The sequence below is a fragment of the Periplaneta americana genome, chromosome 4, assembly GCF_040183065.1.
Source record: "Periplaneta americana isolate PAMFEO1 chromosome 4, P.americana_PAMFEO1_priV1, whole genome shotgun sequence".
Classification (NCBI taxonomy): domain Eukaryota; kingdom Metazoa; phylum Arthropoda; class Insecta; order Blattodea; family Blattidae; genus Periplaneta; species Periplaneta americana.
Window position 1 is genome coordinate 157,327,411 of NC_091120.1, and position 144,179 is coordinate 157,471,589.

Here is a 144,179-nt window from a genome sequence, read left to right on the forward strand (position 1 = left end):
ACTACTAGCCGTACCCGTGCGCTCCGCTGCACCCGTTAGAAATAAATATAAAGTAATTACATACTGTAATTAAAATAGAACGTTTGATCCAGGGAACATTAGTGTTTGATAGAAGGATAAATCGTTTAATATGTTACTTAATTTAAATTGCATCCAAATAATTAAAATGCGATCATTTTGGTCCAGAGACACTCATTTGGTGCAATGACAATTCCTTTAACCTGTTTCTTAATTTTTATTACATGCAACCATAGTTTAATGAAGATTGACATCATTTAGATTTAATGTGTATATTTTATTTTACTTGTTATAGGTTTCCATTGAATTATGGTAATAACTTAATTTTAACCCTTGTTTTCTACGTATTCAGTAAATGGCGCTTGGCCCACTATGGTTGTGAACCCTTCAAATAACTTAAATTATATTATATAATATTACATATTATATTATATCAGAAGTTACTGTAATAAGATTATAGCATTATGTCCATCTAGAGAAACTACACTTTCCAATGGTGAAATAATAATTAATTATACAAATCGGTTAATTTAGCTTCCGATATTACTTCATACAAACACAGAAACATTCTCTGTAGGCTATCTTTCATAGCTTTCGATTGTTTTTTAATTCATTACACGGCCTTAGATGGCAGTTATTTTAATTTTAAAACTAATTTATCTCATTAAATATCAGTCCTATCAAAATTTTTCAAGGGATAAAACTTATCTGAAATTATTTTTAAAGAAACTTTTGTTATGTAACATTTTTCACACACAAAAAAAAAGCAATAATAAGCGAGATATTTTGATTTATTTAATTCAGGCCCCCTTATAATCCCCCTTTTAAATAATATATTTTGAACGCCATATAGCCTAAAATCTAAGTTACAACGAACTGAATTTATATTCAAATTTTCATCGAAATCCGTTCAGCCATTATCGCGTGAAAAGGTAACAAACATACAGACAGACAGACAGGCAGACATACAAACAAAAATTTCAAAAAAGCGATTTTCGGTTTCAGGGTGGTTAATTATAATATATGTTAGGACCAATTATTTTTGGAAAATCGGAAATTACCAGAAAAAATTCGGCTACAAATTTATTATTAGTATAGATACGGCGTACAAAGATAAAGTATTGTGATTCTGAAAAAAGATATCGATTATAGGATTTTCGTAGGATTACACATTTTCAGGATCATTGACATCGAAAACAAGGTTTTAGACACGCAACATTCTATACAGACCGTTTTATGCTAAATTATTTTACAAATTATTATGATATACTGAAGTACATAATATATTTCCGTGCAGGAATTCTGCGTTACCATCTGATGAAGGATGGATAGAACAGAAAAATTTTCTCTCCGGCACCGGGAGTAGAACCCGGATTTTCAGCTCTACTGGCTGACGCTTTATCCACTAAGCCACAACGGATTCCAGTTCCGATGCCGGATCGAATCCCCTCAGTTTAAGTTCTACCTCTCAGTTTCCCTTTGGTGGCCTACCCTCATGTACTGTGTCACAGAATATGTGACAGTGGCACAATGTCCAACGCACTACGTACAGAGGTGCACTCATTACGGGTGACTAAGTGGCCGGGATGTGACGGGATAAGCGCCGTCTTGAATCACGGTCTGGCTTAGTGAATAAAGCGTCAGCACGTAGAGCTGAAGATTTCACGGATACTGTGCCAATACCGAAGAAAAATTAAGCCAAGAAATTTAAGGAGTTCAGGCCTATCAGCCTAATATCGCACTCGACGACGATTCTTATGCGAATACTGAATCGACGTTTATATTCCAAGATGGGAGGGCAGTTGGAAAAAGAGCAGTATGACTTCAGGAAGGGTAAAGGTACGAGTGATGCATTTGGACTGCTACGAACAATCTGCATAAGAACTTACATTCTTAAGGTAACGCTTACGTTTTAATCGTGAATGAGGGATGATTTTTTAACTTTACGGCTACGTTTACATTCTTACGTTTCCATTGTGAATGAAACATGATTTTTTTAATTGTACCGTAACGTTTACATTCTTAAGTTAACGCTTACGTTTCCATTGTGAATGAAACATGATTTTTTTAATTGTACAATAACGTTTACATTCTTAAGGTAACGCTTCCGTTTCCATTGTGAATGAGACATGATTTTTTAATTGTATGGTAACGTTTACATTCTTAAGTTAACCTTAAGTTTCCATTGTGAATGAGACATGATTTTTTTAATTGTACGATAACATTTATATTCTTAAGTTAACGCTTAAGTTTCCATTGTGAATGAGGCATGATATTTTTAATTGTACGATAACGTTTACATTCTTAAGGTAACGCTTCCGTTTCCATTGTGAATGAGACATGATTTTTTAATTGTACGGTAACGTTTACATTCTTAAGTTAACGCTTAAGTTTCCATTGTGAATTAGACATGATTTTTTTAATTGTATGATAACGTTTACATTCTTAAGTTAACGCTTACGTTTCCATTGTGAATGAGACATGATTTTTTAATTGTACGATAACGTTTACATTCTTAAGTTAACGCTTAAGTTTCCATTGTGAATGAGACATGATTTTTTTAATTGTATGATAACGTTTACATTCTTAAGTTAACGCTTACGTTTCCATTGTGAATGAGACATGATTTTTTTTATTGTATGATAACATTTACATTCTTAAGTTAACGCTTAAGTTTCCATTGTGAATGAGACATGATTTTTTTAATTGTATGATAACGTTTACATTCTTAAGTTAACGCTTAAGTTTCTATTGTGAATGAGACATGATTTTTTTAATTGTATGATAACGTTTACATTCATAAGTTAACGCTTAAGTTTCCATTGTGAATGAGATATGATTTTTTTAATTGTATGATAACGTTTACATTCTTAAGTTAACGCTTAAGTTTCCATTGTGAATGAGACATGATTTTTTTAATTGTATGATAACGTTTACATTCTTAAGTTAACGCTTACGTTTCCATTGTGAATGAGACATGATTTTTGGGTCATTCCATATCAAATCAACGAGGCACTCAACCCGACCGACTCAGATTTCTTTCAAAATTTGAGGGTTTGTTTGACCTGCCGCGCTAACTAAAACTGCCGAATTTCATATGTCCTGTGCTTTTCGTTTTCTGTCAGTGGCGTTTCAAACATGAAGAAAAATCACATTTTTGTAAGCACGCCGCTTCAATTAAAATTATATATCTCAACAAAGTCTCCAGATAAATTTACAAAAATTGGGTGATACATTCTTAATATGTGATAGTTTTTATTACTTATATTGTTTTCTGCATGTATTCAATTATACTAAAAAAACATGGTGAAACAATTTTCATATATTCATATTTAAAAATGCGGGGGTTCTATTTTAATGAAAAAAATATATAGTACGCCTCAATTAGTGATATAATGAACTGATAAGTTTCAACTTGGAATCTTCATAGGTTATAAAGATAAAAATTATTATGTCACAGCAAGCGTAAGCTAACCGTATAAGTCGCGATAATTATGTCCCACACATTCGTTGTATTTAATTATATTTGATCATATTCTTGAAAATCGCTATGTAATTTAACATGTAGTACATAATTCGAATTTTTTAAATTATTACCTGAAATAAATTATTGTCACATGGATTTTGTTAAATCTGAAGTTCTGTAAGAAATGCTTACCTTTCATTGCTGAGATGAAATAGCCTGATCATCTTTCCAGACAGGATGCTGCGTTGTTTCAACTGCATTTTAAAACTGCTTAGCAAGTATAATACCCATCGTAAACAGCAGGACTTTATGAAACTTGTGTTCCAGGCACTGCAGTGGATTTTGCAAATCGAAGAGCAAGCATTTTTTCCTCTTCAGTATAGCCTTTTTTAGTCACATAAACGGTATTAATGTTTGGGAGATGATGCCTTGTCCAGTCGTACAATTCCCTTGGTGTAGTTATTTGTTTATCGGATGGTCTCTGCAAACTAGCACAAGCCGCAAACCTTTTAAGTGTCCCACCTACAACGTCGCATGCTCTTTTGCCATGCGATATGCAAAAATAATGCAATTCTGTTGGAAATCCAAAATCTTCTTCATGTAATGTGAGGTTCATAAAAATTTTTTCTATTTTTATACTGAGCAGAGAATCGGAGAAATACATAATTTTTGTGGTGAATTACAGATGTTTGTTTTAATGACTCCATTAGATATTTTTGAAACAGATGTACGGCTGTACTGTCATATTTCGGGCAGTGTGAAATTATTACCAGATTTTTAATGGAGACTGTATCGGATGACGATTCGTTATGATATATTACGAAAGTATGAATGGTTGTCTGCACATTAGTCCTGTGATATGACTGAATTTCATCTTGGATTACGAAATAATAGTTTTCAGCGAAGTCGCATAACACAACATGGCATGGCTGTAGAAATGATTTCATATCACGTAGAAACTTACTTTGTTCAGATGATATAAATGAGTGAGTCAGTAAATCACCAAGTTCCTCCAAGAGACAGTCGAAAAATTTGTCTGTGGGTTTCATTATAGTCTCAAGCGTTGATCGGTCAGTCGTCATCCACTGCTTGTAGGTCACTGATTCACTGAAGTTTTATACGAAATATTTCTCTAAACCCTCTCTTATTTTGAATGGTTCAGGACATTCTGTAAATTTCCTGAAGAAGCAATTTATATGAGGAGGATTGCACACCATAGTAGAAAGAAAATGTTAAGTTGGAAGGTATAAAGAAAAATTTTCTTGAAATCCACGTAGACCTGAAACTTTAATAAATTGCTTCCGGCATAAGTTTTACATTCTGATAGGACAGAAACACAGACAGTACAGTCCACTAACTCCAGCTAGAATACAATTTCTTGGTCAGGGTTAGAATTTTTAAACACTGCATATAATTAATTTCTGCTCATGTGATTTACTCCCTGATTCTTTAATCACAACAAATATTTCTTACAAGGCATCATTCTGCTTATCTCGTCAGAACAACAGAATTCTTTAACTTTACCGGCAACAGCCGCGAGCAAGGGTTTTCCAGGTTTCGGATTTGGTGAACACAAAATTCCCTTTCCCTTTTCCAGGACTTTGGCTTTCCGAATTATGTATTCGAAAGCTGAAAGAAACTCTTTTTTATATTATTTACGTTGCAGCTTTTAGGTAGTAGTGTTAAAATGGTGATTTTCTCACTTTTACCTGAATTTTGAAAATTTTCCTGCAACTGAGACAAAATTTCAGAATCAGAAAGGTCCTGGTTCCTCGGCATCTTTATATCGAAGACTTTGTCTTTTACAATATTTTCAAATTTCTGTCTCTTATATTTCTCTTGTTGTAGCCTTTCTTGTTTAATAAGGAACACACCTTGGTCAAAAAGACTTGTATTTAATGAACTTACATTTGCTGTAGAGTCGACATATTCTTCATTACTAGAGTCATTATGAGGATTCTGCGTAATAGCATCATATTATATTTTTATTTCTTTGCGACACATAGCGTACACCTTTGTTCCTGTTTTAAATCAGGAAATACATTAAGCATCCACGATATAACACTTCTTAAATTTTTCCTCTAATTACAGTGCCCTGATTTCTCGAAGGGATTGCAGCAAACATAGGCCTGTAACTTAAAACGCGACTCCATTACATCGCACAAAACTACCACATACTACGAAAACTAACGACACTGCACTTGAAACAGATTGCACGTTTTGCATAAATTGAAGACTGTATTGTATAAACTGCCACTCATGACGGCCTGACAGATCGATGACGCAGCTTATCAGACAAGTAGGAACTCGTGCGCATGCAGTGTTGGTGTAAGACGGGGTTAAGTGCTACAAACCAATACATTGATATATATTTTTTTACTGATATTCCTGAAACGTTTCCAAAATGAAACTTACACCAAGGGGAGAATACTCTTACCTCTATAACATACATTTTTCGCGAAATAATTTATGTCCTGCATTTATAGATATTCAATGTTAAAATGTGTTTCACGTGACTATTCAATAAAGAATTCATTACTTTGATGCAAACCTATTTTTATTGAAACGTATGATCCCTTAGCTTTAAAATAAGCCCAAGTTTAAGATTCTACCTCAATTAGAAGAGAAGTTATGAATTATTTTTGTTGACATAGTATGCAACATTTTTACATTTTTTCTCGTATTAACAGAATTGCTGTATGGATATCGTGCATTATTGAGGGCTAAAATTTTACATAATTACTTAACTTAAGGTTCTTTATCATCCTACCAAATTTAATGAAAATCTGAGGTGGTCGGGTTGAAAAGTCCACTTTTTTGTGTTGATTTGACATGGAATGCCCCTTTTTAATTGTACGATAACGTTTACATTCTTAAGTTAACGCTTACGTTTCCATTGTGAATGAGACATGATTTTTTAATTGTACGGTAACGTTTACATTCTTAAGTTAACGTTTACGTTTCCATTGTGAATGAGACATGATTTTTTAATTGTATGATAACGTTTACATTATTAAGTTAACGCTTACGTTTCCATTGTGAATGAGACATGATTTTTTAATTGTACGGTAACGTTTACATTCTTAAAAGTAACGCTTAAGTTTCCATTGTGAATGAGACATGATTTTTTAAATTGCACGATAACGTTTACATTCTGAAGTTAACGTTTACGTTTTCATTGTGAATGAAACATCATTTTTTAAATTGTACGGTAACATTTACATTCTTAACTTAACCCTTACGTTTCCATTGTGAATTAGACATGATTTTTTTAATTGTACGGTAACGTTCACATTCTTAAGTTAACACTTAAGTTTTCATTTTGAATGATACATGACTTTTTTAATTGTACGGTAACGTTTACATTCTTAAGTTAACGCTTACATTCCCATTGTGAATGAAACATCATTTTTTAAATTGTACGGTAACATTTACATTCTTAACTTAACCCTTACGTTTCCATTGTGAATTAGACATGATTTTTTTAATTGTACGGTAACGTTCACATTCTTAAGTTAACACTTAAGTTTTCATTGTGAATGATACATGACTTTTTTAATTGTACGGTAACGTTTACATTCTTAAGTTAACGCTTACATTCCCATTGTGAATGAGGCATGATTTTTTTAATTGTACGGTAACGTTTACATTCTTAAGTTAACGCTTACGTTTCCATTGTGAATGAGGCATGATTCTTTTAATTGTACGGTAACGTTTACATTCTTAAGTTAACGCTTACGTTTCCATTGTGAATGGGGCATGATTTTTTTATTGTACAGTAACGTTTACATTGTTAAGGTAACGCTTAAGTTTCCGTTGTGAATGAGGCATGATTTTTTTTAATTGTACGATAACGTTATGTTCTTAAGTTAACGCTTACGTTTCCATTGTGAATGAGACATGATTTTTTTAATTGTACGGTAACGTTTACATTCTTAAGTTACCGCTTACGTTTCCATTTTGAATGAGGCATGATTTTTTTAATTGTACGATAACGTTTACATTCTTAAGTTACCGCTTACGTTTTCATTTTGAATGAGGCAAGATTTTTTTAATTGTACGATAACGTTTACATTCTTAAGTTAACGCTTAAGTTTTCATTGTGAATGAGACATGATTTTTTTAAATGTACGATAACCTTTACATTCTTAAGTTAACACTTACGTTTCCATTTAGAATGAGGCATGATTTTTTGTAGTTGTACGGTAACATTTACATTCTTAAGTTAACGCTTACGTTTTCATTACGAATAAGGCGTTACGATTGTTTAATTTTATTGTGTAGTTTACATTCTTAAGTTAACGGTTATATTTTCATTGTGTATGAGGCATAATTGAAGCACTGAGATAAAAAACGGGACTAGTCATGGAGAAGTCATTAAAAAAACAGAAAAAAAAACTTCACAGACTGCATTGTACTTAATTTAACTCCTTGTTTTTTATATTATCACTTTGCACTTGGCCAGATTTACTTGTCCCACAAAGAGTTAATTTATTTTGGAAAACGTAACATATAGAAAATAGTTTTGAAAATTGTTGATATGTCCCCTTTTTGATCTAAAGGAACATAATTTCATTAAAAAATAGCAAATAATTTAAATACGGTAATCTTTTTTTGGTATTATATTACTATTGTTATATGAACTTAAAATCACAAAATTATATTTATAAACAAGTTGACATCTCAGTAAAACACTCTCCAATTGGGTTACCTTCACTGTCACAATTTACACCCAGAATCTTGGAATGCTGGGCCATTTTGTTTAACACTGTATCACAGTCTAGTATATACAGTCGCAAAGCTCAATACGTAGTAAATATGCAAACATTAGGTAGTTGCTCACCACTGGGATCGCTAATATCGCCTCATTACAGGCAATGCAAAATAGTACCGTCACAGTCTATTGTTTCTAGCACCCTCAAAACTCAAGCTTCGTGACTGTATATAGTAGACTGTAACTGTATCTCGAAGTGCATGAAACACTTTGTTAGAAGAAGGGGACAACTCACTTGACAAGTTCCGTTTTTCAACTTAACGCTAGAATTCTACATTGTTTCATGCAAGTGAAAACTCGCTCATATAGGCTAATATGGGAGCACTCTTAACTCTGATACCCCAAAATTGATGACAAGTCCCGTTTTTGATCTCAGCTCCTCAATTGTGTCTTTATTTATAATTAATTAGTGAATCACATAGAATTAACCGAACAGCGATTATGTTATGCCAGTTTTAGAATTAACAGTAGATATTTTATGTAGATTACAACTCGGATTGTCTTCGTCAGCATCACAGAAAGGACAGTGAACATAAACTGAAAGTGTTCTAACACAAACATGTATAGGGAACAAACCTGGAACATGTATAGGGAACGGGGAGTTTGGAGATAATGCCCTCGAATGCTCCATAGCTTACTTCTACTATTGTTCCTCTCATAGACACCCGTCAAATGTGCGGTGTGTTTGAATATATCGTTGGCTGTGGTGATTGGATTGTGCTGCTCTCTTTGCAAGGTTTCAGGTGCTAATCTCTGATATTTGTCGGCTAAATCACAATGACGAAGCCATCGTCGTGTCTGCACTCAGCCAGGTTATTTCGGAGAACGATCTATCAAAGCTGCGATAGCTACGCGTACTCTCTTGTGACTTGTCATAGCAATGCAATTAAAATTGAATATTTAAAATTTTTATTTTGACGTGATTACGTCTTTGTTCGAAATACGATTGATGAGAAAATGTCACGCTAGCAGTGTGGTAACGAAGAGGACGTTATAAATATTTCTATATAAGACGTTTGTTAAATTTATATACAGTATAGGCCTACATTTTAATATAATTAAACAAACCTGTATGTTATTGTGTAATAATTTGTCCCTCGTTCACATAGTTTGTGTAATTTTCTAGTGAACATTTTTAGGCAGGATCTGAGTCAAAAGCTGTGAAACAAAGTTCTGTGACGGACATTTTAGGAGGGTGTTGTCCATGGATGGGCAACTCGTGCTCACGAAGTGCTAAAAAACCTTGAAAGAAAGAAAGGCAGACGGAGCCAGCCGCAGCAGTTACAAGTTGTTTGTAGTTTCGCTACAGAAGGAGTTCACTGCCACGGTGCGCTCTGGTGGCTCATGCAGGTGGTCGTGATATCTACTCCATGATTTGAATTTCAGAATGACGCATGGTACAATAATTACAGTAATTTCAGACAGACTGTACCTAAACACAAATAACAAAATTATATTATTTCCTAGCTTTGTAAATTAGTTTAGTACTGGAAACACAAGCTGAATACAACCTTTTCAAGATACAACGAACATAGCTGCAACACTTCTGTATTTATTATTACACTATTTGTTAATATTTATTATTATATGTCTTATTTTAAACATAGAACGCGAGAATTTGCAAGTCTTTATAGGCCTACATTAAAGCTTATTCCTATGTTCTCAGAAAAATAATAGTTTGTATTCGCAAACAATCACAAATTCAAGGAAGTAATGTTTTATATGTCACGGCAAATAAAATAAACTTACTTCTGAGCTCTTTCTGTACATTGAGAGCTTTTACACTTCTTTCTTGTATTAAACTCTGCCTCAAGCACATATATGTGGAAACAAAGAGTATATTTGGAAATCCTGACTTAAGCAGCATTACGAACAGTTCGATTCCTGATTTCGCTGGAATCTGAGTGGCGTGCTGTTCTGTAGATTTATGAATTCAAGCTACATACTTTCAGGATCTTCTATCGGCTATAAGCCAAAAAGATTTCAGAAAAATGTCGATTCCTTGTCAGTTGTCACTGTTTCTCCAAACTTACCAGTGAATTCTGTTGTAGGTCTTAAAGTAGGTTCTTATATGTGATAAGCAGATTATCTTATCACTCTTCAAGATAGTTTATAGTCAAGAAAAGTGAAGTTGTCTATGTTCTACGTGATACTGCCACATTTGAAATTTATCGGTACATGCTCTTAGCTGGTCGATCATATCTCGTGTAATTCTGTAGCTCGCACGCACAACGTGCTAACGATATTTGATATGTCTCACATTGTTGATATCCTATTTTTACCTTTAGCTGTTCTAAAGCAGATCCAGACAGTATTTCTTTACTAAAACCTTCACTGCTGTAAATTGAATGGTAGTCTGTATAGCCTAGCTCAATTGATGAATTGTATATGCTGTAAATTGCATAGTAGTCTGTATAGCTTAACTGATGATTTGTTTATTATTATAAATTGAATTAATCTACTTGATATTAGTTGCAAAAATTTGTATAGCTTAATGAAAGTATGCTTGTAAATTGAATTAATCTGGTTACTTTGTATTGTATATGTTTGTATAGTGTTGGCCGATGAATTATATATGCTTTAAATTGAATAGTAATCTGTATAGCTCTATTGATAAATTGTTTGTGTTTGTAATTTGAAGTAGTTTGCATGATATGTATGATCAATTTCTATATATCACAACTGATTGAATTGTTATGCCTTAAATTTAATTAACTTACTTGTTTTGTATTATACATATAGGTCAACTGATGAATGATCGTGTCCACACCTGTGGAGTAACGGTTAGCGCGTCTAGCCGCGAAACCAGGTGGCCGGGTTCGATTCCCGGTCGGGACAAGTTACCTGGTTGAGGTTTTTTCCGGGGTTTTCCCTCAACCCAATATGAGCAAATACTGGGTAACTTTCGGTGTTGGACCCCGGATTCATTTCACTGGCATTATCACCTTCATCTCATTCAGACGCTAAATAACCTAATCTGTTGATAAAGCGTCGTAAAATAACCTACTAAAATAAAATAAAAATGAATGATCGTTTGCATTTGTAAATTTAATAATCTGATTGGATATGTATTGTATATTTTTAGTAGAGCCATCGATGTAGCTCAGTCGGCAGACTCGCTGGGCTGCTGATTCGGAGATGCGTTCGGGCTTGGGTTAGATCTCCCTTTGGTCTCTTTGAATGGTTTCTTCCGAGGTTTTCCCCAGCCGTGGGACTGAAGCCGGGTGGTCTATGGCGAGTCCTTGGCATCACTTCATTTCACCACTTTGATCTGATTACCTGGTTGGGTTTTGCGAGGTTTTCCCCAACCAAAAGGCAAATGTCGTGTAATCTTTTGGCGAATTCTCAGACCTCACCTCATCTCACTACATCTCGCCAAATTATTGTAAAAAAATTGCAGAAAATTGTAGAAAATAACTCAATTGCAAAACTGTAAAAATTGTAAAATATTGTAAAAATTTGTAAAAATTGTAATTGTAATATTGTAAAATTTTGACTTGTTCCATATCTTAAAGCTTCATTGCTCATGTAAGATCTATGGAAAATAATGAATGAATGAATGAATGAATGAATGAATGAATGTGTTTATTTGTAACATAACATGTCATGCGTAATAAAATGTAATAGAACATAATACAAAGCTTTACCTCCCTTCTTAATAAAAATTATCTTTCTCTTTCCACTCTTCACTGAAGGGAAATGATCTGATCGGATTATATTGTTTTTCACTTAAAACGAGTCGCCACTTCTGCAGACCCGAGTGAACTTGCGTGTTGTAAGAACCGCAATATCCACCTGACTGAGGAGAGCACGAGTTGCCCACCCTCGGTTTTGTCTGTTGTTTATGTGGTATTGTGTAAGCTGCTAAGATACGATGTAAATAAAATTGTTGTTGTTTGCGGTTCTTCGCGAATTAAAAAAGTTAATGCATATATTCATGAAAGTGGGGCTATTGCCCGCAGTGCGTCATCTGGGTAGTGTTGCGTCGTTACACAGTCGAAACCAATGAGTGAAATTATATTGTCGAGATGTTTTTTGCTGGAAAATATGTCGAAATCAGAAACTGACCAAACGAGAAAGTGTGACATGAAAGAATAGCTGAAAATTGAGCCTAAAAATAGCAGTAGATTGGAACGGGTGCAGGAATGCAGTCAATTAAAAGACATTTATAAGCTCTCTTTTGTTGCTGAGTTACAGATTGTCAAGAATTCATCATCGTCTATAATCAACGAACAATGGACGAGTGCAATGCCTAATCCAACCGATGTCAGTGAATTAGAATTAAATCCGAGTTCACCTATAGAGACTTCAAATCAAATCCAACTAAATTAATTTATTCTGAATTTAATGTATTTAATATTGAACAAATTTATAAGTATACGCTGTTAAAATTTTATCATAAAAATCGTAATAAGTTTGTATTACAGACACACAATTATGACACAAGACGAAATATTAATTCAACATTAGTAGAACCTAAATGTCTCACATCTGCTGGTCTAAAGCATAGCATAAATTTTGGCCCTCGTTTGTACAATGCTTTAACTAAATTACACCCAGAACTTCTAACATGTAACCCACTAACATATAACAAGAAAATTAGAAACGTGTTAATATCTTCAATTTGATTAAATAAATTTATAGCCTATGTGTATGAATTAATCAACCTATATTATATTTGTATTCTATAATTTTGAAATATATATTAGTCCTACTTTTCACGTGCGATATTATTCTTCTATACAGGGTGTTTCAAAAATACGGGGCATAATTTCAGGTATGTATTTCCCACATGTAGACAATCAAAATAGTTCATTACAACATGTGTCCGGAAATGCTTTATTTCCGAGTTATGGCCTTTACAACATTGAAATTCACCGGAACGTTTTTCTTTCCGCAGGTCGTTGCCGTCAAAGGAGACATTAAGAGGGTACTCTGACAGTTCATTCCGAAGCGAAGGTTACATTCAGTGTTGTGTAGGCGTTAGACTGTGCGACATGTATTCAAATCAAGAGCTGGCAGAGATACACTTCATGTACGGTAAGGCGGACGGCAATGCTGCGCTGGCTCGTCGTTTGTACCAGGAGAGGTACCCACAGCGACAATGTCCAGATCGGAAGACATTTGTACGTCTCCATTACCGTCTGTGCGAGTATGGAAAATTTAACTCTCCTGGTTTGGGAAGGGGACGACCAAGATCTACAACTCCAGATATATAGGAGGAGATTCTGGAGGCTGTGAACATGACTCCTTCTATCAGCACACGAAGGGTAGCGTTGCAAGTCAATGTTCCTCATACGACTGTCTGGAGACTGTTGAAAGAGTATAAATTGTATCCTTATCATATCTGAGGACATACGCAATACTCCTGGAGTTTGGGATCGTGTTCGCAGGTCAATGAGACATCGATGTGAGGTCTGTATTCAAGCAGGAGGTGGACATTTTGAACATCTTCTGTAATGACAACGACCTGCGGAAAGAAAAACTTTCCGGTGAATTTCAATGTTGTGAAGGCCATAACTCGGAAATAAAGCATTTCCGGACACATGTTGTAATGAACTATTTTGATTGTCTACATGTGGGAAATACATACCTGAAATTATGCCCCGTATTTTTTAAACACCCTGTAGTGTTAATATTATATTATATAATTCCATTGCCGCTGTAATTATATTTTAGTTCCTATTTTATTTTACTTATTTATTTATATTATTATTTTTTATTTTAATATTATATCTGAACTGCGACCGAGCACGAGCGCTGCTCATTCGGTCTCAAATTTTGTTAATACTACTGTATCTTCTTTTATATTGCTTGTATTATTTTATTTGTATTTCTCCTTGTTTGTTTTGTAATTATATTTCTTTATTCTGTAATTATATTTCTTTATTTATATTTCTAACAACAGCAGTAATTAAGTTAAATATATGCCCTATTATTTTATTAAAAAAAATGAAAGTGCTCATCATATTATATTTTAAAAGCGATTTATAAACAGTTAATTTGGTTTTGTGTCTTAATTTTTGGTATCTTATTGTTGGCTTCTTTAACGAAATGTTTCATTTTTAAATTCTGGATAGTACTGAGTAGGGGAAATCCGGGTAAAGCGGATAAGCTAAGAACAAACACTGACACAGGCTATATTTTTGTGCTCCCGAAATAAAATCTTCTTGACATTGGTTGTGACAGATGTTGTCTACATATATAAAAAACAGCAATTCGTTTCTCGTACCTACGGACAGTGATATGATTTCAGAAAGAAAATATAGTTAATTATTCGCTTTGCCCGGGTACACGGGCAAAGCGAATAATTAACCCGGGCAAACTGAATATCCCTATAACATTTTCACATTTCTATTTAATTTTTATTCACTGATAATAAAATTACTGAATATCCCTATAACATTTTCACATTTCTATTTAATTTTTATTCACTGATAATAAAATTAAGTCAACACATAAACACGATGTTAATGAGTTATATTAGACGATAGGATATGTTATTTACAGCCCATTACAGCACGTTACATTAGTACAAAATACAAATTTGAACAAGTCGACGTTTCACTATCACTGAAGACTTGGATTTCTTCTGCTTTCGCTCCTGCCCATAAGTTACTTCTCTTTCATCGTTTTTAATCAGTATAGATGTAAGAACTTCAGAACGCTGACATTTTCTTCGCTTACCTCGTATCTTTCGAGCATCTACTTCTGGCACTGGTCTAAATCAAAAGAGCTGACTTGGATTCTCTTGTTTACGATGTTGAGGGTTTTGGTGTAACCGGAACTGAAAATCTGAGTGTAATTGATGTATTGAATATTCCTTAAATCTCTGAAGATAACGACATCACAGAGGTGGTTGATTCTGAGTGAGAATTAACTGTTTCTTCAACCGCTGAAGAAGCTGGCACCGCAGAATTTGTTAAATCTGAGCCAAATGTCGTTTCGCTGATTTCAAGTGGGCAATCTGTAAGTTGATCTGGAGAAAAATCTTCATCAACAAACACGTTATGGTTGTATGTCAGATAGCAGAACGAATGATTGGAAGATTTTATTTCTTCAAGTGCTTTCTTCATGGCTTCTTCAGACCATTTGGCTTGTTCCGTCTTCCTCTTGAAAAATTAAACCATCTGAAAACACATTACGACCTTTTTAAGTAAAAATTAAGATCAGTGTTACTGATTTATAATTTAATTAGTGTGACTTAATGCCTCCACTATGTAAAGTGATCTAACACGCTTTATTACAGTAGACAAATACATACAACAATACTGCTAACAGTTATATAGTCAAATAAAGGTGGCAGGGCAAAGCGGATAAGTTATCCACTTTGCCCTATTCACTTTGCCCGCAGACGCCATTTCGCTTTTCATTTAAGGTTATACAAACATAAACGTCAATAATCTTCTTCGTAAGTACGGCACTTTAGAAGTAATCGTATCGCCTATAGGCCTATATTACTATCACATAACAAAAAGTTTCTGCAGTATTGTGTGTTGTACATTTGTTTCTCTTACCTTGAAATATTTTAAGAAAACAGTCAATTTTCTTCAAACACACGCTGACTTCTTCTCGCACTAGCTAGAATGACGACAAGTCAGTTCCGGCAGCAAAATCTGGTTGGGATTCTTCCCCAACATAGCAGAAAGCGCTACCTGTTGGCGTTTCTAAGAAATATGCATTATTCTCTTTGCCCGGGTTATTCGTTTTGCCGGGTCTCCCCTACGGTATTCATTCACTGATTCATAGTTTTCTGCCCAAGGTCTTCCACTGCAAACCCAGCATTCTCCAATCTTTTCTACTTTCTACCTTCCATTTAGTCTCCCCATATGATCCATATATCTTAATGTCGTCTATCATCTAATATCTTCTTCTAATAGTATTTCACTTCAGTTGCACGTGGCGACTACAAATTCATATTTTATTTACATTCTCTTTTTTCAGTCTAGCTTTTTCTATGTTTGCAATTTGATTCGGACTTCAACATTTCTTCTTCTTATGTTCTATTATTAGGGGGCGGATGTTGATGACCTAAAAATCTACTTAAAATGATCATTAAAATGCCCTTAAAATAATGAAAAAATGACGTGAAATTAAAAGAAAATGACATTTAAATATTATTTACTGTGCTCGCACCACAACGTCTTAAAAATTAGTCACCTTGTTTCAATGAGTGCACTACATATGTCGGAGAGTGGAGGCAACTTCCTGGAATTTGACTAAGATAAAGGAAAAGAGCATGCAACAAAATTAAAATTTTAAGGGAAAACTATATATTTTAAAGAGGGTTTACAATGTGTTTCAATCAGGGGTGGTCCATGTCAGTGTCTTCATTCTCCGTCTCCTCCGCCTTCCGTTCTTCACTTTTGTTACCAGATCTTCCAGATGAGGGAGTGTGAATGACAAAACAAATTGTGGGCGCAGCGTGCATTCTTGCAATATTTGTGTTTGTGTTTGTTCCAAACTATAAAACTCAAACTTCACTGTTATTCACTTATTCAGTAGGTAATTACTAGTGGGGCCTACTACTGATCTGTTTGCTTAGAAAAAGATTTAACAGACCTATATGTAAAGAAAGAAGTAAAATGCATTCAAAATGATCTAAAAGTTCTTCAAGATATTAAAAGTGACCAAAAAATGCCGATAAAATGTAAAATGACCTATTAGTTCAAAAACGTCAAAAATGCAATATAAGAAATTAATTTTTTACTTTGATGTCAACTTAAAAAAGGATTTCTGTATTAATAGGCATCGTCCTAATGTAAAAAATAAGATGACTTTTCATCAACATCCGCCCCTTAATTATTATTATTATTATTATTATTATTATTACTACTATTAGTCTATTATTATTATTATTATTATTATTATTATTATTATTATTATTATTATTAATCTCTTTTGTTTGAAACCTGTTTATATAATTTTTCATTTTAAATTTTATTGTGAGCTATTCTGTGTCGCAAGGCAAACCCAAAATATTGGGTCGGACTAACAAATTAAACAAATATTGTCACTATTATTATTATTATTATTATTATTATTATTATTATTATTATTACTTTAAGATATATGGATCTTGTGCGGAGACTACGAGGAAGGCGGAAAATATGGAAAATTGGAGAATGCTGGGTTTGCAGTAAAAAACGTGCCCTTAGCAGAAAACTATGAATGAATAACATGGGCACTGGACACCCCTGTTTTATTCCTTGGATATTGAAATGATAATGATCAATACCGAAATGTAGAGTGACGTTGGAATAATGAAGGAAAACAGCAGAACTCCGAAAAAAACCCTCATGAACGTTGGCTTTTTCCACTGCAAATACTACTCCATTGTCAAGATTTGAACTCGGGTCTGCTGTTATCGTAAGCCAGGCATGTCAATTGGTTCTCACAGGAGCAAGCGCGCGCTTTAGAGTCCAGGAGAGCCTGAGCGCTTTACAGCGGAAAGGAAAGAGACAGAAGAAAGAGGTGGTTTATGCCGCTTGGTCGAGCTATATTCAGGGATGGCCAGCATTGATTCAATAGATAAAGGGAAGCGAACTTATTAAAACTGTATCCATGTTAATTTTTAGATTTGTCTGGTCGAGCTATATACAAGGATGGCCAGCATTGATTCAATAGATAAAGGGAAGAGAACTTATTAAAACTGTATCCATGTTAATTTTTAGATTTGCCTGAGAAGTATAAGTGCATTATAAGGATGTAAGTTTTAATTTTAATGCTCATTTTTCACAAGTTTGATTTTTTTTATTCAAAAGAAATATTTTCTCAACTTTTCGTATAGAAAAGTGAAATTTTCAGATATAGGCCTATTTATTTAGTAGCCTTACAGAATGTTTTCGTAAATCTAATATACCGTATATACGTATTACTTAAGATAGTGTATTGAAAATCTTGAAAATATTCGCATGGAAATTGTTTGTAAGGAATGAATTAACAAAGCAACTACTGTTACATCATAAGCAAAAGATACGTGCCCATGTGTTGTAAAAATGTCAGCTCTATAGCTTCAGCAGATTTCGAGAAAATAATTTAATATTCTGATGATAGGAAGTTGCTCACAAATATCACCTTAAAAGCATAATGCGATAAGAGATTTGTTATGTAATATTAGTTACACAGTACCTAGGTAACTTTGCTTCGTACTATAATATTGTTTTGATTAGTTTATTGATTACTTTTATAAGGCTAAAGATACCATCAATATAAATTCCAACTTATCATGTCATACTCAGTCTCTTTCTTTGGAATATCACTTTCTTTATGAATGATGTGTTTCATCCACTTAATACAGCATAATATTATACTACTATGGAATTTAAGTGAATATTCCTTCTTAACTCTCTATTATGTTATTAAGATTTAAAACACAAGTGAAATATTAAGAAATCAGTTTTAGTACTTTTGTTTTGCAGACAATATAGATAATATTAAACAGAAAGAAGCCATATAAAAATAACGACATAAAATTTCACGTTCCGTTTGAAGTTTGTGCACCACTGTTTTCTTAATCCAACAGGTTGCTTCTTCATATACACAACCCTTCCTCTTTCCATACTTAGCGCTTGCTGCCCGCGCACGACATCAAGGTCAGAAAAATGCGCTTCCTTTGACATCACTGTATGTAAGCCAATGCTTTGCCAACTGAGATTCCAATATCACATAGGTTATAGTTTTTATGTATCCACATTCCTTCATGTACTTTTGCGCTCTTCCTGACTGGTATGCAGCGTTCGCAATTCAGTACATAATAGCTGCACACCGCTATCGTAGTATCCTAAATATTTCAACAAACTGTGGTTTGAATCTTTAATCTGATTCCGGAAACTGTTGAAATGGATTCATTTATGTTGAATTTCGTTAAGTGGGGTTGACAAATACCGATTGCATGCGCACATACACACACTCTCTGCAACAAAACTGACCTTCATTAAATCGTACAAAAGACTTAGTAATGGGTTATATGGAAAATCTATATAGGAAACTGCATCTCTGTTACTAATTTCAATAAGTAATGTAAATTAAATGAAAAAGCGATTTATCGTACTATATTGGAGCTATTTTAATTACAATAATTGAATAAAACTACAGGAAATACATTTCATTAAAAGGACATAATGAGAATATCATTAAAGTTAATTTGTAATTATACTTTAGCATGAATTCGGAAATTTGTAGTGTATCACTCACGTTATTCATAATATAGGTATATGAATGCTTTAATAAAAGAGTGGAAACAAAAACCATGTGAACAAATGCAAATTAGTAGAAACGCATATCGTTCTGCCATTCTTTTCGCTGATCATCTGGCGTTAATCTCATCAAAAGATGACTTACAGCGCTCAATTTATAATCAACACAACATTTTTTATGAATGTAACTGTTAATTTCGACGTATAAAAGATAATCAATACTTTTTTTTGCTAAATATCAGTCCAAAAATAAAAGCTTCTAGCATTAACAATTACAAATTCAATACAGAACTTATATGCAAATTAATTTTCCTAAGTTACAGTAGGATAGGAGAACTTCTATAAAAGACTTTAAAATAACGGAAGATATACATCAAGGTTGTTCTGTCTCGCATACATTATTTAAAATAGTTATAGAGAAAGCTATTTAAATAAGGTAGAAGAAATAATGTAAGTGTAGGATATAGGAACAGAAGAAAGTAATACAATTCTTTACAGTTTATTGAAGTTCAGTAGTTCTTATTATTGTAGCACAAGATTATGATGATATAGAGTGCATGACCAGGAAAACTTAAGGAAGTAGGTACAGCTTAACACCTTAAAAAATCATTTATTCAAAATATTAAAAAAAAAATGAACGAAATAAAGTTAATTTTGGTGCAAAGTTTATTTTAATATCTGCATTAGTTTTAAAGTTATGAATTTAAATGGAAGACTCTGCACTATTCTCGTGCATCTGTCAGTGGAGAATGGCACGCTCGTTTTCTGGAAACTGCGTTTTCCAAATCCATTTTCCTCTTTTAATCTGAAACTACTGAACAGAATTGTATTTTTTTGTGTGCATGTTAAAACATATATAATCTACAAAATTGACCATAATCATGCTCCTCAGTTGAATATTTTGCCTATAAAAATAATTTATAGGCTAAAATTCTTAAAAATCTGTTACATAATTTCAAATATAAATTAAAAATATAATCCATATAGTTAGAAATCTGATGGTTTTGTAGAGCTATCCTTAAACTTCAAAATGAAAAAAAAAAACAGAACATGAAAATGTTAACAATTGGATGATTTAAGAGGGAAACGCTCGAATCCGACATAACGAGTAGCTGACATTTTGAATAATTAGATAATTAATTTAATTGCATGCTAAAATTGAGAAAATAGTCTTAATGTAACTTATTAAAATGATAGATTTTTCATTGTCTTAATTTTCAGTTTTGTATAATCTATGTGGGCGTAGGAAAAATGTTGCATATAGTCAATTTTTGAGTGCATTAAGCTGTACCTACCCCCTTAACTTATATACGAATATGGTGAATATGATTGCTTGTAAATTTAAACAGAACACGTGCATGGCAAAAGGATATACATACGAATGTACATGTCAAGATTTGATTTTAGAAGAAGCAATGGGCTCAATTAAACTTAGTGAGGAATATAAATATTTAGGTGTTAAAATTACAAACTACGGTACCTATGTAAAACAGGAGAATGAAATTAGTAAAAAATAAAGTTGAGAAGATTAGCTATTACTCATTTAAATAATACTCTCTGGGATAAATGGATGGCTACAGAAAGTAAATTTATCATGTTTTGAACAATAGGCTAACGCACTTAAACTAAAGAGCGAATTTATTATGTCAATGTTACTACTACTATTACTAAAATTTCGCATGTTAGCAACCACTTAAATAAAGTTAATGGTTTGTTTATGTGACATAAGACTGATTGAGAAGCTCAATTTTGTAATTATTAATAAAACTGACACATTAAAATAACTTAACAGCGATTTTATTGTATCAATTTAGCATTACTACGATTTCGTATCTTAGCAATCACATATCGTTAACATAGATCGCGATAGTAAGAAGCTATGATTAGCTATGGTTTCAAATTCCGCTTAGGCTGGTTGCCTGTTGCTTTTTCTGAGGTTAAGTATATCGAACTGCAAGGCAAACGTCAGCTAATTATAAAACGAACCATCGGATTCATTATATAAAAATAATTTCTCTCTATCACCAATTTCATCGACGATAGATGACCGTTAAAGATCGATATAAACATGGTTTGTATAAAGTTGTTATAAGAAACTTAGTCCTATAGCCCAACCACTGACATTAAAACCTGCGCCACAAACCAGTGTTCGTTCGTGAGCAGGTTGTCATAGTGGGGGATCTGTTGTGTTGTAGATGAGCTCCCTGGTCGACGTCTCGCAGCGAGTACGTTCTACACTATTCGAAACAGCACTCGTGTCCGCGTCCAATCTTTCATTTTTCAATCAATTATTAATATTCCATTTCGACGTATTGTGTATAGTTAAAACAGATTGTAATTTATAATAATGGAAGGGAAACCAAATGTGCGCGGCAGGCTTTTGAAAAGTGACGCGCTTAAAATTATTTATAACGTTGCGAAGTATTTAAGGGGTTAGGTATAGTTTACAGCAGTAAAATTTTTGGAAATTTTCAACATTTTTTCCTCTGTTACTGTACCTTGCACAATAGTGAAAATTGGTATGTGTAAAACACTGTCCTTCTGCTATATTAAAAATATTTTTACGATTTAAAAAAAAAATATATATATGTATAATTTATATATATATATATATATATATATATATGTTTTACAAATTCAAAATGGTGTTAGTTCACTGTGCAATGATGAAACGCTTCCCTCATAATTCATACACTTGTTAACTTTTTCATGTTCTCTCTCTTTTATTTTATTACTGAAACTCATGTTTACAATATCATGCTCTTTCAACTACATTCCTTAATAAATAATATATTTTTATTTTGTTTTAGAAGAAAGTACTGATATTTGAAATTTTTTAAATGAATTTATTTCTTATCAGACAATCTATCAAAGGTAGAGAAGTGATCTTGCATCATAGTGTAGATATAACATACATAAATACACAAAAAATTTATTCACAGAATGTTGGATAGTTTTTGAGTTATGTGGGAAATGCTTCATCACTGCACAGTGAAATGAATTTTGAAAAAAAGTAAATAATTTTTTTTAAATCCTAAAAATATTTTTTTATATAGCAGAAGGACAGTGTTTTACACATACCAATTTTCATTATTGTACAAGATACAGTAATGGAGGAAAAAATGTTGAATATTTCCAAAATTTTACTGCTGTAAGATGTACCTAACCCCTTAAAAGAGAAAAAAAATGAATTTAAGTTAAAATATAATGTTATCACACCAACAAGGAAGCTAGAAACTACGGGAGTTTCGGCCAACTTGATAAAAAACGTTTTGAAGGAAGGGGCAGTGTCATTGTCTACCACAGTTGGAGTCCGACTAGTGTAACCCGGCCTAGCGAGCTGCTCGTCTTCCCCTCCATGGCCTCGTGAATATTGGAAAAGTCGAAGGTCTTTTTGTAGTTGGTCGAGCTATAAGATTCAGCTTTGTTGTGTTAACATACTTTTTCGACGCCATAGTGGGCATTCTGAGCAACTGTTGTAACTGTAAAAGTATAAGATGATTAGCGCTCATCATTTTTTGTTTGTGTGAATTCAGCTTTGTTATGTTAACATAGTTTTTTCTTTTCTTGAATTGTGTATACATTTTTTGGCACCCTCTGTAGTTATTAATCCATAAAATAAACAGCGATTTTCTTAAGTCAAATTCAATATGACTAAGATTCCATGTCATTAAATACCTATAAAAACTTATCAACAACTATTACCTTACCAAAACAGAAGAGTGTTCGATCCCAATTATATCTTGTGAGATTTTCTGTGGACAGTGTAATGTAGGGAAAATCTTTTGACCACGAGACTGTTTATAAGCTAATGTCGAACTCTTCTCAAACTGCTTACATGGTTAGTTCTCCCCAGCAGATATACAAATATAAATAAATTAGTTACCCATACTAGCCGTAACGTTGGGAAATTAAAGTTTAATAAAAGATTATTATACTTACATTTAATAAAATATTATATTTGTGGTGAAGCATTGGATTGTAAAAAAACTACATTTGGACAGCCTTTAAACGTTTTATTTGTAGATTTAGAAAAGGTAGCCTACATGACAACATACCTTAAAAATTATGAGAAGTGTTAGAAAATTATAACTTTAATAGGTCCACTGTTGTGGCTGAGGGGTTAGCGAGTCTAACTCCGAACCTAGCGGTTCCGGGTTCGATTCCCGGTCAGGACGAGTTACCTGGGTGAGGTTTTTTCGGGGTTTTTCCCTCATGGATGATAACTTTATCAGGCGATTGGAATCCCACTCGTCTTCGCCACTTCCTTTCCTCCCCCATCATCCTTTCCTCATCATCCCGTTTCTGGTTTTTCAGATCACTCTACAGGCGGCCTCCCGAAGCTACTGACTCTCTCGACCGGCCTCCGTTGGATGGTTTCTGCAACGAGCACCCGAGGCGGACCTACTCGGGGGAGGAGTTTCGCCATCGACCGATAGAGGGGCCTTGGGGAAAGTTGCCGAAGCAGGAATGGTATATGGATTTCTGTTGGCTTAGGGACCGGTCGTTAGAGAGTCATGTGGTTGGGTTGGTGCGCGTAGGGGATCTGTGGCACGCAACTCATTCCATATCGAGGGTTAGTGCAATAGATCTCAACAGGTCGCAGTGCTGGGGCGTCCGTGCCCCCTCACTTAAATTCCATTCCATTCCATAAGTTTAATAGAACAATAATGATAGATATAAAGGGATTATAATATAAACTTATGGAAGCAAATATAACACAAAAATTTATAGTCACAAAGAGTGACAGGGTTGCTACATGTTGTCTACATTATTTAAAATCTACTTGGGGCTGCAAAGTATCTTTGGAAGGTTAGAAGAAAAAAATCTTCAGGTATGAAAATACCGATAGGAGAGGAAACTCTACATTTTTTATATTTCCTGATGACCTACAGCTAATAACCCAGGATTATGATGACATGGAGTATTTGCCTAGGAAATTGATAGAGAAATATGATAGATGATGATTAGAAATACATTTAGGGAAAATCTTTTACTGTCAATTGTGGATCGAAACAAAAATTTAAAATTATAAGGAAATGTTATAAAAGGCTGATACTTACTTACTTACTTACAAATGGCTTTTAAGGAACCCGAAGGTTCATTGCCGCCCTCACATAAGCCCGCCAGCGGTCCCTATCCTGTGCAAGATTAATCCAGTCTCTATCATCATACCCCACCTCCCTCAAATCCATTTTAATATTATCCTCCCATCTACGTCTCGGCCTCCCTAAAGGTCTTTTTCCCTCCGGTCTCCCAACTAACACTCTATATGCATTTCTGGATTCGCCCATACGTGCTACATGCCCTGCCCATCTCAAACGTCTGGATTTAATGTTCCTAATTATGTCAGGTGAAGAATACAATGCGTGCAGTTCTGCGTTGTGTAACTTTCTCCATTCTCCTGTAACTTCATCCCGCTTAGCCCCAAATATTTTCCTTAGCACCTTATTCTCAAACACCCTGAACCTATGTTCCTCTCTCAGAGTGAGAGTCCAAGTTTCACAACCATACAGAAGAACCGGTAATATAACTGTTTTATAAATTCTAACTTTCAGATTTTTCGACAGCAGACTGGATGATAAGAGCTTCTCAACCGAATAATAACACGCATTTCCCATATTTATTCTGCGTTTAATTTCCTCCCGAGTGTCATTTATATTGTTACTGTTGCTCCAAGATATTTGAATTTTTCCACCTCTTCGAAGGATAAATCTCCAATTTTTATATTTCCATTTCGTACAATATTCTGGTCACTAGACATAATCATATACTTTGTCTTTTCGGGATTTACTTCCAAACCGATCGCTCTACTTGCTTCAAGTAAAATTTCCGTGTTTTCCCTAATCGTTTGTGTATTTTCTCCTAACATATTCACGTCATCTGCATAGACAAGAAGCTGATGTAACCCGTTCAATTCCAAACCCTGCCTGTTATCCTGAACTTTCCTAATGGCATATTCTAGCGCGAAGTTAAAAAGTAAAGGTGATAGTGCATCTCCCTGCTTTAGCCCGCAGTGAATTGGAAAAGCATCAGATAGAAACTGACCTATACGGACTCTGCTGTATGTTTCACTGAGACACATTTTAATTAATCGAACTAGTTTCTTGGGAATACCAAATTCAATAAGAATATCATATAATACTTCCCTCTTAACCGAGTCATAAGCCTTTTTGAAATCTATGAATAACTGATGTACTGTACCCTTATACTCCCATTTTTTCTCCGTTATCTGTCGAATACAAAAAATCTGATCAATAGTCGATCTATTACGCCGAAAACCGCATTGATGATCCTCAATAATTTCATCTACGTACGGAGTTAAACTTCTCAAAAGAATATTGGACAAAATTTTGTACGACGTCAACAAAAGTGATATTCCTCGAAAGTTACCACAGTTGGTTTTGTCCCCCTTTTTAAAAATAGGTACAATTATGGACTCCTTCCATTGTTCTGGTACAATTTCCTTTTCCCAAATAGCAAGTACAAGTTTATAAATTTCGCTATATAATGCACTCCCACCCTCTTGTATTAATTCTGCTGGAATTTGATCGATACCTGGAGACTTGTACTTTTTCAGATTTTCTATCGCAATTTCGACTTCTGAAAGCGTGGGTTCGGGTATAAATGGCTCAGCAGTTTGTATTTCAGTTTCGTCCCGATCATTTCTATTTGGCCTATGTACATTTAGTAGTTGCGCAAAATAGTTTTTCCATCTGTTTAGGATTGATGGAGAGTCTGCAAGCAAGTCACCATTCTCATCCATGATCACGTTTACCCTTGGCTGATATCCGTTCTTAAATTCCTTTATACCCTTATATAAATCTCGAATGTTTTTATTCTTACTATTTGTTTCTACCTCATCCAGTTTTTCCTTCAAGTAACCTCTCTTTTTATTCCTAAGTGTACGACTTGCTTCCCGTCTTTCATTGAAATAATTATCTCTCTTCTCCTCAACTGGATCCTGTAAGAATTTCAATTTTGCCTGTTTCCTTCTTTCTACTTCCATGCAACAATCTTCATCAAACCACGGTTTCTTTTTCTTAGTTTCATAATAACCTATGCTCTGCTCAGCTGCAATTTTGATACTATCTCTGATATTTTCCCACACGCTATTAACATCTAATTCTTTCTCAACTTCGTCGGAACTTTCTAAAGTGGCAAACCTATTCGAAATTTTGACCTGATAATTTTGCTTAGCTTCCTCGTCCTTTAATTTCAAAATATTGAATTTAGTAATATTAACTTGTTGCTCTACTCGCTTGGCTACTGATAATCTTTCTCTTAATTCTCCAATCGCCAAATAATGGTCAGAATTACAGTCTGCACCCCTGAAAGTTCGAATATCTACTATACTAGTATGTCTCCGTTTATCTATCAAGATGTGATCTATTTGGTTGTGTGTCAATCCATCTGGAGAAGTCCAAGTATATTTATGTATATCCTTATGGGGGAATGTTGTACTTTTGACAATTAAGTTTTTCGATGTGGCAAAGTTGACTAATCTAACTCCATTGTCACTACTAATTGCGTGTAGGCTCTCTTTTCCAATAGTTGGTCTAAAAATATCCTCCCGTCCTACTTTAGCATTGAAATCCCCCAATAAAATTTTCATGTGATATCTAGGGAACTGATCAAAAGTATGTTCCAATTCCTCATAGAAGCTATTCTTTATATGGTCGTCTTTCTCTTCTGTAGGGGCGTGAGCATTTATAACTATGATGTCGCACCATTTACCCTTAAGTACTAAATATGATAACCTGTCACTGATAAATTCGACCTTTTTTACTGCTGATTTTATTCTTTTATGAACAAAGAATCCTGTTCCTAATTGGTGATTATTGTTTCCTTCCCCATAATACAACAAGTAATCTCCTATTTGTGATATGCCATTCCCATCTAACCTAACCTCTTGTACTCCTACGAAGTCTATTCTATATCTAGCCAGTTCTTTTGCTACTAATGTTACCCCTCCTGTTCTATAAAGACTAGTTACGTTCCAAGTGCCAAATCTCAAATCCTTATTCCTTTGCTGTGGTCGTGCCAGAAAATCAGTCCTATTCCGAGGCTTATTATAGGGATACGTAACAAGCCGTTTTTTACGGTGATGGGTTGTTAGCCCTTCGCCCAACCCCCAAGCTGGAGGACCACCCCTTATTGGCTGTCCACGACTGTTTATTCAATATATTCGCAGCTACCCTCCATATCTGGAGGCCGTCTCCTCTATCCGCAACCTGAGGACGCGCCATGCCGTGGTGATAGGGACCCACAATACATGGTATAAAAGGCTGATACGAATAAATATTTGGGAGCTCCAATTAACAGTCAAGAACGATAAAAAATAACATTAAGGAAAGATTATAATAAAATTATGAAGACTATTACACTTTTACTACGTCACACTACTTTCGACCAATAAAACGGTACGAAAGGACGTCTTTCAACCAATCATGGCTGCTTATCGCACAATTTTATCACGTCCCTAGCATTTGTTTAATTTTATCGCGTTCCTAGCATTTGTTTATTTTTATCACTACCCTAGCATTTGTTTCTTTGTTTGCCAACATTTCAAACTGCACTGGTCTGGACGTCAAAAAACAGAAAATTATAAACCACTCCAGTCGATGCACAGCACTTTCAAATATGACTCGCATTGGCATTTAAGAACAAGAATTAATTAAGAGCACCATGTATATGAAGTCATATATGAAGAGCACCATTCGGAAGTCCTGAATAACTTGAGGGATACACCATGTACATCAACGAGTTCACTTCTTTTACGCACACGTCCAATATAACATCAACTGAACCACCAACCACTAAAACATTCAAATTTGAAAATTGTATTTTCGATAATTGTTTCTTTTTAAATAATTCATGTTTATTTTTTATTTCATCATCGTTAATTAAAACGTTTCTTGTTTATTTCATCATCCCTAATTAAAACTTTTCTAACACTTGTTTATATCATTTAGGTTATGTTTGTTATAGCTTCTGCTATATGATATTATGGATAGTCACGTATCAGAGATTGTTTAATACTAAGATTTATTGAAAATCATCTGTCAAGTGACGTTGATTACTGGGATCCGGATGATTGAAGTGGAATGCAAATGTTTTAATAAAAATGAAACTGAATCAACAAAGCCTTCTTGATTAATAACCGTCCACAGAGTTCAATGAAGATTCCATAGTTGGCACAACTGATAACAAGAAAACATAATAATAAAACACTACTGCCATCTAGCGTAATGTTGAGGTGGTACAATAATACATTTGAAGACAGTTATATTTTCGTAAGCCAATTAATATTTTATTGTATTGGAGTACTTTGTTACTTCTAATCTTGATATACTTTCTTCTAATCGTGTAATAGTCAATTAAATCCCACTCGAGTTTTGATTTTCTCTAGATAAATCAGTAAGATTACTGTTGATAAATAATCTATAGCTATGTTAAATGAGGTCCTTTGGGATAAACGAATAAACAAATACAAAAGAATAATATACAAACCAAGAGTACCACACATATCGGTGGCCATGAAGTGATACCCTATATCTACAAAAAAGTACATTTAGTTTAACAACATTATATTAGCCTACGTTGACAGGAGCTCATTAACAGTTGCTTTATGAGTAGGCTACATATGTTTTCCCTGTCACTCTCATTCCTTCGTTATGACCGTAAAAACATCTCATCATCTCTGAATTACCTCTTCGTTAAACGTTAAATAAACAATTAAATTGAAAACTACACGAAGATATCTACAGGATAGTGAAATTTATGATTAGGCAGTGCTGGCCTCGACAGAGTTGGCAAGATGACGAGAATGGGGTTTGATTTCAATATATCGGCTGTTCTGGGGCCGATGCAACTTCATTGCAGGGGTACAGCTTCAGCAAAAAATCACTGCATTTTAGTAGAACGTCAGTAAGAGAGGAAAACTGTTGTTTTACAAGTCTGGGAGGTAATTGTTTTACTGTACAATACTCCTGTTTAATTACGCAGACTATTACAATGATGGAATCAGGATACGACGATAATGGATCAATGGTAGAATGAATAAAGCAAACGGAATAGATGTCATCATCACCTTCGTTGTCTCAACAACTGCAACAAAGTTTTTAACCTCTCGACCTATTTCAGATTCAATGAAATCTGATTTTTACCATTTCTTTCTAGGTCTTGGTTTTGTTCTTCTTTATCTGGATTGTCATTTACGGTGTACCAGATTGTTCAATAGGCAAATAACCACAATTTATTCATTCATTTTTTCTCTTTATGGAACACACTAAGTGAAGGGCTCAGAGCCAAAGGCGACCAACCCACAATTTTTTATTGTTCATTATTAAGCCTTTTTTCAAAACAATACATTGTTGTTATAGATTCATGATATTTTTTGTGTTTATTCCATGTAGACCATTTAAAATAAATTGTAAAACCAATCATTTTTGTAAGGACCCTCTTAATATCAACTCTTATTTACTCATTTTGTAATTGGGGTTAGTCGCCTTGGCTCTGAGCCCTTCAATTGACGTCTATGTATTCTTGTCACAAAAATTAACTTTAAACATGGCAGTTTGTTTAGAAGTTGCAAGTTTGAAATGCGATCTGTTGTACGATTTTTGCAAGCAGAATATGACAGAGGGACAGACAGACAGACAGACAGACAGACAGACATACAGACAGACAGACAGACAGGCAGACAGACAGACAGACAGACAGACAGACAGAAATACATCATTCCCAGTGTTGCCACACTAGCAACATTAAAAGTTACCCACATACGAGGGAGAGTCAAAAAGTAACCTTAATAACTGTTTTATTAATTGAATATGTACAATAAAGATTACGAACACTTCATCACTTTTCAACATAGTCCCAATTACGTTCAATGCAAGAGTTCCTATTATACTATGTTAAAAGTGATGAAGTGTTTGTAGTCTTATTGTACATATTCAATTAATACAACAATTATTAAGGTTACTTTTTGACTCTCCTTCGTATGTATGTATGTATGTATGTATGTATGTATGTATGTATGTATGTATGTATGTATGTATGTATGTATGTATGTATGTATGTATGTATGTATGTATAATGTTTTAAATGTTATGTTTTATTTAACGACGCTCGCAACTGCAGAGGTTATATCAGCGTCGCCGGATGTGCCGGAACTTTGTCCCGCAGGAGTTCTTTTACATGCCAGTAAACCTACTGACATGAGCCTGTCGCACTTAAGCACACTTAAATGCAATCGACCTGGTCCGGGATCGAACCCGCAACCTAGGGAATAGAAGGCCAGCGCTATACCTACTCGCCAACCAGTTCGACTGTATGTATGTATGTATGTATGTATGTATGTATGTATGTTCAGTCAACAGTCCGAAAACAAGTTGGAATCTCATAATTGACATCAATAAGGTACCACAAGGGAGGTTAAAAACGACAAAATTCCCCTGCAGTAAACAGTAATCATCTTCCCGTCCCCTATGAAATATTCTACACAGAGTTCCACCACCTAACATCCAGTGGCGTACGCAGAATTTTTTCAGGGGAGGGGAAAGTTATTATTAAAATTGTTCACAATTTATATTATCGGTATGTTAAATTTTGTGTATTATTATTATTATTATTATTATTATTATTATTATTATTATTATTGTTATTAGCTGAGTTTTCACAGGGAGATGTGAAACTAATTCCGGAAAGAACGTTCGCGACAACATTGTCACGCTGCAGCTGCAAAGAAACATTTGCAAAATTTTCACTAACGTCGCGAGAATTATGCGACTTTTGCTAAAGAATTGTAAAATTGAGCTTTGCGGTCGCTTAGACATATCAAAGAACCCGGAACGATAACGTGAAGTTTATATCAAAAATATGAACTGTCAAATGCACAAAATGTTAAAAATGAACGTTTCACAATGAAGTCAGAACTCAAACTAACGAATGACTGAATACCGCTCTTAAAATGAGTTTAAAATCGACAATGCACAATATTTAACATCTGCACTGCAGAACTGTCAAAATAATCTTTTCAATATGTCTCACAAAAGTTAAATTTCGTATTGTGTCAGCTTCATTTTATTACAAGGTCGGTACTAGGTCTGTCTATAATAAATACTCGAACGGCCGCAACACCAAGCTCAGGGATGTATTGAAGGAGGGGTAGGAGGACTACGCCTTATGTCGATGTAGATTTTGTTACTCCGACAGTGAAAAAACAGAAAAAGGAAAACGATTATGGATAAAGAAGTACTTAATCTAAATATGTTTATTTTTTTAATTCAAGGAGGGGTTCAAACCCCATAACCTCCCCCTTGCATACGTCCCTGATAACATCTCTCTACTTTTACATCCTAACCTCTTGCCTCATTGATTTTTCCTACAGTAGATTCCTACAGTAGGCCTATACAGAGTGTTAAAAAAGTATCCAATATTTTAGGAGGTGCTAGTATGCATCAAAACAAGAAAATAATGGTCTAATAAACATGGGTCCTACAACACATACTTTCTGAGATCTGAACACTTGTTCATAGGAGGTGCTCAATGTGACGTCCATTTATGGCAATGCCCTTTGGCGTAAGGAATTACGCACTCTTCGAAATTTGTTGTTAATACATTAATAAGAAAGTCCTGATAACAAGCCCCAGTCAATCTCTGTGGTAGCACGTCTATCACCAAGAACGCCTGCCCATACATTGATTGAGAATCGGTGCTGATGCCTTGTTTCTTCAACTGCATGGGGATTTTCATCAGCTCACACATGCTGATTAGTTGATTACGAAAATTCACATCATCTCAGTTGAACCCCGCACATATCCGCAACCAAACTTTTGTTTTCAGTATCCCTTTCGACGTATCATTATTCCATGCTAGGGGTTTCAACTACGGTATGATTACACTGAACAACAAATTTTTACTTTTTGTCTTGCTCCGAAATAAAAATAGGTGAATATTACTAATATATGTGCCCTAAATCTGAATTTAAGATCCAAATTGCCCCATCACGTACCATTTTCGGGGGAAAATGAATTGAATTTTTTATGACAAAACTTATTTGTTTTTAATTTTTCGCTGCTACTGATAAACTTATTACACACTAGGGATTCAAAATTCCTCATAATACTGTACTTGAAAAATGTGTACTGGATACAAAAATGATGTAATATAATTTAAAACACAATAACAATAAAAATATTTCATGCATATAATGAGGAAAATCTCGGAATTTGAACTTACATTTAAAATAATTTTCTGGATGACTTCTGTTCATAACTAGACCCGGGACTGTGTTTTATAAGGAACCAACAATAGTCTGTAAGCATGCTAGATGATGATCTTCCTTTATATCGCCTTTCCATTTTAGATATTTCTTGATGAAATCTTTCCCCATGTTCGTCGCTTACCGCTCAACATTTAGGAGGAAAGAAATCCAAATGAGAATGTAAAAGTATATTTTGAGAGACATATTACACTCCATGATTTCCACAACAAATTTCCAAGGAAATTTGAGGAAAGTGCGTCATGCCATTCTTTCTGTAACGGAAGGTTTTTCCTCAAACAAAGGGTCAACCATAACTTTGTCAATTTGTGGACCGATGAAAATGCCCTCTTTTAATTTTCCTTCACTCAAACTGGTAAATTTTATCTTTAAATACTGAAAACCACACCCTTGTTTGTTAATTGCATAGACCTCACTTTGAACTGTTATGAAATTTACTTAATAGAAAGGACCAATATCTGTTTATTTATTAGAAATACAAAATAACATGCCAGCAACCATAGTAAACCATAAATAAGTCATAAACTCATAAAATACATTAGCTTTTGTTTTGATCGGCGCCAGATGTTTCATGGGGGAGCGCTTATCGAAAAGTGAAATCATATTATATCTTAAAAACCTTACGTGATACGAAAAAAAAAGATCCATTTTCGGATTCAGCACACATCAAACCATAAGAGACACAATGTTTTAAGCCGGAGAAAAATTCTTGTTGTTCAGTGTTATCTGGTAGTCTGCTGTATTGTAGGGCAGAGAAATGCATTGCCATAAATGGACGTCACATTGAGCAAATGTACAGTACAAATGTTCATATCTCAGAAAGTATGTGTCGTAGGACCCAAGTTTATATTAGACATTGTTTTCTTGTTTTGATGCATACTATCACCTCCTAAAATATTGGATACTTTTTTTAACACCCTGTATAATAAAATTAATGAGAGTCGTGTTTACATTATTAAATGCTTCAACATGTATTTTAGGTTTTTGTTTATCCTTTGTATAAGTAACAATAGCCATACATCATGTAATCTCTCGATTTCAGTTTTTGTCCCAACAGATTAACTGCACGGCATAATCACATTTGTAAGGTCACATATCCGTTGTTGACGATAGTGTTTAAATCAATACATTCTCACCGTAGTGTAAACACAATCTTCCTCCAGTTCTCGGAAACGACACAGACGAGCTATACTGGGATAAACAAGTAGAGACACACAAGACAGTTAACTACAATAAGCCAAACATTATCTTTTAGTGGATAAACTACGTAAGGAGACTTACACTATGGATGTTGCTGTTCCTGTTGTTGATAACTTACAAAAACAGATGGTATTACATTTATGAAAAATAAAAAAAATAGGAAATGAAATACTTTAAAGCAGAAAGAAGTTACAGTTGTTAGTTATTTTATTTGTTACAGAAGCAATAAGACAAATTTCTTCGTAATACAGACCGAGGATTTTTGCAGGATGATGGGAGATTAACGCTATAACCTTTACAGATAATCTAGTAGGAGTATGGATGTGAGACCTACGTGTTTGCCGCCTACGTGTCCCAAGCAAACATTCCTCCCTAGCACTTTTTCCTGTTTAAGCATGCGAACTTCAGAGCCATAGCGGAAAGTTTTAGATCAATGAAAAAATAATCTATCGGTCCATTAGGAATCGAACCCACGATCTTTCAATTTGTAGCGATATGTTTTAACTCAGACGTTACTTCGCGCCCTGAAGGATTATGCCAAAGCAATTAAAAAGAAATCGTCAAAATTACTCTTGAGAAATAATAATAATAATAATAATAATAATAATAATAATAATAATAATAATAATAATAATGATGATCATAATAGAGATAATAATAGTCTAATAATAATAAAAATAATAATAATACTGATAATAATAATATTAATAATAATAATAATAATAATCATGATTTATTTTATTCTATTTTATTTTACATGGCAGAGTTGACATCTTGAAGCCTTCTTCCATTCAACAAGATCTACAATTTAATAAAAATACACAAATTATAGTAATTACAGTAGTAGTAGTAGTAGTAGTAGTAGTAGTAGTAGTAGTAGTAGTAGTAGTGATGATAATAATAATAATAATCATTTATTTTATTTTATTTTAACTGACAGATTTGAGATCTTGAGGTCTTCTCTTCCATTCAACCAGATCTACAATTTAATACAAATAGGCCTATACAAGTTATAATAATTGTAGTACTAGTACTAGTAGTAGTAGTAGTAGTAGTAGTAGTAGTAGTAGTAGTAGTAGTAGTACTAGTAGTAGTAATAGTGATGATAATAATAATAATAAACATTTATTTTATTTTATTTTAACTGACAGATTTAAGATCTTGAGGTCTTCTCTTCCATTCAACTAGATCTACAATTTAATACAAATAGGCATACATAAGTTATAATAATTGTAGTAGTAGTAGTAGTAGTAGTAGTAGTAGTAGTAGTACTAGTAGTAGTAATAGTGATGATAATAATAATAATAAACATTTATTTTATTTTATTTTAACTGACAGATTTAAGATCTTGAGGTCTTCTCTTCCATTCAACTAGATCTACAATTTAATACAAATAGGCATACATAAGTTATAATAATTGTAGTAGTAGTAGTAGTAGTAGTAGTAGTAGTAGTAGTAGTAGTAGTAGTAGTAATCTCTCGAAAAAGCTGAAAGTTAGAATATTTATAAAACAGTTATATTGCCGGTTATTCTGGACTATCACTTTGAGAGAGGAACAGAGGCTAAGGGTGTCCGAGAATAAGGTGCTTAGGAAAATATTTGGGGCTTAGAGGGATGAAGTTACAGGAGAATGGAGAAAGGTACACAACGCAGAACTGCACGCATTGTATTCTTCACCTAACATAATTAGGAAAATTAAATCCAGACCTTTGAATTGGGCAGGGCATTTAGCACGTATGGATGAATCTAGAAATGCATATAGAGTGATAGTTGGGAGACCTGAGGTGAAAAGACCTTCGGGGAAGCTAAGGCGCAGATGGGAGGATAATATTAAAATAGTTTTGAGGGAGATGGGATATGATGATAGGAACTGGATTAATCTTTCTCAGGATTGGGACCAATGGCAGGCTTATGTGAGGGCGGCAATGAACCTCCGGATTCCTTAAAAGCCATTTGTAAGTAATAATAATAATAATAATAATAATAATAATAATAATAATAATAATAATAGGCCTAATAATAATGATAATACACAAAATTTAAAATAATGTAAATATTGTGAACAATTTTAATAATAACTTTCCCCTATATAGTCCACACCTGTGGAGTAACGGTTAGCGCGTCTGGCCGCGAAACCACGTGGCCCGGGTTCGATTCCTGGTCGGGGCAAGTTCCCTGGTTGAGTTTTTTTCCGGGGTTTTCCCTCAACCCAATATGAGCAAATACTGAGTAACTGCTGGACCCCGGACTCATTTCACCGGCATTATCACCTTCATTTCATTCAGACGCTAAATAACCTAAGATGTTGATACAGCATCGTATTATATCACGTCCGAAATCATCAAGTTTCTTGAATTTCGTAACTGTTTGTAATGCAGTCTGAGTTTTCTTTTTAGGAGTGTTGTACTCGGTTATATTGATAGAAGTAATTTTCTTCACTAATGATCTTGGAACATCAGTAGCGCGAATAGTTTTAGAAATTGCTGAATCATATTTGGCTTCTCCTTCACTGGAAAATAGGTATACATTTTTTATATTTGTAGCTTGTCTCTCTAATGAATGACTTCTTCCAAAAGGAGAAGTACGAACATTACAATTATTGTCATCACTATGTTGTTCATTCCCTTCAACAGACTCCATGACCGCCATATACTTCACTAATTTTAATGTACACTAAGAAAACTAAACAGATAATGCAAACTACGTGCACTCCAAGTCGTTACAGAACTGGCAACTATGTGGTGTTTACCTCTGCGCGGGACGAAGGAAACAGCAGTAACTTGTGTGGCCTTCTGCTTTCAGCCCCACCCCCTGGTATTTCTCCGAGCGAACGTACAATAGCATTGTGATTTGTAATAATAACCTAACTTTAAATAGTAGATTTAAAAACTAGTAAGATTTCTTTAGATGATGTGAAGGATGTGCTTCTTATTCAATTGGCAGAGTTCAGTTTGATATCTAACAGCGTGTTGGTAGAACAGTGTGTATATGGGCAGCAATTTAATGTAATAAATAACTCACAAAATTCTTCTGTTTGTCAACATACTGTATTTAATTTTGAACAATTATTACACTAAGTGTGTAAATGACACAGTAGAACAATCGAAAACAAGGCTTACATTAGGTTATTATTTCGTTAACTTTTTAATTATTTTTCAATCAATATTTCAATCATCCTGTTTAGAGCCTAAGCTTAAGGTGGTATACATTTCAAATTATTTCCTAATATCATTTCCTTTTAAAACCAATCATCATTATTATTACTATAGGAATGTAGTCCACCATAAGTCGATAGGCCTAATGGTTGATTTCAGGTACAGCTTACTGATTTTTAAAACGTCAATTTTTTAAAATAAATTAGTCCATATTTTAATGCAAAATAAAGAAAGGAAGATGAACCATAATTTTTGTTAAATTGTTTCATTTTATTATTGAAATATAAATATTAATAGATGATGTTCAGATGTTCAACGCCTAACAACTGCGGAAATGAGATTTCTAAGGAGGACTGCCGGCTACAGCTTGCTTGACCACAAAAGGAATGAACTAATTACAAAATAATTGAAAATTACACCTATTCATGAACATCTCAAACACTGTAGACAAAAATGGCTTAACCATGTCAATAGAATGGACCGTTCCAGACTCCCAAGACAAATTCTCCACTATATACCACATGGAAGACGATCTTTGGGACGCCCCCTGAAAAGATGGACGGAGACCGTAACAGGCCACTAGGCATAATACCTGCAAGGACGATGATGATGATGATGATGATGATGATGATGATGACATATTAATAGACCACTGAACTTTATGCACTAAAAAATCTGCAAATATGCAAGCAACTATGCCGTAAAAACTGTTGAAATATGCGCTAACAATTCAAATATATGCTGTAAAATACACTTGAGAGGTTTAATAATATGTCATAAATGAAAATAATTTAAAGTAATAATTGTTAAGAATCCATATTGCACAGAAGATGATTTCCTCCATCAGTAAAAAACACTGTCCTCAGAAACCAATTCCTTCAATAGGTCTAAGTCTTTTCTGCTACTTTTTTCTTTCGGATTGTCGGCGATTACACTGTTAAGCAAATCGATCATGTATTATCGCCGCGCTCTCATGGTTAACATGTCGGCATCACACAATAACGTGCGGTGTGCTTTTAAAACATAATTTTTCCAACCAATTGTTCCTCTGTAGGTTTCACTCTAAGCATCACGTTGTCACGTCTACTTCCTCGATAAGAATGAGCACTAGTTTGTTATATTGTTAAATGGCTATTATTATTATTATTATTATTATTATTATTATTAGTATTATTATTATTAATTATTATTTCATATACGAGTACGTTGACATTCTTAACTCTTAATAATAACTCTTTAATAATAATTTTTAATCACATACCTTAATGTTCATCCTCAACACAAGACATTGCAACCTCGGTTTTAGTCCACGTGGACTAGACAAGTAGGTGTCATTTAATAATGGAAGCAGCTTTTTGGTTGCAATATTGAAATTGAGGCGAGTGACTGGAGCGGCGACATAAGAAATTGAAAAAAATAATGCAATTAAATTTCAAAGACCTGCCGAATGTTATGCACGAGGCCGCTCAAAGACCTGCCGAATGTTAACTATGAGAGCGCGGCGATAATACTTCTTCTTCGATTGATCGTGCAGTATTAATAACACTTGTTGAAATGAAAATTTACACTCCACCAGTCTTCATTGTTGCAGGTGTTTACAAATAGTTTTGTTTCTATGAAATGAGACCGCACTAGCAGCATTGTCGTCGCAGCAATTTAATGACTTCAACAATACACAACTTTATTGTCGCAATGGTTAAATACATACGAAATGCAAGGAACGTTACTGCATTCATATATGCAACTAACTGTATTCTAGCTTCCCCACAGAATGGGAAGTCTGTGTGAATGTCTATGAAGACTTCAAGTCAGGAAAGTTACTGGATATATGTATCCAACTAAGTATCCGACGCTTCCCTCCGGGCCTGTGCAGTGTTGCCAACAGTTGTTCGTATAATCCCGCTAGATGGCTTTCGAAAACCCACGATTTTCTAACAAATATCTCTTAGATTTTAATGTATACTTATTATTCAATAATAATAATAATAATAATAATAATAATAATAATAATAATAATAATAATGATCAAGATAGAGCATCCACCCGCCAATGTAACGAATATTGCACACTATTATCATTGCCAATGTGGCGCTATAAAGCAATTTTGAACATTTTATCACAGACACAATATATTTAAATTCTTCGTGCACGATATATGTCACCGATAAAACCCAAAATTCGACAAAACCAGTTTCAACTAGTAAAAACTAGTTTTAAAATATAGCTAGATAGAAAGCGAATTTTCGTATGATCTAGAATGAATGACAGGTCAGGTTTGGTTTGTTTAGGTTTCTTTTAGGCTTTTACCAAACAAAAACCTAAACAAGCCAAACCTAACCTGACACTAATTCTAGACCATACGAAAACTCAGTCTTTCTATCTATCTTTATTTGCTTAAACTAGTTTTTACTAGTTGAAACTGGTTTTGACGGATTTCGGGTTTTAACGGTAACATATATAATAAGGATTATCACTACATTAACACATCCATTATTTCACAAAACACACACTGAACGAATTAAATGTAATTATGAAAGCCGCTTATAATGCTAATATGAATTTCATTTCAGAAACTTTAAAGATTAAAAACCGCTAGTATTCTCGCTAAGCGGGATAATATAATTTTACCCGCGAGACGGGAGACGGTTATCCAAAAAAGCTAGATTTAGCGGGAAAACCGCTGAATTGGCAACACTGGGCCTGTGTGAATGTCTATGAATACTTCATTTAAGGAGAGTTACTGCATTCATGTATCCAGCTAACTGTATCCACGCAATTGGACGTCTGTGTGAATGTCCATGAAGACTTCATTTAAGGAAAGTTACTGGGATCATGTATCCAAGTAACTGTATCCGACGCTTCTCCACACAATTGGGCATCTGTGTGAATGTCTGTGAACACTTCATTTAAAGAAAGTAACTGGATTCATGTATCCAACTGTCCGATGCTTGTCCACGCAATGGGACGCCTGCGTGAATGTTTATGAAGATTTCATTTAAGGAAAGTTGCTGCATTGATGTATCCAGCTGACTGTATCCCCACACATGGGACAACCTCTATGATTGACTGTGGAGACTTCTAACGAAGTATGGGGGCACTGCCCCCCAAACTTGTCTGAATTTTTTTCTATTAACGTTAGAAAAAAAATATATATATATTTATAATTTAGTAAACTTTATTGTACATAAATAAATACATTATAGTTGAGAATGACAAGAACAGAGAAAGGAAAAACAAAAATGAAATAAAATAAAATAACTTGACACTTGTTTATGTATATTGCCCACTGGCTATCCCAAAAGTACTCTATAGCCTCATATCACTATGACATTTTCTTTTTAGTCTTCTATGTGCTGGATCTTGCGGTGGATAATGACAATGACTTGAAGTAGCGGATTCATGTGGTCTAGAAAGGAATTATACAGTCTGATGTAGCTCTGTCTTAAGACTTCCATCACATCAGGAATACAGAGATCATCGTGCAGGTTCTTGTTGCTAATATACCAAGGTGCACCAGACATTAGCCTCAAATAGCGACTTTGCATGACCTGTATTCTTCTTATTGTGATGCAGAAGCAGATCCCCAAATTGAACATCCATATTGCCACACAGGGCGCACAATTGAAATATAGATAAGTCTCTTGTAGTGTAGAGGCAATGGAAACCTGTCTTAAATAATGTGTTTTAGCAGGTAGATTCTGTGTCTAATTCTTTTAACAATAGCCGATATGTGGTTATGCCAAGTAAGTTTGCTATCTAAGATTAATCCAAGATATCTGACAGGTTGAGCCATTGGTACTTCTGAACCACATAATGTTACTGGATAATTTACAGTGTTTCTCTTATAAGTAAATTTGACTAAATTTGATTTTTGAGTATTCATAATTACTCGCCATTGCTTACACAATGTGGAAACTTTTTCACAAAAAATGTTCAGTTGTTCTGCTGCTGATTCACAAGTACCTTTACTAAGGATGGCAACATCATCGACAAAATGGGCTATTGTTAAGTGATCTTGAGTTGTAAAATCCGATGTATATAGAATATAAAGCAGCGGTCCCAAAATACTACCCTGAGGTACTCCAGATTGAACAATATTTGATTTTGACTGAGCAGATTCGTATTTAACAGAGAATGTACGTTGTGAAAGGTATGACTTGATTATTAAATAATAAGTATCTGATACATGATTTTTAAGCTTTGAGAGCAAGCCTTCATGCCATACTTTATCAAATGCCTTTTCTGTGTCTAGAAACAGACCCAAGCACACCACCTTTAGAAAATATTGAATTCAAAAGATTTTTTTTTTTTTTTTGCTTTTGTTTATGATTAAGTTTCTGTACTTAAATTGATGAATTAATGTCTTCAGATTGTGTGTCTGGACTATAATATTTATTTTTAATTTCTGAATGTTTAAGAATTTTTATACCTCATTTGAGGAATGTTTCTTTTGTAACAGCCTGTACTCTTGTGTTAGAAGTCTGCAGGTGTTCAGGCCGCCACTTGGAGAAATATGAATAACATACTGTACAACCATGGAGAAAAAAGGAAAGTGATCCAGTATAATGTGTAAAATTAAAGACGAGATTAAATAAAATAATGAATTAGAGTTTACATTTCATATGGTATTTTCAGGAAGATAAACTTCATATAAAAAGTTTCTGTTAGCACTGTTACATAGTTTTATTGATATATATATATATATATATATATATATATATATATATATAGAGAGAGAGAGAGAGAGATAAAAAGAGGGAGATTGTTTTAAGTTATGCCCTACTATAATTTGTAGTAGACCTACAGTTCAAGCCCCATACAACTCGGTCCGAAACATCGCGGATATGGATGTAACACTGTAAGAAACATGCCCTGGAAAATACCTTTATTAAATGATCATATTCCGATATACTGTACCACGGTCAAGCTATAATGGGAGGAGGTAAATGATGTCCCCGATAACCCCATTATATGGGGATTCTATGGTTTTGCTTTGCCTCCCCCTCCCCTCCAAGGATACGGTTCTCTCTCCGCCTATGATTCTCACCTCTCCATACGAACAGTATACTCCCATCAAATCTTTCCGTTTAACTGGCCCACATTGTACTTTCTTTAAAAGGAGAGTTATAAGGACTCTTAAAGTAAAGAAATCGAAATGTCTAGCTTATTATTGATTTATAGGAGAATGTTACACATCAAAATTTCTTTAAAAATATTTGAGACAAGTTGTATTCCATGCGAAATTTTGATAGATGACTGATATTTAACGAGATCTTATGAGTTTTAAAATAGCAATGTGTTTTATATGAGTGCCGTACGAATGACTCTGCGTTTATTTAAGGTGGATTTGCAAGAAAAATGAGCGATATGTTTGTTAATGCAACAAGCAGCGGTGACCAAAGCGGGTGTCGTGATTACATCGTGTAATCACAGACATTCAAACGGGTACGAGGAGTTTCCTGTACATGCTGTGTATTTCATTCACATACTGAAGACAAGCAGTGGCAGTATCATGCCGCTCTACAAACTCTGTCTCTACAAGCAGTAAGAGATGGATTCGTGAAGAAAGAGAAGGAGAACTTTTTTGTTGTTCTGTCGGACAAAATGTAATATGTTTACTTTGCTCAGCGGTTCAATTAGGAGTATATAGAAACATTAATTACCACGCTCAATAATGTATTATTATTATTACTGACCACTAAGTATATGTTTCTATAATTCTTCTGTACGTGAATGAATATTGATATTTTTAGATCTTCTCCCTAGAAGGATAAATTTATTAGATTTTATCTCAATTTTAATCTTCTTCATCTTTAGATGAGGGTAATTAATTATTAGTTATTCATTTAATACTAATATTGTAGAAAAATTGATTCAATATTATGTGCCAACGAACTGTTAAACGCCAGGAATTGACATGTCTTAAATCATAGCCAGGAAGAGAAAGATAAGATAAATAAATGTAATGAGGTTTGAAATATCTCGTGCTCTAAAGCCTTTTAATGTAACAGAATTTCTCAAAGGAGTAATGATTAAAATAGCTTAAATAACTTGTCCATAAGAAGTTTTTAATTTTGAAAAGCTACGAATTTCTCGACCAAGTATCGAATCGACAAAAGAATTTAGAAAATTCCTGATTATATTCAAGAGGAAGGTTAAAAAATAGACGCAAGAAAAATCGTATATTATTCACTGGCTCTTGATGACAGCAGTGACATTACTGATACAGCAAAGCTTGAGATTTTTTAAATTTTTATTTTAGTAGGTTATTTTACGACGCTTTATCAACATCTTAGGTTATTTAGCGTCTGAATGGGATGAAGTAATAATGCCGGTGAAATGAGTCCGGGGTATAGCACCGAAAGTTACGAAGAATTTGCTCATATAGCGTTGAGGGAAAACCCCGGAAAAAACCTCAACCAAGTAACTTGTCGCGACCGGGAATCGAACCCGGACCACCTGGTTTCGCGGCCAGACGCGCTGACCGTTACTCCACAGGTGTGGACGCTTGAGATTTTTATCCGCGAGATTGTTAGTATAGGAACCACCACTGGTTGTAGTTTTCATGCCAAGTACCTTTCCTCCGTCTCCTTGCTTCATAGGCTTTCTGTCGTATGTAATCACTGCAGTTCGAGTTTTGGTCACCGCTGGCAATAAGACTAGAGTGTAGCATATTTCAAAGCAAGACCCTTGTCTCGCTGTTGCTCCCAGCGCTTGGTATCCAGGGCAGCGCCTCACCTGTTGTTTGGCGCTCAAGTTGTGACACTTGTATTCCGAGTCAATTATTGAAGCATGCAGCTCCGACTTCTTCTCAATCGCGCTTGCTGCTCTCTCCTGGAGAGACAGCTTAATTATGGAACATCTGAAAGCTAGATCGATCGATGATTTCTCTCATGTCATTGCTCAAATTCAGCATCGAAATAACTTTGCGTGAATTACGTATCCGTCCGCGGCATGTCGAGCACACAGATCCAATTAATTAGGGCGGAAAACAGGAGAATTAGGAATAACTATGCCAACTTATTTTTCACAGAGTTAGAAGGGGAACCACCATTTAGTTTAATTAATTTTGTAATTTCTTTTTAGTTAATTATGGATTTGTTTACTTACTTACTTACTGGCTTTTAAGGAACCCGGAGGTTCATTGCCGCACTCACATAAGCCCGCCATTGATCCCTATCCTGAGCAAGATTAATCCAGTCTCTACCATCATATCTCACCTCCCTCAAATCCATTTTAATATTATCTTCCCATCTACGTCTCGGCCTCCCCAAAAGTTTTTTTTCCCGCGGGCTTACCAACTAACACTCTATATGCATTTCTGGAATCGCCCCTAAGTGCCCATACGTGCTACATGCCCTGTCCATCTCAAACGTCTGGATTTAATGTTCCTAATTATGTCAGGTGAAGAATAAAATGCATGCAGTTATGCGTTGTATAATTTTCTCCATTCTCCTGTAATTTCATCCCTCTCAGCCCCAAATATTTTCCTAAGAACCTTATTCTCAAACACCCTTAATCTCTGTTCCTCTTTCAAAGTGAGAGTTCAAGTTTCACAACCATACAGAACAACCGTAATAGGCTATAACTGTTTTATAAATTCTAACTTTCAGATTTTTTGACAGCAGACTAGATGACAAAAGCTTCTCAACCGAATAATAACAGGCACTTCCCATATTTATTCTGCCTTTAATTTCCTCTCGAGTGTAATTTATATTTGTTACTGTTGCTCCAAGATATTTGAATTTTTCCACCTCTTCGAAGGATAAATCTTCAATTTTTATAGTTCCATTTCGTAGAATATTCCGGTCACGAGACATAATCATATACTTAGTCTTTTCGGGATTTACTTCCAAATCTATCGCTTTACTTGCTTCAAGTAGAATTTCCGTGTTTTCCCTAATCGTTTGTGGATTTTCTCCTAACATATTCACGTCATCTAATTATCACTAGTAAACTTATTTGTTCTTTCATTCATCAACTCATCTATTAACTCATTAACCAATTAATCACCCACTAATTCATAAATTCAATCCTTACTTAAGTTATGAATACATTAGTGAATTAATTGGATTTTTATTCACCAGAACTAAATATTATATTCTATTATTCTGCATTACCTCGTGTATTTATTGATTAATCAATTAATTCGTTATTAACCCTTTCTGACTTGAATTTATGGGTAAACAAGGTTGTAGAGACACCATGGAGAAACAAAGAAACACAGCAATCCTCTTCCTATTAACTGCTGGCCAAGGAACTGGCGGGTGCTGCACTCTATCGGTAAAAAACGAAACTACTTCAGACAAATCATATGAGTATGAGACTATAGAAATGTTAGTGATTCCAAATGGACTTATTCGAGTGGAAAGGGTTAATATCCTTATTTTCTTCTTTTAGCAACTTCTACATCTTCTCTGATTTCCTTTCAGCAGTAGCCCGCAGTTACCGTAACGTAGAACTTCCTGGAGTAGACTTGTTGCCTTAGCAACAGAGGAGAAATGTGGTTTTTGGCGTCGACTGTAGGGGGAATCCCTAGCTATCTTTTCTGCGCCCTCAAATTGAAGATTAGAGCACAGAGCGGGGCTGTGTTTGCTCAACTCGTGAGACACACGTCGCGGCGGATCACACAGTAGCAATCTGCTCCGATATACAGCAGAGCACCCGATTCAGGCGACTACTTCTTATGCGCAAACATCACTTTTATTACTAAGCTTTGTCGAGCACCACATATTGCAACAATGCAGGCACGTTCAATTTTATAGTGTTTTAACTTGAAGTCGTCGTATGAAGATTATACGGTACGTCGGTAGCGTAGTCGGTATAGCGCTGGCCTTTTGTGCTCGAGGTTGCGAGTTCGATCCTGGCCCAGGTCGATAGCATTTACTGTCCATTACTCAGGAGAAGACGAGCGGAAAGAATGTGACCTTCTTGACTATCGCTGTTTATTATTATAAATATCTCTCAGATAATAATAATAATAATAATAATAATAATAATAATAATAAGCATCCCAGTAGCCAGGTTATTATTCGTGCAGGAAACATGAGTAACAATGCGTATGGAAATTAAAGCTAAGTTGAACAGAAGGAGATCTAATGTTTCCGCTTACTGCAGTACAAATATTGGACGTGTTGTCTTACGTTATCTGTTCACATACCTTCCTCCTCAGTCCGCTCTCGTTTTCTCCTGAGTCACCGACAGTAAGTGTGCTTAAATGCGACAGGCTCATGTAAGTAGATTTACTGGCGTGTAAAAGAATTCCTGCGGGACAAAATTCCGGCACACCGGCGACGTTGATATAACCTCTGCAGTTATTAGCGTCGTTAAATAAACCATAATTAAAAAAATTATACGGTACGTATGTTGAAGACTAGGAAACACTGCACAAAGTATATGATTATGTCTCGTGACTAGAATATTGTACGAAATGGAAATATAAAAATTGGAGATTTATCCTTCGAAGAGGTGGAAAAATTCACAACTTGTCATTTGGACTTAGATCAGTTTGGAATTCACCTCTTCAATTACGAATCAATTGTGACAAGAGAAAAGTGGCAATATAAAATGGAGTACGTTACAGTGATAGATGGTTGTGATTGGTTGCAATTCAGCGGATTCTTGCAGTCCATTCATGAATTGGTGTATGAGCGAAATAATCTCTAAATGTCCCCTGATCTTTGAACATTATTTAACCTTCTATTAGGAACAATTTGATAAAAAAAAAAAATAAAAAACTACGAGTCATGGTTACACTTTCGAGACTTATTTTCTACTATTTTATCAGTTTTTGTTATTTTTGTCACAACTTGTCATTTGAACTTAGACCAGTTTGGAATCCACCTCGTTATTTACGAATCATCTGTGACAAGACAAAAGTGGCAATATAAAACGGAGTATATACGTTACAGTGATAGATGGTTGTGATTGGTTACAATACAGCGGATTCTTCCAGTCCATTCATGAAATGAAGGGTTCAGAGCCATAGCGGGCCAAGCGCCATTTATTAAAAAAGGAGAAAGCAAGGGTTGAAGTTAAGTGAATTCCATAATTTAATGAAGATTGACATATCATTTAGTTTTAATGTGCACACTTTATATTATTTGTTATATGTTTCATTGAATTATTGTAAGCACTTAATTTTAACCTTGTTTTCTCCTATTTTAATGTATGGCGCTTGGCCCACTATGGCTCTGACCCCTTCAATTGGTGCATGAAATAATCTCTAAATGTCCTCTGATCTTTGAACATTATTTAACCATTTATTAGGAACAATTTGACAGCTAAAATAATAAACTATGAGCCATGATTAGATTTTCGGGACTTATTTTCTGCTGTATGTTAAAAGAAATAGCTGACTCAGTGTAATAATGATAGAAAGTATGCTATATAGACTAATATTAATGAATCCATTTGTTGTGTATATCAAAATTGATTTTCTCGTAGAACACTAGTTAAATTAATTTTTCGCGTGTGTACCGGAACTGTTCCGAATCCATGCACTGCGCGCACACAAGTCAGAATTCTTGCTACAGCAGAGCTCTGTATGTATATTCCAGCGGTTTGCTTGTTTCTTGCACCTCATAATATATTCACAACTCCATCCAAAGTCTGGAGACAACAGGCGTCTCATTAACATTCTTACAGGTGTTAGCAACACGCTAGCAGGGCTGGCCAAACCGTTACTACGCAGTCATATTTCAATAACATGAAATTCTGCATGTAGAGAATCTGCCGTAGCTGTCAGCTCATGTTATTTTACTGAAGGGACCATGATTCGTATCAAGGGTTTTCTAGTAGTTGTAGTAGTAATAATGGTAGTGCAGTGGTGGTGGTGGTAGTGGTAGTAGTAGTAGTAGTAGTAATAGTAGTATTTTATTTGATGGCGCTATCAACTACAGAGTATATTCAGCTTCGAAATTCATCGTGGGCGAGAAATGGACGACAAATTTATCCTGAAGTCCTCTACCAGAGACAGAGATTTGGAAAGAGTACAAGTATTATGAAAAATACAGGATGATCCGTTTGGGTATGGATAAAATAAAAACACCGTAAAACACTTACTACTGAACTTTATTTGTTGAAACTTTGTACATACAACACTGAAAGATGGGAGATTCCTCAGAGCTCAACATGACCCCCCCCCCCATTGAGCACCCTGCACAACTCATAACGGTGATGCAATTCAGCCCATGTCCGTTGTAACATAAGAGGGGTGATTTGTTGAAAAGCTTGAGTAATTTTTACTCTCAGATCATCAATGTTCCTGGGTTTCTGTGAACAGACAATGTCTTTAACAAAACCCTACACGAAGAAGTCAGGAGGGGTTAGATCTGGGGAGTTTAGGAACCGGGCCAAGAGAAGCTGCTTTTCGTACTGGGTTTCGCCTGCAACCTCCTGCATGTTTTTTTTTTTTTTAAACACAGAACCTGTTTCTACAAATGTTCGATACTACAACATTATGGAATCGTATTTAGGTACATTACGCACACCATACTCTCGTCGAAATTCCCTTTGAACTCTTTTAACACTCTCAAATTTAGCATACTAAAGAACACATTGTGCCCGCTGTTGATTTGTAGTAGCCATTAATTAATCATCTACGATTTTAATTTGTCCTTTCAGATTATGCATTGTTGATTGTCATATATGGAAACTCCCATCTTTTAGTCATAATAAAACCAGTAAGAAATTTTTCTTCCTTTGAACTCTTTTAACACTCTCAAATTTAGCATAATAAAGAACACATTGTGCCCGCTGTTGATTTGTAGTAGCCGTTTAATCATCTGCGAGTTTAATTTGTCCTTTCAGATTATGCATTGTTGATTGTCATATATGGAAACTCCCATCTTTTAATCATAATATAACCAGTAAGAAATTTTTCCTACTTTCACAATAGCTTTATAATAATAAATTAATATTATCCATACCCAAATGGATCAATGGTTTTGATTGTTGGAAATTTTTTTCCGGGGGACGGAGCCCAAAGCCCTTTCTATTATCAGGATCGGAAATCCATATTTGAAATGAGGGGGAGGTGGAGAGTGTTGGAATGATAGAGAGAAATGGGAGTACCCCGAGAAAACTTCCCTGCAACCTCCGCGTTGTCCATCACAAATTCCATCACGACATGACAGAGAATCGAACCCGGGCTGCCTGCATAAAAGACCAGCTCGCTAACATCTGAAACATTTGTGCCACAGACATACGGCCTTATGTAGAGACGGGAAGAAAGATTGTTGAAGTATAACTTGTCCACTTTTACTGAAATAGGAGAAAATCAATTCCTGGCCGGTGTCCATTCTGTATATCCCTGGTGCAAAGAATTCTCTAGCAGAGATGTGAATCGGGTGTTTTTGCATGGGAAACACCTTGTTTGCTGCCACTGCTGTTCTACATTTAAAATTTCAAGGAACATAATTGCGTTACAGTCGTAGGCCGTAGCATTGGGACGTGTCGAGAATACATTCAGTTTTCAATCCGGGAGGCCTGCACAGAGCTGGTCTGCGCAGTGCACCTGTGTGAGTGCGTCCATGGAAATGCATATTAACACTGTTTAAACGGTCACGACGACCCTACGTTGTTGTGTGCGATTGAAAGAAGCAGTCCAAAGACGTGGAAGAGGCGATTTTGTTTCTTGTGTGACGCAAAGTTGGGGTATGAAAATAGCGAAATTGTTTTGTCTTGTATGACAGAGCCGAAAGAACCAATTAGATGCAAATTAGAAGTGAAAGGAATAATTATCGAAGAGGTATCAGAATTTAATTATTTGGAAGTTTATATAACAAATCAAAAATTGTAATTGATGATAAAATTTTAAAGCAGACATCACATTCTAATTACAGTGGAAGCTCTTTAAGTTCGACAGAAATAAAGTTCGACATCCTATAGTTCGACTGCTTACGTACTGTCATCCTCTGAGGAGTTTAGTGCTGAGAGGAATGCGGTTCCGACTAGTCTAGCGCGGTACTGGAGTGGGAGGGAACAGTGACAGCGGCAGTCTGGAAGGAAGTACAATCATACTGAAAACGTTAGCCCAATTTACGAGAGCAGTATGCCTATTAGTTTTCTAACATATTTTTGGCGAGATAGAGATACAAATATTGTAAAACATTTTATTATTTATTTATTTATTTATTTATTTATTTATTTATTTATTTATTTATTTATTTATTCTGGTGAAGTTAAGGCCATCACACCACCAGAAATACAAATACAATAAAATAAATAAAAAAATCATAATACAACTACAATAATATAAAAGAAAAGAAGAATCATCCTATAAAATTAGGTGATTAGTAGAATTGAATTAAATTTGTAAAGTAATCAATTTAAGTATACTGTACTGCTGAATTCACTTGAGAAGTAAAACTACTTGATTTGTATTTTAAGATATTACCAACAAATGATTTTCGCATGACATTATAGCAATCTGTTTTTCACGATACCAATCACACATATTCTAAAATTCCAATAGAATAAAATCAAAATCTTTTCCACAGCATGTTTCCTTAAAAATGACTTGTAACAGTGAAATATTTAATATGAGTCATTCATATAATATTAACATAGCCAACATCAGGGAGATGTTTGAGCAAAAATTGCAACAATATATTTAATATATTAATAATAGACCTAGGTAAACAATATGTATATGAAATATTCACACACTACTACAAACTGAAGACTGCATATTTTTGGACGATTAATACTTCCCACTCCGCTCGGCTCGGCTTGGCTGTAGCAACAAAAGAATCTACCTGCAACCCCCCCCGCACCAATGGCAAGAATACCTCAGGTTCCAGCGCTAAACTCTTCGGAGGAAGACAGTAGGAGAATTAGACACGTCCCTATACGGGCACTAGAAATGGGTTTGCCATTTTTGAATGGGAATTGGTTCTGTGTCTTGTAGTGATACTTTTGTTAAAGGAAAACAGAATATTTTATTGATTAGAACATCCATATTGATCACTGATTTTAAATTAATGAACACTTCTTTTTCTATTTGAGAATTGTGCCGTTTGTGAGACGGAACTGTTGAAACCCACTGTGGTACTAGAAGCACGTACACAAGTCTCGGGGCGGCCAGGAAATGCAAGTACAGTACTGTATTCTTTGATGGATAACCAATAAGAATTTGTATTCATTTCACCAGCCACACCCACTACCCTTATTGGACAGAGCTTTCAATTCTGTTCTGTCGAACTTAGGAGAGTCCGCTGTACAGCTGTAAAAAAAAAAGTGGCCGCACTCGTGAACAGCGAATATTTTCAAAGTCCACTTCGGGTCGCGGCGATGTTACACGATGCATGTGCTTGTATAAGCAGTTCCGGAACTATGAAAGTGTTCCATATCTGCGCCTCGTAGACCAGCGGTAGAGTGCTTGTTTAATGATTCAAAGGTCGTGGGTTCGGGCCTTCTTCAAGTTTTCATTTTATTTTTTAATCGTTCTTTAGCGATGTAAATGATATTCTAATTATCATTTATATCCAGTTATCGTTCTTTATGGATATCACGTTATTTATATTTTGTTATCGTTCTTTAGAGATATGAATAAAATTCAGGTCATCATTTGTATTCTGTTATCGTATTATAACGATATGAATAATACTTATTATTGTATCTCCAGTGGGGGTTAGCCCTATTTTACATATGTATGTTAGGGCTATAGTTTTATACACAAACAAGATAAGCATAAACAGAATTGGAAAAGAAAATTAAATTAGCTTACGCGATGTAAACAAAACATAAACAATCCGTAAATTAGGCATTGCGATTGCAAAACAAATATCAGGTATCAATTTGAAACATACAACAACATTAACAACACACATACGTAACACTTCTATAACACAAATATGCAGCTTTCCGTTCCATACATCATAAATTAATACACAATAGTCACACAAACACAATCAAACTATAATTACGACATTGCGACGACATCAAGCATCCCATAACTGACTCACATACATAACAAATCAAGCATCCGTTACAACACATACACTTCAACATAGTAACCACACTTTTAAAAGTTACAAATTTGGCTCCAAGAAGAATAAATAGGACACTGTTACTAATTACTATTCTTCTACAATTTCTTAAATACATCTGTAATAAATCTGTGAAATTCCGATATGAATAATATTCACGTTTTTTATATTGTTATCGTTCTTTAGCGATTTAAATAATATTCAAGTTATCATTTATATTCTGTTTTCCTTCATTAGCATTATAAAACAATATTCAAGTTATTTATATTGTTATTGTTCTTTCGCAATATATTAATTAAACAAACCGATATTTATCATTTATATTGTGTTATCGTTCTTTAGTGATACTGTATAAATAATATTCAAGTTATTTATATTGTAATCGTTCTTTAGCGATATAAATAACATAAATTTAATATTAGGTTTGGAGAAATCCAGTTGCATAATACTGCTATTAGTTTTTCTTTTTGTATTATTACATTATACTATCTTGAACCACAATAAAATGAAAAGGAGTAACGAGGAATTGAATCTGAGACGTTGACATCTAAATTCTGACGTTCGTCCGCTGAGCTACTAGAGCAAAAGTGTGGAAACATTTTCGGAAAAATTGGCCCAATCACACTCTAAGATTTTCTGATGATTCGTAGAAGCTAGTCGAGGATGCGGGGGACAAAGGCTAATTGAGATTTCCCGGTCTCTGACCGGGTCAAACATCCTGATAGAATTAATATTTAACCCTTGCCGTGACTTTCGGTGAAGTCCGGAGGGCCCAATTAGTCAAATCCACTCTCCTCATCTCCACGCTTGGGCCCCCTGGAATTTAATAAGATGCGAAAGAGATAGTGGTGTGCGGAAAGCAACGGGATGTTACCGCATTTAGGCCTATCCTTCCCAAGAAAACTGCAAACATGAACAAAGGAAGCTTTTAATAGAAGAAGAAGGATCTTCTGCGGACCTCTGGAAAAAGAACTAAGGAAGAGACTAGTGAAGTGCTTTGTGTGGAGTGTGGCATTGTATGGGGAAAGAACATGGACATTACGACGAAATGAAGAAAAACGAATTGAAGCATTTGAAATGTGGATGTGGAGAAGAACGGTGCGTGTGAAGTGGACAGACAGAATAAGAAATAAAATTGTGTTTGAAAAAGTGAGTGAAGAAAGAATGATGCTGAAACTAATTAGAAAGAGAAAAAGGAATTGGTTGGGTCTCTGGTTGAAAAGAATAATAGACGACATTAGGATATGTGGATCATATGCGGAGACTAAGAGGAAGGCAGAAAATAGGAAAGATTGGAGATTGCTGGGTTTGCAATGAAAGACCTGCCCATGGACAGAACATTTATGTGTGTATGTTCAGAATGCCTGGAATATCGCGTCTAAGAACAGTCGCTATTTGCAAAGACTAGTCAATTCCATGCCCACTCGACTGCAAGATGATCGAGATAAGAGGAAGATAGACTAAATATTGAATTGTGGCTTTTTGTTTTGTTTTTTGAACGCTTAATTGTTTGAATGTTTTAAGGCCGACGCCAGTAAATCTGTTATGTTTATGCCACGAAAGATATTTTATTGAGAATAAAATCTTTTTTCTTTCCATTTGCAGCCACAATATCATAATGATAATGATAAAGTCATGGCATAATATATTAATGAACCTGATGTTAATTACTAAAATAATCATAAAAGAGAAAGGAGCCATCATGTATAGTTTGTCTCTCTCAAAAACAGAACAAAAAAGGACATAAAAAGCACGAGGTTGTAGTCGAACGCAGGACCTCATGAATAAGAGACCTGAACGCTACCATTACGCTATCGAATAACACACAGTATACTTCAATTATAACTGTAGATATCAGGCAACGTGGTCCAACAACATGTAACATCGCCTGTCTCCGAATTGTAGCGAAGATACCCGAAGGGAACTTTGTTTCAGGAGAGCGGCCACTTTTTCTTTTGACAGCTGTACATCTGTTGCAAAGTGTCGTTTTTTTAAATTGGTTCTTTAACGACGTTGTATCAGCTACTAGGTTATTTAGCGTCGCTGGAATTGGTGATAGTGAGATGATATTTGGTGAGATGAGGCCGAGGATTCGCCATAGATTACCTGACATTTGCAGGACGGTTGGGAAAACCTCGGAAAAAATCCGAGCAGTTAATCAGCCCAAGCGGGAATCGAACGCACGCCCGAACGCTTGCAAGATGTTTTTTAAGTATGAAAATAATATGCAGATAGCAGTACACACTCTAAACTAGACATATAAAGAGTATAGCCTTCCATGCACGAGGTTGCGGGTTCGATCCAGAGCTAGGTCGATGGCACCCTAAGTATGCTTAAATGCGACAGGCTCATGTCAGTAGATTTACTGGCATGTAAAAGAACTCCTGCGGGACAAAATTCCGGCACACCGGCGACGCTGATATAACCTCGGCAGTTGCGAGCGTCGTTAAATAAAACATAATATTTTTTTCTAAAGAACATAGCTTAGAAATGAGGGGTTGTGGGCAAGAACATGGAAACCCACAATTTATTGGTTTTAAGAAAAATGAGGAAAAGTAACTGTGTTAAGTATTCCAAAGAATAGAAATGTGGGTTATCGAAACGAGTATAACAAGCCATCTCTTGGGGATAGACGCAAATTATTCGTTACTAGATAGAGCATGTCCCCTAACATATTATCGCCATGTTAGTTCAAAATTCGTCTTCATGTGGGTTACCATGTTCTTGCCCACAACCCATCAAATATCCACAACAAAGACCATAGTCGTTGCTTTCAGAGTAGTCTGCCAAATGAAAACACAAATTGTTATAGACAATAAATTTATTTTTTATATTTTTTAGTAGATTATTTTACGACACTTTATCAACATATTTGGTTATTTAGCGTGTGAATGAGGTAAAGGCGATAATGTCGGTGAAATAGTCCGTAGTCCAGCACCGAAAGTTACCCAGCATTTGCTCATATTGGGTTGAGGGAAAACCGCGAAAACAATCTGAACCAGGTAACTTGCCCCGACCAGGAACCGAACCGGGGTTACCTGGTTTCGCGGCCAGACGCGGTAACCGTTACTCCACATGTGTGGATTATAGACAATAAAATCATAAGTTATCTAGGTTAGGATTTCTATCTAGGTTAGGATTTCTTATTTTTTACGACGCTTTATCAACTGCTATCGTTATCTAGCGTCTGAGTGAGATGAAGGTGGTAATGCCAGCGAAATGAGTCTAGGGTCCAACGCCGAAAGTTACCCAGCATTTGTTCTCAATGAGTTGAGGAATAACCCTGGAAAAGCCTCAACTAGGAACTTATCCCAACCAGAATTTGAACTCAGGCCCGCCCGTTTTACGGTCAGACCGAGTTGAGAGTTTAAACAGCGAAACAGAGAAAATAGGAGATAAAATAAATAGGCCTACGATTAACTTTAAAATTTTCTTCAAAATATAAAACATAATATGCTTCTGAAGCAATATTTGTCTACAACTGAAGAATGTGATCCCAAAATTCGTTCAGTCCATTTGGCTATTTTTATGATTTGTACATAATTATGTATGATTTTGTAGACTTCTTTCATTATATTTAAGATCCTTTTCTTCCAAAACAATGCTAACCATTGTCTTAAAGTATGTGTTATCGTGCATGCGAGTTTTTAACTCGTTCAATCCACAGACCGGTGGATAAAAAAAACTAACCCAGTCCTTTTATAATTGTTTTTTTGGGATCACACTCTTTAATTATAATTTAATATAAAATTAATTACAAAAGCGATTGGAATAAATAAATGATAAAATAAAATAATATTAACTCTATATTCATGCTAGTACTGCCTTTTTTTTTAGCATGAAAGTCAAGTCTCTGCTGCCACATCTTTCCAAAGTTGACATGGAATTGAAGGGTTCAGAGCCATAGTGGGCCAAGCGCCATTTATTAAAAACGAAGAAAACAAGTGTTAAATTTAAGTGAATACCATAGCTTAATGAAGATTGATATATCTTTTAGTTTTAATGTGTATGCTTTATATTACTTGCTATATGTTTTAATTGAATTACGGTAATAATTTCATCATAACCCTTGTTTTCTACGGTTTTAATGAATGGCGCTTGGCCCACTATGGTTCTGAACCCTTCAATTATAGTGTTTTTTGCAACGTGAAATTAAGGTAGTACAAAGCTTTCATAATAAAAATTGCATTTATTATTTTGTTTTTTCATATTCGTCTTGAAGCGAGAATACTACGAGTTGTGCGGTACACTTGAATCACCAACGTAGTCTGTTCCCGTATTCTGTCCTCACGATCGTCAAGTCTTGTAAATTTCTTCTTCGGCCCAGTCCCACAAGAAAAAATCAGAAGGTGTAAGATCCAACTTCTGGTAGGCCACTGTTGGTCCACGACGAAATTTACTGTTACTGTTATTTTACTAACAAATGTTTAATATATTAAGTACATAATAATTTATTATGTACAGTACCATTATAGTATATTGCGATACAAGCGTGGTAAGTGCATTATAACAGAATCGAGAAAAGTTAGAGAAGACGAGACGAGATTCTGTTATGCACTTAACACATATAGTACATACTGTATTTTGGCCGATCTTAATAAAAATAAATTATTATTAATCATTTTTAATTTAAATAAACAGTTTGTTTTTGGACGCTGACATTTTCATGTGTGATCGTCCTTTGTTATTTGTTGATAGGTGCCATTCATTTGTCAAAGAAGTAAATAGGTGACACATTAATAATAATTATACATCAATATAAATAAATAGCATGTAGAAAATGTTTGTAGGACGCACATTAATTATACATCAGTGTAAATAAATTGCATACCGGTATAGGTCAATGCTTGTATACGTATTTTACTCCATGGATGTTTTCGCGTTCAGTCATGACCCCACGAGTGGCGTTCAGAGCAACAACTTGAAGTTGTCAGAAATGGTTTTCACGCTTACGTCTTATCTACATTAATTCCTGTTTTCTTACAAATATCCTTTCCAATAAATTAATTTAGAAAGAGTATAAGTATAATAAGACATTTAGGGCCATATTCATAGACATTTTTAGCGTGGGCTTCCGGTGGTTGATCAGCGAACTAGCTTTTTTCGTATTCATAAACCAGTGTTAGCGATATGATATGATGTGATATGATATGATATGATATGATATGGTATGGTATGATATGATATGATATATGATATGATAATGATATGATATGATATGATATATGATATGATATGATATCATATGAAATGATATGATATGATATGAATCCTGTACAAGTAATCAGTCGATAGCCGGGGCTAGTTTAGCACGCCTGTAGCGCGGGCTAGCGAAATGCCTATGCATAGCACCCTTAGTTATTTCCTCAAAGCACATAGTGTTGCGCGACATTGATAGTTCGTTACTTTTAAGTAAATAAATAAAAGTTGATTTGATTTATTTACCTACTACATGTGTGTTGTAAGTTTAACTTACAAAGCGTATCAACAACTTCGGTAAGGTTGTTAAAAAACACGATCGGCCAAAAATTATATAATATGGTCATGATTTCTGAAAACTCCATATGGTGGTCACAGTTCTCGGGAAAGATGTGCTGGACGTAATGTGACTTCCAGGGAAGAAAATCAAATCTTTTTTTTTTTCAAAACTATCTCATTGGTATAGCGTGTTGACCCGTTTTCTCTGGATGTCTGACGGATGGACTTCTTAAGACTTTTTTCAAACATACACCGGACAATAGTAACATTTTCTTCATATGAGGCGTGTAGTTGCAAAATCAGATACATCACTTTTTTTTTTTTTTTTTTTCGAAAATGAGTTAATGTTCTATTTCATACCTTCATATGATTCTACAGCTAGCACTGTTATGCTCCAAAGCCAGATACATCACATGGATTTGTATGACGAAAGAATAGTATTGGTTGCAAATCCTTGGTTCCTTGCAAACGTTTTTCTTTCATACTGAAAAAGTATGTTTTAGTGATGTATCTGATTTTGCAACTAAACACCTCAACTAAACGCCTTTTGAGGATCGAACACAGAACATCTTCGCATTAATTTGTTGTGATATATTGGGTTCGGAGTTTAGAAAATACATTATGTAATATAACTATATATTTTTTTTTACTAATGGGGGTACTTGACAGTTCGTCATTCATCCCAATGAAGCCAGTTGTGTCGACGTGTAGACCACTTTCCCGACAGAGTCGTTGCCCAGTGTGCTCCAAAGGAACCTGGTCTACGCTACTCCCGCTATGAGATGAGATGCCACAGGGGAACCGGAGCTCCCGGAGAAAACCCTTGTTATTTGATCCACGAGCTTGCCCAGCACAAGTTATAAATCGAGGGAATACCGGGGTTCGAACTCGGGTCCACAAGATTTTAAGTCCAGTGCTTTAGCCACTAGAACACCGTGGCGGCTAATATAATATAACTAAAGTAAGCTGTTTATATATTTCCTAACACATATAAAATAACAAAACTAAATCTAGTGTATTTATTCGATTACTGGAAATACACTAATATTTTAGTCTATATTTATAAGTATAGATCGGAATCTTAGCCACAACTTTTTGAAGTTAAGTGAATACGGAGTTTGTGCAATAAGCCAAATGACTTGACAAAAAAGTAGTAGCGCGTGGTGCTGTAAGATGAAAACAGACGATTCCCGCATGAAGGACAACAACACACATGTAAAAGAATAATTTAAAGAGTAAGGCTGTGTTGTGTATTATAAAGGAATGAACATAGACTTTGCTGTAAACTTTGAAATTAAAATGTTACTGTTTCACAGGCACTACTCTAACAACATTTTAAGCCTATATTACGAAAATCTTTGGTGTGAAATTTTAATTTAAAATGTTAATTGATTTTCGCCAACCCTTTTTCTTTTCTTTATTCTCACTTTTATTTATTTTTTTTTCTTTCTCGCTTGATTCTTTGTGATCTTTTTGATTCTCCTTTTACTTTCCAACAAAATTGTTTAAGTACTTGTCCTTAACTTTGTTGAAAGGAATGTTGACCTGCACCATCATTTCATACAGATCTCTACTAAATTCGTCCGCTAGTACTGAACTACTAGTTGAAGGTAGATTGTTTGATTCACTTCTTTCAATAAATTTCGAATGGTTTATATGTTTTTTTTTAAATTACAGTTCTACTGTAAATACCATCATTTTAGAACAGATTAGTGGAGTAACGGTCAGTGCGTCTGGCCGCGAAACCAGGTGGCCCGGGTTCGATTCCCGGTCGGGGCAAGTTGTCTGGTTGAGTGTTTTCCGGGGTTTTCCCTCAACCCAATATGAGCAAATGCTGAGTAACTTTGGATGCTGGACCCCGGACTCATTTCACCGGCATTATCACCTTCATCTCATTCAGACGCTAAATAACCTAAGCTGTTGATAAATCGTCGTAAAATAACGTACTAAAAAAAAGAACAGATTAAGTCAGCCTTACATAAATTATACACAATTATTTATTTATTTATTTATTTATTTATTTATTTATTTATTCTGGTGTAGTTAAGGCCATCAGGCCTTCTCTTCCACAACACCAGGAATACAAATACAATAACAGAAATAAAAAGGAAAAAAAAAACACTATAAACGAAGTAAAGTCACACAAAAATATACACAGGTTGCAGTCACACAAACTTTAAATGAGTGATTAAGTATAATTAATTGTATCCTAATTAACTAACATAAACAAGAAACTTGCGATTTTAATCTGGAGTAAAAAAAAAAACACAAATCGACACTTCTAGCAATATCTAAAAAGCATTAAACAAGACAAAATTTTCCAATTTAATTTTGAATTGTGATAAAGTCCGGCAGTCCCTGACATCATTAGGTAGCGAATTCCAGAGACGAGGTATTTCTACAGTGTACGAGGATGAGTATAGAGACGTTCTATGATGAGGGATAGAAAGAAGTGCTTGATGTCGGTTTCGAAGAGTTGTAAGAAATTGAAAGCGCGATAAGAGATAATTCGGAGTAGAAGTATGCATGATTCTAAATAGAAGAGACAGTGAATGTATTGTTCTTCGTTCCTTCAGACGCACCCATGAAAGTAACTGGAGGGAAGGTGTTATATGGTCAAATTTACGAGTATTGCAGATGAATCGTATGCACACATTATGAACACGTTGTAGTCTCTCAGCTAAGAGTGAACTTACATTAGTTAGTAAGGAATCGCAATAATCAAAATGGGGCATTACGAGCGTCTGAATAAGATTCTTTTTTAGACTAAGTGGTAGAAATTCTTTCATATGAAACAAAGAGTGAAGTTGCGAAAATATTTTTTTGCAAGTGTGTGTTACTTGGGTGTTCCAATTTAGATCGCTATCCATAAAAATGCCAAGATTTTTAACTGTTTCACTGTATTTAACAATAATCCCATTCAATGTTATATGTGGTATAGTACCACTATCAAGAGTACTTCGTAGACGATTATGTCCCATTACGATTGCTTGCGATTTCTCTGGATTTAACCTTAATCCAAATTTGTGTGACCACAGTGAAATCGAATTTAAGTCTTCGTTTATTTTATTTACTGCGTCACTAGTCTCATCAGGGTGGAAATGCAAATAAATTTGCAAGTCGTCAGCATACATATGGTATTTGCAGTGTTTTATCATTTTAGTCACGTCATTAATATAAATCATGAAGAGTAAAGGTCCGAGAACTGATCCTTGTTGAATTCCAGATTTCACGACACACCATCTTGAAGAATAATCGCATGCAATGACACATTGTTGACGTTCGCGAAGGTAGGATTCAAACCAAGTAACAGAACTTTCAGAAAGATGCAGAAGTCTTAATTTACATAATAGAAGGTCCGTGTCAACTGTATCAAATGCCTTACTGAAGTCAAGTAATGTCAGTAATGTTAATTTACGTTCATCTGTGGCTTCACGTATATCCTCATTCACTTTTAGTAGTGCTGTAGTCGTACTATGTCCATTTCTGAACCCGGATTGGTATTCGTCCAGTAAGGCATGTTCGGTTAGATAGTTCATTAGTTGTTTGTGAACAATACGTTCCAGAGCTTTTGATAGGGCAGGTAGGATACTAATTGGACGGAAATCATTTGCACATAATGGGGTTTTAATTTTAGGGATCGGACGGATAAAGGCTTTCTTCCAGAGGTTCGGGTAGGTAGAAGTTATGAGTGAGGCGTTGAATATATGTGTTAATGTCGGCAGTATTATGTCCAATATTTTCTTCAATAATATTATACTAATATTATCCACACCTTCAGCTTTAGAAGTAATACGTTTTATTGCCGCTCTCACTTCAGTTTCTGTGACATAAGTGAAGAAAAATATTTCTCTATCCGGAATTGGAGTCATTTGTAATTCGTTAACTGTCTGCTGTTTGTCGACCGTATCCAAGGTTATTGACTGTACCGTTGCAAAATGGTCATTTAGTTCGTCAAGAGAAACTGGCACACTGTCTACCTGAGTCCTGGGATTTCCTAAGCCAATTGTCCGTAAGTTTCTCCACAGTTTGGAAGGGTCAGCTCCCCCCTTCAAGATGTTATGAAAATGTCTCAGTTTTGCGTTTCTAATGGCTTGAGTAGTTCTGTTGCGTAAGAGTTTATAATAATTATAAGAGATTTCTGTCTTGTCATGTTTAAACGTTTTGTATGCAGTGTTTCTGTCCGTAATCGTACTACGTATGTCAGCAGTCATCCATGGTGCTGGTGTTCTTTTTACGCGTTTAGATTTGATAGGAGCATGCTTGTCATATAAATTTATAATATACTCATTTAGTTTAACAAGTTTCTCGTCAACAGTATGTAAGGTCCATATTGAGTCCCAGGGAATCTTTATTGCGTCTTCAAGTAGTTGGGTTTCATCAATACGTTTCAAGTCACGATACTTTATGAGTTTAGGTGTGGGCTTGGGACACTTCAAAGAATATACTAGATAAATAATATCGTGGTACGAAATTCCCGAAGCCGCACATTGTCCATGTTTTTGTACTTTGTCTGCATTCTTCGTAATAATTAAGTCTAATAGGGATTCGGAAGATTGGGTATGGTGGGTTGGTTCAAGGGGAAGGACTGCTAGATCAAGAGCCTGGAACATGGTCAATAGATGTCTAGTGTAGTTCGAATCAGAGGCTAACAAATTTGTGTTAAGATCACCCATTATTAAGACGTGTTCATAATCTGTGATGAATTCCAATAACGATCTCTCGATCTCTGCAATATCGTTAATCTTCGGGGGTTGGTAAATTACACAAATAAGGCATTTCTGAAAGCTTGTCAATACTTCTACAAATAGCATTTCAGGTTTTCCGGCATACTCGCCAGGAGATGTGTGTATTATTCTGGGATTGAGATCTGATCTGACATATGCAGCAACGCCGCCCCCTTGTTTATTTAAACGATCATTTCTTAATAGCGTATAACCATCTATGTGTAATGTCGCTGAGGATAATGTAGGTTTGAGCCAAGATTCAGAGATGAGAAGAGCATGCAAATTCTGATTCGAGAATATGGATTGAATTTCGTCAAAGTGTGCAACCAAACTCTGAGCGTTAATATGGGCTACGTGAAGGGAATTATTTCGCCACTTACACAGACATACTGTCTTCCGAATTCCTCTACCCACGTCTGTACTTTTGTATACTTGTTTTAGGCACTTTTATTTCAACTAGCAGTGCATAATATCAAAAACATTGCTAAACTGAAGTATACTGTACTTGTTTAGGAGTAAGGGACCTGTTGTAGACTGACCATGTATTTGTTGTGATTGTGAGCAGAGTCTCTCTGAAGAGCCGCTTGTATATATCCCGTGCGCACTTATAGTAATTCCAATGTTGTGGGACTAAGAAAACAGTCTTTATTTATAAGCAATACAAAACGTTTATATTTGAAGCTTTACATAGTTACAGTGTTTAGATTTACTTCTGTTTTTTATATACGTTAGAAAATGCGTAAATACCTTATTTTAGTTATATTACAAAAAGAGGGATGTTCACTAAGAACACGTCTATATACACAATGGTATTTTATATATTCCGAATGCTCTATAGTTTTTTATTGTTCTGCGGTTGAGAATCGCATTTTTTTTTCATTTTCAGCTCTCCACCAACATTGAACTTCATCTGATTTTCATAATTAGTACCTTGCAGACAAACATTTTCGCTCGATCTTCACGCTAAGCACTGAAGACATTTTCAGTTATATGTAACATAATGGTAAGGGGTAAGCTCTCATTCCCTGTTATATCTATCCTAGTAATATGCTTCTACATTTTATCAACTTCACAATGTATTATTGACTTATTAGACACCGTATAGTTGGTTACTATGTAGTATGGAAATAATGGAGGTATAATAAGTGAGTGTGTTGTAAGAAATATTAGTCAAAGAGAACCTACCCCTTGCAGAAGATTTTATCAACAGTAAACTCGAGTAAGATTTAATTGACTATTACACGATTAGAAGAAAGTACCCTATATAAAGATTAGAAGAAATAAAGTACTCTAATATAATACAATATTAATTGACATACTAAAATACTAAACTGTCTTGAAAATGTATTACTGTATCATCTCATCATTACAAATATTCCGCTAGATGGCAGTAGCGTGTTACGATTGACTGTTCTCTTGTTACCAATTATGCCAACTATACAATCTTCATTGTACTCTATGGACGATTGCTAATCAAGAAGGCTTTGTTGATTCAGTTTCATTTTTTATTAAGACAGTTGCATTCCACTTCAATTATAAATACTACTTCATTTCACAATCTCTGATACGTGAATATCCATAACTCCTTACAGCAGAAGCTGTACTTACTTACAAATGGCTTTTAAGAAACCCGCAGGTTCATTGCCGCCCTCACATAAGCACGCCATTGGCCCTATCCTGAGCAAGATTAATCCAGTCTCTATCATCATATCCCACCTCCCTCAAATCCATTTTAATATTATACTCCTATCTACGTCTCGGCCTCCCCAAAGGTCTTTTTCCCTCTGGCCTCCCAACTAACACTCTATATGCATTTCTGGATTTGCCCATACGTGCTAAATGCCCTGCCCATCTTAAACGTCTGGATTTAATGTTCCTAATATTATGTCAGGTGAAGAATACAATGCGTGCAGTTCTGCGTTGTGTAACTTTTTCCATTCTCCTGTAACTTCATCCTTTTTAGCTCCAAATATTTTCCTAAGAATCTTATTCTCAAACACACTTAATCTCTGTTTCTCTCTCAAAGTGAGAGTCCAAGTTTCACAACCATACAGAACAACTGGTAATATAACCGTTTTATAAATTCTAACTTTTAGAATTTTTGACAGCAGACTAGATAATAAAAGCTTCTCAACCGAATAATAACAGGCATTTCCCATATTTATTCTACGTTTAATTTCCTCCCGAGTATCATTTATATTTGTTACTCTTGTTCCAAGATATTTGAATTTTTCCACATCTTCGAAAGATAAATCTTCAATTTTCATATTTCCATTTCGTAGAATATTCTGGTTGCGAGACATAATCATATAACCTAAATAATATAAACAAGATAAATGATAGAAAATCTCTAATTAAGGATCATGAAATAAACATGAAATATTAAAAAAGGTACAATTATTGAAAGTACAATGTTGGCAAACAAAAAAAATGCTAGGGATGTGATAAAAACAAATGCTAGGGAAGTGACAAAAACAAATGCAAGGAGGTGATAAAAATTGTAAGATAAACAGTCATGATTGTTTGAAACACGTCGTTCCGTACAGTTTTATTGGTCAAAAATAGTATGACGCAGTAAAATTGTAATAGTCATTATAAATTTGAAGGACTCAAGTCAGTAGAATTCTTCAGCGAAAAGTTCTCAGTCAGTTTTTCAGACTGACTATATTCTTTTGTCATTCTGTATAATATATAAACTCGTTGCTACGATACTGAAAAGCAATGAATACGATGATGGAAAGTAAACTTATCAGAGACAGACTTTCAACTGTTTCGGAATCTCGCAGCCTGCTGTATGATTGATTAGACAGAAGACGGACGCGTCGAGTTGATACAAGCAGAAGTGAGGATTTGGCGCAACAGCGCTTTAAAATTTCATGTTGTTTAGAACTTGCTGAAGTCGCTGAGATGCCGTGAAAAGTTCAGTAGGATTAGGCGATGCGTGCGATACGGTGGAGAGAACGATAATCTTCGAAACATCTGAGCAACTTGATGCCCCGCATAACATACACAACACGAATATTTGAATTGGTTTCATAACGCAGTGACTAGTTGTTTATTTTAAAACATTTGTGAAGCATAGAGGCCATTTGTAATGAGTGAATGTGTGTACAAACTACAATTCTTAAGAGAACAATGAAACAGAAATGTCCTACATAGTCACAGGAAATGGAAGGGCAAACCATTATGATCATTTACATTCGAGGATACGTTTACTGGTCCAGTTTTCCATAGTTTCGTTAGAGCACAGAAAGTATACAGCGAATCAAACCTAAGTTACCGGCATTGTTACCGAACCGCTAAGTTTCCGTATGGTAGGCCACCCTAACCTATTGTCGTTCACGTTTCCTGCTCCACACAAGTTAAGTTTTACTTTAACCCCTGATCACATATACAGGGTGTGAGGGGTATAAGTGCCGTCCTTTTCACAGTCGTCGGGGACGGTCTACAGCAGTGATGTCAAAGCAAGCGCACTTGACCTTGACGTCGTGCGCGGACATCAAGCGCTAGGTATGGAATGAGGAAGGATTATGTATACGAATAAGGACCCTGTTGGATTTAAAAAACAGTGGTGCACAAACTTCAAACGGAACGTGAAATTTTATGTTGTTATTTTTATATGGCTTCTTTCTGTTTGATATTAGGTATATTGTCTGAAAAATATACTAACACCAATTTCTTAATATTGCAGTTGTGTTCTAAATGTTAGTAACATAAGAAAGAGTTAAGAAGGAATATTGACATAAATTTCATAGTACTACAACTATATTCAAATATCTTGGGGCAACAGTAACAAATATAAATGACACTCGGGAGGAAATTAAACGCAGAATAAATATGGGAAATGCGTGTTATTATTCGGTTGAGAAGCTTTTATCATCTAGTCTGCTGTCAAAAAATCTGAAAGTTAGAATTTATAAAACAGTTATATTACCGGTTGTTCTGTATGGTTGTTAAACTTGGACTCTCACTCTGAGAGAGGAACATAGGTTAAGGGTGTTTGAGAATAAGGTGCTTAGGAAAATATTTGGGGCTAAGAGGGATGAAGTTACAGGAGAATGGAGAAAGTTACACAACGCAGAACTGCACGCATTGTATTCTTCACCTGACATAATTAGGAACATTAAATCCAGACGTTTGAGATGGGCAGGGCATGTAGCACGTATGGGCGAATCCAGAAATGCATATAGAGTGTTAGTTGGGAGGCCGGAGGGAAAAAGACCTTTGGGGAGGCCGAGACGTAGATGAGAGGATAATATTAAAATGGATTTGAGGGAGGTGGGATATGATGATAGGGACTGGAGTAATCTTGCACAGGATAGGGACAGATGGCGGGCTTATGTGAGGGCGGCAATGAACTTTAGGGTTCCTTAAAAGCCATTTGTAAGTAAGTAAGAAAGTAAGTACAACTATAGTGTACTAAGTGAATGAAACACATCATTCTTAAAGAAAGAGCTTGACATGACAAGCTGGAATTTATATTGATATGTTTAACCTTATAAAAGTAATCAATAAATTAATCGAAATAAAATTATAGTGCAAAGCAAAGTTACCTAGGTATATGTTTTAACTGTAACTTATATTACATAACAAAACTCTTATCGCATTATGCTTTTAAGGTGATATTGGTGCGCAGCTTCGTATCATCAGAATATTAAATTATTTTCTCGAAATCTTCTGAAGCTATAGAGCTGACATTTTTACAACACGTGGGCACATATCTTTTGTTTATGATGTAACAGTAGTTGCTTTGTTTTATTCACTTCCTTGCAAACATTATCCATGCGAATATTTTCAAAATGTTCAATACACTATCTTCAGTAATACGTATTTAGGATATATTAGATTTACGAAAACAGCGTTTCAGTACCTGTAATGCTACTAAATAAACATATCTGAAAAATTCACTTTTCTATTTAAAAGGTTGAGAAAATATTCCTTTTGAATAAAAAACACACTTCTGAAAAATGATCATTAAAATTAAAACTTACATTCCTATAATGAACTTATACTTCTCAGACAAATTAAAAAATTAACATGGATACAGTTTTAATAAGTTCTCTTCCTGTTATCTATTGATTCAGTGCTGACCATCACTGTACATAGCTCGACCAAGCGGCATATACTATCTTTCTCGTCTTTCTCTTTCCTTTGCGCGAGCTTGCCCATATGGGCATTGGTTGACATGACTGGTCTACAGAATCAAAAAATGTCCATACAACATAGGGTTTAAACTTGATAGTTTTCCCAGAAAAAATATTTATTTTCTTATTTTATATGCGTTGTACTGCTTATATCGTTAGTAAAATTACGAAAACAATTACATCAGTAAGATATATCTAGCAAAGAGTTAATATTAGTTTAAATAAATATTATTTGTGTGATCTAATACGTTTTCGTGAAATTAAATAAATATGCATGCTTAAATTTGTTAATATTCTTGCGTGAGAGACGTGGCAACGTTAAGCAGGCAATACTCTGCACAGACGTAAGTACGAGTCAGCTGAGTTTTTCACTTGATGAGATGGTTCTACTCAGGATACGTAGCGAATCCTACTCGGGTTTATTGCGTTTTAATAATACAGAATGGAAGTGAAATATCAGATTTTCATGTATGTAACAAACAAGTTTAATACCATATTGGTCGAAAGTCCACGGAAGACTATTACTAGAGGGTAGAACCGGGATACTTTAGCAATCAATGTACGCAAGCATTGACTATAGCTTTTACACACTCGGTACTGGGCACACACTGCGGACATAAACAAAGGTAGTACAGTCTGGTCATGATTGAAAATAAAGTACATGAATATATACATAATACTTGCAAAATACATCCGAAGATTTGCGAACTGAAACGTCCTGCAGCGATCACTCAAACAATTTATATATTTTAAGAACGACCGTTCAACATCACAGGATGTCAATGGTGAATGCAAATAATACGACTGGTGTTTGGACATTGCACTTGTACACGTTGTCAAATACAGTAGAGCGTCTCGTTTAAGCACAGTGAAAACGTAAAGAAAGTGCAGGTAACGTGTGGGTGAGGACGAGCCGTACGATAAACACGAGGGATGCACAAGGTTTTAGTTACAACATTTATGGCGGAGCATTAATTGGAACACAAATTGCATCACTTTGACATACATTTTAACAAATAAGCAATTTTAATGTTGAAATAATTCAGTATAACAAATGAAATTTTGCTACTTATATGATGTTGCTTTCAAGCAGCATTTTTAACGATCATAAATTTCATTTTCTGTATGACTAACATAATATCACCGTCTTCTGTGGCCGAATTAACAAAACTACAGTATATTTGTTTGAAGTGACAACACTACTTCCTAAACATAATTATTATCCCTTCTCAAAGATCAGTTTATTCAGGTACAGTACAGAAGACGGTGATATTATGTTGGTTATATAGAGAATGAAATTCATGACCGTAATGCTGCTTGAAAACAAAGTAACAAAATTTGATTTGTTGTATAGAATTATTTCAACATTACAATTCCTTATTTGTTAAAATGTGTATATGATAATGTTATGCAAGTTGTGTTCTTTTATTTTGTGTGTTTTTGAAAAATATGTCAATTAATGTTAATTAGGCTAATATAATTAATTGTAACTAAAACCTTGTGCATCCCTCTTTTTTATCGTACGGCTCGACCTCCCCCACACGCTACCTACACTTTGTTTATGTTTTCACTGTGCCTAAACGAGACGCTCTACTGTACACGTGAACACTGTGACAAACAACCTCTACAGTCTACACTAACGTCAGACAACTGTTCACTATGACTGCGCACAGTACTCTGCTGGCTTAGGTTCGGTCCCTACAGCACGCAACGGGACGGCTGACAGGTCATTTTGCGTTGTTAAGAAAATGTACCTACGAGAGTAACGTTACGTGTCTAAGCCCCGTTGTGCATCAACCTATTGCCGCCGTAAAGGTATCCTAAGCCCGCCGTCTAGTTAATACGCTGTGGAACGGAGCGCGTTTGAAATGCAAGGCAGATGCTAATAAGCAGGCTTCGAGACTTTGGACCCGATACAATAAGTTTACTGTGCTTGTACTATAGGTTGCTGACTCGCTGCAGGTACTGAAAGGTAGAGATGTGTTGAGGTAACAACGTTGCTATTTGGAATAGAGTGCGGAAGTATGGGGAAACACACATATGGACATTCTGAAAGTAAATATACATTACACTATGACAATGTCAAAGTAATGTGAGAAGCATCTATTCTCCTGTCTTTTATAAGCATTTGTGTTTAATTATACACAGTGTTAATGGTGGAAATAAACATGTAGCAATTTTAATTTCTTCGTTTATCCTATTGGTCGTCTTTAGTAAGTGCAGTTACAGTACCGAATTGCAATGTACTACAAGATACAGTTTCAGTGTCTCAAACGTAAATATTTTTCGGTTATCTACCAAACACAGTTCGTACTGTGAAAACATGCGCTCTACGTCGCATGACTTTATAGGAGCAAAACGAAGAAACCTAACATCATTGCAATCTCTAAGAGACAGTCCTTTATTCTCGGGTGACTCTATGTCCACTAATTTGCTGTTTATATTACACAATGTTCCATATCCGTTATTTTTACATAAAATTGATTTCCACTTCTATTTTACACGGTCAGTAACCGGTGTACTTGGTGTCTCATTAATTCTCTGCGTCATTTCCTCAACTAATTTAAGGGCTTCCGGCATCTCTTGCTCTGACTTTTCTAACTGTGTAATAGTTTCAGACACAGTTTGAAAATAGGTTTGTATGAAAACCAAATTATTCATCAGAACCTTCAAATCCAGAGCGTTTTCCTTTGCATACTTGTTGACATTCATTCTACAGTACCCCCACCCACTGTACGCTTTACCACTATACTCAGTACGCCGTTATGCGGATTTCCCACTGAACTGCTCTATCGGGTCCGAAGTCTCGAAGCCTGATAATAAGCTACCGGCGAATGCCGCTCGAGCCGCGGAGTGGAGTCCTGCAGTACAATAATCTCCCTGTATATTACTTGCATAGTATGGTTGGAGCAGATGCCGATGCCATTTTGAACTGATTCTTAGATCGAAGAACAAGACCTTCCTCCTCCTTCTGAACTGCCTCGAGTCTGAACTGATTCAGTCCATCAACAAAGCTCTTTTTATGTTCTGTTACCTACTTTTCGGCTGTAACGTCATGCATCACCAACGCTACCGTCCAGATGAGATTGGCCTTAGGACCTTTTTGTTTACATAAAATCAGCGGTGGCGAAAATGTAATCGTGCGCCGAGCCACTGTCTAACCTGCAACGTGCATAGCACCTATGGAGGGAGGCGGACACCCGAAGGGGAAGTGAAGCAACTGTCTGACTTATTAACGGATTTTCATTTTCCTTACGTCAAGCACTTAAATATAATTTTATACAGTACAAGGCTACCAACTAATGTTTAGTACGTGTAACGAAGAAAGAAATGAACAATAAATTAACAATATCACAACCTAAAATTAACTGTCTTCAGAATGACTCTGCGACAAAGTTTCAAAATCAGGAATTATGTCACTTACTGCCAGTCGTGATCTAAATTTAGTTTTTACTGTTTGAATGGTTGAAAATAATTTTTCACAAACGTAATTTGTAGCGAACATGGCTTCAACAGAGCAAGCGAAAGAACGAAGCTTCGGATATTTATTTTTTGGGAAAGATTTGAAAGTTCAACATTTGTCAAGTCCTTACATCTAGCTTTCATTTGACGTCATAGTAAATCAGCGAGTTCAAATTGAAGATCTAACCGCATTATTCGTACATCTGATGAAAAAGGATCGACGTACAGAGATGATGATGATGATGATGATAACAACAACACTTAACCATTTAATGTTTCATCAGTAACATGTAGTATAATGCCGTTTTATGTTATACAACCGTTTTCTTCGTAACACTTGTGAACAAATCATACATTTAATATTCTCATCGTCATCATATTGACAGCAAAAAAATGCGTCCTCCCATCCTACTTGAAACTTTCGTACATGGTTTCGAGAGAGACATATGCCACTCGCAGGTCAGAGACAAATACAAATGGAACGGAGTTTGACTCCAGTGAGTGAGAGGGTGGGAGTTGGCGGAGGTTAGAAGCAAGCGAAATGCACCGCTATCACTGCGAGTCACAATGTCTCGCTAGTCATGTCCTCGCCACGACTGCATAAAATTTAGGACGTCATGTCAATCAATCAATCAATCAATCAATCAATCAATCAATCAATCAATCAATCAATCAATCAATCAATCAATCAATCAATCAATCAATCAATCAATCAATCAATCAATCAATCAATCAATCAATCAATCAATCAATCAATCAATCAATCATATCTCAAACTTGGTAATCTTTCCGTATTCATTCGCATCATATACCCATACCATATTAGTTGTTCTGTGAAAATATCCTCTACAATATCCTTAACTTGCATTTTCTCTCGGATTATATCGTTTCTAATTTTATCTCTTCTTGAAATGCCTGCTGATCGTCTCCAATAATCCATTTCTAAGGCCAAAAATTTATTTTTGAATGCGTTTTGCAATTGCCAAGTTTCAGCCCCATATAAAGTTGCACTTCTCACAATCAATTTATAAATTTTATGTTTAGTTTCAATTCTGACTTTATCATCCCATAATACTTGATTAAGAGTGGATATTGCATATTTTCCTTTCTTCAAACGTTCTTTCATTTCTACATGGTTCCTTCCATCATCTGTGATTGTAACACCTAAATATTTGTATTTATTACTGTATTTAATAACATCTTTATTTTCAAGTATCAGATTTTGTTTCTTTCCCCCAATAACCATATAATGAGATTTTTCAAAATTAAATTTTAATCCAGATTTTTCATATTCTTCAATGAATTTTCTGTTAATTTATTCAATATCATCATAATCTTCTGCTAGTATAATTTGATCATCAGCAAATTGTAGAGTATATATATTTTTGTCACCAACCAAAACACCCATATGCCTACATTTCTTCTTCCATCCTTTCAGAGCTTCTTCCAGGTAAATTTTAAACAGTGTTGGAGACAGACAGCATCCCTGGCGTAATCCTTTAGTAATACGAAATTCAGTTGATACCTTATTTTTTATTTTTATTCTTGCCAAAGAATGTCTCTATAAATTTTGAATTGCTTTAATTAACCTTTTTGAAATATCAACTCTTTCCAAATATTCCCAAAGTTTAATGTGTGGGACCATATCATATGCTTCTTCCAAATCCACAAATAATATATGTAATTCTTGATTGTAAATTGGTGTCTTTTCAATAATCTGATTTAGACAAAAAATATTATCAGTAGTAGATGGTCCAGGCCTAAACCCTTCTTGTTCTTCAGCGTTTTTATTTGTGTATTCTTGTTTGTAATCTTGTATATTTGTATTTGGCTTTTTAACAATTTGTTTTTTCCATAATGGATCTCGTTGCAGGAGAGTTGGCCCTACGAACAACCCCCAACCTGGAGGACCAGACATTTATTTTCAGGGTTACCTTCCCCTAGGTCAGTAGCTTTCTCTACAGCTGACGAGCTTGATCTGCCGGCCTGTTTGGTCCACGGGAGGCATTCCCCTAACTGCTATCTGGGGACGTGCTCTCTAGGGATATAGACTCCCCCGAGAAGAAGAAAAAGAGGAAGACCTATGACAACACGGAAAAAGGGCATTCTGGAAGCTATGGAAAGAAGACAATTAGGAGAAGACCTATGGAGAGATAGAGGGGAGTGGTATCTTGCAGTGCGATACATTTATCATTGACTGTAAATTAATACTGTTAAGCTCAACATATTAGAACAATATGAAATACACAGACACACGAAAACACACCCCAACGATATTCTCAACCCACAACTCAATTTCAAAACACATACACTCTTTGACTCTACACTACGAACGCACCCACAGAGGAAACAAGAGGCGCCAAGACCAACAACGACCAGTTCCGAAGATGACCGAAAATAGGTCGAAACATGTTAACAAGGTACATTAATAATATTTAACACAAGAAAGTTCTTATCATACATATTCCGATATATACTGGGTGTTCATTTCAAAGTGTGTCATGACGTCACTGTTGTTGGGTCACCGATTTGAAGCGAGTTTCAGTTTATATGTTAGAGAAGTTGCCTATTATTTAAGGCGTTCTTCAATCTGAACTTGAGAACGTGTACGGTATAACTTGAACGTCGTAGCAACAGATGGCGGTCTGTACGGTCTGTGTGCTACCATAACCTCTTTCGAACTGTGTTTTGCGCCGGCAAGTCGTACGCAGGGTATTTGTTATCATCGGTTGCGTACGGTAACATTCCACAACACAAATCAAATGCTCCGTGTCCATGTTGACCGTCGAAGTTAATGTCAACAAATACGTAAGTAATCGTCTTAACCCTCTCCCCATATCCCGACAGTACGTATTTCCAAACAGTTCACATTCCTGCCACTACCGGCGTTACCGTACGTATCGGCACGTACTCTTCAGAATGAACGCCGTACTTGCTAGCCAACTTCTCTGCCTCATAGGTTATACACCTCTACGGAAGTGTAGGAAGATTGAATTCTCTAGGCTCATCAGCTAGCCACATGACGGCATACAGCGAGCCAAGACACATTTTGAACTGAACACCCAGTATATATATATATATATATATATATATATATATATATACATACACACATATATATATATATATGCCATAGTGCCCTAATGATGATTATATCTAAATGTAGTCTGGGCAATACAAGAACAAGTAACTTTTTTGGAATTTCGCACAAAGAAAATAGTCTGAACAATACTTGTTTTAATTTAACAAATTAGAATGCATGAATCATTTCACTTGACCAATGTGATTAATCCAGTTGTGATTTATGACGCAAGGATACTCTTGTGGAGGTTGGTAATAAAAGTTCACGCGTGACAAGGCAACACGTTTCATCGTGTCCCTATTCCCCTCAGTGTTCGTACATATACAAAGGAGAATGTATACGCTACTGTATTACTATATGCTGATAATTATTGTATATTTAGTAATAGCCTGGATCTAAATATACCTGAAAACGAATCATCTCTGTATTAGTTAAAAACAAAAGCATAGTTTAATGAATATGTCTCGTTTTAAATGAAAGTAAAACTAATTCACAATTTTTTTCCATTCAATCTAACAATGGCATCAATTTTATTATTTTCGTATGTTGGGAAACATAGATGACATGAAACTTACTTGGAAACATCATATAGAACACCAGGGGCGTGGCGTCTACATTGCCGGTGTAGCCGCCGCCAACATACAACAAATGGAAATTAAATATATTCCTTATTATACAATTTCTTAATTTGTATTTTCTACCAACAATATAAATACACGTCCACACCTGTGAAGTAACGGTTAGCGCGTCTGGCCGCGAAACCGGGTGGCCCGGGTTCCAATCCCGGTCGGGGTAAGTTACCTGGTTGAGGTTTTTTCCGGGGTTTTTCCTCTACCCAATTTGAGTAAATGTTGGGTAACTTTCGGTGCTGAACCCCGGACTCATTTCACCGGCATTGTCACCTTCATCTCATTCAGAAGCTAAATAACCTAAGATGTTGATACAGCGTTGTAAAATAACCTACTTAAAAATATAAATCCACCAGGTTCCCATAATACATGTCAGAAGAGAGATGGTTGCCATCTAGGTCTGAAGAATTGAACTGATAGATACACACCACGTCAATGTTTCTGGTTTACGCCACATGTTGCCTTCAGCACTTCAACGGCAAAATCGCCAAGACAGGGCGTCCAGTGACCTTCAGTGCCATGGTGAGACTGTGACGCGTTTATTTGCCGGTTGAACAAAAAAGGCAAACGTGTGTTATTCTTCCTTCTTCTCCATTTTCCAAGTATGGTTTCTAAATTTACGGGTTAATTATTCTCTTATGATTGTGTCTGTGTTATAAAGAGACTTTTAAACCGTTCTTTGGGCTCACATACATTTAGTGAGAAAAGTACAGTAATATTATTTTGAATGCCAGACCAACTCCTAAATTGAACGATTTGAAGACTAAAAATCACATGGAGGTTTCGAAAGACATTTGAATGTATCATAGTAGTCTATAGGCCTACAGAATCACTATGCCTGTGTGATAGTGCAAAATTATTACGACTCTTTTGCTGGCCGTGTTAATTTTTTTCAAGTGAGGAGGAAAAATAACACACATGGACCGAGATGGTATCAAGAATATGGATAGTTTCCGTGTGCTACGCGAGCGTCATGAAAATTCTTTAAAGTCATTTTGCCTCCGTTGTTTCTCTAGCGCGTTTTGGCAAAACGAGAATAGACTTCTCATTAAACGAGGCATTTAAAAAATCAACAGAAAAATACAATGAAGTTGTGAAAAGAAACAGATATGCAAAGTCTCTTTTAATAAGTGCAGTGTTTTACTTGGCTCAGCAAGAACTTCCGTTTAGGGGTAGGGATGAGTCCGATAGCTCTGTCAACAGGGGCAATTACTGAATGTGGAGCTTTTGCACCTCCTTTCTCAAACTGATGACAAATTAGACCACCACCTTCAGACTGCTATTGTGTTTTCTGGGACATCAAATGGCAGTACTTTCAGGTAATTTTTTTCCACATTTATTATTACTATTATTATAATTATATTATTCTTTGTACCGGGACATCATTTTGTTTTTACTAACACTTACAATATTAACTTGGCTATACTTTTGGATTAACGGTTGAGAACCAGAAAGACTGTTTGTTACCCCCTTCCAAAAAAAGAATATCCTAAGCCCTACTCTAAGCCTGTGTTTTTGGATCATACAAATATTTATTTCAATACTCATAATGCAAGCCTACATAGTTTCTTTGCGGTCCTGAAAAATTTACTTCAATGGACTTCGAATTTTAGCCAATTCAGGTCTTCCATTAGAAATTATTTTTCTGGAGGCTACAACATTTCACCGGTCACAAGAAGGTTGGTATCGGAAAAAATAATAAAAATCACTTCTGGATTACGCGAGAAGTCAGGAATTTAAATTTGTTTCTAGAAGTGTGATGATGCTCATGTAAGTAGTACATGATTATGTAACAGTTAATACCAATATTATAGGCCTCATTATGTAAAACTAATTAAGTTAAAGAGAAGCTATGTTTATTATTTGTTATATCCTACTATATTATAATTCATTGCACTTATTAGAAAGGTAGATGCTGAAAAACATGCTTTTATTTCTTGTTTTCTTGTATGAGCGTAACACATTATCTATTGCTGAAGTGGAGTTGAATTCATCTTGCAGTGGTAGGCCAGTAGAGTTCATTTTGCTCACCCCTTCTTTTTCACCGTTACTGCCTGCAGAATAGATTCATTGGAGCGCGTGAGCGCTTTATATCACGTAAGAGTCTTTCACGTGCTCTGATCTTGACATCCCTGGCGTACAATATAGAGAATGAAGTTAAATCGAAAAATAATCATACTATCGGCATTTAAACACATTTTTTTAAAATGGTGGCCGTTCATTTCAATACAGACTTCAGTTCTTTTGTGCATATTATTGCACTATATACTATTGTACTTAATTCCAATTACCAGTTTCGTCCTTCGTACTAGTAACTAATGTTGAAATAATTCTGCGCCTACTCAATAAAAGAGTACCTTACGTACTGTAAATTCAATCTTCACTTCTGCCCGATCCGAAAAGCTATAATTACTGAGACATGGTAGCTACTGTCCGTCCAAGTGGTTATGTCGCAGGGTCGTAGAAAGGGAGAAAATCAAGTGACAGTTAATTACTTAACGAGGTCCTTTTATTTTAAACAGTTGTATAATATTACGTAGACGTCCAGTTCGTAACAGATGAATATTGAAAGCTTTTTCGTCACTGAAAAACGCGAACATATTTTTGGAACGTACTATATTCACAAACTCAGTACAGTTTACTATGACCGTAAGGCAACTTTGACTGCATACGCTGCCTTGGTTCCAGTGTTGCCAACAGTTGTTCGTATAATCCCGCTAGATAGCTTTCGAAAACCCGCGATTTTCTAACAAATATCTCTAGATTTTAATGTATACTTATTATTCAATAATAATAATAATAATAATAATAATAATAATAATAATAATAATAATAATAATAATAATAATAATGGTCAAGACAGAGCATCCACCCGCCAATGTAACGACATCCCTCCTCCAATGTAACGAATATTGCACACTTTTATTATTCCCAATGTGGCGCTATAAAGCAATTTTAAACACTTTTATCACAGACACAACATATTTAAATTCTTATTGCATTATATATGTTACCGTTAAAACCCAAAATCCAACAAAATCAGTTTACCAAACAAAAACCTAAACAAACCAAACCTAACCTGACATTGACTCTAGATCATACGAAAACTCACTTTCTATCTTTATTTGCTTAAACTAGTTTTTACTAGTTGAAACTGGTTTTGACGGATTTCAGGTTTTAACGGTAACATATAGCCTATAATATGGAATTATCACTACATTGACACATCCATTATTTCACAAAACACACATTGAACGAATTAAATGTAATTATGAAGGTCGCTTTTAATGCTAATATGAATTTCATTTCAGAAACTTTAAAGATTAAAAACCGCTAGTATTCCCGCTAAGCGGGATAATATAATTTTACCCGCGAGACGGTTATCCAAAAAAGCTAGATTTAGCGGGAAAACCGCTGAATTGGCAACACTGCTTGGTTCTATGTGGAGGACGGTTAGAAGTTTACTTGTAGAGGGGGTGGGAATGAAGTACATTCAAAAACTCAGATATAATAAGAATTAAAGTAAAAATAAAATGATGTCCCTGTATTTAGAAAGCAACGGAAATTGCAGTGTATTCATACAAATCAATAAGGAATATTATCTTAACCTACAGTAATTATAAATAAATTCAGAAATAATCCAATCAATTTCCTTATTTTAAGTATAGTCTACCCAATAAATTTAACTTTTACGGAAGGTCACTTTTATAATTCCCCAATGCAACCATGGATTACAAATTCAACTCGCTACTTCTATACCACGCCGGTGACTGTAGCGTTATTAAACAACATAATATATTGTTTTAATGCACAACATTTACTGTGCGTGAAAGGCTAGGTCGCACAATATAATCTACAGAGTCGTAGCGAATGAATAGTGGAGTTTCATGAGGTTACTGTGAAATATGTATTAACAAGGACTGAAAATGCGTTTATTTCAGTAACTCAAAAGGATTTTCAGCCACATCAGTAAGTTTCAATATATGCACCAATAACAGCACGACACACTCACAACGATATTCAATTTGAGTCCACACTTTAACAAGAAAGTCTGTAGTAATGTTTGCAATTGCTTTCTGATTCTTACGACAAGATTCGGAATATTTTCACAGTAAACCTTATTTTTGACATAACTCCAGAGGAAAAAGTATAATCGGGAAAGATCAGGACTTTCACCGCTGTGGAGTGACGGTTAGCGCGTCTGATCGTGAAACGAGCAAGCCTGGTTGGGACAAGTCATCTGGTTGGGATTTTTTCCCGGGGTTTTCCCTCAAATAATTGAAGCAGAATTGTTGGATAATTTTCGGCATTGGATTTCGGAGTCATCTCGTCATCATTAATTCACAATATCATCATCATCATCATCATTATCATCATCATCATTCGTATCATAGCCCGGCGTGCTGCACTTGCACAAGAACGCGGCCGTTCGGCTACCCAATCATTCACAGAATAGGAGTGGTAAGCATAATAAACCTCAGGCCGCAGTGTAAGCCTCCGGCAACTGTTGTCGATATTTTGTTTTAGTCGCTGAAAATGCAGTACACATTAAATCAGGGATGTCGAACAGCGCTCTCGAGCTGTGAACTGCAGAGCCTTCATTCCTCCCTTACCGTGCAACGGTTCAACACAGTTCAGTCTCGCTTCAACCACGGCAGAGTAAGGTCGAGGTTACGGGAGCGGTTATCTAGTGAGTTCGTGTACGCGGAGTGTTTGTATACTGTAGACTAGTGTTGCATTACACCGGAGTATTTTCGTGCAGTGTTTACATTCTACGAATACTTTCGCGTGTTTTTTAGTTTTTTTTTTCTTCTTCGTAGTAAAGAAAAGTGACAACAGGAAAACCAAACATGTCTACAATTCGACGTCTAAATACAATTAAAGTACAATTTGACAGTAGTGCTACTCGTCCTATGGCAATGGATGTACATCTTTGGATACAACAAACTCTCAAATTAAACACAGAACAGGTAGAAATGTTGCAATTAAATACACAAGAAAAATAATTATATATAAAAGTGATATCGCCCACGATATACGAAAAACTGATACACAAACATGAAGGTACAACGGATTTCAAATATAATAATGGTGAACAAACGCAAGTGAAAGTAAGCAAGGCAGATGTTCCATCCGTAACTGTCCGAGTGTTTAATTTACCCCCGGAGGTGCCGAGTTCATTAATTCAAACAGTGTTAAACACGTATGGTGTAGTTCATTCAGTGCGACAAGAACAGTGGAGCACAGCTTATCCTTTCCCAGTTAACAATGGCGTTCGTGCGGTAAAAATGGAAATCAAGAAGCATATTCCAGGATCGATAACCATTGCTGGATATAACGCACACATCACGTATGTGGGACAACCAATTTTGTGCTATGTGTGCCATGAGCCCAATCATAAAAAAGAAGACTGCCCTCAGAGGAAAACTACCTTTAATGTTAATGTTAAACCAAGACAACTGTTATTAAGTGACATTGTTTCGGGAACAGTCGTTTAGCAACGCGAGGAGCAAACGACGGAACGGCCCACGCAACGTGACGCACCTGTAGAAGAGGAAACCGACACCGCATCAGAGACTGAGGCAACAAAAACAGTGACTACCGAAGATGAACAAAATATCATGGACACCACAGAGTATACAGCAAATGATGCAGCTGATCGTGCACAGGATATGGAACAACTTGCAGTTATCGCCGATGACGTGGAAATAACGAATATTTCATCTGGAATAAAAACACCTCTGCATCTTGGGGAATCCACACTCGATCTCGAAGAAAACAAAATAGGGCAACCTACCGAAACTACCGAAACACCATCTAAGAAACTTAAACCTATGGCGCAAAATGAGTTTACACGGGACCCACGTCTGAGAAGTCGCGAAGATGGGGCGGCGTCTGGCAGCAGCTCCAGCGAAAAGAACACATCAACCACGTATCCTAGCAATAAGGCCAAGAACAGTCCACGACCTCATCCCTACGCAATCTACGGTCGCACCAAAGACGGCAGTAAGAAGGACGGTCCTGATGGAAAATCTCTTCCGAAGGAGGATAAAAACGTTAGGGCTGGAGAATCCCTTAACGACGGTTAGCCATAAATAATTTTGGGACGTAGAATATGCAGACGGGGATATCCATATCGTACGGCAAGTCAGTACTTGTACTACTTTATTTAATTCAATATATGGTGCTACTACGAAATTATGCAACATTAAACATAAATTGTTTACAAAGTAAAAATAAACAGTCGTTACTCAATGCATTCATAAGACAAAATAGCATAGATATTCTATTGTTGCAGGAAGTGAATACCGAAAACTTTGATTTCATAGGACCGCAGTACGATTATGTTGTTAACACTGGTGATGAAAATCGTGGTACGGCAGTTATTTATCGTTGTGGACTTACGATTGATGCCATCGAGAAACATCCAAGCGGACGAGTGATAGCCATGAAGATTAATAACATTCAGGTGCTCAATGTATATCTCCCTTCTGGAACTAATCATCGCCAACAGAGAGAAAGTTTTCTAAGTAAGGAACTCCCTTTCTTCCTTCGTCACAGATATGACTGTCTATTGATAGGTGGGGACTGGAACTGCGTGCTTCACGCGAAAGATCAAACGGGGCAGTATAATCCATCTCCGGTTTTAGCAAACCTAACACAAGACTTACATTTAGTAGATACGTGGGAGCTTCTCCATGGTAATAGAGTCGAATATACTTTTCGCCGACAAAATGGAGCATCGCGATTAGATCGTTTCTATATCACTCGAACACACAGTAAATGTATTTACCGTATACAAGTTTTTCCAACGCCATTTTCTGACCATGACTGTGTCCTCCTCTCACTTCAGACTGATATTACTCTTTCCATATATGGTAAGTGCTCTTGGAAACTGAACAACACTTTACTACACATTCCTGAAATTAGTGAACAATTTTCTCAACATTTTGAAAAATTAATAAGCAAAGCCAACAAGTCCAAACTCAACATCATGCAAAAGTGGGTAAACATTATAAAACCTGGAATAAAAACTTATTTTCAACAAGCAGGTATCATTCGAGCCGAAGCAAATAGAGACACACTGAATTTTTATTATCAGTTGTTAAATGAATTGTATGCGGCACAACAGGCGGGTGGTAATAAGTGGCAAGAAATTATGAACATCAAATCGACTATTTGTGCTCTTCAACAAAAATTCATGGAAGGTGTAAAGATACGTGCGAGAACGCCAACAGTAAGCGAAGATGAAAGATGCTCCCTATACCATCTTGTAAAGGAAAAACGCAACGCTAGGACTAAATATATATCCCACCTCCAAACAACGGAAGGAACACAATTAACATCTAACTCAGATTGTATTAAAGAAATTGAAACCTTCTTCAGAGTCCTGTATTCTGCATCTCCCACATCTGCAACGGAAACAGACACTTTACTTAAGCACGTGAATAGACACTTGAATCTGCAGCAGCAACACGATCTTCAGCTACCAATTACAGAAGAAGAAATTCTTAGGGCAATAGAAACTGCACCCAAGAATTCTGCCCCTGGACCTGATGGACTTACATATCAATTGTACAAAATGCAATGGAATTTAATTAAAGACACATTAGTGGACTTGTTCAATTACATTTTTGATAGAGGGATTGTAGTTGAGGGGTTCAGTGATGGGGTTGTAATACTTCTCCCGAAGTTTACAAATCCACGTACAGTGTCGGAATATCGTCCAATTACACTCTTGAACACAGATTATAAGTTATTTATGAAGATACTAGCGTGCAGAGTAAAAACAACTTTTCGGGATATTATTGAAATAGGCCAAACTTGCAGTGTACCAGACAAATCAATAATTCACAACCTTGCCACCATTCGTGATTCAATTTTATATTATGAAGAATTCCCGAATGAAAAAGCAGCACTGTTATCAATAGATTTTAATAAGGCCTTTGATAGAATGAACCATCTCTATCTACAACGAGTTATGAAACACTTCTGTATACCAGAAAAATTTGTTAATGCTATAAGTAGCTTGTATGATAGTGCATACTCCAAAATTCAAGTGAACGGTTTCTTTACGAAACGTATCCCAATTGCATCATCGGTTTGACAAGGATGCCCTCTGTCAATGTGCCTGTTCGCTATTGGTATAGAACCACTTATTCGAATGTCACATAACATCTTACAAGCTGGACGAGCCACGTGCAACATGTTCACGATCCGGGCTTATGCAGACGATGTTGTAATCCTACTCCGAGATGAAGACGAGTGTACAAAATTACCACAGATTCTACACACATATAGTATGGCATCCTGTGCACAAATAAATGTACAAAAGTCATCATTAGTACCATTAGGCAACTGGGCTGCTACACACACTGTTAATCATATCCATATAAAAAGAAAAGCAAAGATTTTAGGATTGACAGTATGTGCATCCTTCAAAGAAATGGTTGACATCAATTGGTCCATTACGTCTGCAAGAACTAGAGCAACAATGTTTCAGCATATACATAGAAACCTCAATCTCCTTGAGAGGATATGGCACATAAACGTATTTTGCCTGTCCAAATTGTGGTATCTAGCACAGATTTTGCCTCTTCCTTCCAAATACTCCACAGTGCTAGACAGAGCAATCAGCTTCTATGTCTGGAAAGGATATTTTTACAAGCTTCCGAAAACGCAGTTGCATCTACCAATAACGAAAGGAGGTTTACAGCTGACGGCAATAAAAGAGAAAAGTCAGGCCCTTTTGACACGGAATATTCTTCGCGCGAAACACGATGAAAGCGATCCCATGGACAACAAATTCTGGCAAGACCACATTCCACTACTATGCAGTAAAACTACCACCTTACCGCACTCGCTGAAAATGATTTGGGAAATAATAGAGTCATATCCACCAACAACAGTCACGAATGAAAGGAATCAAAACACCAAGACTATCTACACTTACCTCATGAAGAAAGCCGTGCAAACGCCACGGATCGTGGAAAAGTTGCCAAACCAAAAATGGGGAAATATATGGCGCAATTTGCATATGGCAAACATCCCGACTGCATGGAAGACAACAGTATATTGCTATCTCAACCAGATTATACCGACTGAAGAAAAGAGACATCGCCATAATTTAACAGACTCCCCGGCATGCAAAAAGTGTGGGTGGTTAGACACACTGAAACATCGTGTCACAAATTGTGGTGCTGCGAAAACCATATGGGAAGGAGCAAAAGCTTTACTAGTAAAAGTATGGCCAGATTCGCAACTACATGATTGGTTCCAAACATTATTGGTATTAGACCCACCAACAAAACAAAACAAATTTGTAACGGTATGGCTTGCTTCAGGATTCCTGCACTACCAGTTGACAAAGTCCTTGCACAAAATGGAAGAATTCCTACATATGTTGAAAGAAGAGGCAGCCAAGTTGGAAATGAAGGACGACAAATCATCCCAAATTTTAAAAGAACTCAAACTATTACAACTGAATAGCTCACTCAATTTAGTTTAATTCAGGAATTACAAACGTGTTCCCCTTGTTGTTTTGTTCTCTAACCATTGCATGCTCGCTCATTGGTAATATTAAACCAACACTGAACAATATTTAGTGTACATTTTACCTCAACTTATATTCAGTATTTAAATGTATGTAAATATGTTGTTATTAGTGAAATAAGGAGAATTTTGAGGTAATAGATTAACTTAATTTCAGTTATTCTCAGTTTAAAAAATAATGTAAGTTTATAACTTATTCATTCAACATTACAGGTTCTCGTAATGTAGCTATAATGATAAGCCAGGAATTACTGTATGATTTTATGTACTTTTAATTTTACAGTTAATAGCATAGAACTTTAATTCTGTTAACTATTGAAACTATATGGTATATTTTGACTATGAAGATGAATTAGAGTGAAAAGTTCAAGCCATGAAGTTAACTGAGGTTATTGACGATAAGTTTCAAAATAATTATACTATCAGATTGCGTTGGGCATCTAGGATAGCAATGTAGTATGCTCTTGCAACACAGTTTAAGAATGTAAAAGAGTAATTATGAACTTGTAGGAATTAAGTTTCACATAATGTGAAACTGTTTCAGTTTACATAATGTTTGAGATAATGTTGTAAGAAAGATAAGATATTATTGATATTATGTTTAGTGTCAAATTTCTGAGCTTTCTAAGACGATTAGATATGTAAAATTGAGTTTGAAGAGAGAACATTGATTTACTGTTGTCTCGGGATTCACTTTTCAATGGTGTGTTGAGAATTTTTTTACAAGGTATATAAGACCAAAAATTTAATTTTCAGAATGCTTGTTACCATAATGCCTTTTGTAGAACTGTTTTGCAGAATGACATCTACATCTGGGGTTAAGTTACCTCTAAAATAATTTTATGAAGTCTTTGTTCTGTATCTGTTTTAATAAAAATAAAAAAAAGATAGGGATAAAAAAAAATAAAAAAAAAAAAACACAGGTAGCAGACAGATTGGGTGAATGATCGTAAACAAAAGCGAAACTGCTGCGGCTGGTACTTTGATAACTTTTATACATCTTACCAATTGATTAGGAACTCTGTTTAGATTTGCACTTGATAAACCCTGATGTACAAAGAATGTGGCCTACTTGAGGATGAATTATGATGACGATGATAATGATAATAATAATAATAATAATAATAATAATAATAATAATGTTTTGTCTACTGGGTCATTCCATGAATGTTGTTCGTTAGTGACGGAAATAAACAACAATAATAATAATAATAATAATAATAATAATACTAATAATAATATAATAGTAATAATAATAATAATAATGTTGCTAATATCATGTTTAAAATATCAACTTTGTGTGTATGTGTTGTAGCAGTGCAACTTCAAATTCAGAAACGTAAACTGTTTTGATATATAAAATTAATTACATTTAGCATGACTTGAAATTTGTTAATAGTTTTTGTTACAGATTCAAAAATATCTCCTCCTCGAGTTCGATCCTTTAGTGAAATGACATCTACAAGATCCCCCTGAACATTGAAATCTGAATCGACACTCCTTATGAATATACTGTAGCTAGCTGCACCGTATCTTTCCGGTCGGTACTTTCATCAACAGCTACAGTGAGTAATAAGTGTTAGGTTTCATTCTTGCTGTCAGTTGTTCCTCTCCTCCAAGATATCTCCCATTTATGATACGTGCTCTGCAAAAGTATCACGAGACAAACATATAGATTTAAAATCATTAACGTATTCCGGACATATCCCATTTGCAACAGCTATGAGACAGCTTTTCACAAATTCTCCGTCAGTAAATAGCTTTGAAGCCGTTGCAATAATTTCACAAATTTTGTAGCTAGCACGAACCAAGCTTATTCTACTAACACTCGATGATGATAGAAGGTTTTCTAAATTCAATTTTGATTTTAATTCTTCTGCAGCCTTTTCACGAGTGAAACCGGATAACTTTTCTGGTCCATAAGCTTCAGCATGATGTGTAGAATTAAAATGCCTTTTAATATTATGATGGCTAATGTATGCAAGTTCTTTTCTACATATTAAGCAATGTGTCTTTCCGTCCTTTAAGATAAATAAATATTTATCTGTCCACTCACTATTGAATCGTCGTTCCATATCCATACCAGCCGCCAGAGTTGATAAACACACTGCGGACAGAACACTGCTACAGCGAGCCGACTGACTGTCGTTTCAGCTCAGCTACTATAGGAAACAGTATTAATCGTTTCACAGTTTGAGAGCGCTGTTCGACATCCCTGCATTAAATCAACGGCTCTTCCTCGTGAAGCAATACTGGATTACGAATTCAATTACAGCTACTCAAACGGCATACCAGAGAGAATTTGGTAATCTCCCCCCCCCCCAAAGAAACACAATACTGGGACTGGTAAACAAATTGGAAACAACTGGATCTCTGGTGAGTGAAAAAGGCAAACATTGTTCATCTAGGCTGCCGTGGACGTCCGGGCACGACTGGAGCGGTCACCCCATAAGTCATTAAGACGTTTGAAAGCAGGAGACCAGACCGGGTACATTTTCAACATTTGCTGTCATTCATTTCATTCATTTAATGTCCTCCCAAGGACAGGTCTTTCACTGCAAACCCAGCTTTCTTCAATATTTATTATTTTCTGCCTTCCTTTTTGTCTCCTCGTATGATTCATATACAGGGACATCATTTTATTTTTACTTGCATTTTTATTGTACCTGCATTTTTTAATGTACTTCACTCCCACCCCTTCACTAATGTCCTTGCTCCCGTCAGACACACAAACTTAGGGCCGCTGTTGCATTCGAAGTCTTCAAGCACTGAAGTAAACATTGCAGTGTATAGTGTGTTTCAGAAATATGGTTGCGTTTTCTATAGAAGAAAGAACCTATATCAATAATATCGTACTAAAAATTATATTGAAGAAACGATAAATTTAATTTCAGAGGATATGATTCAAAATGTTTTTAATAATATGCGTAAAGAATTGAAGCCTACATTGTAATGAACGGCAACCATTTTCAGCAACTTTTTTAAAAATTCAAATTAGCTTATTTTGAATTGAGGTGGCTAGAAGCAAAGGAATGCTAGTGACATTTGTAATAACATGGGTTAAGTGCATCCAGTGTAAGCAAAAGTATCTAAAATTTTAGTGGCAAAGGGATATTTTAATCGCATCACACATTAAAATTTAAATAAAAATTTCACCGGTTTTACGAAAGCTTAAATATTTAATCCCCATTTTCTCAAAAGTAACTTAAGTGCACTTACAGCCCTTTACTTATGACCCCCCTCAATTTAAATACACTCTCTATATTGTATGTTAACATCAATAATTAATATGCTAAATAAAGTAGACATTACATAACGAACATAGCCGCCTGAAAAATTGAGTTTTTGAAAAAAAAAATGTTACTACTCTACTGTATTTTGATAAATTGCGTAAAAGTGATAATCAAAATGAAAATCGTAATATCGTATTTCCCTACAACATAAATGGATACACTACTTTTCTCTCCTCCTATAGCTAGTAAAATGATTTGTTTACATATTGCACTAGTAACATCAAACTCCTGTAATGGAAGGGGGCAACAGTGTTTCCGAGTATAGCCAGGTTAATGTTAAAAATGTTGGTAAAAATAAAGTGATGTCCCTGTACTTTAATGTCGTCTATCATTTGAAGAGTCCACTGCAAGAATGATGAATGCCACTTTCTTGTCGAAAATGAACCAAGACTGTCAATGCATAGCTTAAGACATATAGAATGTACATAGAGAGTTATATGGCATTAACACTGAGAGTCTCTGTCCAGTAATGATCGGAAAATCACAGTTAAGCTTTGAGCGCTAAGCATTTCACACTTTCAATTGCTTCTCCTGAAAAATGTATTCCAAAGGACTTCCATCATTCTTGCAGTAGACTCTTCATTTGATATCTTCTTCTCCCCCAACTCTTCTTCCTTCACCATTCTTTCCAATGCATCCTTCAGTAAGCAGTTTCTTCTCAGCCAGTGACTCAACCAATTCCTTTTCCTCTTCCTGATCAGTTTCAACATTATTCTTTCTTCACCCACTCTTTCCAACACATCTTCATTTCTTATTCCGTCTGTCCACTTTACACGTTTCATTCTTCTCCATATCCACATTTTAAATGCTTCTCTTTAATTCGTCGTAATATCTACCTTTCTGGGCCACCGGCGTGGCTCAGTCGGTTAAAGCACTTGCCTACCGGTCTGAAGTTGCGCTCGGGCGCGGGTTCGATTTCCGTTTGGACTGATTACCTGGTTGGGTATTTTACGAGGTTTTCCCCAACCGTAAGGTGAATGCCAGGTAATCTATGGCGAATTCTCGGCCTCATCTCGCTATTATCATTCTCATCGACGCTAAATAACCTCGTAGTTGATACAGCATCGTTAAATAACCAAATAAAATTTAAAAAGACCCATATTTCTGCTCCATGCAATGCTACACTCCATACAAAGCACTTCACTATTATCTTCCTTAGTTCTTTTTCCAATTTCACGTTTTAAACAGTAATTAAATAATTCTATTTCTGACATAATTTTTATATTTCATGGAAATTATTCTTATTTTCATGAGAGAGAAATTTTTAAATTAGATAACAAATCGTGCAAAGCAAAGGAAGGTGTTAATATATGGGGAGGTCCGTTCCAAACCATATTAAGTCCACCCACGGACGAAATTGAGTTTTATATGATTTGGTATAGTTCTGAACCATGCTCTACCATGCTGTGAAGTCTGGGTTTAACTGTATTAAATCCCCTTGAAAAGAATGTATGAAACTGGGTGTTCGTTGTAAACCGTATTATGTCCATGCCTTTGTTCGCGCCAAACCGTATTCTGTCCAAAAGCAATTGATATTTTTCATTTTAAGGTTGCGTGTCAAGTTTCCTGCACTGAGAAAAACTAGCACCAATTTACAGTATTGACATATTGTCGACATTTATATCAATTCAGTGTCGCTGCAGTCCAGTTGTGCATGTCATATCCGTGAAAATGGAGAGAGAGAGAGAGAGAGAGAGAAGTGACTATAGGTCAGAATAGCAGAGGAAGCAGGAAAAGAGTGAAGAAGAAAACAGCACGACAGGAACGAAATGAACTTCGGTATAATGTTTTACTATATATTTTAATAATAATGATTGATATGTGTTTATAAGACTTATTTTCATTAAAAAACTGTTTTCTTTAATAATCATGTAATGTATAATTGGGTAATCTTGTTTCAATCTGCGGAAACATTGATAAGGATCCTGATTTAACACTGTTCGAACCACCATGCTAGAGAAGGTCTGTTCCACTGTTGTCTAATTCCCGAACATGATATACACAGAGTTAAGGAAAGGGTTTTCTCAAAAAAAAAAAAAAAGAAAACTGATCAAAATCGCTAACATTAATGAACATTATAATTTTGTGATTCAATATTACATAGGAGTAAATCATGGAATGTTACCTATTACTTACACAATTACTTTGGTTGAATTTTTACAAATATTGAGGAAGAATTTTTTTTATTTTTTACGGTCGAGTCAAAACGTATTATGTCCATGATAGCCTATTTTCTGAATTTCAGGACAGTCTGATGCAAAGGTGATTTCAAATATAATTGATTCTGATAAATTAAGTACTTTCGGTAACTAATAATTTTAGTATTTTAATTTATCTTCCTTCATTGGCACATAAACAGTTTTCCTTCTGTCCTGAAAAAAATACATCAGTGGACTTAATACGGTTTGGAACGGACCTCCTTATATGAATTTAAATATGCAAAATAAAAATATATATGAATTTAAAAGGGAAAAACCCTCGAAATATGCATTTATGAAAAATAAAGTTGGCTTCATTCGAATGTAAAAACCGTGATTGTGCAAAGATTCATTTTTACTCTTTCAATATGCCAAATCGATAAAAACATGCAATTGCATAAAGTTCCGCTGTCTATTTATTACATTAGAGTGTCATAATTGTGACTTTTGTACTTCATAAATGATAATAGTAATATACGTTACAAGAGCGGTATGTTGACGTTTTCATGGTCGAGGAAAGGATTGAAAAAGCGAAACGTAGTTGAGTTTTTTTAATTTCCGAGAACATGAAAACAAACATACCGCTCGTGTATCGTACATTATTTTGTGCGAAGATCGTTTATTACATACCTGAAAGACAAATTTCTAATTAGTTGCAATGAAATCTCCATGTTGGTTTCTGTTTAATAACGGCAACTTCGGAACACCAAAAATCTTTCTTCAACATTGTTGCTATAAAATGTTTTCTGTGTTTACTATACTCCAGCAGGCCGTGATATACGTCTGTCTTTTTTTCCCCCCAGTCTATAAATGCGAACTTAAAACAAACGGTAAGGTTATGTAATGATTTATTTTTCATTTTAATATTTTAACAATATTATTTATATAACATATTGCAGTAATAACATCGGCATCTGGAATCTTGTTGATTTTTTCACGGCTTCCTTAATGTTACTTGTATCAGGAATGCAATAAGTTTCGTGGAGTAGTAGACTTTACTTAATTTTTGCAAATATTTAAAAACAATAATTAACATTGCAATTTAGGTGAAATTGCAGTGGTAAGTTTCCAATGTATAATTATTACTATGTTAAACGTCTCTAAAAATAATATGTTAAAAGCCTAAAGCAGTAAAATGAATGTCGCGCTTAAGCGGTAAGAAGAGGGAAATTGTTATGTGTGTTACGTTGGGAATACTGAATGCGGTATTTCACACTTACCGCGTATTGGTTCTGTGCGGAAAACAAGCAAATACGCACGATCTCGCACAAAAAATGTTTCATTTCAATAATAAATCTTAACTAGGAAATTACGTGATATTGCTAAGCAACAGTAAACTCTTATGTCATTTTGTTAGACTAAATTAGTGTCAGGCATATTATAAAATATCTTAATAGATTCTTACATTCAGAAAAAAAAATATGGTAGAGAGTTTTGAAACTTTTTGTTTCTGCTTTGGGGTAAAGGGTTCGGAGACTCAGGCGTGCGCACTAATACACATCCCTCCCCTCGACGCCGTGAGATGCAGGTTTCTGTAGCGATACGCTAGTTGTCCAAGTGCTTCAGTCGGCTGCTTGCCGTGTTTGCAAGCGGTCACCGGTTCTTGTCCAGCCCGAAAAAAAACTCTCCATCCGTTGCTACGATCGGTTGTTCGAGTTAATTTTCTCCCCCCTTACAATCTCTCTGGATCTCCATGAAAACAACCCTTACGTGACAGTACGGCCCTTATACCTTCTGCAGCTCTCTTCCACTGCTACTGGATATTTTTTGGGACGTTGTCACCAAAAAAGTTTCTTTACTCAATTTGACATAAAATCGGGTAAGTCACAAATGTTTTCCACTTTATATCCTTTATTTCCTTACTTATTTTCTGTCATGGTTAGGCCACGTTAGTCTAAAGGAATTTGAGTAATGTGTGTGGAAAGTGCGTTTGTAAGTCGTAAAGTGAATACGTTCCATCCAATTTTGGCTATTGCGATTGTAATTTTTTCAAGGCACACCGTTTAAGCGTTTATCTTCAATAATTCGATATCGTTCTACAAGCTTCTATATTCTTTGTCGGCTTATTTTTTTATCTTATTTTTAGGAACAAAACATAAAATTTTACTTCTAAGCATTACCGTTGTCAAACTAATACCCAACGTAATCAATGTGACAATCCTCGTAATCATCATAACACTTGTCACCATCGTCGTCACTGTTTGGGTGACCAGATTCACATCGATAAAAAAGAGGACACAAAGCTTCAAAAAGGAGGACATTGTTCGAAAAAAGAGGACAGAAAATATGTACTTTGATTTAGGCTTAGGCCTATATTATACTTTAAATTACGTCAATATACAGCACATGTTTAGACTTATATCATACTTAAAAGTATGTTAATATCTATTTTATTACAAAATAATTATGATAAAACTTAATAATAATAATAATAATAATAATAATAATAATAATAATAATAATATGTCTCGTGACGACAATATTGTACGAAATGGAAATATAAAAATTGGAAATTTATCTTTTTGAAGAGGTGGAGAAGTTCAAATATCTTGGAGCAACAGTAACAAATATAAATGACACTCGGGAGGAAATTAAACACAGAATAAATATGGGAAATGTCTGTTATTATTCGGTTGAGAAGCTTTTATCATCCAGTCTGCTGTCAAAAAATCTGAAAGTTAGGATTTATAAAATAGTTATATTACCGGTTGTTCTTTATGGTTGTGAAACTTGGACTCTCACTTTGAGAGAGGAACATAGGTTAAGGGTGTTTGAGAATAAGGTGCTTAGGAAAATGTTTGGGGCTAAGAGGGATGAAGTTACAGGCGAATGGAGAAAGTTACACAACACAGAACTGCACGCATTGTATTCTTCACCTGACATAATTAGGAACATTAAATCGAAACGTTTGAGATGGTCAGGGCATGTAGCACGTATGGCGAATCCAGAAATGCATATAGAGTGTTAGTTGGGAGGCCGAGACGTAGATGAGAAGATAATATTAAAATGGATTTGAGGGAGGTGGAATATGATAGAGAATGGATTAATCTTGCTCAGGATAGGGACCAATGGCGGGCTTATGTGAGGGCGGCAATGAACCTCCGGGTTCCTTAAAAGCCAGTAAGTAGGCTAAGTAAGTAAGTAATAATAATAGTTATACAGTTAGCTACATACGAAAGTCAAGGAAACTATAATTATTAAAGAGGACAGAAAATATCTATTTACAGTATTTATTTAGGCTTAGGTCTAATTGTATTTAAAGTTATGTCAATATCTATTTTATTATAGCATACGTATGATAAAACTTATAATATAAAATGATTTTACACATGAAAGCCTATACTTATTATCAGAATGAGGAGCAAAAAAAGTTGAGAATGTTGGCAAAGAGTATATTCCGTCGATGCTACCTACTGGTAAATTACTTGAAAAAGGCGTCAAATCAGATAATTTCAAAATATCAGGCATACAAGTTACGAAAAGGAGGACATTTCTTGATTATTTTTTTTTAAATCCGCCCTGACCCCGGACAAAGGCCTAAAAAGGAGGGCATGTCCGGATAAAAGAGGTTTAGTCATTGTCATCTTCGTCATTGTTATTATCCTCGTTTTCGTTGTCATCGTCATCGTAACTATCATCACCTTAATCGTTATAATCATTGCCGTTACCATCGTCCTGATAAGATATGTTACGTGAAACTTTTCGTCATTGTTATTGTTACCTTCGCTACCATTATCGTAAATGTCATTGTTGTTGTGATAGTCTGTTATAGCCGTCAGTCATTGCCATATTATTTCTAGCTACCATCGTTACAGTCTGTGTTGTCAACACTGGTATGTTGATAATTATAATTAGCGTCATCGTACGCGTCTTGCGACCTGTTTCGTTCCCATTGGATTACTAGTTACTCTCTCTTTAGTCGGCCTCTAAATGTTTCGACATTCTTTAGGTTTTGATATACAGCGGTATCTGCTTAGCGGTGACCAAAACTCGAGCTGCAGTAATTACATGCGACAGACAGCCTATGAAATAAGGAGACGGAGGAAATGTACTTGGCATGAAAACTACAACCAGTGGTGGTTCCTGTACTAACATCTTGATCAATCCCGCGGATGAAAATCTCAAGCTTTGCTGTATCAGTAATGTCACTGCTGTCATCAAGAGCCAGTGAATAATATACGATTTTTCTTGCTTCTTTTTTTAACCTTCCTCTTGAATATAATCAGGAATTTTCTAAATTCTTCTCTCGATACTTGGTCGAGAAATTCGTAGTTTTTCAAAAGGAAAAACTTCTAATGGACAAGTTATTTAAGCTATATTAATCATTACTCTTTTGAGAAATTCTGTTCTATTAAAAGACTTCAGAGCATGAGATATTTCAAACTCCATTAGGTAGCTGACTTCCTTAATTTATTTATCTCATCTTTTTCTTCCTGGCTATGATTTAAGACATGTCAATTCCTGGCGTTTAAAAGTTCGTTGACACATAATATTGAATCAGTTTTCTGCAATATTATTATTAAATGAATAACTAATAAAGAGTTACCCTCCTCTAAAGATTAAGAGGATTAAAATTGACATAAAACCTAATAATTTTATCCTTCTAGGGAGAAGATCTAAAAATATCAATATTCATGCACGTACAGGAGAATTATAGAAACGCATACTTATAATAATAAAACATTATTCAGCGTGGCAATTAATGTTTCTATATACTCCTAATTGAACCGTTGAGCAAAGTAAACATATTACATTTTGTCTGACAGAACAACAAAAAAGTTCCCCTTCTCATTCTTTACCACCTCTTACTGCTTGTAAAGTCAGAGTTTGTAGAGCGACATGATACAGCCACTGCTTGTCTTCAGTACGTGAATGAAAAACACAGCATGTACAGGAAACTCCTCTTACCCGTTTGAATGCCTGTGATTACACGATGTAATCACGACACCCGCTTTGGTCACCACTGGCTTAGATAGTTGTTTTTCTTGCAACTATTTATATATTGGGTGAACCATAAGTAATGTGGAGACTAAGAGGAAGGCAGAAAATAAAGATTGAAGGTTGCTGGGTTTGCAGTGAAAGATCTGCCCGTGGACAGAATACTTTGAACGAACGAATTCTTTGAGATACTTGAAACAAAAAAGTTTAATACAGTTTTGCTTGTTTTTGTTTCATTTTCGAGTTAAAAATTGTTTTATATGAAACATTTCATAACGTGATTTGGGAAGCCATTGATTTAATTCCCAATATACTCGGTTAAATTAACACAGCGTGTATTATGATAATAAATAATTGAAAGAATTTTAGATATTCTTTAAATGTACAGAAATTTGATCGGAACAAATATAACTTTCCGTTCTGAAAAGGAACTTTAAAATATTACATTTGTTCGGACCAGATTTCCGCACATTTAAACGATAAACCTAAAATTCTTTCAGTCATTTATTATCATAATACATGCTCTCTTAAAATGACTGAGCATATTGGGAATTAAATAGATGGCTGTCCCAAAACACGGTATGAAATATTTTCACATAAAATAATTTTTATCTTGTAAAGGAAGCAAAGACGAGCAAAATTGTATTAAACTTTTTGTTTAAAATATCTCGAATAATCCCCTAAAATTAATGACATTACTTGAGATTCACCCTGTATTCACTATACATGTTTACGTTTATCTGTCATTCAGCTTGTTCACCACACCTCCATGTCTGCCGGTGGGCTTGAAATCAATTTAAAATGTACTTGTAAATTATTTATAGAAACAAAGCTTGTGAATATTGCGCCACGTTATTTCAGTCATCGCTGCCAGTGAAGTTAATATCTAAATTATACATCCGTTTCCCTATATATTACTTTGTCGTTATCTGAAGTATGGAAGACATATAGTATCGTGATGTTGCAGAAAACATTTCATATAGACCTATCCAAAATTTCTAGAGGTACACCTTTTGAAAAAAAACTGATAACGAAAAACGTATTCCTGTCATTCCAGCTGTCCATCTAAAGTGACCTCTACTGAATTGTTTATTGAACGTACTTTGTTCATATTTATCTTATTGTCGGTTCAGTTGTATGCTAGAAATATACATTTCAATATATTTATTTTATTGGGTTATTTTACGACGCTGTATCAACATCTCAGATTATTTAGCGTCTGAATGAAATGAAAGTGATAATGCCGGTGAAATGAGTCCGGGGTCCAGCACCGAAAGTTACCCAGCATTTGCTCGTATTGGGTTGAGGGATAACCCCGGAAAAAAACTTCAACCAGGTAACTTGCCCCGACCGGAATTCGAACCCGGGCCACCTGGTTTCGCGGCCAGACGCGCTGACCGTTACTCCACAGGTGTGGTTTTCAATAAAGATAGCCAGGTTTTGTTAAGTACTTCAAATTAAATACTTGCTCAAAATATTGTAACAATTTTAAACTTGTATTATTTAAATCAACGTAAAGTTACGTTAATTTTTAAATTATGGTTTATTTAACAACGCTCGCAATTGCAGAGGTTATATCAGCGTTGCCGGTGTGGCGGAATTTTGTCCCGCAGTTTTTTTACATGCCAGTAAATCTATTGACAAGAGCACTTAAACACACTTAAATGGCATCGACCTGGGCCAGGATAGAGCTCGCAATCTCGAGCACTGAAGGTCAGCGCTATACCGACTATGCTACCAGACCGACAATTTATGTAAATATTATACACATATTGTTTCAGAGAAATGAAATATTACCTGCTTAGAAGAGAGGACAGAAAGTGCCACAGTGCCAGGTATACTTAACTTCACTTCTTGAATGTCAATGACCTTCTTTACCTGATTTCGAGCGAGCAATCGCGTGGGCGAAATTTTTACTTCGTCAGCAGAAAGCGAAATTATATTTATTTTCGTTTGCAGCTATAGTCCCGTCGCTCTAATTTCCGGCAGCCAATTACGTTGCAGGTCGGCTACATTTAAACGTGTGCGTCTTGTGATTGCTGATGAAGATGTAAAGCATTTCCTAAGGCTGGATAAATACTTAAAATATAATCGCCCGCCATTTTGGCTCTTTCGTTGATGTTCGCAGAAAGAACACGAGGACGTTATTTGCCGCTCAATTATTTGCTGAATTACAGTGCGTTTGATTTATTATCATAGGAGCTACGACATGATAATGTTTAACGGTGTGCCAAATAGATTCCTCGTCTGGTAACTCGGCAACGAAAGAACAAAAATGGCGAAACATACTACCTACCTAGACTTCATAGAGCCTTGACTTCCTAAGACGTAAGCAAAGAGGAGGAGTCACGCCGGGAATAACAGCGTCGCGACTATAGTAATACTAAACGTCAAGCCAGAGGAGGATGTCGAAAACAACGAGAAATCCGAAGACAGTATTTCATAGGTTTCATCACAGAAGTGTTAAACTTGTAAAATCCTTCAACCGACGCTTCACAACACTCGTAGTCTAGTGGGAATACGATTTTCGTTCAACTTTGGTAACTGCCGATGCCCACCACCCACAAGTTTGAGAGACTTAGGATGCTATGCATAGACATTTCGCTAGCCCGCGCTACGAGCGGGCTAAACTAGCCCCGGCTATCGGGTGATTACTTGTACAGGATTAATATCATATCATATATCGCTAACACTGGTTTATGAATACGAAAAAGGTTAGTTCGCTGATCATCCACCGGAAGTCCGCGCTAAGAATGTCTATGAATATGGTCCTTAATGTTTTTACATCTTACATTTTTTTAACTTTATGCTTCTTAGGCCTATTCTTAGGATACGAAATTGATTTTTAATGTGGAAAACATTATATGCATTTATTATAAAACGTTAACAAATTATAACAGATGTTCAAACATTTTAACAATAGTCCTTAATTCTAACTTTATATTCCCCTTACAATTCAGGAACACCTCGGAAGAAATCCAACTAGATATTCCACGAGCGAGATTTGAACTCACACCTCAACACGAGTCTCACTTTTTATAGACTATCTATATACAGTCACTAAAATTGTACGAAAAGTGGATACACAGGAACGTAGCTATGTATGCTTGAATTTTCTTTCTTTGTATTAAAATGTCCTTACTTTAAATTGGAGTCTTCGCCAACTACGTATCAAATGTATTAGCTGATAATTTTCCTTTTAACAAGTACTCGAGCCAAGCGTAGCTGAGTCACTTGATTGTTCTCACATGAAAGGGCTTGAGAGTTCAAACCTGTGCAAATGGTCTGAAATTTGTGGTAGACAAAGCTGTTTTAGAAAAGTTTTCTCAGAATATGCCAAGCTCTACCTACAATTATTCCCCTTCCCCAAGAATACTTCGTTATCGGCTTATCATTCATTTATATCTCAATGGTTTCTGTATGCTGAAATGAATGTTAAATAATCAGAATACTCAAATGCTCTTATCCGTCCTTCAGAGTTAATGGACAGAGTAAAGATATTTTGATCAATATATAGCAAATGCTAATAATCTCAAAGGCAGGAAGCATTGACGATATATCATATAAAGGAACTTTTATTTTTTTCCTTTTTATCTAAAATAACTATAAGCAAATGAAACTATCGAATTTGAACGAAATTTGTCGATTGAACCTATTCAAAGAATCTGTCCATCGTTGCTTTACAGCGAAATCTGTACATAGTTTCTGTTGAAGTAAATTTGCACATAGTTTCTGTTGATGGGAATCTGCACATAGTTTCTATTGATGGGAATCTGCACATAGTTTCTATTGATGTGAATCTGCACATAGTTTCTGTTGATGTGAATGTGCACATAGTTGCTGTTGGAGGGAATCTGCACATAGTTGCTGTTGGAGGGAATCTGCACATAGTTGCTGTTGGAGGGAATTTGCACATAGTTTCTGTTGATGTGAATCTGTACATAGTTTCTATTGATGGGAATCTGCACATAGTTTCTGTTGATGTGAATGTGCACATAGTTGCTGTTGGAGGAAATCTGCACATAGTTGCTGTTGGAGGGAATCTGCACATAGTTGCTGTTGGAGGGAATTTGCACATAGTTTCTGTTGATGTGAATCTGTACATAGTTTCTATTGATGGGAATCTGCACATGGTTTTTGTTGATGTGAATCTGCACATAGTTTCTGTTGATGTGAATGTGCACATAGTTGCTGTTGGAGGAAATCTGCACATAGTTGCTGTTGGAGGGAATCTGCACATAGTTGCTGTTGGAGGGAATCTGCACATAGTTTCTGTTGGAGGGAATCTGCACATAGTTGCTGTTGGAGGGAATTTGCACATAGTTTCTGTTGATGTGAATCTGCACATAGTTTCTGTTGATGTGAATCTGCACATAGTTTCTGTTGATGTGAATGTGCACATAGTTGCTGTTGGAGGAAATCTGCACATAGTTTCTGTTGGAGGGAATCTGCACATAGTTGCTGTTGGAGGGAATCTGCACATAGTTGCTGTCGGAGGGAATCTGCACATAGTTTCTGTTGGAGGGAATCTGCACATAGTTGCTGTTGGAGGGAATCTGCACATAGTTGCTGTCGGAGGGAATCTGCACATAGTTTCTGTTGGAGGGAATCTGCACATAGTTGCTGTTGGAGGGAATTTGCACATAGTTTCTGTTGATGTGAATCTGCACATAGTTTCTGTTGATGGGAATCTGCACATAGTTTTTGTGGATGTGAATCTGCATATAGTTTCTGTTGATGTGAATGTGCACATAGTTGCTGTTGGGGGGAATCTGCACATAGTTGCTGTTGGAGGGAATCTGCACAAAGTTTCTGTTGATGTGAATCTGCACATAGTTTCTATTGATGGTAATCTGCACGTAGTTCTGTTGATGTGAATCTGTACATAGTTTCTGTTGATGTGAATGTGCACATAGTTGCTGTTGGAGGGAATCTGCTCATAGTTTCTATTGATGAGAATCTGCTCATAGTTTCTGTTGAGAATCTGTTCTTAGTTTCTGTTGATGAGAATCTACACATAGTTTCTGTAGACGGCAATCTACGCAAAGTTTCTGTTGAAGGAAATCTGCGCAGTTTCTGTTGAAGTGAATCTGCGTACTGTTTCTGTTGAGCAGAGTCTGGGCGTTGCTCCTGTTGAGAGGAATCTGCGCGTTGCTCCTGTTGAGAGGAATCTGCGCGTTGCTCCTGTTGAGAGGAATCTGCGCGTTGCTCCTGTTGAGAGGAATCTGCGCGTTGCTCCTGTTGAGCGGAATCTGCGCGTTGCTCCTGTTGAGAGGAATCTGCGCGTTGCTCCTGTTGAGAGGAATCTGCGCGTTGCTCCTGTTGAGAGGAATCTGCGCGTTGCTCCTGTTGAGAGGAATCTGCGCGTTGCTCCTGTTGAGAGGAATCTGGGCGTTGCTCCTGTTGGGAGGAATCTGCGCGTTGCTCCTGTTGAGAGGAATCTGCGCGTTGCTCCTGTTGAGAGGAATCTGGGCGTTGCTCCTGTTGAGAGGAATCTGCGCGTTGCTCCTGTTGAGCGGAATCTGGGCTTTGCTCCTGTTGAGAGGAATCTGCGCGTTGCTCCTGTTGAGCGGAAGCTGCGCGTTGCTCCTGTTGGGCGGAAGCTGCCCGTTGCTGCTGTTGAGCGGAATCTGCCCAAACTTTGCTGTTGAGCGGAATCTGCCCATTGTTGCTGTTGAGCGGAATCTGCCCATTGTTGCTGTTGGGTGGAATCTGCCCATTGTTGCTGTTGAGCGGAATCTGCCCATTGTCGCTGTTGAGCGGAATCTGGCCATTGTCGCTGTTGAGCGGAATCTACCCATTGTCGCTGATGAGCGGAATCTGTCCATTGTCGCTGTTGAGCGGAATCTGCCCATTGTTGCTCTTGAGCGGAATCTGCCCATCGTTTCTGTTAAAAACAAAATTTGTATTGAATTGTCACAAATCAGTTAATGAATTGTAATAGTGATTTGCTGTATGACTGCAGCACAATCGTCAATCCGCCTACTATGGTGGTAAATTCGAAGTGTAAGAATCTTAATACTCCACCGCTGTGGAGTAACGGTTAGCATGCCTGATGATGAAACCAAGGGACCCGGGTTCAAATCCTGGTTGGGACAAGTTACCAGGCTGAGATTTTTTCGGGATTTTCCCTCAACCCATTAAGAGCAAATGTTAAGTAACTTTCAGCGCTGGATCCTGGACTCATTTCGCTGGCATTATCACCTTCATCACATTCAGAAGCTAGGTAACCGCAGAAGTTGTTAAAGCCTCATAAAATAACCAATCAAAAATAATGTTATTTGTTTACACTCTGAAAATAATATAAACAATTAAATTTCATCAAAACATAGAATGTGTTTTCTAAAATCATATGAAAGTTAATGCACATTGAAAGGACTCTTTATCCTTTATTTTGTTTCACTTTTTAAGCATAGATTGTAATCTGATAGCCATCGGCGTTGCTCAGGCGGTAGCGAGTTTGCTTGTCGATCCGGAGCTGCGCTCAGGCATGGATTCGATTCTCTCTTGTGCGGATTTCTGGTTGGGTTTTCAAAGGTTTCTCCCAAAGTTAAAACGAATGTTAGGTAATCTGTGGCGAACCCTCGGCCTCATCTCGCCAATTATCATCTAATTACCAATTATCAAGTCCATCGACGCTAAATAATACAGTAGTTAATACAACGTCTTAAATAACGAATTAAAAAAAGTAACTTGTGACGATAGAGTTAGGTTCAACTTTAGTTGGATGAAAATGAAAAAAAGAAACTGCAGTACAGTACAAGGACCCTGTAACCCTCACATAGTTTGTAGGCATTGTACGTAATAGTTGTGATCTCTCTTCTGTTTCTGATATGAATACTTAAGTCTACATAATTGTCTCAATAAAAGGACTGATAAATAAACGGTTTACATTAGAGACGAACAAAACTAACTGCCGCTCTCGCTCGCTGTGTTCGTTGCATTTGTTTTTCGAGTCTCGTCTCGTCATTCTCGTGCGCTTCGGGTCTCGCTCATCATTCTCGATATAGCATTTGGTCGGCGTGGAAAGATTTCGTAACTTTGAAGAACATAATCATTGAAATGTATAACATTATAAATGTTTAAATGAGACCAAGAGACAAAACAGAACAGTATCTTAGTTATCAAAATGTTCTGGTTCTATTATATATTAGCTATGATTATATAAATAGAAAAAGAAAACAATTCTAAAATAAATTTGCATTTCTAAGATACATAAAACATAACATTAATATCTTTTTACTTGAGATTGCACACTTGATCTCAAACATATGAGATTAAAATTACAGAAATTTTCTTAAGGGTCTAGTAATTAAATAAAGACTGGGGAGCGGATTATTATACACTGAAAGGTAGAGATGATATTTCAAATAGGCTACTTGATTGTGTATGCATATAATCAGTTGCAAAATAGATAGAAGTTCAGTCAGGTATAAAAACTGTGGCAATTCAAGGGTGTTTGATGTTCGGGACTTCGGGAGTGATCAATCCGTCTCGAAGCACTCACAAGCAGTCTTTACGTTAACGACGCGACGTATACAACATTGTCGTGCGGGTTTTCGGCTTTGCGGGCGCTGTTAGTGTTGCTTTCTCGATCGTTGTTCATCTCCAGTTTACATGTAGATTAATAGCATTATCAATTTTTTTGGGGTTACAGTGTTCTTGCACTGAACCATAGAATTCAGTTTGTGTATTAAGGGTCTTGCGATATCTTCCGCGTTTCGAACCTACATTCCTTATATTTTTTATAGGTACTGATAGGTTATTAAGATAATCTGATATTACAAGTATGTTGTATTTTATAATGTAACTGTTTTTGTAAATATATTTCTAAACCTGTTGCATTTTATTTTAGTTTCGTATTTCTTAACGCTACCTTTTATGCTTAATTGAAAATGAAAGAATACTCGCATTAAGAATGGCCTAACAAGAATGTCGAATTAATAATGTGAATAACTGCAATGAAAACAGATAATAGAACGGACATTTTTGAGACATTACGTCATTGTTGTCATATTGGTTCGGCGGCACTATTATAATATGTTCTGTTGTCTGTTTTTGTAGCATTTATTCACATTTTTAAATTTGGTGTTCTTGTTGAGACACGTTTGAATCTCAGTTTTCGTTTTGGTATATACAGGGCTCCTACAAAAGACCTTTCCTGTTTCGAACACATGTAATTTACCTTCTATGAATCTCAGGTGCATAAAATAGCACCAATGGAGAGAGAAACTCGAAAAATTTAGTTGTGGCAACATTGTTTTCCTAGTTGATAACACTGCCTCATAATAGAGCATATAAACAAATTTGTTCCAGTGAGCTCACTGATTTGTTCATTGTTGAGGTGAAATAGCTGCTATAGACAGAAAAGCTTGATTTTCATGTGAACCAGTGGGTTATTAATGTGCAACGGCATTACCGAACAAAGTTTGGTGCAGAACCACCAGTGAGCCTACAATCCGTAAATGGTACAATGATTTTAAGACAAGATTCTTCGCAAGCGGTTGCGATTTCATCCGTACCGACTACAGTTGCTGCAAGCCCTGAAACCAAAGGACAAGTGCTACGAAGAAATTTCTGCGTAAGTACCGTATGCAAAATGTGTCGAGTCGGTTTGAACAATTTTTTGAAGTGCGTAGTTATGAATTGAAAAAAAAAATACTAACTCAATAGATTGAAAATATTTTTCATAGTTTTCTGCCCAAGGGTAGATTTTTCATTGCAAATCCAACATTATCCAATCGTTCCTATTTTCTGCCTTCCTCTTAGTCTCCGCATACTATCGATATGTCTTATTGTAGTCTATCATCTGATATATTCTTCGGCCCAGCAATTTTCTCCCGTTCATCATTCCTTCCAGTGCATCCTTCAGTAGGCAATTTCTTCTTAGCCAATGACCCAGCCAATTTTATTTGCTCTTCCTGATCAGTTTCAGCGTTGTTCCTATAGTATTTGTTCTGATTATTTATAATATGCCAGCGTTTTCAGCGGGCGACAGTGAGATAAATAAATCCGTTAAAAAGAAAAATGGAACAAAAATAATCCTTTGTATATGTCTGAAAAGATTAAGACAGCCAACCTGTTGCCAGAGAAAACGAACATAGTTGCATAATATTCCAATAAATGTAAAGAAAATGGAGGATTAAAAAAAATTCGGGTGTTTACCTAATGAATAGGAAATTCAAAGTTTCTCGAAGAATGTATGTGGTTGGGACAAAACTGAAGAGAGAGGAATTGAGGAACTATTGAAATATTTTTTTGTGTAGTTTTATGAAATACTTTTTTACTCTTGTGCATTAGCACAATTTATTAATAATTTAAATATTTATAACATTTTGTGTACTTGAACAGTCGGTAAATAAATTATTGCAACACATGTTACATTATAAATGAATTCCGAATGTATTGGTTTTTTAATGTAATAATAAAAAATATTGTGCATTACTTTTTTTAATTCCTTAAGTCGTGGACATTTTAACTTGCATACCAGCAAATTTAATACGGTATTTTTAATATTACATAGACGTTAATGGCATGTTTCCGTGACTTATTCACTCAATATTCAATCATACATCTATATTAAGTATTAAATTACATAATTCTGATTGTTGTCTTATACAGTGTAAATGTCCAAGTATTAAGGAGTCCTCTGAAGTTAAGTATTTAGGCATAATTTTCGACAATCATTTAAAATGGAACCAACACATTAATTACCTTTGTAATAAATTACGTAAAATAATATACTATTTTGTTTTATTGAGGAATTACTTGTCAATAAGTTTATTGCGCACAATATATTTAACTTTATTTAAATCGGTAATTAGGCCTATGTATGGAATTACAGGATGGGGTAGCTCATTTAAATCCAATTTTAATTCGCTTTATTTATTACAGAAGAAAGTAATGAAAATATGTCTTCATAAATCTATCGATTTTCCATCTGAAAAATTATTTTTAGACTTTAATGTTCTTAACATAAGACAAATTTATTATATTGTATTAATAAAATTTATACATAAAATCGAAATAATTTTGAATTGTATTCTCATAGTTATGAAACAAAAGGCATGAATTCTTTAAGATTGCTTGAACCAAAATGTAACACTGCTACAGTATTTAATAATAGTAGTAATTTAGGCCCAAGAATGTATAACACATTTATATTTAAATATCCTAAACTTGTCAATTCTAATAGTTCTAGTATTAAATTTAAAAAGTTATGTATGGATTTTATAAAAATTGAAAAATTGTAATTTAAATTTATATATTCTAATTGCATAGCAGACATAAGACAAATTGTATTATATACTTCTTAATTTCAATTCAGGAATCCGCCCCTGAGCACGAGTTCTACTCTTTCAGGAGTGAGCTAAAGTTTTTCTGTATATATGTTATAATATTTTATGTTACAATTATTAGCTAAATAAATAAATAAATAATAAATAATAAATAAATAAATAAATAAATAAACAAATAAAATATTAAACTTTCAGAAGCAAACATATTTACAAATAAATAATAATAATAATGATAATGATAATAATAATATATTGTTATTATTATTATTATTATTATTATTATTATTATTATTATTATTATTATTATTATTATTATTATTGTTTCCGTACAAGTTTACGATTTTTGACTTAAGGGGTTTCAAAAATAAGAGATACAAGTGTGGTATTTTACGTAGCCTATGTGGAAGGTAAATGTAACAAAGTAATGGAGAATTTATAACGTATCGTCATTACAAAAAAACACGATCCCTACTTATGACTATATTTGCTTATTATGGAGAAAAAATAACAAACGAGATGCGTTAAAAACAAAAGAAGCCGATGCCGTTTCCGGACGCGAATGGTGGTGTGAGTGCGAGTGTATCGCGTGGGCTTTGTTTCGGAGCGAGACACTATGCATAAACAATTAACTACGTAGGCGATACCCCAGCGCAACAATACTGGTACCCTGGGGGTATGAACAGACGCCGATGCTTATAAATCGCGTAAACGCAACCGGCAATTTTCAGCCCGTATTCCGAAACTCTTTAACTTCCATAATGTGGCGCAAACTGTTCCTCTGTGCAGGCGTATCTCTCCACAACGTTTGAACGTCGCGTTAAGCGACAGATGCTAATGGGACCGAGTCAGAAGTAAATAGACCAGCATTGCTGTATATGCTAACCGTGATATTACGCGAGGTGTGTTATACAGCAATTAACAATTAAGCGAGTAGGACGTCTATACGCAATGGCTAAGGCTTCAAGCTTTAGTAAAATTGGAAAGTTTTTGGTTGTGGGTTCGAACGCTACGCAATGCACGAATGTTTTATGAAATTAATATGTAGGGTAAAGGTTGGTAATATTGTGGTAGTTCTTTTTGAAATTCTTCTTCTTCTTCTTCTTCTTCTTCATGGTAGGCCATCGGCCCGTTCCGCTCTCAGAATTCGTCTTCCCATCGTCTTCTAAGACGTCTCACATCTCTGTGACCTTGTGGCTGGTATAATAATGCTTGTTTAGTTAGGTTAGAAGGATCCATTCTTAAAATATGTTCATGCCATTTTTGTTTGTAACTTTGTATTTTTTCATTTCAATTAAAAATTTTCAGTTCTTGTCTTATTGTTTCACTAGGAATATAGTATTTTAGAGTACATCCTGCAACGTATCTGAGGAACTTCATCTCTGACAATTAATATTTGAGGAGAAAAATTCGCTCCGGCGCCGGGGATCGAACCCGGGTCCTTGGTTCTACGTTCCAAGCGCTCTAACCACTGAGCTACGCCGAGTTCAATCCACAGCGTAGAACCAAAGACCCGGGTTCGATCCCCGGCGCCGAAGCGAATTTTTCTCCTCAAATATTAATTGGTCAATATTACAGATATTATTCTGTAGGACAAATTAATGCAAAAAAAAAAACTTTAATATTCTCATAGCTACCAGTGCATATTTCTGTACAGATTTCTGTGCACTTAACTGCGGAATCCCGGCCAAACAATCACTCAGTTGAGTGCGCCCTTTGTATAATGGCAGTTGATTTGGACATAAAACGTCAACGTATATGCCTAATTGGAGTCAGGCCACAAAGGGAAAACATTGAAGGAGGAGAGTTCGGTCCGGTGATGTGGATTGAATTCGGCGTAGCTCAGTGGTTAGAGCGCTTGGTACGTAGAACCAAGGACCCGGGTTCGTTCCCCGGCGCCGCACAGTGGTCTAAAATCCATATTTAGGAGGACAAATGTAGAAAAATGACATGTAAAAAAATGAAATTAAACCCTTAAATTATTTTTCCTATATAACTGAGTAACACTGAATTGATAATCTTAATCAGCGGAGGTGGCTGCATAGCGAGATAAGAAGCCGGTAACATGCCACATTTCGCCACCCAGCGTTCTTACTCAGCAAGCGCCACGAGTCTGCCGTTTTCCTCGTGCTGTAACTCTGTTGTAAGTGGTCGATTCCATTCATATTTGGTATCAACATGTCAAGTAGTTCTTTAGGTATGTAACACTGTTTGTTTTTGTTACATTTAATGTTATTATAGTATGTAAAATTAGCATGAATGGACACGGGACAAAATATAAATATAACCATTGAGTGCAGACTTTGCTAAGGTAGAGAAAAAAAAAACCCTTTGGTTCGTCCAAAAATGACTTTTTTCACTTCCTCCACTATTTACCTCTATTTTAAATCTAGTCTTAAGGTGCGCAGATTTGCGGAAGAAATAATTTATGAGCACTATTCTTTCGAGGTGCAGTAGTGCAATTTTTATCGGTTGCAGTTATTTCAATATCTGTGAACTGAAACTGCTTCCGCAGTATAATTCAGGGAATTCAAGATGGCAGCTTGTTAATTATGTACCAAATAAGCTTCCCGAGTGTCCAAAAGGTGCAATAGTACCTAAAATGTTACATTCCCCCCCCCCCATAAGATTTTGTCTAAATGCATCCCCCTGTAAGGGGCACTTCTGTTCATACCAACGTAAACAGAGTTTGTACACAAAACAAATGTACTAAGTGTAACTACTGTATAAAATTTCATAAAAATCTGTTAGATAGGACAAAAGTTACTAATTTTGTCTAATTGCGCCCCTCTATAAGGGGTAGTTCCCCTTATACGAACGTAATCAGAGCCTGTATACAAAACATGCATGCTACCTGTAACTACTTTGTAAAAATTTCATAAAAATCTGTTAAATAGGAGAAAAGTTACTAATTTTGTCTAATTGCGCCCCTATAAGGGGTAGTTCCCCTTATACGAACGTAATCAGAGCTTGTATACAAAACATACATGCTACCTGTAACTACTTTGTAAAATTTCATAAAAATCTGTTAAATAGGAGAAAAGTTACTAATTTTGTCTAATTGCGCCCCCTATAAGGGGTAGTTCCCCTTATACGAACGTAATCAGAGCTTGTATACAAAACATACATGCTACCTGTAACTACTTTGTAAAATTTCATAAAAATCTGTTAAATAGGAGAAAAGTTACTAATTTTGTCTAATTGCGCCCCTATAAGGGGTAGTTCCCCTTATACGAACGTAATCAGAGCTTGTATACAAAACATACATGCTACCTGTAACTACTTTGTAAAATTTCATAAAAATCTGTTAAATAGGAGAAAAGTTACTAATTTTGTCTAATTGCGCCCCTATAAGGGGTAGTTCCCCTTATACGAACGTAATCAGAGCTTGTATACAAAACATATATGCTACTTGTAACTGCTTTGTAAAATTTCATAAAAATCTGTCAGGAGAAAAGTTTCTAATTTTATCTAAATGCGCCCCCCTATAAGGGGTAGTTCCACTTATACCAACGTAACGAGAGCTTGCATACAAAACATATATGCTACCTGTAACTACTGTGTAAAATTTCATAAAAATCTGTTAGGTAGCTGAAAAGTTATTGATATGTCCCGCTAAATTTGCATTCTAGACCACTGTGCGCCGGAGCGAATTTTTCTCCTCGAATATTAATTGTCAATATTACTGATATTCTGTAGGACAAATTAATGTAAAAAAATCTTTAATATTAATATTCATCTCTGACGTTTCTAATAATCTTCTATCTGATCTATTCATGGCCCAATTTTCTGATCCATATGTCACAATGGGAACTGCCATTAGCCTACTTTATAAAACTTTAGTTTTGTTTCTTTTGTTGTTTTTGTTTGTAATGTTCTTTTAATCGTCCCACACATGCTTTGAAATTTGTAATGTTTTTCTTTTATATCGTTTTCCCAATTATAAGATATGTGACATCCTAAATATTAAAAACTCTGTACTTGTTCGATAATTTCATCGTTTAAAACTATTTTAGATCGAACTGCATATTTCCCTCGAAAGGCCATTGTTTTAGTTTTTTTTGTTGAAATCTTGAGATTATAATTCTCCATAGTTTTTTTGAGCAGTAGTGTGCCTATTTGTAATTGATTTTCCGATTCTGCACATATGACTCGATCGTCTGCGAACATAATTGTGTCTACAGTTGTAGTTCCTAGTTTAAAATGTTTACTTAGCTGTGTTTGCCATTCTATAACAGCTGCGTCCAGGTATATATTAAATAAAGTCGGCGAAAGGGGACAGCCCTGTCTTATTCCTAAGTTTATTTTTTCTAGTTTAAAATTAGTGGAATTACCATTGTCTATTTATAGCAGTTGCTGTATCTTTATACATAATTTTAATCATATCGTTTTTTTTGTAGGTTATTTTACGACGCTTTATCAACAGCTTAGGTTATTTAGCGTCTGAATGAGATGAAGGTGATAATGCCGGTGAAAATGAGTCCGGGGTCCAACACCGAAAGTTACCCAGCATTTGCCCATATTGGGTTGAGGGAAAACCCCGGAAAAAACCTCAACCAGGTAACTTGCCCCGAGCGGGAATCGAACCCTGGCCACCTGGTTTCGCGGCTAGACGCGCTAACCGTTACTCCACAGGTGTGGACTTTAATCATATCTATCAAATGTTTTGGGTATCCTTTTTTCAATCATTATTGTTCAGAGTTTTCCTCTTAATACGTTATCAAACGCTTTAATGTAGTCCACAAATAGTAAGTGTGGTTCCAAATTGAATTCTCTTCATTTTTGTATCATTTCATTATGAAAACACAATCCGCACATGATCGTCCTTTTCTAAATCCATATTGATTCTCTTTCAGCAATACTTCCGTTATTTTATTCACTCTTCTCGTAATTATTTTTGAGAAAAGTTTATGAGATGTATTCAGTAGACATATACCCCTGTAATTATTTAGATATTTCCTATTGCCTTTCTTAAATATTGGTTTCACTATTGCCGTATTCCAATCTTGAGGGATTTGTAGAGTATATCAACATATGTTAAATATATCACACATTCTTGTTTTAATTCTATCTGATGCATATTTAATTGAAAATGTATTACAATTATACTGAGCGATCGGGGTTTTTTGCGTCAACGTATTAAGGGACTGTGAACAAGTTGCTGCACAAAACCGGTCCTTCTCTCACTCAGTAAAATTGTAATAAAAGAACTATCACAATATCACTCGTATCACAATATTACCAACCTTTACCCTACTTTACTTTCAGTAAAAATAACGTTTTTTGTTCGCTACTGCGTTGTGTAATTTTGTTTTTCAATTTAGATAATATTTCTTGTAAACTTTTGCTTGACTCTCATTTATTATTTTACAATTCATATTTGGCATATAGGTATTTTATTTTCAGCAAAAATAACTTATTTAATTTAGTATGAATTTTAATATGAATAGTAAAATAAGCTTGAATGTTTGTCAACCGTTATGGAGGAGTGATATCGTGCTATCTCGCGAATCATAAGAATCTCAGAATTTGTCCCTCTAGCCCAGCGTTTTTAAATCTTTTCCAAAACGTGGCACATTGAAGTTATTTAAAATCCCGCGGGATATTAATATACAGAGTGATTCACGTGGATTTACCGTTCCTTACGGAGCTTATTTCCGAAGACATTCTGAGCAAAAAAGTCATATAAACGTTTGTTCTAATCTCAATATTTTCAAAGTTAAACTAATTTGAAATTATTTTTAAAATAGGCTTGCCATTATTTTTCAATTTTAAGGATAAAAGAATATTAGGGTAAAGTTTCCTATTTCCGTGATACCCCTAATTCCGTGATACTTTTTTAAAATTGAATGTCAGTCAAAGCTTTACCGTTCGATCATAGCGCCAGAGATCTTTCTCGAAAGAGTACATCTTTCGCCTACTTTTGAAACATCGGTGAACTTCATAGCAAGATACCCAATCCCGTGACATTCAGTGAAAAAAGCGTATCAAGGAATTAGGCAACTTTACCATACAGATAAAGAATGAACTGTTCAGGAGTATCATTTCTTTAATTAGCTAGTATTCGAAGCTAAAAATGTGTTGTGAATTCCATAGTAGCTTCGTACAGATTTTTTTTTTTCGATTTTTAACTGCAAAATTACATTTTCTTACGCATTTATCACAACAATTGTTCAAATAACGCCACTCATGTAAATTTTCAAGACTGTACATAAGGATGCATAATTAAATTGTAAAGAGTCAAGTTCCTAAAGTCGTATGATTTGTAACAATTTTTGTGATAAGTGCGTAAGAATAATGTCATTTTTAGTTAAAAATTGAAAAACAAAATCTGTACAAAGCAGTTAAAGAAATGATACTTCTGAATAGTTCATTCTCTATTTGTAATATTTTTTTACCCTTAAAACTAAAGAAAAAAGATATTTTATAAACAACTTCAAATTGGTGTAAGTTTGAAAATATTGAGATTAGGACAAATGTTTATATGACATTTTTTGCTCAGAATGTCTTCGGACATAAGCTCTATAAGTGACGATAAATCCTCGTGAATCACCCTGTATTCTAAATCAGAGGTTCCTAATTGGGGGGGGGATTTTTTTCATAAAAACAAGTAAAATTATTTTTTACGGTTGGTCCATAGTGACACTTATGACGGAAAAGGTCGCAGTTGGTGTTTTTGCGGGGTTCTCCCGATTTCCTATGTTAGGCATCAACATTCCACATTATTCCGTCAACATTTCTCCATTCCGTCAACATTCCATAGCATTGCATTCCCCGAACGCCGGCTGGCGACGCTGGCCTAGGGACGAGCAGGATTGCTCTGCTAGAAACCTGCGTACGTAGCGAACCTTAGTCTGTGATCTCCTGGCGTGGGTTTGGGTATTCGCAGTGTCCTTCCCTCTAATTCAAATTCAAGGTTGGTACGATATTCTAACTTCACTGATTTGGCAAAACTAGTTCCGCGTCAGTCATTCTTTTCTCTGCCGATCTCACCTGTACCTACGCGTACCAATTTTTTAAATAACAAATCTGTCTTTGAGATGAACTGTCATTATTATTAGTTTTTTAATATGTTCAAGTAGCATGATATCTTGGACTGCAGGAAGTGTTGCAATAGTCGATTACGGGAACCTGCGCTTTTTAGACAACTTGAAAACTGGTAATTTTGAAATTCATTGGTCAAATACTGCGCTTTCATAATTTTTGGTTATGGTATGTGCTTCGATTGGGAGTATACAGTGGTTTATAAGAAGTTTTCAGTGCAGATAATATCTCTTATTCATTTGTAGCATGTACCTATAATAAGTACTTCTCTTTATATTCACATAACTCGAGTGGGCTGACAAGACTCTAGAAACCCACATCGAGTGCACACAAACTCTGCGTGACTTGAAATTGTGGTACGTTAACAGAAAACCACAATTTCAAGTCACGCAGAGTTTGTGTGCACTCGATGTGGGTCTCTGGCGTCTTGTCAGCTCACTCAAGTTATGTGGACATACAGCACAGCATCGATTGTCCGAAACAATTGGGGACGGAGGGTGTTGGGATACTGATTTTTTCGGATAATCAATCATTTACGAAAACAATTTGTATCGGTGTCATAGGAGCAGTATGAAACAAAGAAACACTGATATAATACACAAAACTGTATATACAGTATATATTTTGTATCACACGTATTACAAATGACACAGAGAACTGACTAGCCTAGTTTGACAAGTTCAAAATGGCCATTAAAGTAGGCCTACAGTTTAGGAAAAGAAGTACAAAATGATTTCTTTTTGCTTCAGAGCTGAGACTCGTTTTATTTGCCCCTAAATCTTGCAAACAGCGCTAGCGAAACTTGTAGGCCTACATGGCTCGCGTGCAAATTTGAATTTGCCGACTGGAACGCTTTCGATTAACCGATGTTACGGTTGATCGGTATTTGGATAATCGATGCTCTACTGTATAGAGAAAAATTGAGACGGTGTCGGGTGAAGTTCCTGGGTAGCTCAGTCGGTAGAGCGTTGGTACGTTTAACCAAAGGTCCCGTTACCCGGCCCCGGAACAATTTTTCCCTTGAAATTATTCAAAAGTTTGAAACTTTATAATATGGATCTTAATACACATTTATATCTTCTAACTGAAAGCACAATTATGGAATTGACATCCTGTAAAAGTATTTAATTATGAGGGTGGTGATTGATTGTTTCGTAGTTTGTGTATAAAGAAGCCGTGATGTTCCTTATTAATTGGGGGCTTTGCCGGAAGAAAGACGGATAGACCTATACGCACTTCTTCGGGAAAACTGTTTAAAATGTAGTGAATAATTACAGTAGCGAAATTTTGTTTTGATTGTACCGTACATACCTGCAGAACAGGGCTGCGTGCGTGTATAACATTTTATTCAGATGCGTTTTAAAATCTTAGATTGCATGTATCTCAATTCGCCATATTGACGTATACGCCCTTTTTCCGGCAAACCCCTCAATTTGTCACTGTCTTATAAATATTCGCTGCACTAACCATGCACAATTGCGAATCAAGTGCGACAATTTGGGGATAATTGCGAATCAGGTACGACAAGATTATTTCGACAATATTGCAGTGATAGAAGAACGCGATTGGTTGAAACTGAACGAATTCTTATACGGGATTGGTCACTGACTACATGAGCGAAATAGTCGTTGAATTCTGGTAATTTTGTTCACTGTTATTACACTTTTTGAAAATAACATAGAGGCAGAATAAAGCTATAGGAATAAATTTTGGTACAGGAGACGTAATTAGTGAATTTCTGATGAGGACGCATGAAAATATAATAAGATCTGACAGTTTTATGAACATCCCTACAGCGACTATTAAAAACTGCGTGTGCAATTACGTGTTGTTATGGAAACAAGGAAAAAAGAGCAACATTTAACAGCATTATGTTAATAGTATAGCAATTCATTAGTGCAGGAAAGTGGTACAAAACCCCTTGCCTGTGTTTGTGGTACACACAGAATACAACCCTCATTGTGATTGCGGGGCAGAGAGGGGTCTTCCGTTCGACTCTGGTCTTTTTTTATATGTCGTGTCCCTCCAATCCGTTCGTATGTATTATTGATACCCCCATCACGAGGGATCAATAGTAAAACAATACCATTATGTGTTATCAACAGTTTTTTGAATATCTACATATATTTCATCCAACTTGGCAACCCGACAATACAGTAATGTGTGATGGCATAATACAGGGGTGCACATTACTTTTCACAGGGGAGTAAAAGTTATATGTAAGGGGAATGTCGAAATATCTTTGTCACTTTTCACTATATTTTACTATTTTTTCACTTTCATTGTATTGATTCTCACAACATATAAATTGTGCAGAATTCCAATAAGTGTATCGAAAGTTGAATATCAACAAACTCACGAAAAGTCTGATTACTGTTACATTAAATTCCACGAATTTCTATAATAATAATAATAATAATAATAATAATAATAATAATAATCTGCGATATGACAAATAATAATAATTATTATTATTAGCTTGAGACCGTAAACTTGTTAGGACGATTATGATGATGATGATGATTATTGTTGTTGTTGTTGTTGTTCAGTAGTTATTGATGCAATAGTAATAGTAATGATTTATTTAAAATGGTATTCACGCAAGGAAAACAAGAGTTATGTTGCACAAGAAAGTGTAATATAATGCAATGATTATCAACAGTACAGGGACATCATTTAATTTTTACTAACATTTTTTAATATTAACCTGGCTATGCCTTTGAATTAAGTATTGAGAACCGGAAACACAGTTTGCTACCCCCTTCCACGATTGGATTTCGATGATACTGGCATAAAATACAAACAAATCACTTTACTAGGTATAGGAGGGAAGAAAAGTAGTTCATTTACGTAAACTAGGAAATATCGCGACTTTGAGTTTGGTAATTTTCATTAGGTTTTTGTTTAATCAAAACACAGTACTGTATTAACCATAGGTGTTTTTACTCATGAACTGAGTTACCCATGCGAACGCATTCATTATGCAGTGTATATAATAATAATAATAATAATAATAATAATAATAATAATATTTTTATTATTATTATTATTATTATTATTATTTTATTTTCTCTGGCAGAGTTAAGGCCATAAGGCCTTCTCTTCCACTCAACCAGCCTTAATAAATACAATACATATTTAAATTACAAATATTTACACTACACTTAAAAGGTTCTCCAGCAATATTCTTCAGTTTTAACGACTAGAAGACTACATATTTATTTAAATTTAGATAAACCTATAAGGTAAAGTAGTAACTTAATTTATGAGCTAATTTAATTCAATGAATTATAATTAATTTAATATTTGAGATAGCTAGTAAAATGATGAAAATTAATTTAATATAAGCTTACTAGGACTATGTTACAGGGGGAAAAATGTATATATATATATATATATATATATATATATATATATATATATATATATATATATATATTTCTATAATGAGAATATTAATGTAATTGCCATTAGAGGTTTTGTAAATCTATTTAGAGAAATTAATGATAATAATAAGAATGGACAGATGTTAGTTTCATTATAAGTAACAAATATTAATCAGCAATTAATCTGTTACATAAGAATTTATGTAATTTTGACCTAAATGAAGTTATTGTCTAACAACCCCTTATATCACTCGGAAGCGAGTTCCAATTTCTAGCAACTGAAACTGTATAGGATGAAGAATATAAAGATGTCTTGTGGTAGGGTATAATGAGTAAATTGTTATGATGAGACCTGGTGCTTAGCTGATGATATGCGGATAAATTTTGAAAAAGAGAAGCCAAATATGAAAACGAGAAGCCAAATAAATATTATATCTACAGCACATTAGCGTACAATATAGAGAATAAAGTTAAATTGAAAAATAATCATAATATGGATATTTAAACACATTTTTTTAAATAGTGGCCGTTCATTTTGAAACAGGCTTCAGTTCTTTTGTGCATATTATCGCACTATAGACTATTGCATCTAATTCCAATTACCAATTTCGTCCTTCGTACTAGTAACTCATGTTAAAATAATTCTGTACCTACTCTATAAAAGAGTACCTTACGTACTGTAAATTCAATCTTCACTTCTGCCGACCGCACAGATAAAATTACTCAGACATGCTATGTACTGTCCGTCCAAGTGGTTTTGTCACAGGATCATAGAAGGGGGGAAATCACGTGACAGTTAATTACTTAACGAAGCCCTTTTATTTAAGTTATTTTAAACAGTAGTATAATAGTACGTAGACGTCCAATTCCAAACAGAAGTTAATATTTTCAGAAAAAGAGCTAAGACAGCCCAGCTACTAGCCTTTACAGAGGGACGAGCAGAAGCAAGTGGGAGAGACCGGGATGTGACATAGGCAAACGGACGACAGTACCTGCGCGAAAATATGATTCAATATTGAAAGCTCTTTCGTCACTGGAAAACGCCAACATATTTCTGGAACGTACTATACTCACTAACTCAGTACTGCTTACTATATGCGGCCTTGGTTCTGTGTGGAGGACAGTTGGAACTTCATTAGTAGAAGGGGTGGGAGTGAAGTATATTCAAAAACTGAGGTACAATAAAAATTGAAGTAAAAATAAAATGATGTCCCTTTATAATACAATAAATATGTCAGCATTTTACGTACGTAATCGGTGGGATGCGTATCACTTTAGACAACTGCTCCACACAGTAACTTAAGATACACTCTATGAAGTATCTATCTTAATTCAATGTTAAAGGAGTTTAACACTGCGTCGGTTAATATTTTTTTGTACGACACTAGGAAGAATAAATTGACAATTATCTAAGTTTCCAGTGACGATTCACACACACAGTAAGGAATTTTGTCAATCGTGTTTGTAGATATTGAATATAAAACATAATCGAATAAAAGTAATCCAGTAGCCGTTGGTACTCCAGGCTATATGCTGAAGTATAGGGTAAAGATGCCTAATTCCGTGATACTCCTAATTCCATGATACATTTTTTCACGGACTGTCACGGGGTAGGATATTTTGCTATGAAGTTCACCGATGTCTCAAAAGTAGGTGAAAGATGCACTCTTTCGAGAAAGATGTCAGGCGCTATGGTCGAACGGCAAAGTTTTGACTGACATTAAATTAAAAAAAAAAGTGTCACAGGATTAGGGGTACCACGGAAATAGGCAACTTTACCCTACTCGTCATTACCAATCTCAGATTTATAAGAAAATAGCTTTAAAGTTAGCAGTGGCGGCTAGTAATCTCTTGCAAGAATAATGCTGTGTTTTAAGTTTTTAATGGATTTGAATCCACTGAGTAAAAATTTTAAAATTATATTTCACCGTTTTATTTGCTTTCCAAACTATAGACCATTAGAGAATTATAACTGGCATGGCGGTAATGTAGCGCCGGGCATGAGAGCGGCTCCGTGTAGCCGGCCAGAGCTGCTCTCGCTCCGAAAGGCACTTCAATTCCAAGCCTGGGCAGAACGCTCACGCAGTGGCGGACTCGCATTACAGCTACCTTCCCTGCATTAATATAACAAGAGCCACGGTTGTTCTATTCATTCAGTCTGTCAGTACATAATAGTTTATAAGGATATTATATCAGTCCATTGTACAGTACAGACTTTTTAACACTCTTATTAATTTAATGAAATAAACTTCGCTCTACACACATATACACACGCACACACACACACACACACACAAATCATTAGGCTATATGCACAATGCTTTAACAATTACATAATGGTATTAATAATATAAACATATGTAATAAAGGATTTAAATCAGACATTTACTGTCCTTGTAAATTTAACGTTATATTATTGGCTAAGACCACACCGTACATGAACCTGGCTCTTACGGTTTTATTTTATAAATTTAATTTGTACTCACTAGCTAGCTAGTTAAATAAATAAAATAAACACAATAACAAAATTAATAGTAAACATTCTCTTACACCTTTTTTTTTTTTTTTTGTATGAATAAACTAGTGTAACAAAATCGTACTTCTATCAATCTGAAATCAATAAATATTTGCTATTGAGACAAACTTTTTTCAAACTCAATAACCAAAATAACTATGTGGTTGTTTTCCGAGACTTATGAGATCGTTTCATTTGCAGAAGTCGTTCAATGTTTGTAACAAATGAATTAGACGTGTTCAAAATATAATTTAGGTTTTCGTCTGACATACAGCTTCTCAGGCGGGTGCATCTTCAAAGTTCGCCATCCTACTGCAGGGTCAACCACTGTAGTGACAGCAAGTGACGTACAGTATGCAAACGTCACACCGCTCGGGAGAAATGCTCTTTAAAGTAAACAGCGCTCATTTCTCAGAATCACGTAATGTGCCCAGCCCTGCGGTAATGGATCAATGGCAGAATTTGAATAGCAATAGAAACACTACTTGGAGAAAGTATACCTTAAAGCCGCTCTGTCCGCCACAATTCCCATGTGAACTATCCAGGGTTAGACATCGCTCTTCTTTGGTTAAAAGTTTCACTAGTCTTAGCTGAATTGAAGTGAAAAGACTTGACTGAACTTGGCTGAGCTGGACTGACTGGCCTGGACAGGTTGGACTAAATTTGACTGTTGAGTGAAAATACCCCATTTGATATCTAATTCGTCGTTCCATGTAAAGTACAGAGTGACGTAATTATTTTTAATTGCCTGAAGGACTTTATGGGACATCAAAGACAACGAAATGGCCAGTAAGCTTGCAACGCATCTTTGCTGGCTGCATGCCACGATTAAGAAGGCCGGGCCATATACCTGCAGACTTCATTACTTAAAAGAGCAGGAAAATGAAAACACTTCACAAGGCTGAGATATGTCACTAACAACGAAATCATGGCAGCAGGCAGAGACAGAGATGAATTGGTCCCGAGGTGAAACAGTTTCACGACTCTTCACCAAGTATATGAATCATAAGGAAAAGTAAAATGCATGGCATACACATACAGTTTTTACAGCTGGGTTCATAAAACGAGCGCTGCGAGATGCGACTCCTAACCACAGTTCTGCTGACTGCATTTCAGCAACGAAGGTTTATATCCCGTGCAGATTCTGCGACATTTGTGGAGACTAAAATGATATAGAAAAGATTTTTCTTCAAATATTTCCTTTCAACCTGCGATACCGTACGTATTCTATGATTATTCAGTTAGCTGTTTACCTCCCTGTTTCTAAATAGAATTTATAGAATGTAACACTTCAGTTATCCTCGGTTTATGAATTTGTATTAACCCCAGAATAATAATAATAATAATAATAATAATAATATAATAATAATAATAATAATAATTTGCTTGCTTTTAAGGAACTCTGAGGTTCATTACCGCCCTCACATAAGCCCACCATTGGTCCCTATCCTGAGCAAGATTAATCCAGTCTCTATCATCATATCCCACCTCCCTCAATTCCATTTTAATAGTATCCTCCCATCTACGTCTCGGCCTCTCCAAAGTTCTTTTTCCCTCCGGTCTCCCAACTAACAATCTATATGCATTTCTGGATTAGCCCTTACGTGCTACATGCCCTGCCCATCTCAAACGTCTGGATTTAATGTTCCTAATTAAGTATGTCAGGTGAAGAATACAATGTAGTTCTATGTTGTGTAACTTTCTCCATTTTCCTGTAACTTCATCCCTCTTAGCCCCAAATATATTCATAAGCACCTTATTCTCAAACACCCTTAACCTATGTTCCTCTCTCAAAGTGAGAGTCTAAGTTTCACAACCATAAAGAACAATCGGTAATATAACTGTTTTATAAATTTTAACTTTCAGATTTTTTGACAACAGACTGGATGATAAAAGCTTCTCAACTGAATAATAACAGGCATTTCCCATATTTATTTTGTGTTTAATTTCCTCCCGAGTATCATTTATATTTGTTACTGTTGCTCCCAGGTATTTGAATTTTTCCACCTCTTCAAAAGATAAATTTACAATTTTTATATTTCCATTTCGTACAATATTTTTGTCACGAGACATAATCATATACTTTGTCTTTTCGGGATTTACTTCCAAACCTATTTCTTTACTTGCTTCAAGTAAAATTCCCGTATTGTCCCTAATCGTTTGTGGATTTTCTCCTAACATATTCACGTCATCCGCATAGACAAGCAGCTGATGTAACCCGTTGAATTCCAAACCCTCTCTGTTATCCTGGACTTTCCTAATGGCGTACCCTACAGCAAAGTTAAGAAGTAAAGGTGATAGTGCATCTTCTTACTTTAACCCACAGTGAATTGGAAACTCATCTAACAGAATCTGACCTATACGGACTCTAGTACGTTTCACTGAGACACATTTTAATTAATCGAACTAGTTTCTTGCGAATACCAAATTCAATAAGAACATTACTTATATAAAACTTCTCTCTTAACCGAGTCATATGCCTTTTTGATAGGGATAAGGATCCACAATACATGGAATAATAATAATAGTAATAATAATAATAATAATAATAATAATAATAATATATTTTTAGTACATGAATCACAGTCTTTTGTTAATTCTTCTGTAATGGCAATGCAGTTTGGGAGTAAAAATATATTTAGGGGATACGCTAGGAAAAGAGATTGAATACCACTGGTGTGGAGTATCATTTTATACATTCATTGCAGTAGTGTTTAATAAATAGTGTACCCCTGGAAGTAGATTTCGTCCATTACCACGCCATTCGAAAAGTGACAATGGGCAAGTAACAGTTCGTTTAGCGGCGATTTAGAGTGTCATCTTTCGGCAATAAAATCTCGGGACTTTCATCATATTACACAAAAAAATATGACTGCTGTCATACGCTAAGTCCCCTTCGGAAGACTTCGGTTAATTTCGTGAGAGCTTAGGTATGCAGCGGCAGAGTTCCATAATTCGTTGCCAATGTTTCAAATGATTCTGTTGCCTCCAAGTCATTGTATAGGAGTAACGTAGCTGCGTAGTAAACGAGAGGTTACGAGTTCAAGACGCCGATGTGTGTTTCCTTTTCTTTGTTTGTTTTTCTGTTTATAGATCCAGTGTTATAAATAATTTATAACGAAGATATATATAATGGGAAAATTATGTACAATTTAAAAATCCTCGATCTTAATGGTTATAAATACGACAAAATTTTCCTTATGTGAAACAGGCGCTGTTCGAATCTAGACTTGGACAAATACACGCTACAGGAGATCGGTTATTTTTTGTTATGACGTTATACATGTCATATATTGGCTTACCTTATGTGCTGGAATTATTGTAGACCCTCCTCCCTAATACACATTCGACATCTTGCGTAAAGATATCTAGACACAATAGATTTAATTTCTGTCGATGGAATTTAATCCTAGACACATAGTCCATTTAATTTAATTTGTGAAGGACTGTTGCCTTATAAGACTTCAGTTTAAACAATTTTACGTATCGTATGCTACGATGTTTTGCACACATCTGTCTCTTGAACTAATATTTTCTTAACGGATTCATGGTAGATTATTCTGCTTATAACCTGTCGTAGGATTTCCCTTCAGTTAGAACACGATTTTTGCGTATTGGGTTATATTTAAGAACAAGTCTGTTTCTCTCACTCTTTCCACCAAATTGTGGATTTTTAGTGTTATGGTCGTTAAACGCCATGATATTTCTGTACAAATGTAACACGACTTTTTTGTAAGATTTCTTTGTAATTGCCATAAATGAGGAAGTAGCTGTTCTATAGTCCCATTGCTCTAATTTCCGGCGTGACTCTTCTTTGCTTACACCTTAGGAAGTGAAGGCTCTATAAAGTCTAGGTAGATGGTATCGTTCGCCATTTTTGTTCTATCGTTGCCGAGCTACCAGACGAGGAATCTATTTGCCATACCGTTAAATATTATCATGTCGTACCTCCTATGATAATAAATCAAACGCACTGTAATTCAGCAAATAATTGAGTGGCAAATAACGTCCTCGTGTGTTTTCTGCGAACGCCAACGAAAGAACAAAAATGGCGGGCGATTATATTAAGTATTTATCGAGCTCTAGGAAGTGCATAACGTCATCAGCAGCGAATGACAAGACGCACACGTTTAAATGTAGCCTGCAACGTGATTGGTTGCCGGAAATAAGAGCGACGGGACTATAATATGTACTTAATTTCCAAGATCTAGCTGAACTGAACTGAATTGAACTGAAACTGAACTGAACTGAATGGAAGCTAGATGTAGGCCTATACTAATGCTTTAACATTGACGTCTCTTCAGCCTGTGCAACACAAAATTTTTCTAAGCTCGATTCAGGGGAAATGTAAGCCTACAGTTCCAGGGAAAAATGACCCGCTTAATTTGACTAATTTCCAGATAAAACGCATTGCGCTTGTGCAGTAAAAAAGAGCGCCTGTATATATGCTACTTGTGCAAAACTTGTTGCCTACATACAGGTGGACTGTTATTAAGACTCGGGCCATTTACTTTTCTGGAACTGTAGAGTCGCGCTCCCTCTCTTAACAGTATTAGGCCGAAGTCATTTACCTGAGTGAAACTTGTTTTGTGGTGAACATACTCTTTATAAGTATAGGTACAATATGTGCACATATAATTGGAGCAATGTCCTTTGATGCTGAATGCATGAAACCGTTGGAATAGTTGAATAGTGCCTGATCTTTTGATTTGAAAAATGTTAGAATATTTATTTACCCTCACTGGTAGAGTAATAACTTGACTTACGAAGTTCCAACAGGCAGTTGAATATTAAGGCGCTTGTTACTTAATTTTTCTGGACCTTGAAGGAAGAGAGCCGCCACTGCTGACAGTACTTTGTCCACCTTTAGCTGCTAATTCTTTATTTCTTACTATTTCTGTGCATGAACCGTCATTTGGTGAACTATTTTGAGCATGGGTTCGATTCCCGCTTGGACTGATTTCTTGGTTGGATTTTTTCCGAGATTTTCCCCAACCATAAGGCTAATATCAGGTAATCTATGGCGAATCCTGGAATTGATCTCTGAAAATACCATTTCGCTATCACCAATCCCATCGACGCTAAATAACCGAGTACTTGATACAACGTCGTCAAATAACCCATTAAAAATACTACATTTTGAATTGTAATTCTACAGTGAAACCTCTGTATTTGGATACCCTTGTATGTTAGACACCTCATTATATTGGACATTTTCTTGTAACCGGACAAATTTCTGTGTATATACAGGGATATCATTTTATTTTTACTACCATTTTTAATATTAACCTGGCTATATCTTTGAATTAAAGGTCTAGAACCAGAAACACCGCTTGCTCCCCCTTCCAAGACTGGAGTTCGATGATACTGGCGTAAAATACAAATCACTTTACTAGTATAGGAGGAAAGAAAAGTAGTTTATCCATTTATGTAAACTAGGAAATATCGCAATTTTGAGTTTGATAATTTTCATTAGGTTTTTGTTTAACCAAAATAGAGTACTGTATTAACACTTGGTGTTTTTACTCAGAATTGAGCTACCCATTCGGACGTATTAATTATGCAGTGTATATTGTACTGTTACAGCAACAATATAGGGAATGAAGTTAAATTGAAAAATAATCATAATATGGATATTTAAACACATTTTTAAAATGGTGGTCGTTCATTTCGATGCAGGCTTCAGTTCTTTTGTGCATATTACTGCACTATATACTATTGTACCTAATTCCAATTACCAGTTTCGTCCTTCGTACTAGTAACTCAAGTTGAAATAATTCTGTACCTACTCTATAAAAGAGTACTTTACGTACTGTAAATTTAATCTTCACTTCTGCCCTATTCGAAAAGATAAAATTACTCAGAAATGCTATCTATTGTCCGTCCAAGTGGTTATGTCGCAGGGTCGTAGAAAGGGGGAGGGAGAAGTCACGTGACAGTTAATTACGTAACGAGGCCCTTTTACTGAAGTTATTTTAAACAGTTGTATAATATTACGTAGACGTCCAATTCCTAAACAGAAATTAATGTTTTCAGAAAAGAGCTAAGACAGCCCAGCTACTAGACTTTACAGAGGGGTGAACAGAAGCAGGTGGGAGAAACCAGGATGCGACGTAGGCAAACGGACGACAGTACCTGTGCGAAAATATGATTCAATATTGAAAGTTCTTTCGTCACTGGAAAACGCGAACATATTTCTGGAACGTACTATACTCACTAACTCAGTACTGCATACGCGGCCTTGGCTCTGTGTGGCGAACGGTTGGAAGTTTACTAGTAGAGGGGGTGGGAGTGAAGTACATTCAAAAACTCAGGTAGAATAAAAATTGAAGTAAAAATAAAATGATGTCCCTGTACATGTCCAATATATACTCTGTGTTGGAAAACCCTCAATCCTGAAGCAGGACACGCCTTACAGTTCTATCTTGGACGATTCCCTTGTGTATTTCTGCTACCTGTTTAGAGTCGTTTTACAAGAGCCATTACGACAGTGGAATGAGAGATGTTTTTTTTTTGTACAGTGCAGCAACTGTGAACCTCTTTCTACATTCCTGGAATTAACTACTTTGTCCTTTTTGTAACAATAGTGTGGCTAAATTTGAATATGGAGTGAAAAGGCATTTTTTCATAACAGGAAACTTTATGATGCGAAATTACTTTACTAGGCCTACAGTATAGAATTTGTTCTGTTGAGATGTTTACCGCGTGTGTGTCAGTTCGCGTAGTTTATATAGTGCCTCAATATGAGTAAACTTAAGTTGGTGGAATTAACCATCGAAAGGAAGAAAGAAGTTATTGATCGTTTGCGTTATGGTGTTAGTTGTAGGGAAATTGGAGAAGAGATTGAAATTTCTATATCAACAGTTTCAAACATTAGGCACAATAGGACAATTACTGTAAATGTGTGGGAACAAAATTGCAATGGGGAAAGAAAAAGAATTCGCAAAACTATTAATGATGAACTAATTGACGAAGTGTTTGAATACTGTAGTTCCTTAACATTATGTACAATAATTTCCCTTCCATTGCATGCTAAACAATTTCTACTTCCCTCTACCTTGAACACCTCGTTACGTTGGACAATTTTTTTTATTGAAATTCCTTTCACTTATAAGCCCTTTTCTCTGCGATAGTTTTGTAAAAATATATGTTTCTTTTTCTTTTTTTTTGTTCACTTGATCGCCAGATGAATTTATTATCGTACCCTTTTTATTGTTGATTCTATTTAAATTCGTTTTTTTATTATTTTATTACATTCCATTTGTTGTATCCTTCCTTAAATTTTTCCGTGTTAACTATCTTTACAAACTGAGTTGCTTTTATTATATTCCAATTTTTAGACCTATATTTTTCTTTCTTTTTCTATTATGGTATTATTTTCATATTGTTTAATGTCGATTTTGTTATGCTATTATTTTTGTAATAGGTTAGTATCTTGTTCTTTAACTTTCTGTTAAATTTTCACTCCTTGTATCCTTTGTCACCTGGTAGAGTGCAAGAGAAGATCCTATGGCTTTAACTCTGCCAGTATAAATAAATTATTATTATTATTATTATTATTATTATTATTATTATTATTATTATTATTATTATTATATGTTCAGGTTAGAGAGGTTTCACTGTATTCAGATATAATTACATTGAACTTTCCCCTCGAAAATGACTGCAGTAGTCGTGATTTAAAAACTTATTTCCTGCATAATTATGTCGTCAGAAACTTAATTAGCCCCCGCTCCTAAAAGTTTAGTTTGTCATTAAGGAAGCATACACACTCTGAAGAAGACCGTCTGCTATAGTTAACATTCAGAAATTATTGTAGTACACATTTAAAATCTGGTGCAATACTTTCATAATCAGAATAGGCTCCGCCACTGAAAATGTCAGATAATGTAATCATTTTCGGGTATGTAACCAAGAAGTTAAGTCACTGCTAAGAGTGAACGAATATTATTAACAAAGTCGAGAAAGATAAATAATGACTTAACATCCTTCAATGTACGAGCCACCACTGGACACAAAGTAGTTGCCTCCTTTGATTACTTGCTATATGTCGCTCCTATTGAAAGCGTAGACCGCCACAGATGGAACTGAGAAAATTAATTGATACAAGATCCTCGGTGAACTGGCTGCCACTGTTTCCCGATCTTCATCGCTACGGTAACTATAATGCAGGTCATCCCATGAGTAATGTCGGTTTTTTTTTAAGTTTGGTGTTTTGTAATGTCGAATTGATGTTTTTTAGTTGGGTAATGCAATTTACAGGACGCTATGCTAATTATTGCGTATTGTGGGCATGTGGCAGTTGTCAGTTATTAAGACTAATATAAAAAGCAGACGATGAAGTTAGAATCATCCTAAAATATTACAGAAAAGATGATTATAAAGCTGCTACCGCGGCTGGAAGATTATGAGTCGAGGGGGAAGGTATCGTTAGTGAGCGTTGTAGCACAACGATGGTTCCAACGTTTCAATAACGGAGAAAGAGAAATTAAAGATTTATAACGTTCTGTAAGACGTAAAATACGGAATATTGAGAATAATGCAGAGTTTTGGAAGAAAAACCACAAAAAGTACTCGTAAGTTGTCGGAAGACTTTAGCGATTCAAACGGTACAATACATTGCCACATTAAGACGTTTAGACAATCGTACAGCAACTGTAGATCTGTACTTCGTGAATTGACACGTGAACAGGCTCAACGCAGAGTGGATATTCGTCGTCAGATTATCGCTAATCCCATGGATAATACAGTTATAAGAAAAATTGCCACTTGTGATGGAAAACTGGTATATTACCGCAATCCTGACGTCTCAAAACAATGGCTCGATCTCCATCAGCCTGCCTAAGTCGTCATTAAAATCTGTTCGGCCCCAAAGCAATGTTATGTGTCTGGTAGAATATACAGAAGGATACTGAATCCGTTTTTAGGCAGTTGCGTTCAACTGGCTGAAATTCAAAAGAATATTGAGAAAAGAGTAATTGAAATATGTATGTACTGATGAAATGTTGAAACTATACTTTTTCGCAGAACATAGAGCAGTTTTTGATCAAAATGGTGCAAGAATATCTCGACCTTGCAAAATCAGCTCTTAAATTTGTTTATAGCATTTACAATCCCGTATTTATAAAAAGTAAGTTTCTCTTCTATGACTATCAAAACAAACGCGTGAAATTTCCTTGAAATTGAAAATATCAGTGTGTGTAGGCCTATATTTAACACAGAGTTCAGATTTGAGAAGCTATTGTCTGGAAAACCGGTACAGTTATCGCATTCATTATTTGTTACTTTATAACATCTGAAACACTTTTTGTATTTTAATATTCAACGTTTTGTTCATATTTATTAGAGTTGAACAACGATCGAGAAAACAAGACTAACAGCGCCCGCAAAGCCGAAAACCCGCACGACAATGTTGTATACGTCGAGTCTTTGACGTAAAGACTGCTTGTGAGTGTTTCAAGACTTCGGGACATCGGGTGTGATCAACTCTCGAACGTCAAGCAGCCTTGAATCGCCACAGTTGTTTAAACCAGACTATTTGTTAATTTGCTAAATTTGTTAAAGGTAAAAGAGAAGATGGAAACGATACGATAAAAGAACTTAAATGGGAAACTTTGGAAAACAGACGTAGGAAAACTAGAATAACATCATTATATAGAGCACATCTAGGTCAGAAAGCATGGGTAGACATAACGGCTCGGTTAGAGAAGCCAACGTACTATGGTAGGAACGATCATGATTTTAAAATCAAATGCAGGAAACAGAAAACGGACATATATGTAAATTCTCATTTTTAAATAGAACTATAAATGATTGGAATGACCTACCTGCAGCGGTCTTTGAGGGCTGTCCTTCCTTAAGGAGATTCAAGAATAACTTAAAAAGTTGTGTATAAAGTGCAAATTAAAATTAAGGTGACATTCAACATTTAATTTTTTTAAGGTGACATGTATTTATCTAGGCTGACGAGTTTACTTCCTTGGTTTGAATTGTAAATAATTTAAAAATAGCGTGTAAGAGGGCCTTAGGCTAGAAATGTTTAGTTTAAATGTAGTTCTGTTTATAAGTATGCATAAGGATGTAATTGACTTATTTGAACTGTTGTATCAGTGAAGCGAGGTGAGTCAGTGAAGTTATGGTTTTACGGTGCAGTGAACAGTTCCGATCAGTGATAATTTATAGCGTCAATGAAATGTGTTCTGTAGTGTCAGTGAAATGTGTTGCAGAGTGTCAGTGAAATGTGTGCTAAAGTGTCAGTGAAATGCGTCATAGTGCCACTACAGGGAATGAGATGAGAGTAAAGTGAAAGATATTGAAACTTATGTAGGGCCTATATATAATTATGTAGATTGTATTGTAAAATTAGGTATTTCATTTATGTTTTATTATTATTGTGTTAAATTGTAATGTGTATTCTTATTGTATTGTGTATAAAATTGTATATGTGTTGTAAAATTGTATTGTGTATTGTAAATTTTATTGTGTATTGCTTATCATTTTATTGTGTATTGTTTATATTGTATATACCACTGCCACCGGGTGCTTGCCCACTTGCAGTGTAAATAAATACATCTACTTTGGCAACTGTTATATATGTATAAACAATCAAGTAGCCTATTTGAAACATCATCTCTACCTTTCAGTGTATAATAATTCATTCCCCAATCTTTATTTCATTACTAGGCCCTTATTAAAAGGCTAGGAATGTTCTTTTCGTATGTTTGAGATCAAGTGTACAATGTCAAGTAAACAAATATTACCGCTTTATTTAACGTTATGTTTTGTTTCTTAAAAATGTAAATTTATTTGAGAATTAGTTTCTCTATTTATATAACCATAGGTAATATTATAATTAGAACAGAACATTTTGATAACTAAGATACTGTTCTGTTTTGTCTTTTTGTCTCAATTAAACATTTATAATGTTATTTGTTTCAATGATGTATGGTATTCAAAGTTACGAAATCTTTCCACGCCGACCAAATGCTATTTCGGGAATGATGGGCGAGACTCGAAGCGCACGAGAGTTACGAGACGAGACTCGAAAGACAAATGCAACGAACACAGCGAGCGAGAGCGGCAGTTAGTTTTGTTCATTTCTAATATTTATGTTTGTAAACTCGATATAAATAATTTATGTTAATAAGAGGTTTTCTTTTTTTGTAAACCGTCTCCCGACTCCCACCCTGCTGCTCTACATTATACTTCCAAAACATCTTCATTTCATAGCTCCAATTGCTGATGAGACATCTATGTTTGTTTAGTGTACAAGTCATCAATCTAACAAGCATTTTCGTTCACTAGCTACCACGGCCTTGATTGTTATGTACTATGTAACTTTGGATGATGACATCTGACGTCAAATCCGGCTATTTGGTCAACTATCTAGTTCACTTCAACTGTAAATGTAAGTTTTAGACACTGCCTTAGTATTGGAGCGGCCACTGAGAATTTTTCTGATCGTCAGTTTGTGTATGTCGCCAAAAAGATGCGAGCCGCTACTGTTAAAAACAGCCACCGGCGTGGCTCAGTCGGTTAAGGCGCTTGCCTGCCGTTCTGAAGTTGCGTTCGGGCGCGGGTTCGATCCCTGCTTGGGCTGATTACCTGGTTGGGTTTTTTCCGAGGTTTTCCCCAACCGTAATGTGAATACAAGGTAATCTATGGCGAATCCTCGGCCTCATTCGCCAAATATCGTCTCGCTATCACCAATCCCATCGACGCTAAATAACCTAGTAGTTGATACAGCGTCGTTAAATAACCAACTAAAATAAAAAATAAAAGCTACTGTTAAAAGTATGAATATTTATTGATAAAACAGAGACAGATAATTGGTACAATATTCCTCTATGTATGAGCCACCACTGAACGAAAAGTGGTTCCGTACTTTGACCACTTGCTGTATTTAATATAGCGTGTTTTTCTTCTCTTTTTGAAAACTAATGGGTTCGCATTGTGGATCTAGTGTTCGACTGTACCTGCACAGGACAGCTCCAATAAGCGGCCGCCATTGTGTTTGAAAATTTAAAACAAAGCGCACGCGTCCAGGTTAATGTTGTTGTTGCGATTTAGAAAATAGAACGGCTTTTTGTTCCATACAGATCTTTTCCCTTCCTCTCCAAACCCGTCCCACAGCTCTCTTTGATAAAATTATTGAAGAGATATGAATATTTACAACGATCATAAGCATTTTTTAGCTCTCAGGCAGGTTTAATTGATTTTATTTTTTATCTAACGTGTGTTCATGCATGTCTGGTTTATACGTTTAAAGGAACTGACATTAAATAAACCGAAATATATTTATATCTTCCTCTACTTCATTGTTATGCATGAACAGAGCGCTTTATGTACGCGTGCAATGAGAACAACGGTGTACGTAGTGGGATGATTCTATTAGGTGGGTGTTAACATTCCTTTCAAACTGCAGAGCGTATTCAGAAGCGATGAGATGATTAATATGGCGGTTATGAAGTGGAGGTGGAGTGAGAACAGCAAATAAACCGAGGTACTTAGAGAAAACCTTCCTCACATTCTCTGTATTCACACAGTGGCGGTTCGTAGCGTTTAAACGTGGAGTAGGTTCACTGAAGAAGTGTCAGATATCTCAACAAATCTTTGGCATTTTAGAAAGCCACATCCACAGTGACAATTACTTTCTTACAAATGGCTTTTAAGGAACCCACAGGTTCATTGCCGCTCTCACATAAGTCCGCCATCGATCTCTATCCTGTGCATGATTAATCCAGTCTCTATCATCATATCCCACCTCCCTCAAATCCATTTTCACATTATCCTCCCATCTACGTCTCGGCCTTCCCAAAGGTCTTTTTCTCTCCGGCCTCACAACTAACACTCTATATGCATTTCTCGATTCGCCCAAACGTGCTATATGCCCTGCCCATCTCAAACGTCTGGATTTAATGTCCCTAATTATGTCAGGTGAAAAATAGGTTACAATGCGTGCAGTTCTGCGTTGTGTAACTTTCTCCATTCTCCTGTAACTTCATCCCTCTTAGCTTCAAATACAGTGATATCAAAGCAAGCGCATTTTTCTGACCTTGACGTAGTGCGCGGACATCAAGCGCTAGGAATGGAAGGAGGAAAGATTGTGTATATAAATAAGTAGCCTGTTGGATTAAGAAAACAGTGGTGTACAAACTTGAAACGAAACGTGAAATTTTATGTCGTTATTTTATATGGCTTCTTTCTGTTTGATATTATCTATATTGTCAGTAAAACAAAGTACTAACACCAGTTTCTTAATATTGCAGTTAATAATAGATTAAAGAGTTAAGAAGGAATATTCACATAAATTTCATAGTAGTAAAACTATACTATATTAAGAGAATGAAACATCATTCATAAAGAGAGTGATATCCCAAGAAAGAGATTAAGTACGACATGGTAAGTTGGAATTCATATTGATGGTACCTTTAGCCTTATAAAAGTAATCATTAAAGTAATCAAAATAATATTATAGTACCAAGCAAAGTTACCTAGGTATATGTTTCAACTGTAACTAATATTATATAACAAAACCTTTATCGCATTATGCTTTTAAGTTGTTATTGGTGCGCAACTTACTATCATTAGAATATTTAATTATTTTCTCGAAATCTGCTGAAGCTATAGATATGACGTTTTTACAACACATGGGCACATATTTTTGTTCATGATGTAACAGTATTTCCTTTATTAATTTATATTCTTACAAACATTTTCCATGCGAATATTTTCAAAATTTTCAATATGTATCTTCAGTAATACATATTTACGATATATTAGATTTGCGAAAACATTGTTTCAGTACCTGTAAGGCTACTAAATAAACATACCTATCTGAAAATTTCACCTTTCTGTAGAAAGTTGAGGGAATACTGCTTTTGAATAAAAAGGAAACTCGTGAAAAATAAGCATTAAAATTGAAACTTAAATTCTTTAATGCACTTATACTTCTCAGACAAACCTAAAAATTATCATGGACACAGTTTTAATAAGTTCTCTTCCCTTTTGACATGCCTACTCAAATATTTTCCAATGAACCTTATTCTAAAACACCCTCTTTCAAAGTGAGAGTCCAAGGTTCACAACCATACAGAATAACCGGTGATATAACCGTTTTATAAATTCTAACTTTCAGATTTTTTGACAGCAGACTAGATTTAAAAAGCTTCTCAACCGAGTAAGAACACCATATTTATTCTGCGTTTTATTTCCTCCCGAGTGTCATTCATATTTGTTACTTTTTCTCCAAGATATTTGAATTTTTTCCTCCTCTTTGAAAGATAAATCTCCAATTTTTATATGTTTCTGTAGGCCTAATAGTTTTACTTTTATTAGGGTTAATAAAGTAGTCGAATAACACGAAGGCGCAGTGTGGTAAAATAAATTGAATGATAGATTTAATTTAAAATAGCCCCATTACATTATATTGAAAGAGGTGGAGAATGCTCTTTACTCCGCCGTTTCTGTCTCCCCCTTAAGGTTTTCATTTCTTCTTTCCCCGCAGATTTTTATTCAAATACACGGAAGAGTTTTCTTCTGGCAGAAGCGAAGTACAAATCGTGTATTTCAATAAAGATAAATGCTAATAGATACTGCATACAAGTCAAAATTAGTATAACCACCTAATACGCGGTTTACACGCGGTCCCTTGAACAGCGTCTCTACTGTATTAACCCATAAGATTGGAACGACAGGGGTAGAAATGTAATTTTTGTTTCTGTATGTTCAGAAAACATTAAACTTTCATCATATATACATGCTGTGTATCAAATACAACATACCAATTTTCCGAGCGCACTTGTTATTCGATTCTGAGACTTTCCAAGCGGCGAGTCTGCGTGCCCATATGTTGCAACGCAGCACAGCCGCTATTGGCTATCGCCGATAAGCGGACACTCCTGCAAACGTCAGGCGGTTTGAGCGCGACTATAAAACAAAATATACAGTTAGCTATCCCAATCTGGTATTTGCAATGAGGCCTGTATTAAGCTTCCATAGTGAAGAAGATCCTGTAAGACACCGGCGTGGCTCAGTCGGTTAAGGCGCTTGCCTGCCGGTCTGAAGTTGCGTTCGGGCGCGGGTTCGGTCCCCGCTTGGGCTGATTACCTGGTTGGGTTTTTTCCGAGGTTTTCCCCAACTGTAATGTGAATACAAGGTAATCTCTGGCGAATCCTCGGCCTCATCTCGCCAAATATCATCTCGCTATCACCAATCTCATCGACGCTAAATAACCTAGTAGTTGATACAGCGTCGTTAAATAACCAACTAAAATAAAAAAAAAGGATCCTGTACCAAAGTGTCCAGATTTTGTAACCTTAACTCTCCAGTAGTCGCGCGCTCAAATATAACGTTAGTGGTCGCGTGGATGACAGTTGTGGTCCAGAGTCCAAGTTTTTTCACATATAATTTTTTTTTTTTTTAACTTTTGTGGTTAATTATTATTTATGATTACACATTAACAAAGTCTAATTGTATTCATTTTTTTTAATTCAGAAAAGAATTTTGTCCAATTACATATTATAATAAATGCTCTAAAACGTGAATTTAGAGACTAAGAACATTTGTGCGGAGCATAATCGTGTTCCAAGAACACACCAAATTAATTACACTTCTAAACACTTCTAAAATTTTGGCCGTTGTCTGGTCATATAATCTTGAAGCACCACTGTATTTTTCTTACGGTCCACGAATAACCTGTCTCTGAATTGCTATCTATTCCTATTCCAAACAATATTTGGTTAGACTTCAACAATGTGGGGTTAGCAAAAATCCTGGTCTCCATCTAAAGCAGGCATGTCAATTGATGCCCACAGGAGCAAGCGCGCGGTTTAGAGCCCAGGAGAGCCTGAGCGCTTTACAGCGGAAAGGAAAGAGACAGACGAAAGAGGTGGTATATGCCGCTTGGTCGAGCTATATTCAGGGATGGCCAGCACTGATTCAATAGATAAAGGGAAGAGAACTTATCAGAACTGTATCCATGTTAATTTTTAGATTTGCCTGAGAAGTATAAGTGCATTATAAGAATGTAAGTTTTAATTTTAATGCTCATTTTTCACAAGTTTGATTTTTTTTTATTCAAAAGAAATATTTTCTCAACTTTTCGTATAGAAAAGTGAAATTTTCAGGTATAGGCCTAAGGCTACTAAGCCTTGCAGAATGTTTTCGTAAATCTAATATACCGTATATACGTATTACTGAAGATTGTGTATTGAAATGTTTGAAAATATTCGCATGGAAATTGTTTGTAAGGAAATGAATTAACAAAGCAACTACTCTTACATCATACGCAAAAGATACGTGCCCATGTGTTGTAAAAATGTCAGCTCTATAGCTTCAGCAGATTTCGAGAAAATCATTTAATATTTTGATGATAGGAAGTTGCTCACAAATATCACCTTAAAAGCATAATGCGATAAGAGTTTTTTTTAATGTAATATTAGTTACACTTAAAACAGATACAGTACCTAGGTAACTTTGCTTTGTACTGTAATATTGTTTTGATTAGCTTATTGATTACTTTTGTAAGGCTAAAGATACCATCAATATAAATTCCAACTTATCATGTCATACTCAGTCTCTTTCTTTGGAATATCACTTTCTTTATGAATGATGTGTTTCATCCACTTAATACAGTATAATATTATACTACTATGGAATTTAATTGAATATTCCTTCTTAACTCTCTATTATGTTATAAAGATTTAAAACAGAAGCGCAATATTAAGAAATCAGTGTTAGTATTTTTGTTTTACAGACAATACAGTATAGATAATATTAAACAGAAAGAAGCCATATAAAAATAACGACATAAAATTTCACGTTCCGTTTGAAGTTTGTGCACCACTGTTTTCTTAATCCAACAGGTTGCTTATTCATATACACAACCCTTCCTCTTTCCATACTTAGCGCTTGCTGCTCGCGCACGACGACAAGGTCAGAAAAATGCGCTTGCTTTGACATCACTGATCTAAAGTAACATACAAACTAAAGATGAACAACGATCGAGAAAGCGAGACTAACAGCGCCCCCAAAGCCGAAAACCCGTACGGCAATGTTGTATTACGTCGCGTCCTTGACGTAAATACTGGTTGTGAGTGTTCCGAGACTCGAGATTGATCACTCCCGAAGTTCCGAAGTCAAGCAGCCTTGAATCGCCACAATTGTGTATACCTGACTGAACTTTTATCTACTTTGGCAACTGTTATATATGTATAAACAATCAAGTAGCCTATTTGAAACATCATCTCTACCTTTCTCTGTATAATAATCCATTCCAAATCTTTATTTAATTACTGGGCCCTTATTAAAAAGCTAGGAATTTTCTTTTCATATGTTTAAGATCAAGTGTGCAATCTCAAGTAAAAAGATATTAACGTTATGTTCTATGTTTCTTGGAAATGCAAATTTATTTCAGAGTTGTTTTTTTTTTATTTATATAACCACAGATAATATCATGTAATAGAACCAGAAGATTTTGATTACTAAGATAATGTTCCGTCTTTTTGTCTCATTTAAACATTTATGATGTTATTTATTGCAATGATGTATGTTATTCAAAGTTACGAAATCTTTCCACGCCGACCAAATGCTATTTCGAGAATGATGAGCGAGACTCGAAAGACAAATGCAACGAACACAGCGAGCGAGAGCGGCAGTTAGTTTTGTTAATATCTAATGCAAACATTCATGTCCTAGAAGGGATTCGAACTTGCTTCCGCATAGTGTCAAAGGTGGACATCAAAATTGACTACGATGCAGTCAAAGTGTGTTTTATATCGAAGTTAAAACATAAGCTCGCGGACCACTGGTTGTATTCCGCCTTAATAAGCCACGCGCCTGATTAACTCACCGTTTATTCTTGCGGAAGATTTTTGAGTTTTTATTGAATCGTTAAAAGGCGTTCTCGTTTAGTTACTCCCGGTTTATCAATGGTTGTTGCTTGCAGCTTGTCTTGCCAGTTATGGCTTCCCCGTGACTTGTAAAGTTATACTGGGATTTTATCATCTCTCCCTCAAACCACCCCGTAAAAATGACGTTGCTCCCTAGAGATCCAATGAAGTACAAGGTCCCGCATTCCTCGACCTCGCGCTGCAGAACACCTCCTGTCAGTTTACATTGCGACGGAGGAGAAGGGGTTTGTTTGTTTAAGGGGCGGGCAGACGAAGCGACGACTGGGATAACTAGGTTACGGGATAAATACTTGAGGAATGCGCGAGGCAACTAGGCAGAGGTTCACGTGCTTGGACCATGCGTCTTGTAAGCAGGCAAGGGTAAAGGCTAGACTATGTTGTGATACAATTATACGTGACAGGCAATCGAGAAATCTTGTGACACAAAATTGTAAGCAGATACAAATTTCATAATCAGAATACACTCATTAGATCAAGTCATAAAACTATGCAGGGAGTCACATGTGATGTTTCTATCGTATAACCAAAATCTAGTATATACAGTCACGAAGCATAATACTTACTAAATATGCAAACATAGATAGTTACTCACCGCCAGGATCGCTACTATCGCCTCATCACAGACTCTTTCCCTAGCAGACGATAAAATGTATTGTACTTTCGATATCGTGTTCTTTTGAAAAAATTAACACCTTCCTTGAAATATGAAATACAAAAGGTTTATATATTATTTTCATAAAATATATATTATATTCTATAAACTCACCTTCCTAGATCTTTCGGAAGAAGGGTAACTCTAACCTATTTTTCTTACAATTTATAGTACTACAAACGTCTCCTTGTCCCATATTATTATTCAAATTAATGTATTATACCGATTTACAGTTATTACAACCGATAACGAATATTTCACAGTTTACATAGCATTTTCACAACAATGCGAAATACGGCACAGTCCATGCCTTTTCGATCTAGATCAGGCCGTAATGTTTGTTCGGGTTTTCTATTTCAGTGTATGGAGCTCAGTGAAATATTATATTATAACTTTATTGCGTATCATTGCTAAGCTTTATTTAATGTAGTGTGTCCATAAGTTCCGTTTACTTCTTGTTGCATAATATGTTTCAGAAATAATTACAAAACTGTGTTATGTTAATGTGAAGAGAATTTTACATGTTAACATAATCTGTTCGCGTCAGCATTTTAAGTTTAGAATGGAAGCTATTTTGAGGTTTAATAAAAAGAATTTACAATATATTGTGATTTAAATTTAGCACATCTACCTTCCTCAATTTTAGACAAAACATTTACCATACCACTCCTATGAAATTAGTGTACGTACAATTGTACGTACTTCGTCTCTTAAGTAGTAGATAAATACAATAATTCAGTACTCAATTGTAGTATTAAAATGCAGACAAATTGAATGCCCGGGGTATCATACATGACATTATGCTTAATTATAATGTATAATTACTAATTTAGGAATATAAGTTAAATATAGTAAACATAATCTATAATTTTCATATGAATGGCAAGGCATTGGAGATCACTAAATTTAGACAGAAAGGGGCAACTGTTACAGTAAACATAACCTATAATTTCTGCAACATATCTCTATCCGTGCGGAGCAGTTGAACATTATTGAATCGTGCATAAATGAATGTACAAGAATTTCGCAATATTTAATCGAAATAAAGGCAGGTATTACACATACGAACAACGTAATTTTCACACCATAAATAATATTACACCTTAATTCGCAAGTGAATTATGTCTGAAGTGTCTCATAGTCATGGTTTTAAATTTTATTAATGGAATTACACTACATTTTAAAGAAACATAATGTTACTGTTTATGCATTCCAACTAATTTATATGGATTAAACGCCGCCCTTCGTTATCGGGTTAAGCGAGTTACATCCTAGATCATATATATTATGATTATATTATATTATGATCTAGGGTTACATGGTCTGCCTTAAGGCCTGTATTAGATCACGATGGCTGTGGCACAGTCTATTGTTCCTAGTACTTACAGCGCTCCAAGCGGCTAGCAACTATCGCGAGAATTGCGAAAAATCATCCCAAGCTTCGTGACTGTATATAGTAGACTGTGGTATAACTATATTTTCCCATCCTTCTCTCCTTCTCTGCATATCAAGGTGCCGAACACTACACCAGCGCTCTTGTGGTAAGTGGCACTCGGATAATGGTCAGCTTATAACGGTGCTCCAGGTAACTGAGGTGCACTAACGGTGACAGTGTTCTAGGCGACTAGGTTGCGCTGACTTTGCCTTAGGCGACTGGGGTGCGTTCACGGTGATGGTGCTCTGGTCAACTGGGTTGCGTTCACGGTGACGGTGGTCTAGGTAGGCGACTGGGATACGCTGACTGTGACGGTGCACTAGGCGACTGGGGTGCGCTGACTGTACCCTGATGACTACAGATTTACTGACGGTGCCCCTTGTGACTAGGGGTCCGCTGTTGGCTCCCCAGGCGGATGGGGTTAGACAACGATGATCTTGGCAACTACGGTGCGGTAGCGTTTCTCTAGGCCAGGCCTGTAGAACTCGTAAGTAGGGGAAATATGACGTCAGCTTCACTCACTTCTATTGTGGATGATCGCCTTCTGCGTAGTTGTTGACATTCTTTGCGTTTGGGAGGTCCATCAGTGGCGGCACTGTAATTAAAAAAAAGGATTGTAATAAAGTCGTATTTATAATGCGTTATGTCGTTTCAAGATTTACGATTATGCTAGATTTTCTGTCGGTAGTTTCTTTGAGATTTCTTTGCTTTAGATTTACCAAAACTTTTCTCCTTTTATCACCTACGGAAACATACATTTCTAACGTTTAAGCAATGAACCTTGAAATTTAATATAAATGTCACTATTCATTTCAGTACGAAATGAATACAACGAATGATATCCTTAATTTAACAGTATATAAATAAATATTCAATATACAGTTCGTAATAATGAACTTGCCCAAAAGTTTGCCTATTTAATAATTCTTAATATGGGCTTTGTTGAAATGTTTAATATTGAAATGACAAGTAGGAATAAATTGGATGGGACACAGTAAATAAGCAATTCTTTCGTCTTCTTCAACAACAAAATAATCATATTCCATTTCCTTTGGAAGTAATATTTCTTCACGGATTCAGATTTTGCCATGTTCCAGTTCTTTTCAAACTACAGTACGTTTATTTATTTATTTATTTATTTATTTATTTGGCTGCAGTGCGTTACAATGTTGAATGACAGCATTGACCTCCGGTCATATAGCTATCACTCAATTACCAACATACAATATATGTAGACCTTCTTACATTATATACACATATACATTTTAAAATTTATTTTACATGTCTTTTAACTTATTTATTTCCCTCGTTCGTTTTTCTCTTACTTTCCAAAGGTATGTCCTAAGGATTTTATTAACTTGACGGTGTAGTGTATGGTTCCTGGGGTAGCTCAGTCGGTAGAGCATTCGTGCGCTAAGGGAAGGGTCCCAGGATCGATACCCGGCCCAGAAATAATTTTTCCCTTGAAATTATTCAAGCGTGCTTCACAGGGAGCTTCTACCCGAAAGCCAGATTTGTATGATTTTATTATGTAATTCTTGATAGCGTATTGTGTACCTGCCGCCGCGAGAATGAATGTTGATAGAGCCGAGCGCAACTAGAACACTATAAATGACAATTTATTACATGTACTGTCTATGCTTATCCTTATTTAACAAATATATTGGTTATACAATATTTTGTTACATAATATATTTATTTGAACGTTTTCGGCTCTATGGAGCCATCATCAGAAACAAGTAAGCCCATATGTATGGTGTGAGTACACTATATGTTGCCGTACAAGTAAACTCAATTAATGTTAAAATTAAAATGACATGTTTCTATTTAAAATCAATAATTGTAAGGCAGAAATTACAATATAAATACAAGGCGGCTCTATGGGCCGTAATAAAGTGTTACAATTGCTGATAATAAAATTAACTAAAATACTTTAAAATTGTTAAATAATATTTTATCCAATAAAATTAACGTAATCGACAAGCATCAGAACAGGGGGATATATATGCTACAGTGCAAAAATTGCCCTCACAAATACATAGGACAAACTCGTAGGAATTTTAAAAACAGATTTAATGAACATTTCGCAGATTTCAAATACAACAGGAGAAAATCTAAATTCGCGACCCACCTTATTGAGAATGACCACGAATTAACCAATATCAATGAAACATTACGTGTAATTCTCCCTTTAAATAATTGCGCGCATATCACTGCAGCAGAAGATTTTCATATAGCCCGGTCATTAAAATTAGGTATTCCTCTCTTAAATGAGCACATTCCAAATTTATATAATCCGTTATTCAATCTGAACGCACACAGTACACGTGATGGGTTTTCAACCTACCACTATTCTCCCCCCCCCCCTTCCACCATCAGCTGTGACATAGTTTACGTAATTTTTGTACACGGAGCGCACCTACCAGTTGCTTTCTGCCTCCAGTGAACTCAAGAACACATCCTCATTCATCATAGTAAGTTACAGTTCATACAGTTTTCAATCTAAGACACAGTCATTTACGTTTCTCTTATTAATTTTGTATAAATTTGCCCTCTTAACAATTAACAGTTCAAACTTTTAACTAATAAACAACTGTTCCGTGCGCTTACGTACATATGAAATCTCTACACGAGATGTTCTGTAATAGATTCATGTGAATTATTAAGATCTTGGCATTAATAGCATTGAGATATGTATATACTTTGTTTTGGAAACGATCATCATTGAAATTTTTGAGTATAGATATTACATTTGATACTTTCTTCCCCACAGCTGTTGCCCCAGCTCCTACCAAATATGGAAAGCTACATAACCATCAAACTGGACGACTATTAATTCTGATCTTAACAATTTTAAAGTATTTTAGTTAATTTTATCATCAGCAATTGTAACACTTTATTACGGCCCATAGAGCCGCCTTGTATTTATATTGTAATTTCTGCCTTACAATTATTGATTTTAAATAGAAACATGTCATTTTAATTTTAACATTAATTGAGTTTACTTGTACGGCAACATATAGTGTACTCACACCATGCATATGGGCTTACTTGTTTCTGATGATGGCTCCATAGAGCCGAAAACGTTCAAATAAATATATTATGTAACAAAATATTGTATAACCAATATATTTGTTAAATAAGGATAAGCATAGACGGTACATGTAATAAATTGTCATTTATAGTAATTAGCTTATCGGCCCCATCATGCCTCTTAAATTAGAACACTATAACCACACTAGTAGAAAAGGTGGGTGGGATAAAGTAGTACAAAGGCAGTCGCTTTGAAGAGCTACAGTTCTGCACCTCTGCTGTAGGCGGTTAGAGCACGCTAACGGTGCTTGTGGAATCTTAAAATACGCTACACGCTGTCTACGTTATTAAAATGTAATATTAATATGAGATTACATTTCTGTTAAAAGTTCCCTTTCTCCACTTTTTTGGGCCATCGTGTTACAACAACCCAACATTTAAGCTACCGTTTCTACGTCAATTTATGACGTGTTTTTATTGCCTATATTTGCGAAGATTATCCCTGAAATAGCCCCAAAATGCTAGCAATTGCACAATTTAAAGTGTGACACAATTATCCACTCCTCTGATTGAGGTTTAGATCTCGCAAGCAGGGAATACCGCCGGAAGGAATGCGAATGAAACCATGCGATAAGGAAGAGAGGGCGACAGGAAAGCTCACGAGATAGAGTGAATTATATTCAAGAGTACAGTCGGAAGAGAAATGACATCGATAGAATCAGTCTTGCGTTGTGATAGTTACATTACGACTTTAGTTTGTTCCATTGCATGTGAATACCAGTGGCGTAGCGTCAATGTAAGCTAAAAAGCTTAGCTTCCCCAATTAATAATAATTTCATAATAAACCTGCAGTCTATGGACAAAATTATTTATTAATTTTAATAGAATTAATATCTACGCGTTAAATATTGTGATGCAGCAGCTCAGGATGATTTGTGATGCAGCAGTAAACAAGAAGCCTGCACACACCAGCTTCCAAGCAGACTGGTTTCTTTCACAACCCACCCCGCAGATTTTCCATTCCTTTCTAACTTAACTATCCTGGTCGCAAGGGTAGCAAGAAGCTAGCTTTGACAATGAAAGTAAGTAGTTTCCGAGTTATCCCTTTTCGTCAGCTGTGTTCAGTTGAAGTGTTAGTGTGCATTGTGGCTGATATAATAAATAATGAGTGAAATAACAGTTCCTGACACCAATTTACTTGAATTTTTTAGGACAGTTCTATTATCAAGACTGACTTACGAACAAAAGTGTAATCTGAAAAACAAATGACCGACTCGCTTGCTGTCAATGAGGACACAACCAAAAGACAGACGCATACTTACGTAATGATACTAATATTGTATCTATTGACCGTTAATATTGTGATTTCTCTAAGTATGACAGTGAGTGAGCTATGTTATACGTATACGTGTCTATTTGTTAGAGATATGTGTAAACCGTGAAATCATATTTTACTACGTACCATTTGAGGCCATGCCTCATTGGTGTTACTTACGAGGTTCCAACCAATCTTCGACTGCTGACTTGACATTGACTACTATTTATTTTAAGACTATATTCTTGTAATACGTTTTCTCATATTGCATGAAAGACAACTTGAATTAGCTTTCCCTGTTCAAGATTTCATTCTACGCCACTGGTGAATACGTGTCTTGTATCGCACGGTATTATTATTTCATTCGTAAACACATGTTGCGCTTTTAATTAGCTTCGAATTTTTCTCTTACTACGTTCTTTATTTCTACAGCGATGTCCTCATTTGTTCATCTTCTTGGAAGAGACAGTACTTCCATCGGCCCGTACCTCTCGCCCCCTTGTGCCTACATACACAAGTGAAAATAGACAGCAATGCCACCATTGCTTTTCGGTAATCATTCCTTGCGCAAGCTATACTGACTATGTGTCAGAGGAAGAACAATTGTTTGTATACATCAAAAGTCTGATTAATATATGTTACTAGTCAGCGATGTATGCAATGGGTGGGGACAGGAACTGACCACACTATGCCATTATCTCCTGGCCTAGTTGCCGCCTTGGTGTCACTTGTGGGTCCAGATCTGTCTTCGGATAGCTGACTAAACAACAACAATTACCCAAAAGCTATGTAAATATAACACCAAAACCTCATAAAAACGAAAATTAAATTTAAGCTTAAATCACCTGTTTTTTTACGTGACATTAAATTTTTAAAGCAAGGTATTTAATTCCGATGGAGAGAGAGCCTCACTTACGTTTGCTAAGTGATATTAAATTATACTCGAATAATTCATGTAAAGGTACTTATCGCACAACTCGTTTTATTTTGCATTAAATTGAGTTCTTAAAATTCACGGCATTTAAATAAAAACAGAGAATTTAAAAAATTTTCCACGTAACATTGAATTCAACTATGTAACTCAGGTAGTAATAGCAAATAATGAAAATAATCTACAGAGAGCAGTACATGAGTTATTTATTTATTTATATTTATTTATTTATGTCTATAACAGGGCAAAGTCCCAATTACAATAGGCAGTACAGAATTACAGTAGAGAGTACAGAACATAAATAAGAACTATACTATGGAGAGATATCTCTACATAAGACTATGGCATTTTGTGGCAAATCTCCTGTAAGATCTAAAATAGTAATAGAAAAGAGTATCATAGAACAGGTAAATAAATTTAAATTTTTGGGCGTTACCTTGTCTTATAAAGGAGACTATGATCAAAAAGAAAAAATAGAAAAATTTAATTACATAAATGGAACAATAAGAAGAACCCTGAAATCAAAATCTAGAAAAGATACATTGTTAAAATTTTATAAGGTGATGTCAGTGCCCAGTTTACTATATGGAAGCGAAACATGGGTTATGAAAAAGAAAGATGCCTCTAGATTACAAACAAATGAGATGAAATTTTTTAGAAGCGTAGCAGGTTACAGGAAAATAGGACATAAAAGAAACTAAGAAATAAGAGAAGAACTTGAGATATATTTATTTTATTGGGTTATTTTACGACGCTGTATCAACATCTAGGTTATTTAGCGTCTGAATGATATGAAGGTGATAATGCCGTTGAAATGAGTCCGGGGTCCAGCACCGAAAGTTACTCAGCATTTGCTCGTATTGGGTTGAGGGGAAAACCCCGGAAAAAACCTCAACCAGGTAACTTGCCCCTACCGGGATTCGAACCCGGGCCACCTGGTTTCGCAGCCAGACGCGCTGACCGTTATTCCACAGGTGTGGACACTTGAGATATATGAATTAAACAACATAATAGAAGAATATAGAAATACATGGATGTCTCACATTTCAAGGATGCAGGAGGACAG